Raw genomic sequence first — 142,760 nt, 5'->3', positions numbered from 1 at the left:
TGGAGCAGGCATTTCCCTGAGAGCACGGAGGCATGGCCCTGCCTCACATGCCATCAAAATCAACACAACCTCAGCAATGGTCACACATGGTCAAAGGAGAATTGAGGGTAGCCAGAAAGGTTGGCTGAGCTTGTCACCTCTGTTGTCTTGGAAGAACAAGCAGAGAAGTCAGAGCTTCCCTTCCCAAGCCCTGCTTCGCTGCCCAGCCACCGGCCACCAGCTTTGCACAGGGGTCACAGCGCAGCTGGGGCGCTCCCTGGAGCAGGTGCCTTCCTGGGGAAGAGGGGGTTCATTAGAGAGCAGAGATTCACCCTAGGATGAAAAGTGGGTGACCAGTTAGAAACAAGTAACATGGTTTCACAGAATCACAAAATCATCTAGGTTGGAAGAGACCTCCAAGATCGTCTAGTCCAACCTCTGACCTAACACTACCAAATCCTCCACTAAACCATATCACTAAGATAAGTTTGTTTGTTTGTTTTCTCCAGAAGTGTCACAATCAGAAATGCCCACACTTAAGTAGGTACAACCATAGGTAAAACTCGAAAAATTTTGCCCCCACCCCAGCATAATATGTCTTCCATCACTTCTTCCAATGAGAGCAGCTGTCATGAGGTAGTCAGTAGTTTGTACTTTGGGAGGCAAAAAGTAAATCTGAAGGGATTTTGTGCCTGCAGAGTTTAGAATTAGAAAATGTCAAATATTAAACTGTATATTTTAATCTGATCACAAGATCAGCTTCTATTTAATCCAACTACCAAGCTTCTCTGAAGCTGGTGTCAAGGATTCTCATATGCTTGACAACAGAAATTAATGGAGGCATTAATTTCAACAGAAATTAATGGAGGCATATTTCAGAAGCTCAGTGCAGTAAATCTGTACCTCTGCATACACCATGGCATTTACCGAGAGTTTCCCTGCAGATCATGTGATAATTGCAAACACTATATATTTCCCTTAGGAGTCCATGCTGGCCCAATACATCAAAATGTGTGTGCACATTCACCTCCCAGCAGTTCCAGAGGCAAGCCGAAGTGCCATGTAGTGCTCTCCATTTCAGTTTGCCATGACGCCAAGCGAGCTCCTTCTTTCAGTGAAGCATTGGCCCCTTCAGTTGTGGCGTGAGCAGTGCTGCCATTAACCTCTTGTGTTTCGATACCCGTTGCAGTCTGCCCCACGGAGGGGGTTCCCTCTCGGGAGCAGGACAGGGCCCCGCTGGGCGCGTGGGGGAACCCGCTCTGGGCAGCCTGGCAGCAGTGCGCAGGAGGCACGAAGCCAGCCTGCGCTCAGGGGACCTGCGGCTCCCGGCGGGCACCGTGCCTGCTCTGGCCTGGGACAAGCACCGGGCTGCTGGAGAGCATCAGCTCCTGTGTGCGCAGTGAAAATGGCTGGAGGGAAATGCCTCAACGGGTATTCTGCCTAATTCCCTGCTTCTGCTTCCTTTTTTCTCTTCCTGTCTCTACACTGCATAGACACATGCTCTGTTCTCCTGGTGGGACCTTCTTCAGAGCCACCAGGATTAAAAGGCTCATCAGTGAAATCATCATCGCATGACACAGCCATTAGCAGCATACTAACCATAAACATATCTCTGAGAGTGCCTGCCTGGGACAAGGCAATGGCCTTTTTGGTCACAAGGGACTTCAAACTCCGCAGTTTTCATTTTGAATGAGAATGAAATTATTGCTAGGGAAAAAAAGGGGGGGGAGGGGGGTGTTGAACTGCATCAAGAATAAAACGAAGGTTTCTGCAAAGCCCTACACGCAGATAAAACTTCTTTCACTAGAGCTTTCAAATCAATGTACTTCAATGTCTCCTTCAAAATCAAGCCATCTGGCTTTTTCAAAACAATTATTATCATGCATAATGTTATAGGTTTTTCAAGCTTAACAAGTACAGTGAATCAAAAAGAAAAACAGCCTTTTTTTTCTGAAATTAGATATATAAAGTATGTGTATAATAAATAGACAAAAGCAGATATTGGCACATGTACAAAAAAGATGCAAATGAACTTTTAGTTTATAACAATTGTATTCACCACTTGGCATAAAATTCTGAAGAAAACATTTTGAAATAATCATTAAAAAGGGGGAAAGATCAGACTTTTAAGAAGCAGCAGAGGCCAGCCCCAGTGCCCAAGCTTCCCTGGCTGCCACCAGCAGCTGCCTCAGCTCAGTGCCACCCCCTCGCCTGCAGCCACGTCCCCGCTCAGGTCTCCTGCTTTCTCGGCTGCCCTCAGATCCTTCAGGAAAACGACCGTGCTCTCAGCTGGAGGCCAGGGTCAGGCAGAGGAGCCGCTGCCCGAGGGCTCAGCACCGCAGAGCGGGCTAGGACACAGGGTCTGTGCTCAGCCAGCCCCAAGAGCCTGACCTGAGAGGCCGGGAAGCCCCCGCTGAGGCCCCGTCATTGCCCCCTGCGTCCCTCCCAGGCCTGCAGCCATGCGGAGCCAGCCCAGCAGGACCTGCTGGAGGATGCGGGACCTCAGCAGGCACTGGTCCCTCTGCAGGGACAAGGCTTCTGTCGATTGCTTGAGGACAAAGGGGCTTCAGGGACAAACGGCTGCACCGCGCAGACCTCCGTGGTGTTCTCCGTCGCGGTCTGCAGTGACACTGCAGCAACAGACGCCCTCTGTCCCAAGGAGAAGGATCGCGTCCTTTCTGAGCAGAGAGTTTAGCTTGGACAAGCACCCAGGATTCTGATCTTCATAAAATATCTCCGTGAATTCACGGAGATGTGCAGAAGGGTTGTATGTTTGTTTATGTGATTTTATTTATTTATCGCTTATCACCACTGCCGTGCTCCTCTGGCCCAGAGGCACTGCCTTCCCACGGCTGCTAGCTCGCAGGGAGGTGCCGGCTGGCAGCGGGGCGGTGGCTGCCCTGTGCCACATGCCAAGTGCTCGGGAGGAAGGATGCTCTTGTTGGCGTTTGGGTGCACTCTGAGGCAGGGTGATGGTGTGATAATGGTCGGCACCAAGCAGGTGGGCCGTCTGCTCCGGAATCCTCCAGGACTCCAAGAATGGTCTTGTTCCTTTTAACTAAGAAAATCATTAAGGCTGTTTGCCTTAAGCTCTGGTTAATGGACTGCACTGATTATTTATTTATTTTTAAATGAACATTCTTTATTTCCCCAAAGTGCTGCTGTTGACTTTCTTTTAGTGCTGCCATCTGGCTCCCCTGCCTAAAAGAGAGAGATAGGTGGTGTAATAATAAACAAACAAACAAATAAATAAAAATTCCTGAGCTTTTGCAATTGGAGTGTCACCCAAACATTCGTACATGGTTGTGTTAAATTCAATAATTGTCTTGCTAATGCTTTTGCAAGAAACAAGTGCAATCATGCTAACAGCCTGTAGCACTGATTGAGAATTACAAAATCAATCTCCTTGTCTGAGGGTCTCTCCCCACGGCTCCTTTATGCACTGCTGGAGACTTCCTTCTCTGCAGGAATGCCATTACGAGTCTGGGAATGCTGCAGCCCGGCTTTTATTTCCCTTTGCAGACTATGGCTCATTCAGGGCTCAGAACTGGTGCCTTATTTTTTTTTCCTATTTCTTTCTCCCCCACCGCCTTTCAGAAGACCCTTTCTTAGCATCTTTCACCAAATGATGTTTCACTTTCCAGAACAAAATGAGACAGTTTCTGCTGACATGAGGTAGTGCTCGGGGCAAGCCTCAGCAGCGTGTGCCTTCACCGCATGCCCAGTGCCCTTCACAGCCATGGAGAGTCCCCAGTGCCAGGGACGCAGGACTGCCCCATACACTGGCCCAGTGCTGCAGGTCTGCTCGCCACCTTCACCGAACCTCTTCAGCCACACTACTGAAATATGACAGAGGCTTTCAAGGCAGCAGCACCTCTCCCCTGACCACCTCACCAATGTGAAGGGCTGTGACATCCTCAGTGGCAAGACTGTAAACAGGCCCATGTGGTATTTGTCCAACACAAACAACACAAACGAGTCAGTTGTGTGCAGATTTCTCTGAGAAATTATTTCATTTCAGAATGATAGCTTACTGCATTTTCCACTTCAGGACAAGAGTTATAAAGCATGGAAAAAGTAGGTTATGTACAAGGATAATTGTTCTAAATTACTAGGAAAAACAGAGATTCTTCAGGTAATTGCATAGCAAAAGGAAGCTTGCCATCCATCATTCTCTTTCTAGCTGCAGAAGTTTTGCACAGTTTTACTTTGAGCATCAGTAAGACAGGTAATTTTGTATAAGGTACCTATGAAACCAATTAGGACCTCACAGGGCACCAAAACGTACAGCAAGCTGTATCCAAGCTGCTGACAGGCGCTTTCTCAGAATGCAATCCTCTATAACTAGCTCAGGCACAAGGACGAGGGGACAAAAAAGCGCGATCGTTTGGCTCACTGAACACTGTGGAAGCCTGCCCTGTGTCTGATCTGGTGTGCGCCGCCTGTTCAGGGAGCACAGAGCTACACTGTGTGCTCACCAGCACAGAACCCTCTTCTCATTTGCGCTCAGGCTGCAAAACTCTAGAGGTTTTAAAGAGCACTGATAACAGAAACCACACTAATTCTCACTTCTTCTGCTTCTTTATCATCAAGAAGCCTAGAGAAAAAACATCCTTGCATGCAAAGGAAGACACTGCCTGGAGCTGCCGCTGTGCTTTGGCCGCTGCAGGTGGCGCGGGGTGAGCAGGCGGCCGGGCGGTGTGTGCAGCGGGGCGCTGGGCATGGCTGCTGGCTGCTGCCACGCAGGGAGCTGGCACTGGGCACAGCTCTCTACTAGGCTCCGGCCGAAGCTGTTGCCAGGACCTGCCTGTCTCCCTGCTGGAGAAGGCATGCGTCAGCTGTCACCGCTAGAGAAGTCCTCCAGGTTAGTTCGCTGCCCACCAACATAGGGGTTTCTTTGTCTGGGGGCAAATCTTTCTCTAGGAAAAGACATTTCACTGATGAAGATATCTGAGGGCACCATCTAAATAAAGAAAGCATTTAACTGATAACATAAGCTGCATATCTGGCAAAGAATTCCATCTCAGGAGATAACAAACACTTTTGATATATGAACTGGTGACCTAAAAAAGGTAGTGCCTGAAAGTCTTACTGATAGATTAGAAGAAAGTTGTGTGAAATCATGGTAGATACGACAGAGACTGCACAACGTTCAGAACAGCAGAGCAGCTTCAGAGGAAGCTCTATGAGGAGTTCACAACTTTGTAAAGCTCTTCTCATAAAACCAATCCCTCAATACTGGCAGTACAAGTAAAATAATGACAGCAAAAGTCAAATAAAATTGCCCAGTTACTTTGCTTGTGTGTGGAGTAGGCAAACAAATGTTGTCAGAGGCATCATAAAGTCCTCCTCAACGTGACTGACATCTAGTCTGGGAATACAGCTTCCTAAATCATTGGGTTGAGATTGCTCTACCAACATTCTTTCAGCAGCTTTGGAGCTTCTTCTGTGATTTTTGGTGACAGTGAGCTTTATTTTGAACAAAGAAGCCAGGAATACAGGTCTCAAAGGTTTACAGCAAGATATTGGGGCAGATGCTTCATCTGATAGCTGAGTGCATTGCTTCCTGCTTTAATCATTGTAAAAATAAGCAGAAACTCTTGTTCTTCCTTTCTGTTAGGTTTAAAAGAGGGGTTGTTTGCTTATCCTTTGCATTTGGAACTTAATGCTCCTGGTATTTTCCATTGACAAATGTAGAAAGCTAAACCAGATTTTGCTGTTCTAACAGCCCTAATGCTGAGCTGCCAGTCTGCTAAACACCACACCAACTGCCTGAATGCATAAAATATCCTTAAACGAGCTCCTAAGTATTCACGGAATCACAGAATGGTTGATGTTGGAAGGGACCTCTGGAGATCATCTAGTCCAACCATGCTGCCAAACAGGGTCACCAAGCATATGTTGCTCAGGATCACATCCAGGCAGGTTTCACAGGATCACTTCCAGAGGAGGAGACTCCACAGCCTCTCTGGCAACCTGTTCCAGTGCTCTGTCACCCTCACAGTGGAGGAGAATCCTATTAGGACTTTTTGAATCCTATTAGGACTTTTTTTTTTTTTTTAAACTGGCGACTATGAAACCTCTCCACTCCCTGCTAGCAGAACAGGCTATTTTTAATCAGATCCTTAAACATATCCGCTGAGACCAACAGGAAAAGCTCCCCGCATCTTCTGACTTCATTCCTGTTATGACTTTAACAACGTTGAATTTATATTCCTGAAACAATTTGAGTATCTGCTGCCTGCAGGGGACATGAGACCCCACTGGTTAGCAGAGCAGAGGTGGCCCCTCTGATGTGGGTCGCACTCAGGTGGCATTAGGAAGCATCACCCATGGCAGCAGCAGTGGGACTGGGCCAGCACTGAGCTGTGGCTTTGGAGGCTGCTTTCCATGGTTTGCTAATGAAATGCAGATTTGTTGGCAGGCAAAGAGGAACATAATTGCCTCAGGTTGTCTCTTAACTAATTTCACTTTTTCTTCTACTTCTGGTTTCAGACAATATTTGGAAGCTATTACAGCAAATTCAAGAGTGAAACCAACCTGCTCGTCTTCCCTGCCCGTGGGTTTGGCCAGACCAGATGCAACTGAGCTCCTTCTCCAGATGTTTCCTGTGCTAGGAATCCTAATGCATTAGGATATGCATTAGGAATAATATATATATATATATTAATATATATATTACATATATATATATATTATATATATATTATAATATATATATATATATAATAAATATCCTAATGCATTAGGATAAATGCATTAAATGTCTCTGGTATGTCTATGTCCCTGTTTGTGAGGTGACCATCCTCACCAAGTACTGGACCAGTGTTTGCTCTGGTCCTCCTTTTCCAGTTAACATACTTAAAAAACCCTTTCTTATTGTCCCCCACACTTCTGGCCAGCCTCAACTCTAATTGAGCTTTGCAACCTGGATTCTCTCTCTACAAAGGTGAGCAGCATCCCTGCAGTCCTCCCATGTCACCCAACCTTGCTTCCAGTGGCCATACGCTTTCTTTTTCCACCTAAGTTCCTGAAGGAGTTCCATGCTCAGCCAGTCTGGCCGCCTGCCCCTCCTGCTTGACTTCCGACATTTCAGAATCGCCTGTAATTTGTGAAGGTGTAACATAATTAGCCATGTTAGAGTTCATGACAATCTGTGAAAGACGCCCATATTGCTAAAAAATGTCAGGAATCAATCACAGTCCCACACTACCCATCCCGCCCACAATTTACAGTGTGTAGCTGCAGCATATTTCTCATGCTATGCTGACAACAGCCCATTTGAGAAGAAGAAGTAAAGAAACCATCCCAGGAATCACTATTACATCTGCTTTAAAGTCTTATTCTACCTGGTGGTCTCCTACCCAGTTACCAGCTGTCTGTGGTTGCGCTTAATTTGTGTGATACTTAACTTGTAGAAAGTCTGAGATAATTGCCTGACACTACATTAACAGAAAAGCAGTCACGGGGTACAGATGTTCATGTTTCTGCCCTGAATTGGGTCTTCAGACTCTTTATATGGTAGCAGTGGCTTTCTCCCTCATCTTTTATTATTAGGATTCATGTTTAATACAATAGTTGCAATAATTCACCAATAGCCTATTATTCTTGTATACAGAAGTCTACAAATAAAATATAAATGTGCAATTTTGGTATTATTATTTCCAGCTGAAAATATTTGTCATACCTTTTTAATGGATTATTCCACATTTTCTCCTGTTCTTCATAGTTATGTCATGTAATAACACATGCAGGTTTGCTTGCTTATATATTTTGCCACTATGTTTTAAATCAATGTTTCTCACAAATGCTTTTTCGTGCTTTATAACCTTATCGGTATAGTCTTATCTTTAAAGAAACTATGTCAGAGGGAAAACATGCGGTGATCATCACCTTTACAAGGAGATTAAAACCCTGCAGCTATTTTTTAACCTTTTTGTTTTATATAGTACTCTTTTTTCCTGTAAATACTTAAGTATCTTAGTAATGGACCTTGCAATTTCTCATCTCTGGAGAAGAATTACTGAGCTACTTGGTGTCCTTGCAAAAGAAGATGGGATTTTATGCCTCTGGGATTGCAGGTGTTTTTCCTTCATGTTACAAAGGGCAAGATTTGGTGCTGCGCCACAGCAGCTGACATTCAAAGTTATGTGGGGGACACAGCACAGCTACATGTAAATGCATTTTATCAGCCAGTTTTTGTAGTCAATTATTCTAAACATCAAACCTAAGAAACCCGCAGCTAAATTTATTAAAAAAAAAAACAAAAAACAAAAAAAACCCTCTTCCCATCAAAGGCAAAAGGAGAGGGAAAGCATAAGAATCACATCAGGAGTCACTGTAACAGGCAGTGTGACGTGCTCCTCATGAAGCGCTGTGACTCAGATGTCCCTGCAACGTGCTCCTGTGGTGGGACCAGGGCTGTGGCAGGGTGGTCATTTAAAGCCATCAGTGGTGGCCCAGTCCCTTGCAGGGTCTGTGCGAGGACTGAGAGGTGAATGGCCTTCTGGCCAGCACCCAGCGCTGCCGCACCGCGGGGACAGCTGCCTTCCTTGCTATTTTGCCCTGACATGGGAGGCTGGAAATATTTGCTATCTCCAGACCTGAATGAGGGATTCTTAACAGAAGGAAACTGACTGCATTTCCAAATAGGTTTTTGTACATTTGACCTGCTAATGAATCATTATCTCAAGCAGTAGCAGGCATAGTTCGTTTCTGGTCATCATAAGCCGTACGATGTGCTCTGTCAGTTAAGCTGACAGCTCTTTGCAGTGGTCTGCATTCAGTCTGGACAATGCTTTCTGCCTTCCTGGATCACCAAACAGAAGAGCTCTGCCAGCCCTGAATCTTCTGTCTTCAGAGTGGAAGGGGAAAATGTGCTTTTGGTCTCCATCTCCACTTGCACAGCCCCTGGTCAGTAGCGCTCATGCTGCCCGCAGGTGTGGTCAGCGTGTTATCTGTGCCCTCCTAAGCAAGGTTTTGTGTACTGTAGTCTTGGACCTGTGCTGAGTTCCAAGTGAGAAGAAAGACAGCAGTTTAAAATTAAGCTGTCATTACTACTGAATGTTGGGTGATAACACCTGCTATCAAATTCTAAATATCTTGGACAAGAATCTTCAGGGATAGACAGAATTACTTTTTCGGTATTATCTGTGGCCTTGGAGTGTTGAATCATAGAATCATAGAATCACAGAATATCCCAAGTTGGAAGGGACCCATAAGGATCATCGAGTCCAACTCCTGGCACCACACAGGTCTACCCAAAAGAGCTGCCCAACTAAACATAGAATTGTCCATACATGATTTTGAAAGAAATAATCTATTAGACTTTAGCCTAAAGCCTAAAAGGGATATGACATGCTTAGTAACAGTATGATTATAAACCTCTGTTCTCCTTGGAGTAGATTTAATTCTGCAAGAAGTTGTACTGTAGGCATCTTCTGTTGTGGAGCTGGTGGTGTTTTGGGGGACACTTGGAGTCCTCAGACCACATCAGCACAAGGCTCGCCCAGTCACACTTTAAAAGACAAGACTGAAGCCCACAGTGAGTGAGCACAGAAATGTTCGTTTGGATGTTATAACCAAATCTCCAGGAGGATTTATTTTACTTTGGCACTCTCAACAGGCGGAGGTACATGCACAATCAAACACCACACCTGTGAAGGAGCAGTCATGGTACCTAGAAGGCATGTTAGAACAGTTGTCCCAGTGCTATGACACCTGCAAATTTTGCAGTCACTTTATACCACTTTGTGCATTTAAAATGACACATCTCAAGCTCACTATTTTTACACTTGGGGGGTGCCACTTTTGCACACTCTTTACGAATCTGTTCATAACTATACAAAATACAAGGTAATAGGTGAAGATGACAACAGACTGTAGAAATTACATGTGCTGGTATAACTGCCAGACATCTCCTTCTCTAATCCTTGTTGAGGTCTTTATTCAAAACACTGCAGGACCTGCTGAAGTCTGTCAGTTTTTTATAGCATCTCCCTGCCTGCTTAGCAGTGGTAGGGATGGGGTTTTAACCGTGTCCCACAGTAAATTTGCTCCACTCTGCAACTGCTGTGCAGGTCTCTGCATTATTGTCGGGTACTGAAAAAAGTCAAACACATCTTTCATTAGGACTACTACAGAGTGCTCAGCAGGTTTGTGCAACAGCCTGAGTCATCACAGGGGATGATTTTAGAAATGCTAGTAACGCAATAGTGGGTTTTGCTGATTTTCTAACAGCATGCATACCTCATGCAGACATGCTCTTTGTGTGCTTGACTTCTCCAATCTGACAAGTCTACTTTATAAAAATAAAAGCCATTTAAAAAAATCCCATTGTAATATTCAAATGGTCACATACACTGGAAGATTCAAAATCCTGCGTTGTGGGATCATACAATATTTTACCATTCATTCTGGGTTAAAACTGTTTTGAAAACAGGTCTGATCCTACTACCAGTCAACCAGCCTCCTCAGAGAATTAGAAAACCTCAAGAAGTCATGAAAGGCATCCAGAAGCCCAGGTAGGAGAAACCTTATTGTGGTTTTCTTGGGCACAAAACATACTATCGGCTTCCCAAGGAGCAACTTTCCCTTAGAAAGATTGTAGAAATAGAATCTTTCCCATAGAAAGATTATAGAAATAATATTTCTGGGCTGGATGTAGAGAAGAAAAGGGTAGTCCTTACAGCATTGCCTCTTGCAGGCATGAGTAGAACAGCAGAGGAGTTTGTTCATTGTTCAGGAGGGTTTGTTTGTTTGCTTGTTTGCTTGTTTTTCTGCATCTTTGTTGTTGACTTCAGGCTGATCCACCTGGGCAGTCAGGAAAATGTCAGTGGTTCTTGCCCACATTTCTCTTCTGTATGGAAAACTAGCAGAGGGACGATACCAGTGACACCCTTTCTTTCCCATCTCTGACAATGGGAAGGACACTGTCTCCCTCTCCCAGATGAAAGGAGAGCAATAATTGCTATGCGCTCTGCTTAGAAATGAGGTGGTCCAGGAAAATGTCTCATTAAATACTTCTCATGTTTCAGATCCCTTTTTCTGCTCCCTAGCCTGTCCTTGTTCATTGCTAAAGGATAACCAATACAATGCAATGTAGCTTCATTTCTGTTTGGAGTGGGTACTTCCATACCAACCATCCCCCAAGTGACTGCATAAAATGGAAGAATACAATAAATATTTGTTTAGGAGAGAAAAGGCATGAAACAGGGTGGGAAATCAAAGAAATGAAGGGATCCAGGAAGCCTTCACATCAAGAGGAAAGGGAGTTGCTGTCCATGCATGGACTCATGCTGGAGGTGAAAAGAACCCACTGGAAGATGCCTAGTGCCTTGAAAATATCTCTGGCAAATTCTACACTGAGTGCAGTGCCAGAGGTACCCTGGAGGCTTGTTCTTGAGCTTGTAGCAGTGTAGCCCTGTAACACGGCGTTACCACGGCTAGTCACGGGCCATGATCTCTGCACGGAATTTGCAAGGGCTCAGCTCCAATGCTTGTCCCAGAAGACTTCAAAGAATTTAATGCCACAGAAACTTCGCTTTTATGAACATACACACACAAACACACACACATGCAAAAAGAGGCTTAGTTAAGTAATAAGTGAGTTTATGGAAAAGTATTATGCGTCAGTTGTTACAAAGAGAGCAAAAGGAATACGTGTTGGCAGATGTAGGTGCTATGCAGAAGAAGCCAACATGAGAGATCTGCAAATGTGATCAGACCTGTGAGGCAGGTAAGGCGTTTCTCTCTTATTTACAGGTGAATAAAAATGGGAGGCTCCAGCTTCACAGACCAACATGATAATCTTCACACCTTACTGCAAACTTACTGAGCCAAAATGCATCTACAGCAGTGCAATAATAATAAAAACAAACAAACAATCAAACAAAAATGCTCAAAGGTTGTGCAAGACACAAGATTGTACTAGAGAGCAGGTAGTCACAGGGAAAAAAAAAATAATAATAAAAGAGCCTTCTATAGATGCTAATAGATTTTTCCTGGAGGCTTTTGCTAGTATCAGGAAAAGCCACCTCCAGAAAGATACTGAGGTGCAGGAGAGAGCTGCGCAGTGGGACAGGCACAAGCACAGGAGAGTGGGGAGGGAGGATGAGGCATGCCACCCAGCCAGGCAGTGCCCAGTGTACAGCCTGGTAGAGAAGGGTGACCCAGGAAGGGTAAGAGACAGCTTCTCTGCAATTTTCTGAGATGGATAAGATAAGAAATAGGATTTATATGAACTCTGTTATGCGTTCTCCCAGAAATATATGTGCGGGAGAAAAGTAGAAAGCAGTTCTGAGCAGAATGCCCCAGAAAGGAAAAATTGTCCCCTACCTCATTTGAGGAGAGCTTTCACACACCAGGAAAGAGAAGGAGAGAATATGTGGACAATCACAGGCACAAAACTGATAAAATCTACCCACAAAAGCAGTTTACACTCATGCCAAAAAAAAAAAAAAAAAAAAGATGCTGGATGATAGAAATATACTTATCTGTCCATAGTACTGAAAACTCCGTATGCATAAACTGTGATTTCATCAGTGGTACTTTGATGTGTATAACCTTCCATTTCTGCATACCTCTTTGGTATTTGTTTTAGAAATCGCCATAATAATGCTGTAAGCAAACTATCAATATAGTGATTATTTTAGTTTAAAAAAATAATGAGGGCATATCTGAATTTATTTTTACTTTGTCATTAATTCATGTTAACCTGAACTAGCAGTGTGTAGGTCAGTCTTCAGTAAGAGGAATATAGTGGGGATTTTTTCCAGTGTTTGTTCTTACTGCTCTTCTATTTTTAAAGTTCATAATAAATACAAACAACCCACTAATGATAAATAAAAATATCACCTGAAATGTTTTACACTTTGTTTTTCATTATGAAGACCTAAAATATCCATTTAGTCTCCTGTCTTTAGGGTGTTTTTTTCTTTGTTACTTGCCTCTGAAACATGGAGGAAAAAGACATTTTAAGCATCAAATCATCATGCTTATCTTCGCAGCAGGAAATGTGTGTGCTTGGAGACAGCTGAGGATTGCTATTGGATCTCTCTCTTTCAAACATGAGAATTTACTTCCAGCAAAATTACAACAGAGGCCTCATCACTGCATTCAGGCATTGCTGGTGGAGATGCGGGCAGTCAGCACACGCCAGAGGGGCGCATTTCAGGGCTGCTGGCAAGTGGGATGGGGACGGGGACGGGGACAGAGGCAAGGCAGGGGCAGGGGCAGGGGCAGGGGCAGGAGGCTATGCTGGGACTGCTTGGGGTGTATTCTTCCATGCAGCCTCCCCGGCGCTCCCTGCGCACCCCTCGGGCAGGGACAGCACCCACCGGCCCCGCGCCGCCGTCCTCTGCATGGCCAGGATGCGCAGCAGGACCGCGGGGCATGGCAGAGGGACAACACGGCATCTCTGCAGCACACGGAAAGAGCTGGCTGACTGCAAGAGAATGAAATACTGCAGGGTTATTCAAGTAGAAAAATGTATTGCTCCCAAAAATGTGCCAGCACTTAGCAGGATGTTCAAAGCCCATTATTGTTCTTCTAGATTTTGCATTAACCTAGGATAACTGGTCCCTAGCTGTGGGTTTTCAGGGGGTGTCCTTAGTTTTCTTTCAGGGAGATGGAGAGGGGAGTAAGAACTTGCACACTTCTTTCAAGAAAATAGAAAGCTCTGGAAACTGCCTGTTTTTTTGCAGTAGCATTCACAGCATGGTGTACGTCTCAGATGCAATTAAAGCAAAAATTGGCACACATCTCCTGGGCTTTCTGTTGCACACCTTCCAAACAGGCATGTCTTGAGTACTCTCATTCCTGTTTTAAATATTCTCTTTCTCATAGTTAGATGGAAATCATTACTCGTTTCAATGACATCTTTCATTCCATGTAAAACTTACCCTTTTCTATCACACTCTGAAATTAGCAGTGAAAGGAAAATCCAGACTAGGGGTGATGAATGCTAAGGTAACAGCACCACAGGACTTTGCCCTCACACAGCAGCGTGTATTTCCTCCAGATCCTTCCAAAGCAGGTAAGACTTGTAAACGATGTTGACTTTTTTTCCATTGAAAGGGGCAACCAATGTATTTGTACTATTTTACCTTATGAATAGTTCAGCACAAAGGCTATTTACAGATGCTTTTTTGGTATTTAAATCTCCATCAAAAAGCATTTCTTTAAAACATGTTAGAGAACTTCATTTGGGTTCCACTTTTATCTTTTCTGTTCTCCACAGTTTTTTTAAACTCCTCTGGGTTTCAATTAGCAGCCATGGGAAACTCTGTGAGTCTCCTGCCTCCCTGTGTTGCATTAAAAAGTGACACAATGTTGTGCAACCTTCAATCTCCCTTTTGAATAATTCATACAGCTCTGTAGGGTAGGCCAAGACTTCAAACGAATATTATGGCCTGGTTTTCCTTAACCTAATGCTTCAGGTGGAAATTGGGAACCGGCATCTACATGTATTTAGTCAGAAAGGCCTATAGGGACATGTTTGGAAGCAATATTTACCTGCAGATACGTACAGACACTGAAATAAATACCTATTTTTATCTTTATTTAGGTAAGAGTGCACAGAGACATTCTCGTTGAAACATTTCAGTTCTTAAAGATGTTTTCTGCTAAATCGTAGTGAGATTTATATGAAGAGAATGAACATACCTGAAGGGCTTCTGCTGTTTGATACATGTGTAGCTAAAGCCAGAGACTCCCCTCTTCAGTCACTGAGCTTGCTAAGAGCACAACTTCTAAGCATGAACATGACTCTGAGCATGAAATCATCTTCAGTGCATTTCCAGAAGCAGAGTTGGATGCATATGTGCAGCTGGATTGCTAAACTTCACATCATCAAACGTTAAAGGTCACTTATAAATCTATATTTTTTGTTTGGCAATCAGCAATGTTTGTTGCACTGCTAATATACAACAGCTGTGTAAAGCTGCGGATGCTGCTCTAAGGAAACACGGGCACCAGTCTGGTTTTCTGTTTGGTGAATACATCCAAAAAGATAATCACATGCACACTTCATTAAATCATAGATCCTATAGGTGGAAAAGACCTTTTTAATCTCCCTGGAACAAGCCTAATTAAGTTCAGTTTTCTATTAGATCAAGGAGATAGCTACAAGCAAAAGTGTGAAAAACAATTAACTCCTTAAAAGTTCAAATACATTCAATCGACAAAGGTAATGTTAAACAAATGTTAAGGATGCACGGCTAGGAGCCCTGAAGTCAAAACCATCAAATATTCAGGCAGCACAAACAACCTTGTGCCTGCTCCCTGTGAATTCCCGTATAGATTTTAAATGTTCCATAGTCTCTCAATTAATGCTATAGATCGGGGGTGAGATTGCTTGAAGCACCTGCTGGCTCTCAGACTGCCTCACGCCCCTGCACACTGCAGGAGGGCTCTGCCCGCGCCCTGTCCTGGAGGCCCCGCCGGGACCAGAGGTGTTTGGGGGCCTGGGGGCCTCAGTGGCACCGCTCCCCCAGGGCCGCCGCGGGGGCAGTGGGCGCAGGGGGGGCCAGTGCTGGACTTGCAGGCACTCCCGGGTGGCAGAGGTGCTGAGTCGCTGAGTCGGCCACAGATGGAAACCAGCTTCAGAGAAACCAGCTTCAGAGTAACCAGAGGTCTCCTGGAGGAGGTGGTCCCTGTGGTCTTTTCCAGGGCGTCCCACTGGGTGGATCCAGCAGTGACATCGGAGGTGCCGGCAGTGTCAGGAGCGGACGGCAGTCTGCCACCTGGGGCACGCTGCCGCTGCCGAGGCCACCCAGACACCCCTGCCACCTTCCAGGCTCAACAGCCTGTGGCAGGCAGGGGCACTGGGTTTAAAAAGGAGAGCTTCAAATAGGATGCAGCTAGCACAGTTTCACAAGTGTGAAACAACTTCAGTGAAAAACATCGAACGCTGCACAGAACGTGCATGGTTAATTGCTCACGCATCAGTGCTGTGAGCTTGGGTAATGTGCAATGGAAGTCAGCCTGCAAACTTCTGAGCAGAAATCCTGCTTTTGGTGGCACTGGTCTGTGGCATATGCTCCCCAAAACTTGGAGGTTACAAATGCACTGGATGCAGGAAACACAGACCTGCTGAGCAAGGCAATAGGAGTCTGTGAGAAGTACCTGGAGACATGCCAAAACAAATGATCACAGATAGAATGGTGGAAGGTGTATGAACTGATTTCTGGTGCAGACCACCAAAACATCCTTGTGTGATAGGAGTTATAATAGGACAGAAGACGTATTGTGAAGAGGAGCCCTGGTAAGAATGGTATATGCTGGAAGGGTTATTCTGCCACTATTGAATTATCATCAGGGTTTGTGATCACCATATATGAAAAATTTCAAAAATCAAGATATACTGCACCCAACATGAAAAAAGTTATGTATAATGTAACATTTAGAGTTTTTCTTAGAGCTGGCTCAGAATCTCTCTACAAATATTTGGCACAAAGTGAGAAGAAAGGAAGTATACCAGTATTATAAAACAGAATAAGCAAGATGGCCTAGATAATTATAGACATGTCAGCCCAACATCAATGCTGGAAAAAATAACAGAACAGCTGTTATGGAAGTTAATCAAGAGAGAGCTAAAAGAATAAAATATAGTCAGTGATGGTTTGCAAAACTAATTATCCTCCTTTTGGACAAGATTCCTGTTTTGAAGTCTCACAGGGTGCTCGAGGAAACATCATCGGCATCTCTCAGGGCCAGCGTTCCCATGCCCCACGGCCATCCCTGCAGACAGGCGAGTGACCAGGGCACCCTCACCGCTTATCATGACATTTTGAAACTTTTTAACCAGCTGCTTTTTAACCCATTGGGTATGTGATGTGTTGACTTTTTTAAAATCAAAAATACTGTGTGTGATGGTGGTGCCAGTCCTGCAGCACGGGGACACAGCGCCCATTTGTTTCCAGCAAGCGAATTGGGGTCGGTGCTTGTGGACCACTGGCCAGAGGCTGTGGGTGCTGCCTGGCTGTGAGCACGCTCCCTGCCTGGTGATTTGGGGCTGATACCACGATGACTGGGGAAGAAGTGTGTTACAGACAGGCTGAGTGGTGCAGGGAACTCAGGGTGCCTTGTTCAAATAATCATGCCAACATGCCCACATGCAGCATCGTGTCTGAGGAGAAGAAACCTGTCTGCAGGACTGGGGGACCTGTGTTTGCAATTAGCAGTGTCAAAGGGGGTTGTGGGGCCTTGCAGGTAGCTGGTGGGATGGAGCTGTCAGGGCAGCCCTGGATGAAAGGCTCCCTGCCCTGAGAAGGGTCCCTGGCCCTGAGCAGGGAGCTTTCCCTGCCAGTGGGCTCAGCTGCAGGCGGGTTCTCTGCCGGCCGCTGCCAGTGCAGAGCCACCATCACCCGCCCGGATGGGGTGCAAGAAACTGGGGGGCCAGGGAAACCGGAATGCTGAAAGTGCTAAAAAACAGCATCCGAGGCAGCAGGCCTGATGGAGCTGCTGGCGGCAGAGTGGAGGGGAGATGTGCTCCTCTGGGCACACCTGCTGCTGGGCACAAACCTGGCGAAGGGGATTTTCTGCTTAGCAGGGGTTCAGGGAGGTCAGAGAGGCCACAGCTTGGTGCTGATGCAAGAATTGGACAAATTTACCATGGATATGGACATTTTTTAATTTTTAATTTTATTTATTTATTTTTTTTCCTCAGTACTCTAAATCAAGCAGAAGTTAACCAAAGGAAGTCTTGAGGCCTCTGTAAGGCAGAAAGTAACACTGGTTGGTCCCTTCTGGCTTTATAATCTGTAAATCCACTAATCTGTGGATAAAGCTCAGGCAATGAATCTGAACAGTTAACAGGTTAATTAGAGACCGGATTATTGTGCTTTAATTGAGAAAGAGGAAAAGGACAGTTATTAAGAGAATTAGACTTGACTGCGAGAAGCAGTGGAGATTTTCAAGACGAGACAACTGCTCTTCGCCAAAGGGACTGTCGGGAGGCAGCTGCATGCAGGTGAGTGGGAGCAGACACACAACGAAATCCACTGGCACTTTTCCATGTGAAATCCAACTCCTGTTCATGGGAAATGAGTTAATGTGTGGATTAATGAGAACAGTCTCTAATGAACTGAGGTAGACTACACAAGGCAGTCTTCACAAGACAGAAAGAGGCAGAGGAAAAAATACAGGTTAAACTGCCACTCTCTTAGGCTCAGCTGACTCTCAGCCTTCCCCCCAGAGCTGCTGGGAACACCAGTCACCGAGAAGAGCACAAAGTCCCGTGGCTGGTGAGCCCTGAGCGGCGTGCGAGGCCGGAGGGGCGGCTGGCAGGGCTGGCGCTGCCAACAGGCACCCTTGGGGTCCAAGGGACAAAATGAAGCTTTAAAGGAGAGCAGGGTCCACTTGTTTTTTTTGGTGTTTCTTTTTTTTTTTTTTTTCCTTTGGAATAAAACTGCAAGGTCTGCAGTTTGACCTACAAGAGGGGAAAGCAAACCTCTTCTATCCCCCCACCCCCAGGAAGTAAAATGAACCCGCTGCTGGAGTTTTCTTCCCGGCTGTGCCAAGCAGAAATGCACTCTAAGTTAGGAGGAATGCCAGTGCAGCTTAGTAAGCTTCTAGAGCATAAAATCTCCTTTTCCTGGTCTCCCACCATCTCCACAGCAGAAAATATTTTCCTAAACCTTGCAGAGCGAAGTTGTACCCTTCATCCTGACCATGGTCCCTGGTGCATGCACAGTATGGCATGGTCTTTAATTGCACTGCATTATGTTTTTCTGTAGGACGCTGTTCTTCCAGCTCCCTCCAGCACAGCAATCCTCTGGAATTACATTGCAAGATCAGAGGTTTTCTGCTTGGATCTCTTTACTTAACAAAAAAAAACCTTCTTGCACTGAATGACCTCACAGCCTCACATCCCAGAGCGGAGAAGGACAAGCACTGTTCTGCTGTAATATCATTACCAGCGATTCTCCCGGTGACTTTCCTGGAAGAGTTTTATGCCACCATTAAACACACCAGCCCTCTGGGCAAGGAACTCGTCAGGAAAATCAGGGTCACAGGCAAAACTGGGGGCACAGAGGTGCTGCTGTGTGTCTGCGCTGCCCATGTCTGTCCCTATGGGCAGCAGCATCCCAGGCTGGCTGCACAGCCCTGAATCCTCAACACTCCACCTGTCTCCGCTCTCCAGGAGACATAAGCTTCTTTGCCAAGCAGGATTTATTTCTGGCAGGGTAATCAAAACACCTGTTAATCATGTCTAAGTACCACAGTTAAGAGCTGACCTGATAAATAAAAGGTATGCCTGATTTTGGGGGCTTGATTTTGGGTTGCCTGATTTTCAAATGTGTTTGCTTTGCTTTTGGTGTTGATAACTGTTTTGCTTTTTTGTTTATCTTAATCTATCGTGATAAAGTATATACACCAATTCACGTTTGCAATACAAAGACGGAATAAAAAGAAAAGGTGGGAGGGCTGCCAGTGCTCCTCACAAACCTGAGATCTCTGACATGAAAACCATCATGCACATTCACCGGGCTGAAAGGTGGGTTAGCTGAACAAAACGGGGTGGGTGCCTGGCAGAGGGCAGGTGAGAAGCCCCGCTGGAGCGGGGCTGTCGGCAGCCTGCAGCAGGCACCGCTCCATCACCAGCCCACCTTGGCCTCAGCCTGACTCTGGCACCACGGTTAGCGGCAACGGCAGGTGTCTGACACTGCTGTAGCGAGGATCCCAGACTTTTATGTATTTTGCACATTCTCAAATATGTTTAAAACCTAGCTTTCATGTGTAGACTGCAGGTAGTACATTCTGCCAGACAGATTTTCATTGCTCCCACAATAGCCATGTACTCAATCAAACATGCTTGTAAGTAGTATTTTACCGTCGCCCCTCTGCAGCTACATCATCTGGGAGGAAGTACAGCATCGCTTAGAAGATGGACAGGACAGCTCACTACGGCATGCTTCTGGCAGAAAGTTAATTAATCCTGTTTTACACAGCTGTGCCAGCCGAATCCTCAGTACAATAGTTGCAGCATTGTCATCACCAGAGTTTCCTTTTATTATAGCCCCAGAGTAATGAAAACATAATTACTCCATGGGCAGCAAATGTGGATCCCCTAGTAGCCTACCTGAAACGCCTTTCGTTTCCAGCTGTTCTCCTCGGGCTGTGGGAGCAGCTCATCAGACAGGCTTTTCTACAATATTGTAGGATATTATGGACAGGCTGAGGGTCGGTCAGGCTGGTTGTCTTTGCCATAGCTCAGTTATTATCACTTTCTAAATTTCAAACTATCTTTCCTTTGCACTTGTGCTTCAGTAAGACATTTGAACCTGCAGTGAGGCTTCAAATCGACATTAGAGAGAGCAGGTAGGATTACTGCCTGTCTTTTCACCCTTGCTGTTACAGAAGGTGTACCTTGCACCTTTGTTCTCTCCCTAGAAGTCACGGGAAGGATCCATCTATGCCTTCTATGAAAGACAAATGACATCAACAACAGCAGCACAACTGCTTCTGGCTCAGTGGCACACATTTATGCATCAGTGGAGGAAATCACGTGGCTAATGCAGTAGGTGCAGGCAGCACATGTACTTAAGTGAGCATTGACCAGGAACACACCATATACCACGCTATTCAGAGCTGATACGTTTTGAAACTAAGCACCATGCTTTTATATTCATTTTCTTGTAAACAACATATTAGGATATTTATAGGGTAAGGAAGGGAAAAAAGCCCTTGCATCCAGTATTTATTTTCAAGTATCAAACCAGATAGAGTTTCGGTTGCAGCGCAGCAGCTCCTTTTAACACACTTCTGCCTAACACACGCTCACCTTGGCACCGTACCTGTGGGGACTTCTAAGCTACTTTCTATCTAGCTCTGCCAATCTCTGTGCTGTGCGTCGTGGTCTTACATTGTTTTACTTCTTGTGTTGGTGAGTTATCTTAATCATAGAATCACAGAATGTCCCGAGTTGGAAGGGACCGATAAGGGTCATCGAGCCCACCTCCTGGCGCCACACAGGTCTACCCAAAATTCAGACCGTATGACATGTCTCTTTAACACGAGACGAGCGCTGCCAGTCTCCAGGCAGCACTGGTGGTTAACTGAACGCCTCGGTGGCGGTATCGGCGGGACGGTGCCCGCGGCACACGCAGCCCCCAGGCACAGAGCAGCCGGGCTGTGCCAGGCGAGCAGGCGGCACGCTGCCACGGGCTGTGCCTGACCCGCTGCGCTGCCACCGCCTGCCGATGAACGTACCCTGAGACACGTTTGCGGAGCTGGGCTTCGGGCAGGTACCGGTGATGCCCCTGACGTGCCCCTTAAAGGTCTGTGAGTCAGAAAAGACAGAGCATGTTAAAGGGCACAGACAAATCATTTATTGCCATTTTCAGATAGAGCTGAACCTTGCAAAGAAATCCAAATGACATACACTATAATCCAAGTGATATATGTGATTTAAAGTGTTGAAGAGCTTCGGGGGAAAAGGAAAAAAAAAATCAGTGAGCAAAAAAAAACAAACAGGAAAAGCTAAAGTAAACAAAGAGAAAAGAAACATTACATTTTCAGTCTTGTAAAGCTCAAAACATTAGTAAATAGTTACTTAAGGCTATAAAGCAATAAAGATACACAAAAGGCATAGAAACATTCTTTATTTTATAACAAAATAATTAATATTATTATTCTCCCAGCCTCAGCTGAACTTTCAGAGATTCGGGCATCTGAACTCCTCAAGCTACAACACTGTTATAGAACAAACAGTGCTGCATCATTTGATAATGTTGTCGCTTCCTTTGTAAGCAATACATCAGCTTTCTTGAATTTTCTCCCCATGTAATGAGACAAACTGTTATGACAGTGAGACATGTGTCTTGCGTGTAAAAACTTTGAAAACCACCTGTTTTGGTTCCTTCACCATTAAATGGATTACGAAAGAATATGTAATGCTTTCTCAAGACAAAATATCTCAGAAGGTGTCAGCAGTTTGGAAAGTTTAAATAAGCAAGATGTTATAATTTCAGTTCTACGCAAGATAAAATGAGCGACTCCATTTACAACAGTGATGAACAGAGAGCTGTCAGTTTGGGGAAAGGTCGAGCGCTGCTGAAAGGGACCAATTAGTTAACGACTGCAAGACAGAGCCTGGGCTGTGCCTGCGGAGGGGCAGTGAGGAAGGACCTGGCTCCGTGCTCCTGCCCTGGCTGGAGCTCGGCCCCACAGGCAGCAAGGAGGCTGCAGGCCGTTCCCTCCTGCCCCTCCTCAGACGTGCCTACATGCTGCCTTGCTCACACCAGCATGGTTTCGGTGAATTCTGTTCTTCTTGCACTTCATTCGAGCTCCCAGATCCTTTTCTGAAGAACTGCTGCCAAGCCAGACATTGGCCAACCTTACTTTTCAGATTATTTTTTCCAGCAAAATCAGGAACTTTCCACATGTCCCCACTGAGCTGGACACTGGCTTTTCACAGAATTTTTCTAATTCATCTGGTATAGGTCAGGTCAGAAAATTTTCTCCAGAGCCTCGGGCAGCAAATCCAGAGCACTTGGCTGAGACAGGACGCAGCGTTTCTCCAAATGGCACGCAGCCATATGTTATAAAAAACAAGTGTTAAGAATTCATATGTATCTCTGGGTAAAGAGCAGGCTAAAGGTGTTTGTAGTTTTTCCAGCTCTCTCCCAACTCCGTACTTCTCGTGTGCCAACCAGAGCGCTCTGCTCGCCCCGCGGGGCTGCCTGTGCCGGCGGTCGCTCTCGGGTGGCTGCAGAGCTCTCGCTGCGGCAGGCAGGGAGCAAGCCTCTGCTCAGTGCACGTTCCCACACCTCCCTTCATTCTGCAGCTCCTCCTGTACCCTGTGTTCTTAATTCTTAATTCGTCATGCGAGACACGAGTAGTTACTTCTTCTTAATATGAAATCACCTCTTTGCAGTTTCCTCAATAATTCAGTAGAGTGAATTAAGGGCAGATCTGCTGTCCTCAGCCCGCAGACAAACATCCTGTCATTTACGTCAAGTCAGCATCATTGAATAAGGTGCGTGTTGAATATCCACTGCCTGAAAAGACTTCCTCAAGCCCTTCTGGCCTGCAAAGGTATGGTAATCCTTGAAAAGTTATAGGAAGTTCTCTAAAACATGAGTTTTCTTCAATGGCCCTGAGCCAACTTGTACCTACTCTATTTCTCCAAGAACCTAAGGCTCAGCAGGCAGAACACAGGACAATGCCACAGTTACGTTTTTCTAGAAAAAAGAGAAGAAAAGATGAGTGAGGACTGCACTTAATCTCCCAGGATTCAGGCTTTCTGATTGTCAAAACAAAGACGGGGTAAAAAAGGAAACTGTTTAAGGGCAAATGCCAAGTGAGTTACAAATCCACCACAGAGAGGATCTTCAAAAGCAATGCTACTACACATCTGGCATTTCAAGTCAAGAAATCTAGGTCATTTTTCGTCAGCTAAGGGTGTAGCCATTCAAAGAACAACCTTTTCTTCTTGTAAGGGTTGCACAGTAATAGTTTTCTTTCAATTCAGTGCACGAAGATTAAGATTTTAGCTGGGAGAAAGTGAGAAATTAGTCCAATTTGCACAGTGATTAGTAGTTACAGGTGCCACAGGTGTTGCTTCCTGTATTCACTATGCCCCATTACCTCTGAGCATTTTCTTCCGTGCAGCATTAATCTAACCTTGTTCATAATCTTGGGCAGTTTCAATATATCTCTGCTAGAGCTCACTCCCTTTAGTTTCCTGAATTCTACCAGCATCAGAGCCGCTCACACTGGTTGTGCATGGTGTATCGTGTCACTGACTAGCTTCTAACCCACTAAGCTTATTTCTGTTGTCCTTAAAAGTCACTTCAGTAATTCCACATTTGACAGAAGACATCCCTGACATTTGATTGGACCACTTAAGTGAGCCAATAGTAGAATTATTTTGGTGCTGAGTATTTGATATAGCTCCAAGACCCTGATGCCTGGACTCCTGCCCTTGCTGATTTACCCCACAAGAATATGAAGATAGCATGAGGGTAGCTGATAGAGACACTGGATTGCAACATGCCCTGAGCTTCACCACTAAGAGACAAGCAGAGCTGGCAGCCCATGCAGTGCACATGAACTCCCTCTGAAGCCAAGGACCCCAGAGCATCTTTCCATAAATCCTGCTGAAACCTCCCCATAAAGGAGGCCTTGCTTTATGGTCTCTTGCTGCGCTTCCATAGTAGTCCTGCTGGTATCAGGTGCCCTGCTGCCATGGCAGTGAAATTCTCTCATAGATTTTTAGTGCTCTATTTTCAAAGCACGGTTCTGGTTGACATGATTTCTGCCACAGCTAGGTTGGTGCGGTACCAATGGTCTCTTTGTGCTGATATTTGAGGCAAAGTTCTTTTCAGAATAATCAAAGCTATTAATAGTGGTCTGTAACACTCCAATTTGTGCACAAGCAAGGAACAGTCCTTGCCAAACACCCCGTTGTGTAACAGCAACCTTTTAAGCTTTGGTTTAGCTGTGAATAGGAAGGCTGCAAAATCCACCCTTGATAGGGCAAGAAAACATAGTATCTTTAATTATAGTCTCTAAGTTTATCACCAGTTGCTGAATGGAAGATGATAAATGAAGAATATTGCAAGGAAAAGCCTGTCTCCATGATATTTTTAATTATGAAGCATTTCTGGTGTTACCAGGCTATTGTAAGAAGATGCATTTTCACAAATATTTCTGGGTAGTCAAATCTCTGATGAGAAGTCTGAAGACTTGCTCAGCTGATGGTTCTGAAGTGTGTTGGGTTGCTTAGATTTTACTCTCATCATGTCCCTTCAGCCTGGTCATAAAAATCAAAGTCACAGTAAGACTCTTCCAGAAGCTGAAAGAGGTAACAGCCTGCAGAAACTGCGTTCCCCGTGTTTGCCGTATCTGGTTTTAAAGCAGGACAATGGCTACAGTATTAAGTTCCTAAGAAACCATCTCCTCATACCAACCATGATAAACAATTCTCTGCTTTGGTCACAAACCAGGAAAATATGATGAAAAAAATAATACTGTTGTCTGTCATCTTATCCTGTGAATCTTGTTCAACAATCCGCTCCAAAATGTTCTTGTCATCTTCCAATTTTGTCTGTACAATAGGCTATACACCCAACCCCCAAACCCTATGGAAACCAATTTTGCCAGCTGACAAGTTTCTGCAAGATGTGCCAGAGTGACAACCAGTGGGATCACAGGACAGAAGAGCCGTACAGCTTTCTGGTCCAGAGCTGGGGCCAGGAAGAATTTGGATATTACATGATGCAAAGTTCAAACTGTTCTTCCCCTGAGTACTCTTCCAGGTATTCAGGATTGTCTGGACCTGAGCAAAGGGAACTATTTAAAAATATTTTAAAGTTACTCCAGTGAGAACAACAGGGCTTTCCTTGGGCCTGCAGTGAAGGAGCATCCAAACTCAGTTGCCTACCCAGACCAGAGGCTTACAGGGATCACTCCTGCATCACTCGTCTGTGCATGGGAACCTCAGCAGCAAGGTCTGCCCCTTTGCCAGAGCTTTTTCACTGCTGGAGCACTTGAGTTGTCAAAAGAGGACGTAGGGCACACAGGACCTCTGAAAAGCAGCACATTAGCTGACAACATCAAGATACGTCTACATGATGCTGGATCTATTCTCCTGCCCGTGGCTGTCAATAATTGCTGGTACAATTGATTCCATCAGGGCGCTCATGACAGATATAGATTGTTCTGCAGCTGCAGCAGATGCATGTGATCTAGCAGTTTTGATACCAGACTGCCTTTCCCAAATCTGAACATAGATTGTTTTTAAAAAGAGCAATGCTGTTAAGAGCTGAACAGCCAGCTACAAGAGTAATCTGTGTGCTCTACTATTAGTGCTTACCCTTGAGAGCTGCAAGCAAACTCCAGGCAGGTAGCAAGATGTCCACATCAGGCTTAACGGTAGGTTATTTCTTCTGTCTTTATTAAAGACAGACATTATAAATATTTACATATTCAGAGGGACATTGCCCTAGTCTGGTTTTCTGGGTTTCACGTAACAGAAATTCTGTACAAAGACATCTCCAGTTAAAGATGGGACCCAGAATTCAGGTCCCACCTTCCTCTTTCAGACAAGGTGCGTACAGGTCCCCAGCTCGCTGCAGGGGAAGCAGTGGTGGAACCCATCTGTGCACACAGAAGGATTTTCAGGAAAATGTCATCCCCTTCTTTTGCCAGATCTGTGATGCCCATGGCTCTACAACTTCTGCCCCTGCCCTGCCACATTCCCACACAGGCACTGGTGACTGCATGCATCCGCAGACCTTGGTGCTCCTCCAGCCGGCCGTGTCTCAGGCTGCACATGGGTTCTGCCCATGCTTTGCCATGTTCTCTCCCTAGGCAATCCTCTGCAGAGAGCAATGACAGACAGGGTGGGAGCAACCCTGTTTCCTGCTCTGTCAGCAGTCAGAGCAATAGATGCCCCACAGCCCCACAATTCACAGGCATGAAGCACTTTGGGGTAGAGTTGACATTTGGGTTGTCTTCAAATTCTACAGATGGGAGCCAAGAGAAATGTCTGATCTGCATTCTTGTGCAGCACTGGTGCGCGACGCCAGGTTACCAAGGAATGCCATATGATTTATTTGATCTGCTTTGGCTTTCAGATCTTCCAGCTTTCTTTTGTGTTTCTTTTCTTTTCTTTTCTTTTCTTTTCTTTTCTTTTCTTTTCTTCTTTTCTTTTCTTTTCTTTTCTTTTCTCTTCTCTTCTCTTCTCTTCTCTTCTCTTCTCTTCTCTTCTCTTCTCTTCTCTTCTCTTCTCTTCTTTTCTTTTCTTTTCTTTTCTTTTCTTTTCTTTTCTTTTCTTTTCTTTTCTTTTCTTTTCTTTTCTTTTCTTTTCTTTTATTTTGTTTTCTTTTGTTTTCTTTTCTTTTTTTTTAACATTAAAGGGATGACCTGAAGACTGAAAGGAAATCTGAAACTCCATTTAAATGACCTTCAAGGAAATGTGATCTGCTACATCACATCCACCTCAGGTTTTTACCGTAAGTTTGTGAACGGGTAGATGAAGCACAGAATTGTCATGCGCTGATATCTGCATGTTAAATTATTCATCCTAATTGGTATCTAAAGATTTGTAATATTTGTGAATTTTATAAGAATATATTCTTTTTATTTTTTTGTTTTGTTTCGTGGAAGCAAACAGCGTTGAAGTATTAGAAAAGGAAATAAGAAAAAGGATATGTTTTGCTTCTTGTTGTAAGGATATTCACTGGAGACACACAAAGTTTTAATGTTAATGTCTGTGCATCACTTCTCCCTGCATGCTAAAATAGGTTTGGAAATGCTTGAAAGGTTAAAGCTTTTGCAAATTATGAAACCAAACCATTTTGGAGCTATAAATCCTGCTCATCTGGGATAGTTGTTCTTGTGTAAAACCTCATGTTTTCTTGAGAGACTGAGCTGAATATTTATACTTGGCACATCAAACACAAGGAAGGCACAGAGGTTCGCTTGTCTGCAGTGGATATTTAAGAGTATACTGTTGATAATTAAATGTAGGAATTATAATTATAATTATAATCCAAACTGGAGGATGCCGTTTTTTACCTCCCAGCAGAGGACTGGCCCAAGTTCCCTGGTCGCCCTGCAGCAGCGTCTCCCTGTGCCGCAGCGGCGCTGCCCTCCCCGTGGGGCTGCCGAGGCAGAGCTGGCTGTGGTCAGCCAGCAGGGACGGCTTGGCCAGGAAGGTGTCGGACGAGGCGGCCTTTCCCGTGTTCAGGCGTGCAGCAGCAGAAGCGCCGGTGCTACCGGAGGGCTGGTGCATGGTGGCTGGCACCCCTCTTGCTGTGCTCCTCCGTGCGGCTCCAGCTTCAGCCCCCGCCCGTCTGCCTCACGATGCCTCAGCCCCTCAGCTGCCCCCGGCAGCCCCCCAGGAGGTGGCTGTGCTCGCACAGCCCCGTGGCACGGCAGCACCCGCCGGCTGGCGGCCTACGGCCCCACTCCCGCAGCCGTGGCATATCACGGACAGGCCTCGAACTCTGCCGCTGTGACACACAGCCCCGCCTGCCACCTGCCTCACCTCTCCTGCTCTCCTTTCCCAGGTTGTGCCAACGCCTTAACTCTCACAAAAGTAATTCTGTAGAAACCTTCTGCTTTCTCCACATACAGTTTTGTGTGTTTTTCATTTCTTCTTAAATAAACATGTTCCCCACAAAGTGAAATCAAATCCAGAGCGGAAAAAAAATAAAGTAAACAGCCTCTCCACAAACACCTTGAAGAACCCACAACTATTTGTGGTTTCTGTGGTACTGGTAAGTCAGGGGGAGATGTACAGATTTATCGATTTGGTTGTTGCAGGATGATTTGTAAACATGTTCCTGGCTCAGGGCAGGCTTTCCATGGCTCTCTTGGTCTTACTTTTGCTTTCCAAAACAGAAACAAAATAATTCAAGCCTTTGTTTGGGAAGTTTAACCTCTCATGTTCCATTCCAGCCCTTCTGCCATTCCTGGACTTTCTGGCCCACAGTTTTAATGACACAACAGCCCATTTCTCCCTGCTTTGTCTTTCATGTCCTGCCTCATTCACCTTAACTGAACATAAACAGAAGGCAGACATGTAAAAGCAGATGAACAGTGAAAAAGTCACACCTACAACTCACCTAAAATCTCCTCCTTTCAAAATTACATTCACCCACCTGCAGAATAAATTCTTCTATTGTCTTCTCAAAGCCTACATTTCTCTTTCAACCATGAGGCACAATTCAGCTGCTGTTGGCAGCACATCTTCCTGGCATCCTGGTAGGTGACACTGAACAGCAAGGGGGATTCAGGAGACTGACACCACCAAACACAAAAGAACACTTAATTCACAAAGGAATATGTAATACCACCACTGGTGATCAGTTGATGTTGTACCACACAGCACCAGAAATGAGCACGTTTGTTGTTACTGCTGGGGATGGGAACTGTCTGTGGCATCTTGCAGGGACACTCCTTCATAGCAGACAGGGACATACTGGTTCTCCTAAATGTACTATGGCACAGAGTCACTGCACAAATTTCAAAAATTCAGATGCAAAATTCTTGCATTGAGGTTGTCTTCCTATTTTTGAGCTAGGACACCAGGGATGGGGATGCAGAGCCACGAACCTAGGAACCTGTTTACAAGAGAAGCTCTCCAGCACTTCACCCCAGACAAAACTGGTAGAAGGTCATGCTGCCAAGAATAAAGAAATGAAGAAAAGGTAGCTTCTTTTTCATTTGTAGCAAAAATGTGTAATGGTCTTGAAACATTCCTTGCTCCTGTTCTGTAAACCTGGGCTGACTACTTTCAAGTCATGGAAGTCCAGTCTTGCTAAACCAAGATGGAAAATGAAGTCTCACCCAAGTCTGAATAAGTTAAATTCCTCCTTCCCATATAAGATGAGCAGAGAAAAATTTCATCCAGAGAGGTTCGGCTGTGTGGGAAACCCAAGCACCTGAGCCACCAGGGAACCCCGCTCGGCAGGCACTGCCAGGCTGCCTCCACTGCCCCACTCGGGTGAGCATCCCCGCGTCACTACAATACCTCTAGAAACCTGTGGTCGGGTTTTATACAAGTAACAGCTGGAATGAGACGTGCTAAATACAGAATTTTAGATCTTCTGAGAAGAGAAAATGGATTGAAAGGAATGGGTTTCCCCACAGCTTGGGTACCCTTGCAAAGCCCATCTTCTTCCCATCTTATTTCATTTCATACTGTTTATAGCAGGTGCCTTCTGCTACCACCTTGTCAAAGCATCATTTCTGTTTACTTCTCATTGACACACAATAAACATGAAGGGTTGCAATTTTTAGCTTTTGTGTGCATTTATATGAGCATGTGATTCACTGTTCACTTATAAAAATTTTAGACCAAACTCCTCTGAATGGAGATGCTGCTTTATGTAAATGATTTGTGCATTACAAAATGGGAGAAGCAGTCTCAAGCCATTCACAAATGGTATCTGCAAATCTGGGTCCCAAAGAAGCCAATTCTGCCATCACACACAGTTTTCACCAAGCAAATCCCTCTGGCTCCGGTAGTGTTACTTACAGGTAGTGCATTGCAAGACAGTGGGGACATTGCGTCCTTGTTCTCCAAGTGCAGTGTCCGAGAGCTTCACAGCCAGCCCATCCTGCACTTTTCTGCTTATCTTACACAGTTTAGGAAGTCAGAGGTCTGTCACAGGGGACGTCAGGCAGGTTGGTATAATCGCAGACCTGACACGACTGGAAATGGCAGGCACTTGGACATGAAACCATAAAGCAAACATTTACATCAGGCGAGGGCCAGACCAGGCCTAAGAGAGCACGGCATCGTATCCCACTGCCGCCACACGTGCAGCACACAGGCGAGAGCACTGATGCGCTACTGGGGGTGGAGTACTCCGGCTGCAGGGGAGGCAGCCGCAGCAGGAGCAGGGATGAATCACTGCCAGCCACCAGGATATCTAAAATGACATTAAACATCTACACGCTGTCTGAAGAATTACAAGCTGAGTACCAGGCAGCTTCCTAACTGATGCTAGCAAGCTATAGGTATGAGCTGATTCGGTTTTATCTGTTCCAAGCTAAAAAAAATGCACTGATTGCTCTGCCTGGAGATGTCAGCACAAATGTCTCACCAGGCAGAGGCAAGGGCAGGACAAGGCAGGGCAGCCCCAGCCCCCCGAGCGGCCTGGTGCAAGCAAGGAGGCTCCAGCAGCAAGCCTGGAGGAGCACTCCGGGTGACGGGTCACACCTGTGTGCTGTTGGGGAGTTTGGTTTCAAGGCTTTGCTGTTTCAGGAGAGGACTTTGTGAAGCCTCCTAGTGGCATCCTATGCCATCAAAAGCAATGCTGGCTGCTGTCCTGTCCAGCCTCAGCCCTTCCACACCGCACCCTAACGCAGGCAGGGCCAGGGCCGACAAACGGAGGCAGTCGGGAGCTCTCCTCGCCCTGCTGAAACACAAACGTGCCGCTTACATTCGGTAGCCAGGGTTGGCTTGTCTGTGTCACCCAGACCGCTTGGCTCCATACACCCCAGCCCAGGATAACCCCCATGAGCTTGGACAAGGAATGGTGAATGGAGCACAGAGGGGTGTGCAACAGACGGCGTGGTTCGGACCTGCTGTAGGAAAGATGCTTTGTATCTGTTCTCCATGATGCTTTTAAATGACATCCACAGTACTAGTTTCTAGTTGGATAAACACTGACAGAAAGTTCTGAAATTTATTGAAAAAAGAAGACTATATAATTTGGAATAGGTAAATTAATAGAAAAATGTAAACTATGTCTCTCACTGCTTTATAATTAAACGTATGTATTCATGTCAGAGCCATCTTGGTTTCACCGCTACATCTGCACAGGGGTAGTTATAAGGCAAACTTAAGAAATCAGTACCTTTGGTGGAGGAAATGAGGAGTATTCATGTATTTAAAAAAAAAAAAAGATTAGATTAGATTTTCCTGGCATCCATAAATGTTTCCACCCCTTTACTGGGAACATCTGAGAAATGAATTTACAAAAAACTATTTGTAGAAACCACACAGAAGTATGCAAAACAGCAAATGGAGCTTGAATATTCTTGAGGTTGAAGGCATCCTCAGGGCATCCCTGCCAGCATCCTTGGGGCATTCCAGTGGAAAAAGATCTATTCTAGTCCTTGCACTATAGATTAAAAATGGTAAAAGTCACTGAAAAGAGTATCTGAGGAAAAAAAAATAAAAAAAAAGAGCCTGCTTAATAAAATTGCACCTCTCTGCCAAGGAACAGAAACACAATAATTTAACTTATAAAATCAATTATACCATGGAAATAGCAAAGCTCATGAACACAAACTTGTCAAAAAAAAAAAGTGTTTTCACATACCATGTGAAGTAGCTGTAAAAGCAGATTGTGAGTTTTTAGAAACAAGTGGTTAGCATATGAAATCTCAGCCAGTAGTAAGCAACAGCCAAGAAGCAGTAGCATCATCACTATCATTCCTAATTTAGGAAAACATTCTTGAAGAAATTGCTTCAGCCAAATGTGTGTAACATTTGTCTCCAATTTAAATCTCACCTAAGCCAATATGTTACAGGCACACTGGGATGGAATTTGAGATCTTTGCTCTTACAACTACTGAGTTATCCTTGTCTAATCTCAGGGACCACAGTTTACAGCTATTTAATAGGATGGTGAGAAGCAGAGGATTCCTGTACCTGTGGGGACTCAGGTTGCTTTCCAGACCTTTCAGGGGCAGGGTGAAGGCTTCTGCCCCTAGAGCATCCTGCCAGCCCAGCAGAGAGTTTCTCTCTCAAAAGCTTCTGTGCCATTTGTGTCCACAAGTCTAATTCTACACACGTTGCACTGTACGAAATGGCTGCCTTAGCTCAGGATCTCAGACTGCTCAGTCTGGCTTCCAACTCCAGCTCTGGTTTTAAGAACATTCAGCAGCTTTCATATCTTCAGGACAAATTTAGATTTTTCATGCTTTATTATGGAGATTATCACAGTGCGGAGCAATTAAAAATTAAACATCAGCAACATGGCAAATATGAAAAGCCACTTTCTGTCCTGGGGACAGACAGCATTTTTCCACCAGTCCAAAAGGTTTTGGCAACATCTGGCTCCCTCTTGGAAACACAGGCCCGTGCCTCAGTGTCTCGGACAGCAGGTCTGTGGACTCCTTTCTGTTTGGATAATCCCACCTGCATATTCAGGCTGCAGGATGCTCCCTTCATCTCACTGACAAGAATCACAAGTCAGAAGCAACAGGAGCCTGCTGAAAGATGCGTGGTTCTTCCCTCTGACTGTGCTGGCCGTGATGCAAGCTTTGCCCCGGGCCAGTCTGCTTGTCAGCAGTTCTGTTATTGCCCTGGCTCTGCTCCAGCCTTGTCCAGCAGAAGGGAAGCGCAGCGCAACGCTCCTTGGGCTGGCACTCAGCAGTGGGCAAGGAATGGGTGTCAAGCACCAACATGCTGGAGTTTCTGGAGAGAACCCTTGGCTTTTGGGATTGCTAGTGCTTCCCTTGTGCAATGTGCCCACAGCCCTGTGCAGAGGAGCAGGGGACAAGCAGGAGCTAGAGCACAGAGCCAAGGCACCGCTTCCCCAGGCAGCTCCGTGCTGCTGGGGACGCTGACAGCAGGCGGCCCAGCCCTGCCCCGCTGTGCTGCTGGTGCACGGGTGCTGGAAGCACCTGGGCCTTTGCTCCAAGTGGCCCGGTGCAGAGGTGGTGAGCTGGTAACCCCCAAACGCCATGTCAGAGCTAAAGGCACGGCCTGCGCCTTCCCCACGCAGACGTCTCAGTTGTGACTGCCCACACCCCACCTCTCCTCACCTCCCACCACCACTGGAGTCCCTTTGGTCTACCTTCAGATAGTGGCATTTCAGTGAGGATCGAGAGACAAGCATTAATATGCTTATGTAGTTAAGGCAAACATTGTAAAAGGCAGCAAAATCTTTATTTGGCACAAAACTATTAGTGACAATTCACGTAATCAGACAACTGTGCATGAGAATCATGCACATATATGGAGATCAGGGAACTTAAAACCGGGAGATGCTTCACCTCCAAGGAAAACATGGTTTCGTTATGTCAGTCTTTCGTGTTTAGTTTTGCCTACCACTTTCGAGAAAAGTTTATTTAAAAATACAGTGTATCCACATACCCCAAAAGAACTTAAGAATCAGGGCAGGAAACAGGTTCTCAAGTGTTAATACATATGAAGCTCTGTGCAACATAAAGTTATTAATTTGTGCAATGACTGCATAATTAATGTTTGGTCTCATCTCACTCTCTTTTAGATGTATTCCCACATTGCATAGAAGTTGTTGGCTAATGAATTAAACAGTTTGATGTTGATGAATCACAATTTTGCCTATCAATATTAAAATATTGCCAGAGGTATGCTTTTCAGTTTGGGTCATGAAAGTTTAAATTGTAATACTATCAAAAATGCAGACGTGTTTTGCCAGGCTTCAGTTCAAAAGCAGATGAGTCCAAGTTTTGTTTTCAGATCTGGGATTTGGGATTTATTTTTGTTTTCTTTCTTCCATTGAAGCAATGACATGACCACAAGGTATCACGCAAAACTTTAGATTTATCTATAATAGCATCTGAAATGGAGAAATCCAGTTACATCGGAAATCTCAAGTCAAAACTAGTCTGTTCTGGTCCTTGGACTATGATTAATGTGGTAAGTGGTACCAGATGGTAAATGTTTTGAGAAGCCTCTGCACTCCAAAGAAGTGCTAATTACTTTCAAGGCTGCAGCAAGAGGATAAGAGAGGAAGAGCCGGCACCAGCCCAGCACTCACCCCGCTCAGGGCAGCAGCGGGGCTCCGCTGCCCGGACCTGCGGCGGCTCCCAGCCATCCTCACCGGCCGTCCCCATGCTCCTGCTGCAGCTCACACACCTCGGGAGCCAGCTCCTGCCTCCTGAGGAGGTAACTGCTGATCTAGAAGAGTCAATAAACTCTCATTGCTCTTCTGCATAAAAGACAGAAAATGCTGACTGGTATGGGGATAGCCACGTGTTAGTCCACATTTTGGCATCACGATGCCACCCTGGTAACGGGCCATCCTGCGGTGCCTGTAGCTGAGTTCAGTGGCAGACAGCACTTCTCTCCACTAGATCCATGGTTAATTCCTGGGCCAGGCGGGTACTGTGATATTCTCCATGCAGAGTCATGGGCTTTGTGCACATCAGTTTTCGTCAAAGGGGCTGTAAGAGGAGAAGACTATGGCTGCATAAAATGATTTAATAAGCAAAATATCTTGTCATGAGCCAAACGCTTCAGCAGGAGAGAGTAGAATACGTTATATCCCTTTCCATAATTTGGGAGACCATTAGGTCATTTTCTGTGGCAGAAGCCACCTGAACCCCACCAGGGCAGCCACCTGCATGTGTAGTCATATTTTTTAAGCTTTGGAAGACCTAAACCAGGGACCAGAAATAAAGCAGATCCAACAGTGCAAGTGCGTTTTCCTGCACTCTGCGAGTTTGGGAAGACCACAGCCTGCAGCTCCTTGTCTGAGCTACAGCTGCATCCCCTTGGCTGACTTTGCTGCAAAAGCCATTGTGGAGCTCTCGATGAAAGTGTGTGAGCTTGTGCCGTGAGAAGGAAAATATAAGCAAGGACAGAAGTCAAGTCCCTTAGTCATGACCTGCTCGAATGAGGAGCAGCAGCAGAAGAGGCACGGAGCTCCGGTGTCGGGGCCGGAGCCCGAACTCGTCTGTGCAGCAGGGTGAGACCAGCTCCACACATCACCGCCCTCCTCCCTGTTAATGCTGACAGCCCAGCCACCTCAGCACCAGCTGTTTCTGTTCTTTATTAGCCAATAAATATAATCGATGCATACCTGCAAATTACACGTAAGCCTGCTTCCAAGTCTGAGCGGTAAAAGTGCCCAGATAAAAGCTGCGTGAGAAGCAGGACTGTGGGAGGGAGCCTTCAGGGGGAGAGCAGCCGGGGGGCTCAGGCTGCAGGACCCAGACCAGAGCAGGTCTGAGCTGCAGCGCTCAGGGATATGAAAGGGGCTGCAGGCTGCTGGGCTGCGGCACAGAGCCATGCCCGGGGAAGGGGAAATGGCTGGAAGCCACTGGCTGCTGGGGGACAGGCGGCTCCTCGGGGAGCTCAGTCGGCTCCTGGCTGCCAGCAGGCCGAGGTGTGCAGTTAGCTGATGGCAGCGCTGGTAGGAGAGTTGGTTTTGCTTCGATTCACTGCTGCTTCAGCAGCCGCTGATGGCACAGACCCTGCTGAGGTGGTCAAAATGCTGCAAGATCAGCTGTCCTAATGCCAGACACAGCCTCTTGTGGACTGATGCCTGCTTTCAAGGATTAAAGATGGAAAATAAATTAATAAATAAATAATAAAAAAGCCAAGATTATGGACACTAAGAAGGTATCATCACAGCCTTTCTGAAGCAAGCTTAGTATGTTGGAAGTAGACAACAACCACAAGGTAAAGAGCAGATCTGTCTCCCAAAGCAATAAGGGACTGCTATTTCATTATGAATTTCCTCCAGGGGTGGAAAATTGTAACTGCATCATGTATCACAAATAAACCACCAGCAATAAACATAAACTCTTTTTAAGGCTCAGCAGCCATCAATGTCCATGATCTTTGGCTGTTAATATTGTCATGACACACAGCAGCAATGGCTGCTTTGTGACGGGCAAGCCAAGGAGAACTTCAGGTCAGGAACATGACAGAGTCTGAGACTAAAGAGAAATTCAGATCTATCAGGTTGACAGCATGCAATTCACAGAGAACGTGGAGGGCTCCTTGCAACTATTTAATTTAATAGACAATAAGCAAAGGCTTATTTGGATTACATTACAAGTAGAAAGAATAAGTTTTAAAAGTCAGTCTTATGAAAGGTCTGCTGCTTCTGTAATTTCAGTACTCAGAAGGTCACATTACAGGAAAGTCAGTGTTTCTACAGACACCGACAGAGGTGAGTGTGAAAGTGAAGTAGTTGTTAATGTACTTAGTCTCTGTGCTACAGAGAGCAACTGCACCAGCAGCACCCTTGAAAAATGTGAATCCCCCTCCATCAAACATCAGATAAAATTCAAGCAGTCCCCATCGATATCTTGGGGATTGCAGGACCAGCCCCAAATCTCTAACAGCAAAAGCCACATATGACAAAAGGAGTCAGCCCTTAAATCTCCCAGGCATTTTTATCTCTTTCTGCAATGTATTGAAAGACTTTTTCTGTCTTGCCTGCACAGCACAGACAATGTCCAGCAGACATGAAGCCTTCCAGCACTGGCAGGGATGGGGGTATCTGACTTGCTTTGATTCCCAGCCACCAACCCAGTCTTGCCTGAGACCCAGCCATTTTTTTCAAACTTCTACCAAGAAAAGAGAAAGCAGTTACCTCTTCAGAGTGCAACAACAGCTTCTACGTACTGATCCATACAATGAAATGACGAAAATCCTAAGAATCAAAGCCTGAAGGACACTTCAATACTGTGTGCTTGCATTTGCTTTACAGCCAGCTCCCACTGCTTGGTGAGATATTTTGCAGTAGGCACTACGGCAGTCCTGAGCACTACAGGAGAGAACAGCCTGGAGAGCTTCCCTAAGGGACTGTCAGACTGAAAAATGATGACAAAACATAGAGTAGCATCACAACCAGTGATGGTTTGCCCAAACCTCCAGCAAGGCTTCTGCTCTGTGCTGCTATCAGCCAGAGACACACTCTGGCTTCTTCCAAGGGAAGGTCCATTTTGGAAAGTTACATCTCCTGGACAAGGTGCTGCGCAGTAGGCAGAAACCATGGTGGCCTAATTATTGTGGAGGTGGCTGGTGGTAAAGAGTACCTTTGCCAAAAATGTCAGCATATGCTGTTTCCTCTAACAGGGCAGGAGCTTTACTGAACCTCCTGGTTTTGAGATTTCTGGCCTCGGCAGAGCAAAGACACTAGACAGTGGGAGAGGCAATGTGAGGAACAGACTCTCAGCAGCATCTCTCTGATAAATCTGATTTCTTTCACTCCACTGTTGCCAGCCACACAGTTCACGGCTGTGGTGCAGGACCACAGCATGAGAGCTGGTTCCCCTGGTGCCACCTGCATCACGCTCCTGACACCACCTTCCTGATGGCCATTGAAAATGGGCCAAGTCCTTCCCAAAGCGTGCCTGTGGTACCCCTGCCACCCCACAACCCCTGCACCACCACCAGCAGTGGGGAGCACAGGCCCGGCCGGTGCAGCACCAGGGCACGGGAGGCAGCGAACCGCCCCGGCTCTGCTCTGCACCCTGGAGCCGGCGGCGCTGCACCTGCGGAGCAGCCGGGGGGCGAGTCCTGCCCTCCCAGCTCCTCCGGCAGGTTTCCTTTGCTTACCACAGATGATCTTGCAATTTGTTATCAACAACCTGCTGCTTCACCAACATCACAGGGGGCTGTGCTGGCAGGGTGTTATTAGGAATACTGAGTACCTCATTCCCTCTGCAAATCCAGCTCTGCAGCAGAGACTTCTCAGCAATAGGAGTTAGTACATCTCCAAGTGTTTGACCAGGCTAACGTCAGCAAACAGCTTTTAGGAGGATTAAGGATCTTTGAACTTACTCTATGGAGAATTTCAAGCCTTGAAATTCTACCCCTAAGGTTGTGCTAATTCATACAAAACTTCATATAAATCTCACAGATAGATTTAGGAGTGACAATTCAATTTTTAGTTATTTCAGGGATTACCTTTTACAGAAAGCAATAAAACATACATGGAGGTTGCTAGATTCTTCAGCTACATTACGGAAACAGTTGTACTGAATACAGACTGTGCTTAGGAAAAGACCATTTCTACTCCAAACTACTCACCATCTAAGAACATCAGCTAGAAAACAATATATCAAACCAGCTTATATTTAGCATATTGACTCAAAAGAGTGTGTATTAACTAATCCTTTAAAATATCTGACCTTGTTCAACAGCACTTTATGAAATAATTTTAATAAATGAAAAGTTAATGCAAACTGTGACCATGCATAACCATAAATAGAAGCAGTTTTATAATGTGCTGTTACCAGTCATCTCAGTAGGCAGCCATGAAGACAGGGAAACAACTACATTGAGCTCAGATATTAAAGACAGGGCCAAAGAAGTGTACAAAGAGGAAAACAGGATCTTCATTAGGGCAAGAGTTTTGAAATTACTGGTGTGTGAGACCTCCCAGGGAAGAAGGTTTAACTGCCGAGTACCCCCACTCGCCAGCCAAGATGCCCATTCTCCAAATACTGGGGATTCAGCTCTGCAGTCTCCATTTGCTATTAGATATACTGAAGCTACAATTAATCCACTAGCCTAATTTATCATACAATAAAGTCTGCCAGTCGTGAATGAGTAATGAATGAACAGATTGCCCTATTGTACATTTCAGCTATCTTTTAGAGATTATCAATAATAATGTTATCGATCGCTAAATCCAAGGACACAAAGAAAGAATAAAAAGTCAAGATACAGACTCCTCTACTGGCTTTTGTTTAGCTACATCTCTAGACCACACTAGAATAAAGCCATCTCCAGTCTATACACAGAGTGGTGCCAGCTCACCAGGATCCTAGGGAAAATAATCCCTGCTGGGGGAATGGAGCCAAGTCCCCCTAGCCCCAGAGCTGCCTCCTCCATGGACCAACTCACCAGCTCTCAGATGACTAGAGACGCCCAGTTTTGGTGTAAAGACCTCAAGTGATAGAGAGCCTGCTATGCCCCAGTGTGAACTGCAGTCCTGGTTAACCACAGTCAGTCATACAGACCTGTGTCTTATTTCTAGTCTGAGTTTGTCAGGTTTTAGCTTTCACTGATTGGCTTTTGCTAGACTTTATTTCTGCTAGATTAAAAGAGCTGTTAAAAGATGTTTTTATTTCTAGCTGCCAGCTCTGCAAACCTCTCCAAGGCTCTGACAGTTGAGCCAAGTTTCTCCTGGGGGTGGGGGGAAGCGTGAGCTCCAAATAATAGACTTCATATGTTAAAGTTAATCTTCAGTGACACCTGTGCAAGCAAAATGCCTTCAAAGGAATTGCTAAAATATAATTGACTGTCCGAGCAATTGGAAACAACTGCACTGAAGATGCAGGCAGAGATGATTCCAGCTCACTATTCCCACTGCACCGCGTCTGCAGCAGCAGTGGAATCAAAACATTACAGACTGGTTTTATATCACTTGGACATCAGGAAACGGCCTCCTTGAAAAGAACATGTCTTGTGAAAAGCGTTCCTCTAACATGCTAATGTATCTAGCCCCCCCCGCGGAGAGATGATCCACAGCACTGAGGACGTGGCTGAGCCCTGCTCGGTTGCACCCTGCTGGTCCCCAGGGCGGTGGCGCGGCAGCACCCACTGCTGCAGCCGAGGGTCGGCATAGGGCAGGCCCCAGAGCCCCCACAACCGGCTTGGCCCTTTGCTGCCAGAAGATAAACCACGCTGATCACAGAATCATTTAGGTTGGAAAAGACCCATCAGATCATCACGCCCGGCCATTACTAACACCACCATTAAGCCCTGTCCCCAGCCCTTCCTGGCGTGCCCATCTCGGGGAAGCAGGCAGGCCCTGCGCCCGCTGCTCACCGTGCTCCCACCCCACCTGCAGCCACGCAAGCACCAGAGCAAACCTCTTCCCTCTGACGCTGTGATTTCCAGGTACTCATGCAGAAAAGTGCAGTGTAGCCAATTATTTTCTGCTTGTGCCACTGTGAAATGCTCTGTTCAATTGACAATTTGACCAGAAAAAACAAGCAAGGCGCGTCTTGCCCTCCCTATGCCTTTGAGAGCAAGCTCACGTTATGCACAGAGCTCTCCCGCAGCAGGGAGAAGAGAGCCTTTGAACAGAGCAAAGTGCTACCCACACCTAGAAGAAATCTTAATTGGATATAAGAAAAGATTTTGTGTATTCTGTGTAGAGGAGACTAAGCCACTTAGAAAAGGATCAAACAAATCCTCTGAAGTGGGCCAGTATCATTTGATCAGCACTTGGTGTCTTCAGATCGAGATTTTCTTTTTTTTTTTTCTTTTTTTTCTTTTTTAGTTTGAGGAGATGCTCTACTCAAACCACAGACGGTTGGAGCCTGTTGTGTCTGCCCACACAAGAGGAGCGTGTTACCCGCTCTGCAGCAGTCACCTGCCTGCTCCCCAACCCGGGATGAGGGGTGCAGCCCTGGGCCTCAGCAGGAGAAGCACTGTGTGTCTGGCCAGGCCAAGTTTATCGGCAGCCCTCACTGCCAGGCGATGTGCTGTGCAGGAGCTGTCCCTCACCACCCATCTGCCAGCACTCGGCACCCAGGCTTGCAGCAGCAGCACGAAGGCCCTGAGGCACGCGGCGCAGCCTCCCCAGCACGCCTCCCTCCGAAGGCCCTGCTCTCCAAACGCAAGGCACGGGGGGAGCTCCTGCAGAAATGGCCACGCTTCACGGCAAAGCCTCATCATTTCTGAGGGAGCTGGAGCGCTGTGTGAGCCCTCTTCTTCCCAGCTCAGCGGCTCAGTGTTGCTTCACAGGAAGCTTCCTGTGAGAAGCCCTCAGCTCCAGTCACCTTTGGTAGTTCCTGTCTCAAAAAGCCCGATGGAGATTGAAATCACCCACAGAGAGCAGGAAATCCCCATGCAAGTTTCATGGCTGCGAAGGTCGCTGCCCCCCTCACCCTTGCCAAGGGGTGGGCCTGACCAGCAGCCGCGGGGCCTTGGGGCGCTGCCACCAGCAGCACCAGCACGGGAGCAGTGCAGAGCCAGAGCAACCAGCCCAGGAGAAGCAGAGCTGCACCTCATGGGGCAAGGGCAGCCAAGGGGTTGCCAAGGTGAGAATCGAGCCAACGAGCTGTAGTAATAGTGACACACCAGAGCAGGGGACGTGCAGGCTGGAACTCAGCACTGGCAGAGAAGAACAAAGCAGGGTGAGCCCCTGACAATTACCCTTCTTATGTCAATGAGAGCAAACGGACTGCACTGAGAGAATTACAAAAATTCTTCTCTGCATATGTAAAAGTAAATGCATTGACTGATGGAGAGGCAGTTTTCAGTAGCTGCTCTCCCTTCTGGACACTGACAGTACACACCACCTTCCGCCCCCAGCCCCTACTGCCACCTGCACACACACAGCTCTCAGTTGCAGAGCTCTTGTTATTTATGTATTTATTTCATATGTGCTGAGCTTGCAGCCTGGCAATCCACCCACGTATTTGTTTCACAAATGTCCTGACCCCTCCCAGGAGCTCCAATATCCTCCTGCTCTGTTCCGGCTGGGTGCTAGCAACGCCACGCATCTTCCATCAGACAATGGACTTTCTGGTGCATCTAATGCTTCTGGCTGAGAAGTGCATATTTATTTTCTAGGTGTTAGGCCCAATGGTACGTATGACTTTCTTTGGATTTAATAACGGCTAAAGCTAGATTTACATCAATCTCAAATTTGTTTTATAATTCAAGTCATGTTATTAAAACACTGTACGAAAATACATCTAAGAGACACCAACAGCCAGAATTCTGTAACAGAAGTTGAGCAGGTAAAGAGAAAGTTAGCAATGGAAACCTTGTCCAAGCTTTAGAGCAAAACATAGGAAGTGCTTGGACTGGGATTAAGGACTTTGTATTCCAGTGCTATTTGCCAAGACTTCTGGTATGAGATGGGCTCCCTTGTGCTGAATGCAGCAGGCATATGAATACCTGTGTAAAGCATGGTCTGCCTGCAAAGTGTCTTCATTAAAAATTTAAAAAAGAATAAAATTAAAAAGTGACAGTGGAGGTCCTTTACCATTTCTGCTCATAAGTGGGAATAGGAAAGCCACGGAATTGAGTTTGTCCAATGAGTCAGGTGCTCTTCCTCTGCCTCAGATCACAGCACTGGGTTTCTGCTGCATCCTGTGCTGCAGTCCCACAATCTCACAGCACTTGTGGCAGTGCAGGGAGGCCAGGGGCTCTGAGAAGGCTGTAGGCAGCACACATCCCTGCAGAGAGAGGACGAACACCAAAATACAGACATAGAGCTCTGGGCAATGTTCAGGAAGATCCTAAAGTTTTCCTGTGAGTTATCTGCACCAGTACTTCACCAAAAATGTACTTATTTTCTGGTTAAGAAGACTGATGAGAATAAAACAATAAAGCCATTGGAGAAAAATATTTCTCCTTTTCTCTCTCCCAGCTGCGCTTCTGTATCCATGCTTTTGGAACACTGATCTTGTCTTCCACTCACCAGTACAGAAATGGTTTGAGACAAAACACATCTGCGCAGCCCTGTGGTCGGCTCCACAGCATGTGCAATGCTCTGTGGGAGAGTGGCTCTTAGTGAGTGATGCCAGCGTGGTGCTGCTGGGAGCGAGGTGCTGGGTTTTCTCAGCGAGCATCCCTGTAGAAGCAACCTGCCACAGTCATTTCCTGTCAGCAGTACTTTCTCAGTCTTTGATGCTTTTAAGGATTTGCAGTCCCTTTGGCTCTACTCTATTTCGTCTGGCAGAGATCGTCCCGGGGCCAAGCAGCACGGGACATTTTCCCCATGCAGAGCAAAGGAGAGAGCTTGGCTCTGCTCCACAGACACGCATGAGCTCGGGCATCAGCAGGTGTTGTGGAGCTCGGGGATGGAGAGCTGCTGATGAGGGCGTGGGGAGGTGGTCTCTGAGGAGACCGGTTGTCACCGCCGCTGCCTGCAAGGAAGAGGGGTGTCCTGTTAAGCCTCCTGTGGTGGGGACATTGCTGATAGCTGTGAGGGGCTCAACATCCCCAGGACAAGCCTGCAGCCTGAAGAATGACTCTGAAAGGTTTGGGCCCTTCTTTGATGGGGTGAGCAGCCAGGTGGGTGCAGAGATGCCCTGCGGTGGGGTGAGGCGCATGGGCGCGTTGCTGCAGCACGTCTCATACCTGCAGCGTGAGAAGAGGTGCACTGCTCTGAAAAGAGATGCTTGTGTGGCCAGTGCAGTGAGACCAGTCCTGAGGCAAAGACAAAGTCAGAGGGAAGAGAGTTGGTGATATCACTGCAAGTTATTCATGGAGGGGATGGAGGGGATGCAGCCAATCTCCCCAGTACCTTTAGGGTAACAAGGACGAGCCCAGAGCTGGGATAAATGTACTTTTTCAATGGAAAAGGGAAGCCCAGTCCATGTTAGCAAGGGTTAACAAGGGCCTCCAGAACAGAAGGGACAAGGCCAGGCAGAGGTTTCATTCCCTGTCTGTGCAATGTGCCATGCCAAGGCCCCAGTAAATCAGTTATTTGTAAGAAACACTCCGGTATGGGTGTCTGTGCAGCACAGCTGTTATGCTGCATCATTATGTTAATAGTTGTGTCTGGATGCTTTTCCAAGAAAGAAAGGAAGACACGTTTCTGTATATACACTTGAAATGCAAGCCACAGCTTCAGAGCAGCACTCTGGGGTCTCCTCTTCGGAAACATTTATATGAAAAGCAATCCAACACTGGGCTTTCTCTGAAAGTGCATTCACTGAGGAGAGTGCCTCATTTACCAGTCAGCTGGAGACCAAACTCCTGTATACAGATACACTGAGTTTGGAGGCTGCTTCTTTAAAATGGCACTGTACTAGGCACAGGTGATTTTCTTTTCTTTCCTTCTCTTTGTACCGGACAATCTGTCTCTTCTTACTAATCTTAAAAACACAGAAATTGATCCTTCCCTTCACTCACAGGATTATTAAAGTCACACTTTTCCAAACATTATTCTGGTATGAACCTGCCAAATGGCCTTAACAGCACTGAATCATAGTGCCAGTCTTGCCAAAAGTGGGCAGAAATCTTTTAAATTGCTGATTTATTATTGTTTCACCTGTGCTTTAGCTAATACACATCTGAAAATTAAGAAAGTTTCTTTTACATTATATCTGAAAATAAATCATTTTTGCTAGCTCTGTTCTCCATATGCCCGAAGACACCTGCAGGGCAATGTCTGTTTCATGTATTTTAATTTTACTGTGAATGTTATAAATATTACAAACTCCCCTTTAAAGAAATAAAATACTTCAGCACTGAATTTTCTTTCACCAGGAAGGTCACACAGCCCAGCACAGCCAGGGAATTGGCAGAAGGGTGCCCAGAGCTGCTGCGTGCCAGCAGCACCCCCCAGACGCTGCTTCCCCCGTGCCTCAGTCATTTCTCTGCCTCAGCCTCCCCCAGTTTTGGCCAAGCTATGCTCAGAGGTACAAAGCCAAAGAAGCAATGTCAATTTGCACCAGAGATATATGCAGAATGCAATCTCAGCACTTTCCCTTTAGAGGAACACTCAGCTTTTGCCCCCGGGCATTAGAAGATTCACAGCAATATCAAGCAACGAGCTGCCGCTGGATCCCCCAGCCAGACTGGAACATGGATCGAGCTGAGCAGGGGCTGACACGTGTATAAAGGACAACTGCCAGGATCTTTTTTTTTTTTTTTTAATCATGTCAGCTTGTACAGCATCATTTCCAGATAATCATAACAAGTCCCAGCCATTGCCTATCAGTTCTCAATGCAATTAATGAGTCTCTCCTGTGGCATTAGCAAATTAAAAAGAATACATCAGCTGTCAGCTGAGCTACAGTCCCTGGCAGGACGCATGCTCGGGTACCTGCAGCTCACACTGCACAGCCTGCTCCTGGCCTGGCCCCGCCGCAGCTCTGCTCCTTCCAGCTGCTCAGCACAGGGGCACCTCAAACAGCTTGCACCAAACACCCTCCTGAGCTGGGAAAAGACTTGTTTCTTCAATGAAAAAAGATAAATAAAAATAAAACTAGTAAGGCTATAAAATAACAGATGTATATGGAGGTGCAACATCTCTCTCAAGGAATTAAGTAAATATAAAATCCCTGTGAGATTTCCCATGATGAGCTAACTAAACTCGCTAAAGTATTTCTGGTCCTGACATCATCATACGGCTCGTGGAGCCTCTCAGTCAGCAAGGAACAAACCTCGGAGCCTCTGCTGTCAGCCGCTGCCCACCACGTCAGCAGCGTTAGCAGCACAAGGGTCACCCTGGACACTTGAGCTCTCCAAAGCCTTCTCCGGACCCCCACCACATGGCCCAGGCCTGGCAGCCCCGCGCCCTGCCACTATCCAGCCCTACAGGACCCTTGCTCTCCTCCCCCCCCAGTCACAACACACTGCCGCCAGCGAGGAGCCCAGCAGCCGCACAGTGACAGCCCTGCCAACACACCGCTGCAGCTCCCGCCAGCTTCCCTGTGCTAACAGCGACGAGACCCTGGCACAAAATGTACGGAAGCAACGTCAGGCATCTGAATGAAAAGTAGTTACGTTCTTTTTTAGTCTTTAAACCACGCAGAAAGATTTTGAATAAAATTACACAAATGCAACGTCAGGTTCAATTTCTGCAAAGCATGCGTCCCGCTGTATGTCTGCGTAGCAACGTCTGAAGATGAATAAGGGTTTTCCATGAGCACAGAGGCCAGGGAGTCCCTCTGCAGCTAAGTGCAGTTCTGGCAGCAGAGGATAAACCTGGTGTGGCATGTAAGATTTGGGATCTACCATCTGAGAGCAGCTATTTGTGAGAAACCAGTGCTTTGTCCGAGTTGGGATGCAGATTTGCCCGGGTGAGCGCACGTCTCCAGGTGCTGCAGCCGGAGCATGAGGGCACTGTGGGGGTGCTGGGGGCCGGGTCCTGGCAAGCCGAGCAGGGTGCAATGGGGAGCCACCTCCTGGCACGCTGCAGTGCCTGAGCAGTGGAGAAAGGGGAGCGAGGGGACTCGCCACGTGCAGGCTGACATCTTGCCACTCGTTTGCCCGCTCCCCTCGCTCGTGCTGGAGGCAGCACCAGCCTCCGGGTGCACAGCAGCGGACTGCGAGCAGGTGCGTGAGGAGAGCAGCGCGTTGTGCAGCAAGCCCACGGGCTGAGCCTTTCTCTGCGTGTGTGTGGGGCAGGAAGGAGCCAGGACAGACACAGGAGCTCTCTCATCACCTCTCCTGGCAGCCGGGAAACCCTCCGCAGCCTGGCCCTGCGCTTGTTCGGCAGGGGAGTCAGTAAGCAAAGCACTGGGTCAGAAGCAATTATTCCCAGACTGATCCCATCCCGTCTTCTTTGAGGCTTTATGCCCACTGCTATGACTGCTGGGAAGCGTAACGTGGACATGAGTTTTGTCCCCGTTTAAATGTATTAGCTCTCATTCTTCTTGGAACCAAAACTCTGTTGTTTCTCAGATCCCACCGTGTTTGACTCACCGCGCTGTCTCTTCTGCTCTTGACAGATACAAACTGCACAGATCCATATGTCAAGCAGTTTGATGCAGTCTGATCACAGGTTTTACATCAATATGAGTGGAAAGTTGTAAAGGGTTTGCAAAACATCAGTTCTGTGACTGCGTCTGTTCCTTGTATGTACTTTACTTTGCATCTGTTTTACTATCAAAAAGTCTTCAAAAAAAAACAGAACAAAAGAAAACCTCAAATGACAATTTTCCTAAACTCGTAGTTTTTACAGAAGTTAACAAATCAGATTGTGAGAATGATTCTTCATATCCTTAACATTTTCTGTATTTTAAATCCTTTCTTCACTGAAATGCCAACAAGGGGGTGGGGGGTAGGGAGGGAGGGAAGGAAATTTGGTGAACAAGTATGCCCCCAGTAGAAAGTACAGCTGTCACACTGAGCTCTGTAAGTCTCATTTTCTATGTTTAGGTATTCCATGTGTGTATAATCATGTAAACATGATTGTTTTCATACGATTGCAAAATAATCCTGGTGAATGGATTGCAAATATGAAGCAAAGCTGCTATGGATGCAACATAATTGCCAATGGAAATGATACGTTCTTCTCCCTTATCAGAGTGCTGTGGCAGCACGGCTCTGCAGCTGTCTCATTGTGCCTTGTCCCTGCATGACTGTCTCATCCTGCCACTGTTTAACTTCCTGAGCTCAAAACATTAATCCAGCAATTAGGAAATAAGGAGCTACTTTTCTACCAAGAGAAGTGATGAAGACAAGCCCCACTCCAGGCAGATGACACAGTAATGATAACTATTGCCTTACATTAGAAGAAACAAAGGAGGAATGCCAAGATATTAAACACAGGACTTTGCAATAAGAAATTCTGGCAGATTATCTCCATTGAACAGTCATTTTCCATGTCTAAAAATCTCAGTCATTTCAAATGACAGCTGAGAGTTTTCTCTATAATGAATTCAAGGACAATTAGTTGGAATCATCCAATGAAACCTAAGATACCTCAGAGGAAGTGTTATGGCTTGCCATAAAAATATATACACTTCATTTATTATACTCAAAATCTTGTTACAGGCAAACAGGAGCGCACATCCAAGGTGCCGAGAATTTATTGCTAGTCTAATTAATGTTTTACCAGCCTAATCGAAATATGAGAACCAGTTATTATTAGTCCAGTTACAACAGCACTAACACCTACATTCCAAATTATCTAATTATTATTTTTTAAAATCATTAAAAATACAGCTAAATTCTTGCTAGGTGAGCTCCCCGGTGCTCGTGCAGCAGGGAGCTCCCCAGTGCCTGGCTGTGCCCCTGCCCTGGCCCACGGGATGCAGGGCTGCTGGCACCCCTGGGCAGCCACTTCCCACTGCCACTCATTGCAGGGTGACAGATGCTGACCCTACCTGGCAGAGCTCCTTGATAGCGCTGGCAAGTAATTAACAAAAAGCAAGTTAAGCTAAAGCCAAAGCAAATTCAGGCAGCGGCCACCTAACCATCAGACAGTCGCTGTCCCACCAAAAACAAGCTTGTCATCTTGCACCATGGAAAGCCCATGCAAGGCTGGAGACTGCACCGACTTGTCAGTACAGAGCCCACAGCTCTACTCTAGCAATAGCGAATCTAAAATTAATGAGAGACTGGTTAGTTATTTTTATGAAGAAAACTGTCAGGAAAAGCCATTAAAAAATACTGAGGAAATATACTCGGGGAAGAAAGAGGTGACCAGAGAGGCAGGAGTGTACCCAGGACCCAGAGCATGCACCTCCTCTCCAACACGGTTTTGCTGGAACCAGACCCATGACCCACGCAGCACCAGCTGTGTGCAGCCAGTGGTGGAGGACAGATGCTTTTCATCCCTCCAGTCAGTCTGTACCTTAGGAATACCCATGGCAGATACAATTGCCCCTGCGGCTCCAGGCATAGGCCCTGGTCCCAGGAGGGCGCACGCAGGAGCTGCCAGGCTGCTGCTCTCCCCAGCCACGGCACAGCACTGAGCACTTCTCCCTTGTCCTCCATCACCGCCCAGAAAGGAGCAAACACCCAGTGCAAACAGGCACAGGGCTTGGGAAAGGCCAGGTAAAGACTGGCATGGTGGCTTGTGGGCATTAGCCAGCACACTGCCTGCTGGGATTTATTCACCATTAATGGCACGCGGTGTTTAAAATAACCAGCCAGGTTATTATAAGGCTCTCACATTGCCACTTCAGACTGCAATGTTTTATCTTATGCATACAGCTAATTGTTGGACCAGTTAAGAATTTTCTTTGATTTAATAATCTTCTAATCACAATATACTCAGAATCTTGGCCCAACTGTTTTGGCAGCAGCATTTCAAAGAACACGCCCTGTGCACACTGGCTTGTTATACCCAAAGCAAAGCCTTTGGAGCAGAGGCTCAGAGGAACCCCTTCAAGCCTCTCTGCCAACTACAAGCCCAGCCGGGAGCTGCCCACAAGCTCAGACTGAGCGTATAAATGTAAACTTCTGTTCTTTAAGAAATTTGTGTGGTAGAGTAGTCTTGGTAGCAAACCAACTGGATGTAAATTTTGTATTCAGTGTTTTTTCTTCTCCAAAATGACTCCAAAGGGATAACTAAGTTACTTCCCATTCCAGCTTGGATTTGTGACTTTCTCAGATGTCACACAGATACATTTGCCTGCCTCTGTTTTTTTCACCCCTCCAAAGGTCAGGAAACATTTTTATTCAAAGGTTACTCACGGACAGTTAAGGGACACAGCATTCTTAGCTTTTACAGCAAAGTATCTGCTCACTTGGCTGTAAGCAGGCTGGTCCCTGCCGCAGACGGGGCCGGACAGGGGACGTGGCGGTGCCTGCAGCAGGTCGGGAACGCAGTGGTCACGGCGTGAGCCCTGGCCGAGCATGGTGCAGGCCAGGTGTCTCAAACGACCCGGCAGGCACAGGTGCCTCTCTTCCAGCCCCTGTTGTTCAGACCAGACAACCTGAGCCCCCCGCTGCCTCTTCCTGGCCCCTGCCCACCGTGGGTCCCTGCTCTCCTTGTCACGCACTGCAAACATCCATCGCGTGCTCGCCAGCACCACCGGCTCCCAGCCAGAGGCCTGCAGGGGCTGCAAGGGGTGCTAGGAGTACAGAGGACAAATTCAACACCCACAGTGTTTTGTCTCTCCCATCCATCACCATTTTTGCCAAGCTCAAGTCTCCTATCAGAGGCTGTGCTGGGGGAAATCTTGCTTTAGCTTAGTCAAGACACTGAAGTCAGAAGCCTGCACATGAAAAAGCACTGCAGTGGTGATTTATTTGCTTAACACATATTGATGGGAAACATGTATTTGCAACGACTTTGGTATCAGCAAGAGCAACAGTGTGAAACCTCAGAGAACTGAACTCAAGGCTCCAGCCAACAAAGGGAGTGGAAAGAAGCAGATTCTTTTAAAACAAAATACAAATGAGCTAGTTACGCTGCTTTTGAAATAACTTGTATCATTGTCAAGGGAAGGCTCCAAAGACCCTTGCTAAAATACACAAACTGCTTCTCATGTAATCTCCATTTTTTCACTGCCTCAATGATTCTGAATAGCGTTCGAAGATGAATAATGCTAAGACACATTTAAAGCAGAGGAAGATATACCAAATAAGAAAAACTAAATGATCTGGGGGGGTAGGGAGAAGACAGGGAGGGGGATTGAAAGAGAGAGCTGCTAGAGATGACAATTTCTTTTTTTTCCACATCAAATAGTTATATTCACCATACAGATAATCTGGAAGAGCAGAAACACCAGTTCCTCCCGCTCACTCTATTATTTCTTAAATACAGTGATTGCTTCAAACAGGTTCACAGCTGGGGAGAAGGGAGAAAGGCTTGATATGAATAGCAGCAGGATGAGCAGTAGCCTATTTAATGGCAATTATCAGTAAAAAAAGGACCAAGCGAGAAACCCTGGCTCGGTCTGCAGGTTGTCTCCAAAGGCTCACTCTGAAGCCCGTAGGCAGCGTGCAGCAGGTTAGCCAGCAGGGGTGGATAGCAGGGGCTCCTGCTGTGGTGGTGATCCTGCACATTAACCCTTCTCCATCTGGTGCATGGGAGCACTGCATGTCTCAGAAGCACCTTGCTGGGGCCAGGCTCAGCACGTGCTGCAAGGCAGTCACCTGGCACGGCCGGCCCTCACCATCACCCATTAGGCCAGGTGATTCGGGTAGGACTTCAGCAGGATGACAGGAGCAGCACTGAGGTTGCCCTCACACCACATCAGGTGGCTCACTTGTCTTAACCAAAAGATCGAACTACTCAGCAGTATGCAAAGTGATATTCCCCAACCGTCAGGGGAGGACAGAACCACACATTTCATGTAACAGCTCTACTACCAGAGTGCTGCTGTTTCCCCACCACCACCACCTCCGGCCCCCTGGAAGCATCAGTCCATGTTTGAGAACTGACATGCATTTGCCTGGATGGAATGGACTTGGCTATTCTACCACGCAGGGATGGAAGCTACCAGAAAAACAGAAAACCTTGTTCCAGCCCTAGCTCCACATTAAAAATCCCAACACACAATCTGCTACACATCTCCCATCAGCTCTGCTCAGTTCTCCCAGTGACATTGCTTTTACTTTTCTGAAGGCTCCACAGAGTGCCGTGCCCTGCTCTGCCCCAGGTGGGGGCTTTCACAACGCCCCCACCCCGGGCAGCCCGGCTCCTGCTGGGAGCACAGTGCGGGCACAGCCCCACTGCGGGGCCAGGTCCCCAGGCAGATGGATGGCGCTGAGCCAGGGCGCTGCCGGAGCCTGGGGGGTGCTTCCCACGGGCCGCAGAGACAGGGAGCCTCCGGGGATCGCTCCTCACCAGCGGGCGAGGGCTCATTAAAACAGACGTCCTGGTAACGCCGTGGTGAGGCGTGGGGAAGGAAATCGCCCCAACGGAGCTCCCGCCTGGCGCTCACCGCCACCTGCACGCACTGCACAGCGGTCAGCGTTGCTGTGAACGGCAACAAGCACTTACTGTGACAGCCGCTGGCATTGTTTCAAGCTACAAATACACTTTATCTAAAGCAGAAGCAAAGTGAAGAATTGTAAATGGCTTTTGATAAGATCCCCGCAAGAGCCTATTAAGGATGCTTAATTTTGCTCCTCAGTCGTTATTGACATAAGAGCCAAATAGAAAGAATGATTAAGGTGACAGCAAATATTTCCCAAGTGGAACAGACACATCCTGAACAGCAGCTGAGGAACAGACAAAGCACAGTGAATGAACACTGGTTCATAGGCTCCTGCACAAATGGGCAAGTGAGACACGAAGCTCCTGTGTGCGCACGGCTTGGTGCCATTCTGACACACCAAAAACCAACTCCTCAGTGTGACTGAATGACCCCATAGACCCAACAACCTTTAAACTGGACAAGTCACACAGGTCAGAACCAGCCAAGTGGTTATGATTTCTCTGCCAGAAAGTTTACCAGTTTACCATCATCGGCACTCATTATCATCAGCAATGGTTCGATTATGTTTAAAAAGGGGGCCCCAAGACTCACACCCTGTTTTTGTAAAACTGTTTCCTTATGTCACTGTCAGCATCTAAACAATCCCAAAGTGACATACTGCGGTTGGAACTCTGAAACATAACGGAAGGAAAGCCTTTCACCAAGTGTAATGCGTGCTCTGTACACGTTCAGTAATGGGATTATTCGGCAGGGGGGTTTCTTGTTTTACTAGTCTGTAAGTGCCTACTTGTGTAAATTTGCCTTCTAAAGAAAACCACCAATTGTCTCAGTGGCTGAACTCCTCTTTTCCATACTTACTTCAGAAGGGATTGCTAATGTGACTCAAGACACCTCTAGGGAACTTTGCAGGTGGCACAGCGGGATGAGAGACTTCATCCACTGACTCACTTCTCGCTCTGTATGCTGTGCAGAAAAGCTGCTTAATAGCAGCAAAGACAAGAGCAACAGGTTCATGAAGAGTGAGCAGGAGAGTCCCTTGGTTTGTTCTGTTTCCTTCCAGAATCGGATTTCTGTTTAGAAGTACTTTTCTTACCATGGAAGGACAGACTAGCAGGAGATGGCCCCAGAGGCAGCTGTTGAATCCCCAGCTCAGCTGGACCTGCAGCCCTCCAGATAAGCTGCCCATGCCCTACCACCTCAGGCAGTTCCCAGTTCTGCTCCAGACACTGGCCCTGCACACCCACAGTTCGTTTCCCTATACATCATAGGAAAGGAAATGTCTGCCTTGTGTCTTTCTGATTCTCAGGTTTTTTTGTCATATTTTTAAGGACGTTACCATATTTTTAAGCCTTGTGTCCCAATATGTCATTTCTGGGTGGTATGTAACCCGAGCAGGGTTACTCTCTTTCCTGAGACACCCCACCCACCTCAGCCTGCTAACCACCCCACGCCTCTCCCGGGGGAGGCACAGCAGCCAGAGCAGCAGCCCTGCAGGACGGGAAGAAATCTGTGCATACGCTGTGAGCCTGAAGGGCCAGTGGGCCGTACCCTCACCCTGCTGCATGTAGGGACTCAGCAATAGACCTGCACTTCCTCATCATCCCCAGCAGCACACAAACCCCACTCTGCTCAGGTGTCTTTAGCTCTGCAGCCTTGTTTGTCTGGATCAGAGACACTCCATCTAGGAATCAAGCAAAGCTTTCACAAACATCTTCTAGAAATCCATCATCCCTTCTTTCCTCTATCATAACCCTGGCACACATTCCTGGGCTTTTTGTAGTTTTGCTGATGGCAGTTTTGTGTCGGGGGGGTCGCCCTCGTTAGGATGGGATGCAGAACTGTCTGATTCCTGCCAGCCCTGTCCATGACCACTCACCCCACCGCAGGGCATGATACCTGGATATCGACCTCTATGCAACGCAAGGGCAGCAGCTGAGCATCCAGCAAGCGGCCGGATCCTGCCAGACAAGGGCAGGGCTTCCCTCCACAGAGCCTTGCCCCGGAGGCGAAGGGCTGTGTTGTGCCAGCCGCTGTCGGTACTCCAGGAAAGCAGCAGCAAAGCCCCCACGTTCCTCCAGCACAAAAATACCTCCGCGTGGGCTGAGCTGTGTGAACGCTCCCATCCTAACCAGCATCTGCGCCATCACGAAAGGCAAATGAGACAAAAATAGCGCTCCGCTCTCGCTGCTGCTCCACGGCTGAGCGCCAGCCGGGCAGGAGGGCTGCGTGCAGGCGTCCGGCTGCGGCACAGCAGCCCTGCACCCGGCCCCATCCTGCTGCTGTGCCTGAGCTGCACCAGGCATTGGTGTTCTCAGACAGGACTGTACAGACAGAATACTGGGGGGGGACATGACACACTGTGTTCCAGAAAGCTTCAGATCTGGCATTTCATTTCTGCTCATAGGCTGAGTGCTGAGCCTGCACAGAACACCTTTGTGTTAGACCAGCAAGACCTATGGTCAGAAAGAGCAAGGAAAAGATAAAGGCAAACCCTTTACCTAAGCATGCACGCAATCCCCTCTTCTGCAAGTCTGCCTCCTGTGCTACCCTATTCCATTTTGACCTGCCCGACATAAGGACATTGCCCTAATACATTGAGAGCCATTCCTTTCGCCAGCCCACTGCTGGCACGGCCCAGGCTCCACAGGGCAGTACCAATGCTGGATGCGGCCCCGAGGGCCTCCTGCAGCTCCCAGCCCTGAAGCTGGGGCTGCTTCTCCCCGGGAGGTCAGGAGCCGGGTGGGCAGCCAGAGGCCTTCCTGCGCCTCCCAGGGTCTGCACCTCCAGGCTCCCCCACTCCTTACACAGCGTTTGCTGTAGCACAGAGCGCAGTATTGGTGACACTGAACATGCGAGGGCGCCCGTAAAGCCCTTCATGGCACTTGTAGATGAGGTGCTGCATGAGTCCCACCCTGGGGGAGGCACAGGAGCAAGTGTCTGCCCCAGTGCTGAGCTCACACTTCCACCCCCAAGCACCAAGAACTGCTGGCAATATTTGCCCTGCACCATGCAAACATTAAACAGAGAGCACACATAAACTCTATCTGCCACCATGCAACATCAGCTTCTGCTGCTGTTTACTTAGAGAGGTGAAGGTAGAACATATTTAGCAGCTGGATGGGTTTTCATGACACAAAAATGCAGAAAGAGCAAAGCAGAACAAGGCGTGTGACTCACCCAACACAAGTGAACAAGATGTGCTGGCTGTGCCAGGACCAGCAGCAGTCAGAGGGGACAGTCCTGCCTGAGCCCTCCCCCACACTCAGAAGGTCAAGATTTTGCTGCTGTGTGGGCAGAAGAAAGGAAATCTGAGTCAGTATGTCTGCATAAAGCCCGGTCAGCTGCTGCATCTCTGGAGAGGAGGTGTCCGTGTGTGCCGCTCTCGCCATTTCTTTCGGCTTGATGCCTGGACCAAGGTAGCCTGGCCGGGCAGTGGGGCTTGCTGTTTCCAGAGCACACAGCGCAGAGGCACATACACCATCGCATTTCCCAGACCTCAGAGAACTAGAACCAGTATAGCCCAGGTTGGAAGAGACCCCCAAGGACCATGGAGTCCAACTCTGGGCTCCACACGGGACCACTCAGGAATCAAACTGAGGGCATTCATTGTCCAGGCACTTCCCGAACTGCACCCACCAGGCTTGGTGTCACGACCCATTCCGACCTGAAGAAACCCAGCAGCTCTCAGACTCCCCCCAGCTCAGCTCCTGCACTCCCCACACCCAGGCGGGATGCAGAACCCAGCGGCCCACGGGATGCACCCAGTCACATTCGGCAGCTGGAGGAGAAAGACCCAGCATGACAGAGCACCCGCCTGTGACAGAGGGCCAAAGGCTAAGGGAGAAAAACTGACAAAAGAGTGGTTTTCGATCCTACCTACCTCCCCTAGCTGCCAGCAGCCCATGGGCTTGCTGCAGTGAGGAGCATGCCAGCAGCTGCCTTAAGCGGCCGTGCTCTGGCTGAGGGAGCCACCAGCCCTCATTGAGGGTTTAACACCATAGCTTGTACCAATGCTTTTTCCAGTAATTAGTTCATAAGCTGAAGAAGACGTGCTTGTCTGGGAGGCCAAGCTAAAGACCGTTAGTTTTTTTGTAATATACTTATTTGTATTCTAGACCTTAGCAAGATATAAACACATTTATTTTGATTTTAAAAGGTTTATGATTGATAGTCTAGATTAACCCGTATTTGCATTTCTGGTAATTTTAAATTGTAATGCCAGGCACCAGAGCTGTGACTTGTCTAGTGCGATTTGTATTGAACCTTTACAGTACCAAAAAAACAATAGGGAAACTATTCTCCTCTATGTGATTATTTCTGAATGTTTCCATTTACCAAGTTCTCCCTTCAGTATCAAAAATACAGATAACTTGTGTTCTAATGCATTTGGGGATGAAGTTTGCAAGGTGCAACTATGGAGCCAAACTGCACCAAAAAACAATAACCCATTACTGCAAAAGACGACCTTCAGCTCCTCACCTGCACCACATTTTAGAAGATCTTACTTTAAGATCTACATTTCAAATCCTTGACTGGTAAGCACTAGAACGGGACTGATGACCTGCCGTTACCTACAGCAGCAGGAGCGCAGCCTCTGCCACCAGCAGCAAGCAGCAGAGAACCAGGAGGTCTCTTCAGAGACACTGCCTGCCCTACTGCCCGCCTCCTCCCCCCCCCCCCGCACCCCCAGCAGTGCCTCCAGCCAGCCTTTGCCATAGAGATAGCATTTGTGTTGTACTCCGGTCACAGGCACATCCGTGGCCACATCCCCACACAGCACTGTGCTGATGCTGCACGTGCCCAGCAGATCCAGGCACTTTGTGCAGCACTAATGAACAGTGACAGCTTTCTCCTTGGAGCCTCCCCAGCACCCTATCACATAATCAATTCTTGGCACCAAAAACAAAAGTCACAGCCTTTGTAGGAGGCAGCATTAGCTGAGAGGGGCCAGTGCTGTACCTGCGCACTTTGCTGGTGCAGCACTGTCCGCACCTCCTCTAACGGCTGCACTGAGCCTGTTGTTGATTTGATGAATTCCTCTTTCTTACATCTAAAGCACTCACTGTGTTGTTCTTCCAGTGCCACCCAACAATGTCTGTTCCTAACTGCTGACACACTGCGGGAGGGGACCAGGAGAACTCACCCAATGCCACAGGCAACTAGGACAGCCAGGCACACATCCACTCTCCTCTGCAGAGCCAGAGCATCACAGGCCCTTGTCCCTTGGGTGAAGCTCTGCACACTTAATAATGCTGCCTATATCTCCAACAAAGAAACAAGATCAGTTTTAGCTCTTCTATATTGCAGGGATTTTTTAGGTTCAGTTTATTGCAATGTGTCAGAAGTGTTGGGTGCAATTTGTACCCTGCTGTATCACTTTGAAGTATAACCTGCATCTTCACATACGAACTAGACTAGTTATTTGTTCATTTAATGTTATGGAGTAATAGGGAAAGAAAGGATACGTGTGTTTCATCTTTCTATTGCATCAGCAAAATATACAAATATATTTCAACCCCATTTAAAATGCATCAAAATTCAACATAGTTACACACCATATTATCCAGCACAAATAACAGGAACTACAACACTGCGTGTTCTAAAATAGCAGTCCTCACAGTTGTGCTTTATAGCACAGTTATTCACCAGAGGACTCTAATTGTGGTATGTCAAATATATTCACTATTTAATGACTGCAAAAGTTTCACAGCATGCAGCTGGCAAGATACTCTGGAGCATACTGTATTGAACTGCTGTGAGAGGGCTCTGTCAGGTCACTCTGAACCCCCAGATTAGATCTTATAAAGTAAGAATCTTTCTGAGAAAGCTACCACTTTTTTTTTCCTTTAAGAATGTTTCTTTTTTTAAAGTAATTACAAAATCAACATTCTTCTGAGTGCTTGCATTCCACTAATACAGTTGGCTTCAACCTGGATAATGCTAGATGCTCACATTCGATTACAAAGTTTCTCAGGTTTCAGTGAACTGCACGACAAATAATATACCTGCAGGAAAAGAAGCCTTCCTTTCCCTCTGACTGGGCTGCGAATGGTGCGGGTTTCAGCAGGAAGCACATCGGCTGTGCGTGCAGAGCGCTGCACACCTGGGCACACAGCGTGGGCACCCCACCCCGGAGAGCAGCACTCTTCCTGGAAGGAACCGAGAAGTGTGTGATTGCACTTCTGATTAGATGCAGCCAATATTCAGGAGACGTGAGAGGAATTATCTGTCCCCCCTAGACTAGAGCTAATAAATAAATCTGCCAGCCTGGAACCCTTTTCCCTGCTGCACCATCCCAGCAAGCCCAAGCCCTAGCACTGCCATCCCCTACCCACACAGAGGTGGAAAAGCAGTATGAGATCAGAGAGTAAAAACCAACAAGGACACAGGAGAAAAATCCCTCACTCCCCCTCTGTTAGAGGCAAGAACACTGCAAACAGAGTTTGGTTGGCCAGGGAATGCAGAAGGCTTCGGGAGTCCTTTACTTCTAGAACTGAATGCTAACTGGAAGCAAAACAGAGCAGCCTTAGTCCGACCCATCGAGCAGGGAAACTGAGCCCAACTAACCTGAGGATAGAATCCTGGAAGGCTGTGCTGTTCTTGTACAGCAGCTTTCAGTTCTGTGAAACATCTGAAACAGCCACATACGTGCACTAAGAAGCCTGGACGCCAGCACACAAAGCCACATTGCAATGGATCGTTGGCTTCCCACAATCCATTAACCCCCGAAAAACCCGGCAGTGCTGCACAACCAGGATATGAGGGAGTCCTACCACCAACAGTCATACTTACAGGGAGCACAGAAGAGCTAAAAAGAAGCTGCTGAGGGAACCGCCCAGAGCACTGACCTGTGCTTGCTTTCCTGCCTGTCCTTGCAGCGCAGCACCGGTGAGAGCCCCTCTCAGGCTTTGAGGCTTCTTCCCTGCCCCCAGTACCCTGCCTCCCCTCCCTCCCCCCCCGCTTCCCACGTCTCTCCGAACCTCCGGGCAGGGGCTGGGGGAGTCAAGTCCCTCCCGCTGTAAGCCAAGAGCAGGTTCGGGACCTCCTGATGCAACTGAGCCGGTACAAGTCTGTGGGGCCCGATGCCATGCATCCCAGGGTCCTGAGGGAGGTGGCTGATGGAGTTGCCATGCCTCTCTCCATCCTATTTGAAAAGTCCTGGCAGTCAGGTGAAGTCCCCGGTGAATGAAAAAAGGGAAACATCACTCCATCTTTAAAAGAGGTGAAAAGGAGGACCCAGGAGCTACAGACCCGTGAGCCTCACCTCTGTGTCTGGGAGGATCATGGAACAGATCCTCCTGGAAGCAATGTCAAGGCACATGCAGGACAAGGAGGTGATCCGAGACAGCCAGCATGGCTTCACCAAGGGCAAGTCATGCCTGACCAACCTGGTGGCCTTCTGTGACTGCATCAGTTGATGAGGGAAGACCAATGAATGTCATCTACCTGGATTTCTGTAAGGCCTTTGACACGGTCCCACATGACATCCTGATCTCCAAATTGGAGAGAGATGGATCTGAAGGGTGGACCATTCAGTGAATAAGAAATTGGCTTGAAGTTTGCACCCAGAATGTGGTGGTCAATGGCTCCATGTCCAGGTGGAGGCCGGTGAAAAGTGGTGTCCCTCAGGGGTCTGTCCTGGGACCGGTGCTTTTCAATATCTTCATCAATGATATAGATGATGGGATTGAGTGCACCCTCAGCAAATTGGCAGATGACACCAAGCTGAGTGGTGCAGATGATCCAACAGAAGGAAGGGATGCATCCAAAGGGACCTGGACAAGATTGAGAAGTGGGCCCACATGAACCCAATGAGGTTCAACAAGTCCAAGTGCAGGGTGCTGCACCTGGGACAGGGTGGACATGAGCACAGACTGGGGGAAGAACCTACAGAGAGCAGCCCTGCAGAGAAGGATTGCAGGGTTCTGGTAGATGAGAAGCTTGACACGAGCCAGCAGTGTGTGGCTGCAGCCCAGAGACCAACTGCGTCCTGGGCTGCACCAACAGAGGGGTGGGCAGCAGGGGAGGGAGGGGATTGTGCCCCTCTGCTCTGCCCTCCTGAGGCCCCACCTGGAGCCCTGCGTCCAGGTCTGGGGCCCCCAGCACAAGGAGGATGTGGGGCTGTTAGAGTGGGTGCAGAGGAGGGCCACTAAGATGATCAAGGGGCTGGAGCACCTCTGCTATGAAGAAAGGCTGAGAGAACTGGGGGTGTTGAGCCTGGAGAAGAGAAGGTTCTGGGGAGACCTCATTGCAGCCTTTCAATACTTATAGGGTTCTTATAAAAACGATGGAGAGGAACTCTAATCGTGTAGAAAATGATAGGACAAGGGGGAACAGTTTTAAACTGAAAGAGGGGAGATTTAGATTGGATTTTAGGAAGAAGTTCTTTACTCAGAGGGCAATGAAGCACTAGCACAAGTTGCCCAGAGAAGCTGTGGACGCCCCATCCCTGGAGATGTTCAAGGCCAGGCTGGATGGGGCCCTGGGCAACCTGATCTAGTGGGTGGCATCCCTGCCTATGGCAGGGGGTTGGAACTAGATGATCTTTAAGGTTCCTTCCAACCCAAGCCATTCTATGATTCATGATTCAATGAATACATGTGCAGTACCTTGACTACCTGCCCCAAAAGAGAAGCAGACAAGGACATGTTTTGGGACCTCTCTACAACTTGCACTTTCCTCCCAGCAAAGGGGAGCAACCTCTCTCAGACAAGCCTGGTCCCAGAGAGCCCCTACATTCCCAACCTCACAAACATACTCCAGCACAGCACCCTTGCACAGCACCCTCACCCAATCATGCATGCACCTACCTTCCCCACATCCCTGCCCAACCCCAGCAGGGCTGGCTTTATACCAGATGATGGGCTGGTCTGCAGGCTAGGAGACTAGACAGCTGGTTCCTTTTATCGTTATTCTTCCAGCTGCAATAGGCACCACTCATTGGCTGGTGCTGGGCTTCATCCCCCTAAGCACATCACACCTGAGCCTACAGTGAAAATGTGTCTGTAATGCCTGCTCACTGGGGCTGTAGGCCTGTTCCCTCTGTGGTGACAGGGCAGGGTGTGCTGCATACACTGCGTGCACTGCATGCACTCTGTGCGCTGCGTGTGCTGTGTGCTGCTGCCATGCCAGGGCTCGGCTTCACCCGCTTGTGGTGCCCTTGCACCCGCTGACCGAGGAACACGGGGGTTTGGCCATAGCCTGACTCCCTTGACCAGCGACCTCCAGGCAGCTTGCAGAGATTTTTGTCTCACACCATTTTCTTGTTTTCTGTATCACAGAACATGAAACCCTAGGGTAAGAGGCAGCAACGCCACCAGCACAGCACAGCCCCCCTGCCGAGGGGTGGCCTGGCCCTTTGCTCTGTGGGCACGGGGCTCCCCGGCTGCTTGCGTCCTGCGGCAGGGCCAGGCCTGGGGCAGGTGTGCTTGGGAGGCTGGCAGCGAAGCTGGATGCAGTGCACCCACCCACCCGCGTCTCATACAAGGATGGCCGCAGACAGCACTGGGAGGGACAGAGCCCCCTGCTGCAGGCATGGCCGGGGGGCTTCCTTTTGTTGACGACTTGGACCCAAAGCACCTGGGCAGGACCTTAGAAGAGGGCTTCCAAGGGACTCGTGCAGGTTGTGCCAGCCTGCCCACTGTGCCCTGCGGCCTGGGGACGGCTCCTGGCCTCACATCACCCCAGCCACCTGTGTCCACACGGCACCCATGCTGCTGACAGTGACTTCTGTCCTTTGTCTTAAAAAGATGAAGACCTTTGCCACAGACCCTGCAAAAAAGGCCCGAGGTGCCTCAGTGCTGGTTTATGGCACAGAAAGATGCACTGGTGTTACCTGGCAGTCGCAGTCACCTTGAGTCACCTCCTCTCACAGTGAGCTGTGGGTGCAGGCTGCAGAATGGTCACCACAAAAGCTTCAAAGCAGTGTCACGGCCAAGCACAATGACAAGCTAATGTGAGAAAACTCTTAGTGGTATGCTTGCCCGCTCAAGAAAACTACAAAACTGCCAGCTGAAAATTTGAAATACATTGTGCGGATAGGGGTGATTGAAACGAGACCAGGGATAAGAATGGGCTGATACGCTAACAAATACAACATTTTCCACGGGATAAAAGAGGTCACATTTTGAAAATGCTTTTTCCTCTGAAGAACATGATTCCAATGTTCATTCAGACACAAGGCAGTGCAGCAGACTGACATAACAGCACTGCATACCTCTACATAGTGCCTCTACGAGCTCCCTGCTTTGTCCGTGTCCTCCTGGGGTTGCCCTCACATTGCACCTGCTGTGTCCTGCGCGTTTGGAAAAAACAGAAGGGGAACCTTTGCTGCTTCCCCTGAGGTGCAGGAACTGCTGTTCCCCAAGGGCAGTTCAGTCCCTTTGTTTGCAGGTATTTGTGTAACTTCACATCCTGGGAAGTAAACACTGAAGCGAACAGAGAATAAAAGGAACAGCAGAACTGCTGCTTTTAGTCCAGGCCACCCCCCGTGGCCCTGCGCTGACTCCCAGACACAGTCACCAGGTGGGACAGGACCAGGGCCTTGGGGTCCTTCCCCAGCCCCTGCTCTGCATGAGGCCGGCTGTGGGCTCAGGCCAGGCTGCTCAGGGCATTACTCCATCAGCTCCCCAAAACCTCCAGGATGGAGATCCTCCAGCCCCTCCCGGCCCCAAACCACGGCCTGGGACAGAGGGGAAGGTTTCTCCCCATGTCCAGCCCCACACACTCCAGCTTTGTTGTGCCCCACCCCGTAAGCGTCTGCCCAGACAGTGCAGGACCACGCGATGCCTGCCTCTCCCACAGCTTTCCCCCAGAGGCCAGGGAGAAAGGGCTAAAAGACAAGAAGCTGTTTATCTCACACACATTCAGGAAAGATACGGTGCCAGCAGTGAATTACCCACTGCAATCACATTTGTCCTCTGAGACAGTGACAGGAGGAGATCAGTCCGGGCATGGATTAGATTCGATGTATTTTAAAATTCAGTTGGATTTTAGGACTTTAAAGGTCAGACAATTTTTTAGGGATGAATACTCCTAAATAATGAAGACGAATATTAGACTACTTAGAAAAGAATGGCTGTTTAAGAGCTGTGTAATTACTGTCATTTAGAAGCATGAGCATAGATACAGCAATGGATATTATAATGTGAAATAATTCCAAAGGACTACGTTATTTCTGATATAACTGGAAAAAGGGGTTGCGAGGTCATTAGCCTACAGTGAAATGTCTGCATCAAGGCGGGTGACAGCAGTGTGTTGACTTCCTCCTTATCTCACACATTTTTGACTGTCTTACAGCCTCTTTTGGGAGCCTATTTGACATTCATCATCCATTGGCTTGTGTTAAAGCTGAACCAGTCCACCTCAAACACCGTGTGTATAAGACGGTTTATAGAAGAAAGTTCCCAGAAAGCATGTGGTAACTTAAAAGGTGGCCCATGGTTCAAGCATTAAGGGCCTCAGAACTGCCAGGGCGGAAGCTGGAGGGCACACCTCCTTCCTGCACCTGCAGCCCTCCGGCACACGGACAGCCAAGAGCCTGTACCCTGCGCCCCATAACGTATGTGCAGCTGCATCCCCGGGGGCTCCCCCAAGGAACCACCTTCTGAGGTGCTTGCAGCTTCCATGTGCTGGTGGAGGGCTTGGTGCCACCTCTCTCAAAGTGTGCTGTCACAGGCTGAGGTATGAGTCCTGGCTGGGAAGCTTTTTGATCCCAAGTCCTCACCTCGCTGCCTGTGCTGGAGGTAGTTCCCCCCAGACAGCATGCGTCCATCCAAGGTAAGGAGGCAGAGGGACAGGGCGAAGGGGAGGGAAAGCCTCCGGCATGCTCTCCAAGGCTTGGCCTGGGAAGGGGTAGGCAGCGGGGCAGCCAGACTGACCTCGTACTGCCACCCAAACCCCTTGCTGGGCAGGGTTTTCTGGCATGCTGTCATGGTTGTGATTGGTATTTGTGTTGCCCTGAGGCAGCCTAAAGCCCTTGTTTTCCATACGTAACTGAGCTTGCTATCCTAGGGCATAGTCCTAAAGATTTTCTGGGACATAAATACATCTTGTAGTAGATGTCATAGAAAAAAACGCCTGAAATGAGAGTGAGTCTGTGCAAAGTCAACCAGAAGCCACGCTAGGGTGTTGTGGCCAGCCTGGGGCCCAGCAGCATCCGCTTCCCTGGGGATGGTCATCTGCCAGCACCCAGGAGGCTGCGAGTGTTAAGGCAGATCTGGGCAGCCTAAGGTGCTGCAGCAGCAGACGCAGTGACAGTCACAGCCCTCACAAACTCTCCCTCTTAGAGGTGGCAGTGTGACTATACACATTTTTGGCCAGTGTGCAAAATCACTACTCTCATTGTGAAGAAACAAGAGTTCAGAGAAGAATAGGAAATAGAACAGGAATAATTTCAAGGGTGATCAAAGGAGTAATAGAGAACAGCAAAATGAACACAGGTATGACTCCTGATACAGATATGCTGGTAGGAAAATACCTAGGGTAGAAAAAAGTTATCTGTGTTATGAGGCAAAATTAGCAAAAAAGAACTGGTGCAAGTTGTAAGCAAATAAAAATGTCTGATAAATGTCTTGGAAAGATCCCTCAGGAGGATTTGCAGAGAGGAGAGATCTAACTAGGCTTTGGGCAGGGCCTGATTCATTTATTGGCACGATTATGTGAGGCTGTTCTCTGCAATTGGAAAGGACTGGACTGCACGTGTGCAGACAGCTTTCCCAGTCCTCCTGATCCCAACAGTTGGACCATTTCTATGTTTACTTTCCACTGCTTTAATTTCCACTAGGCGTTTTTTTCATGAAGATAAATTTCTGATCTGTCTCTGTGTCCATCTTGTGGAGCTGGAAATGGCGTCCCCCCCCCACGAAGATGACGTATCCCGCACAGGACCGCCTGCAGCAGTCTGGCACACATAGACCCCATCCAACGAGGTGGGAGTGGGCCGGGGGCTGGCAGCAGCTGCCCGGTGTCTGTCTGCGGCCCATGGACAGCGTGTCTTCTCCTGGGGCCTTATGGTGAGACCCCGGGGTAAGGAGTGCCAGGAGCTCTGGCAACAGCAGCTCTCCGAGGGCCCTCCTGGAGCACATCACCACCACATCTTCTCTCCTGTTGGCTTTTGTTCGCGTGTTTTCTACACCACCACCGGAGAGCAGCCCTGGAGTGGCAATAGTCAGCAGTGCATGGCAGGAACAGGAACTCAGCCCAGGGCCCCTGGCAGGGGACTGCGGGGCTGGGGACAGCACGGGAAGGCAGCGGAGGAACGGAGCCGGGGCAGCCTGCTTGCCCTCACACACCGTGAGGGACTGATGCCACAGACAGCTTGTGAAGGTGCATAAGGAGCAAACTGCAGAGCTCACAAAACAAACTCTCCAAACTGGTGAGGGAGGAAAATATTTACTAGCATCAAAGTAACTAGTACTTAGCTGGTTCTTTGGCTATCTGTTTTCCACACACAAGGCAAAAAGCATACATCCACCATCCACCAGCACTGGACGTGTGAACAAACTGGGCGGTATTTCAGATTTCCGTGTAAGTGACCCTGGAAATCCCAGAGCTGGAGTAGCAATCAGAAGGCTGGCTTACAGCACACGTATCCTGCATGGTGCATGTCCACCTGCCCAGATGGAAACATCCCAGAGGAGTGGAGTCCTTGCTGAGCTGGGGCCAGGCCATCCTGTGCTGGATGGACAACCTGGAAGAGCTGCCTGAAGTACCTCCATGGCCTAGTGAAGATTTCAGGAGACTTAAAAACAAACAAACAAAGACTAAGCATGTTGTTTGAAGTGTCTGTTGAACTCAGTCTTGTTTGATACTAAGAATGCGTCCTCGACACCCACGGCTAGCGTCTGGGTGCATGCCTCCTCAGACCTGTATGCCTGGTATGGAGATTTGTGACGATGACACTCTCATCATTAAGCAAAAGGACAAACAGAGGCTTATAGAGAATGGGCTTTTAGTGGTGGGGTAACCGCTCTGCTGGGATAGCCTGGGACCTTGCTTACTAATGACTGAAAGACGCTACAGGAACAGGTCTCCTTGCGGTCCTCCTCGCACAGTGAGGTCAGGGCGATGCTCGAAGAATACTTTGCAGCCAGGATACAGCCTCCCTCCCTCTCTAAAGCACGGGGAAAGGGCACTCCAGCAATTCCCACTCCTGGAACAGGAAGAGAAGGCATTCCCATGTACAACGTCCACAGGTCCGGCTTCCCTGCTGGGCAGCAGTGCATTCATCAGTAACTCGTTAATGCTTCATCACAGCTGAGCAGGACAAGAGCCATCCTGGTGTCCCTTGGTTGCAGTAAGCACATGACAAGGCAATTCTCTCCTGCCAGCAGCAGAGAGGAGGAGGAGAAAGGCCTGTGCTAATTTGGGATTACAGCCTGGGGCGTTAGTGAGTGATGTTTGCATCAGATATGGAAAATGGAAATGTAAATCCCCACTGCAGATCTAGTCAAACCTGGGCTTCCTGCTTCCCAGGAACCAATCCTCTGTGGGCTGCTCAAGGGTTTCATTTTTCTCTGAAAACAAGTTTTTTCTTCATTTATTTTTCTCCCACTGGAAAAACAAAACAGAACAAACAAAACAAAACAGACACAACCAAAACAGAACAAGATCATGGTAAGTCTGCATACTTCTGTGAAAACAAAGTTTAATCAGAAATTTCCCAAGTAGCTGCCCTTGGTGCAGCACAGGACCGCAAGAGCAACGGCAGCCGGCAGGCTGCACGGTCCGGCTGCCTCTCGCTGGGACGCCCGGAGCACAGGGTGTGCACGGAGGTGCCGCTGGTCACGGTGTGCACGGAGGTGCCGCTGGTCACGCTGCCAGCACCTGGGCTGCCCGAGCCTCCACCACCGGTGCGCGCTGGGGGGCTGGGGGGCTGCATCCTTGTCTGTCTTTCTCTCCACCGGTTCCCACAGCCTCCTTGTCACCTACAGAAGTGTTGTCCTGAGCTTTCTCAACCTGTTAAGAAAAGCACTTCCCAGTATTAATCCATTCACCTGCTTTGGTGAGCAGCAGTGGCAGCTGCGAGCTGCTGCCCACTGGGTGCTGTTTGGCCCTGAGGTGGCGGAGCCTGGCTGAGGGCTGCTGCCCGCCGAGGTGGCAACGCTGGCACACACATTGTCAGCTGGTGCAGCACCCGCCGGGGCCTAAGAAAATGCTGCTAGTGGGCCAGAATTATCTCTAGATTCATAAAAAGAGAAGATTGGCATGATTCTCCAGTAAGTATCCACATTCTGTTTTTCTTTAGCAAGTCATTTTTGCTTGTTGATATTCCTCTAATCTCTTAATGTATGGATGAAATACTATTAAACTACCCAAGCTAAAGCAGTCCCCCATTGCTAGCCCACCAACAGGACTATTAACGACAGTGTGCAGGTGGCAAGCTCTACTCTTCAGATATTGCAGGGTTTTTTTTGCAAAATCTGATTCACAACTTCAGCAAATCTGACCACAGTGAAATCTGGATTTCTAACTAACATTGAGCTGACAGGTGGAACTTACCTTGACAATTAATTAAAAGGACATAAAAAGTAATCAGCAAGGGAAAAACAGCTCTGCTATGTGCGTGAAAGCTTGAAATTGGAGCCATTGACTGAGGGTAATAACATGGTATTAATGCGAAATGAACTCCTGAGAGCTGATACGGTCTTTGCAGGAAGAATTTGGAGCTTGTTGGTTTAATAAGGTTTCAGCAGCTGCACAGCCTAATGCAGAATGTCAAAGAAGAAACAACCTCTCATTTCTTCTTATAAACCCATCTCTGAATCATGCTTTCATGCTGCTTGGCTGTTTCACAGACCTGGATGTCATCTGCTTCCTCCAAGAAAGGCCAGTCGTCCTCTATCTTCACCAGGGAAGTCAGCGGGGTCTGCAGTCAGAACTGTGGTGATTTCATGGACTCACATTCCACCAAACATTTTTTTGAAAGGTAGTTTATTTTGGACTCATCCTTTTCCAGAATTCAAACCCCAATTACACTATGCAGTAAGGAAAGGGAAGAGCAATATGTGCTGTTATTATAATCCAAGTAAAATCCAGTCTATGTGCAGTGCCAGAAAGATCCCAGGTCATGCTTCATGAAAATAAGAGCAATGAGTCCAATTCCTGATCAGAATTGATGGGTTTTCCTCTTTAAATGTCCATCTGGCATTCTAGTGCACTGGACAAAGCCCTGACCATTCATTCCCAGGGTCTGCGGGGCCGGACCAGCCCCATGCCTCCTGCACACACTCAGCCTGGAGTGCCGGGCCCCGGCCAGCCCGGGTGAGCCCGTGCCCCCACCGCTCGCCCCGTGCAGCTCCGCGGCCCGGCTGTGTGCTTTCTGTGCTTTGGCCACCTCCGGGCAGCCTCAGCGGGTTCCCAGTGGCTGCTGATGCTCCCAAGTCAGCTCACACTTGAGCCAGGGAGATGTGGTTGTCCCTGCAGGTGCCGCAGACCCCAGGTGAGCCCCTCGGATGGGCATCTGGGCTGGTGTCCACAGCTGCACAGGGCATCAGCAGCTGCCACTGGGAGCGGTCCCTGCCACAGAGCCCTGGGAGCTGCGGGGATGGGGCAGGGCCGCGGTGCTTGGGCAGCACCAGCACCTGCCCTCCACACAGCCAGCCCCACTGGCAATACTTAGACTGGCTGTTCTTTAAAAGGTGTGGTTGATTCACTGCGTTTTTTGCTAAAGATACAATTATATCTGGAAGCCATACGGAATTCTTGATGAGAAAGAAGAAAAATAAAACCCTTCATCTTGTTTGAAAAGCAAGCCATGATGGAAAGTCTCGGTGTCATGCTGGACCAGAGCGTGCCGAAGGCGCTGGCGCAGCCACAGGTAGCCGCAGCCCCCGCAGTCCCCAGCTGCAGCCCCCGCAGTCCCCAGTTGCCCCCAGTCCCCAGCCCCCCCGACGGCTGCCCTGACACAGGACTGGCAGCACGCCCCGGGCTGGTGCTGCAGGAGCATGGGGCACCCAAACACGGCCGCACCCCCGGGGCTCCGCACCCCCGGGGCCCCGTCCAGAGGAGAGAAACGCGGGTGCAAAAGCGGGGTTTCGGTGGTGCCCAGGGGCAGGAGGGGCTTCCCCCCCCGCTCCCAGCCCTGGGGTGGGTGAGACCCAGGCGGCTCTTCCAGGGACCGGGGCAGAGGCGCGGGCAGTGTCCCGCCCACACCGCGGGCACCGGCAGCAGCACGGCACCAGCCCCACACTGCGCTCGGGGCCGCGGGCACGGGGCAGCAGCACCCGCACACAGGAGGTGTCACGGCCCCGGGCACTGCCCTCCGAATCAACCCACATGCCAGCTCCGTCGTAGTAAAACATTTATTCATTAAGGTGATATAAGCTACCATGTTTACAGTTTGTGAACTCACCACTGGCAATGTTTAACATGACCGGTACCGCAGCTGTTGCCACCAAATTTTTCATCATTAGTTTTATAAAAACCTCAGACACCAGAAAAAAATGTATTTAGACTTAATGTGGCAGATGGGAGATGGGGAATCTGTGAACTGGGGAAGAAAGTTTATCCGACACAGCCAACCTCCATGGCCTCTTGGCTTCAGCCGCGGCTTCAAGTAAGAGTTTTGATGGGAGTGAGCACGGTTCGACACATCAATCTTCACTGCGATGGAATCGTATTGTTTTCTGCCAAGTAAAAACGTCGGTGGCAACGTTTTCAGGGAGCGGAGGAGGGCAGGCGTCCTTCGGGTCAGCTTCTGTGCAAAGAGACAGAACAGAGACAGTGAGGGGACAAAGCGCAGGATCGGGCCTTTCGCCCGGCCTCAGCTGCAGCAGGAGTGCTGGCTGGCCCCTTGCTGCAAAAGGCAAATGAACAAACAAAAAACACCCACACAAAGCAAAGACCAGGTAAAGATCATTGTTCCAGAATCAGAGAATTTTCCATTTTCTAGATTAGCTTTTGCCTTCTCTGAGGTGAAGCCCTTTTCTACGATAGGGATTTCAACTCTTGGTATACTTTCAGAAGTTTGCACAGAAGTGAAAACACCAAAAGAAAGCAGTGGATGGGCACATGTCCAGCACTGGCCCTTGCAAGGTTTACATGCAAGTGAAAAAGTCACTATGTGGAAAACGTGCAGGTTTGTAAGTGCCCGTCACTGAGCAACCGCACCGTGTGCGCCGGAGGGAGCAGGGAGAGCAGGCGGCACAGGGGACCCCTGCTCCTCGGGGAGGCCACTGCCACGCGTGGCAGGGCTCCGGCCTCGCTGCCTGCCAGCCCCACAGCCTCACTTACCTTCGGAAACACCAGGCTGCAGCACCCACCTACCAGCCAGGCGCCCTGCTTTCAGTTCGCCCTTGCGGTCACAGCTCTCCCAGCTGCGTGAAGCCAAGCGCCGGGGCTTGGGGGGCTCCCTGCCCACCGACCCCGCAGGAAGGTTGTGCTGCCCACCACCACCCCACCCAAGGGAGCACGGGGGTGGAGAGGGCAGGTGCCAGAACCCTTAATCTTCCTTCTCATTGTCCTCTGCAAACAAAATTTCCTGTGCAGAAGAGACGGCATGGCTTGCACACAAAATTCCCAGTGATGCTGGGAGACCAAAGCTGCTCCAAGGTCGCCCTGTGGCTCCTCCCGGCCGCAGCAATGCTGCGCCTTGCAGGCTCACCCAGTGTCTCACAGGGCTCCAGCACCGGCAGAAGTCACCCTTAAAGGGCAGCTTCAACACGACAGAGGAAATGGGCCCCCATGGTGCAGCCCCAGACAGCTAGGCAGCTGTGCTGAGCCAGCCCAGAAAGCGGCTTCAGGGCAAAGCCAGGAGTTTAATGAACGAGTGCCCGTGAGGCTCCGCGTCAGGCCAGGACATGCCGTGACTATTCCCGCACTAAAAGCTGCCCCCGGTAGCTCCCACGGGCTCGGGCAGCCCCACCGGCAAGCGTGTGCTGCACGTGCAGGAGGGCAGCAGCTCCCAGTGCACTTGCGGTGCTGGGGACACGCTCCTGACCTGCGCTGCTCTAGCTACAGACTGGGGGAAAAAAGCAGGGAAATGCATCCCCTCCTCTGCTCTCCTGTCTCCAGCATGTGGCCACCCTCCTGCAGGGCTCTGTGAGCTGGGGCAAGGGGTAGCCCCTCCTGAGGTGCCCCCCAGCACTGACCAGGCTTCCCCTGGGGGACGCGCATTGTGGCATCAAGGCAGGCACATGGACTTGCTCCCAATTTCCCAATTGATAACAATTGTTATCAATTATTACTAATTTCTATCAATTGGGAAGTTGATATCAATTGAATAACAACTTCAAATGGCCTGAGGGGGACACAGCTTGTTCCAGCACAACAAAAGCAGCAGAGTTCATTCTGCTTACTTCCACAGAGACAAAGTTTCAAACTCGTGGTCTCTCTGCAGCCAGCAATTTGCCATGTTTGCTTTTTTCTTTTTCAGTTGCTTTCCTTGCAAGCTAAGCTTCCTTCTTGCTAAAGCAGCAGCCTTCACGCCTGGCTCTTGTGAATAAATCAATTGTATTAAAAGCTTACTATCAGCAAGATCAGTAGGATTTGCCTTCTCTTGGCTTTGTATTACTGATGCCAGGTTGTACATGCTTTAACCCATTCAATTTCGGCCCCACTAACCTCCACACTTTTGCTTCACGGACACCTGCGTTGCTGTGAAAGCAAGGCCACAGCCACATTCAAAGAGCGACTCAGAATATGGCACATTTGTTCTTCACACTTCACAGCGTTGACTTCATCCGACATCAAAGCACACATGCCTAACGCAGCCACCTCCCCGCAGCCCTAGTGGGACAGTCAGTGCTGCTGTCCCCTCTCCGCCCCGGTGCCCCGAGGCACACGCCAGCCCTGGGGCGGGCGCAGCGGTGAGCACCGCTGACGCAGGGGGCGCGGGCTCAGAGGGGTGCTGCAGCAAGGCTACTTACTGGGGGCACTGGGAGCACCGGCCCAACAGGGGGCCTGGGCACCCCACAGTGGGAGAGGTAATACAGCCACTGCCATGGGGACAATGCTTTCCTTGCAAAACACTGTTAGGCTCTAGCTGTTAACATTAGCTGTATACAGGGAAAGATTTTTGTTGTTGTTTTTGTTTTTTTTTTTAAATAAAACATCAGCTGTATACAGGAAAAGTTTTTTTTTTTTAAATGATGGTACACACCCAATGCACCACACCTGTGACAAAGGCGCACGCTTGCACATCTGCACAGAGGAAAGGAGCTGCTGCCACAGCCCACAGCTGCAGAGGCAGTCAGCGTTTTGGTGTCACAGTCAGTGCTGAACTAGAAGACGTGCAGAAAGACATTTGCAAAAGCAAAGTACTGGAGACGTTTTCAGTAAGCAGGACCCTATTGATTTTGCTGTGTTGTGTTGTGTTTTGTTTTTTTTTTTTAAACCAGAACTTTGACCTACCTTAAAATTACTTACTAAGTTACCATGGGAAAGGCATTGTGTTGTTCTGTTACTGTTGTTATTGTTGCTTTAAGAGAGCAAGAGAACATCACTTGTTACAAGCAGCACCTTAAAAGAACAGGACAATAAATTTTCTGGAGATATTGCGAGGTCGACAAATGTTGCCACTCTGCAAGCAAGACCTCTGAGATTCCAGTTTCTCCCAATTAAAAAGAAGAGAAGCAACAGTAAGTGATAACAACCGTGACCATTACTTTTGCTCGTTGGATCAATCACCGGGGACTAAAACCCACTGCCTCTCCCTGCACAGTGCCTGCTGTGGCTCTGGGTGCTGGTTTTACAGGCGACGCAGGAAGAGCTACGCTGTGCTTTTTGAAGGACACGTGAGCAGCGGGCACAGGGACAGCAGGCTGCCGCAGGACCCACGGACAGCCGGCCCTGCAGGACTGCCACCCACCAGAGCTCGGCATTGATCGGCTGGCTCGTGCTGCTTTGCAGGCGCGCAGCTGGCTCGCGTTACTCAGGACCGCAACGTGCGAGCACGAGGCAGCAACCAGCAGACCTCTGGGAAAATGCGACCAGCTCTGCTCGGCAGCGAGCACAGCTCCAGCCTCCAGCAGCTCTGCTGGGTGCAGCACCAGTGGCAGGAGACCCGCTGGGACAGGCGCTGGCGCCGCGCCACACGCCGGGCACGGCCACGGGGACGCTGGCAGAGCGGGAGCGTGCGGGAACGGGCCCTGCCACCGCCTCCCGCCGTCCCCGCCAGGATCTGCCCAGCCACCACGGGACTTGTCCCTGCAGCCACGTGGCGGCCGCCAGCGCCAGCAGCACAGGGCAGGGCCCCGCAGCTGGCGAGCCCGCGGTGGGGACGGCACGACCCCGCAGCCCCCCGCGGGCATCGCCCGCCGGGCCACACGCGCCTCCGCACCCCCGGCCGCCTGCCGGACCTCTGCCAGGCACCCAGCAGGCGGCCGCATCCTCCCCATTCACCTTGTTATCTATCGCAGGGCTGCACGGGTGCCTGGGGGGGGGGCTTCAAGCAAACCAGGACACGTTGCCAGAAATAAAGCCACATTTGCACCCAGAGCTGAGCAGTACCATATATTCACTGTCAAGAACATGTCCAAAACATAAGCAGAAAGCGGCACAGAAAGAAAAGCTAACACAACAAACTTTTTATCCAACAAAACCCTGCTTCTCCATCCAAACATTATTTGTACCAGACCTCCTTAACAGAACAACCATGCTCTGGAAAAGGGATTACGAGTGTATTTAGAAAGATGCAAGAGGAAGCATGTGCCAGAAACTTTAGTAGGAGTAAAACCTATTGTCAAGAAGCATCATTAAAAGGCAGCAGACCTGCAGGCCAGGTGATACCCGGAGCAGCACGGTTCCGCCTGCTGGTTTCGGTGCCGCACACCCCTTGCACAGCCCCGGGCCGGCGGAGCTCAGCCAGGAGCAGGGCCCAGCACACCAGACCCGTGTGAGTCTCAGCACGCCACCAGCGCCCCAAGCTCCCAGGGCCTGCCAGCGTGCTGGCACCAAGCACCCACAGCGGGGTACTCCTGGCTTGGATTCATTAAATGCACACTTTTGTTTCCGAAGAACTAGAAAATTTTCCAGAACGTCACTGAACAAACATACATAAATGTTATTCTTCTGAGCAAGCAATATCTCAGCACTTTTTCTGCCTCTAACTGTTGGCAGCCTCTGGTTGTGCAGAACAGAAAGGACAGAATTTCCTCCTTCGCATGGCTTTCTGTGGAATCAAGCCCAAATAAAATGAAATGTCCTGCTGTGCATTTACTACAGTGGCAGTGGCACAGCGCATACCCAATGGATACTCATCTCTGACGAAGAGAGAAAGCTGCACGAGAAGAAACCTCAGCTTTCCAGGTCTAACTGTTCCTGCAATATTAGCACAGAATTAAATCAAACACGGTGACATATGGTCCTTCTAAGCTGCTTATACAAATGCACTGTGGACAGAATACTCAGCTTCAGTGTTTAGAAAATCGATTCCTTAGAGTAAAAAATTAAAAATGTGAGAATAAAGCCCCCTAAGCCCCCAGAAGCTATTAATATTTTAGCACCTTCACAAAACATTAGACACATGTCCAATTTTAGACAACATATAAAGCATTTTCATTTGATGTTTTTAAAATGCACAATTAAAACAAGTACCTCAGCAGAAAACCTTTAGAGCTGTCTCCTTACCCAAGCATAAAGTGAAGGTACTACCTGCAGAGATCCAGCTCCTCAATGGAGCACTTAAGTACTCATTTTTCCCATACTTGACAATGCCTTCATTTTCAAACTACCATCACTTTGACAAATATATCACTATCTCTGGTGGTGCACTATTTTACTGGCTAATTTATGTGCATACATCCGCTCTAGAAGAATGTGATCTTCCAGAGAAATTTGGAGGGATGTTTTTAGCTTTTCCAGCAGGAAACGGGTATTCTAATTTTGAGGCTTCGTTTCCTTTCTGGTCTCTGCACTTCCAAAGAAGAGAAAGGGCTTTCTAAAAAAGAAACAGTCTCTTCTTTTCATGTGCTTTACACCACCCCCACCCAGGATCCACGCTTCCCGGACAGACAGCCAAAGCAGGGAGCGGCACACTGCAGCCAAGACCCACAGAAGGTTTTGCACGCCCCAGGGCAGAGCTGTAGCACCTCGGCAGCAGAATCCCAGAGGACTGTGAGGAGAAGCCCCCTTCCACGACAGTCCTGGGGCTGACCTGCTGCACGGATGCGCTGGCTTAGAGCCAGGACATCTTCAAGCATCTGCTTGGGTTATATTTCCTTCAAGCACAAGCACAGGGGTATAAAATTTAACTATTGTATCGCTTTAATGGTCACAAAGCCTATATTAAAACCAGTATTTAGCATCTGAGAATGCACTGAAATTGCTCAGTTAAACTGTCTTTGATTTAAACACAATGACCTTACAAGTTTAATTAATAGTAATTGTAAAATTTTCTTTAGAACGCGCAGAGCAGCAGCAGCACATTTGTCATCCTCACAACGTGGGTGTTTCAACTGTTACCACTTATTGCCATATGCTTGTCTTTACATGGTGGCCTGATGCAAACTGTAGCGCTTAGAGGAAACGGGCCCCCAAAGGCCCAGAACAGACCAGGTCGCCATCACCACCCCTGCCCTCGGCGCTCGCCGAGCAGCTCCAGAGCCCACTGCTGCCCTCCCGCAGCGGCACGCGGCCCCTGCACCCACACCTGCTGCTCCGCTCGGGCTCGCTCCCCGCCATCCCGAGCTGCCAGCGCTCTCCTTGGAGCTCGACAAATTCAATTCCCATGCAGCAAACCAAGCTTCGCACGAGCTGGGAGCAATTGGTCAGGTATTGGCCCTGGATGCTGCTGCTGAAAGGCGGCAGTTTTCCCAGCTTTGGCACTGATACCCCGGCTCTGGGCAGAGGGGGACCCTTGCCCCAGTGCTCCCCTGTCCCACCCCTCCTCCTCCTCCTCCTCCTCCTCGTCCTTGTCCGCGCCCCGGGCAGGGCTGCGGGCGGGCAGATACCGTGAGGCCGGCTGGGTGTACCGAGTGAGTATTTTATTTTACACAAGATAACAACACAATGTTGTTGTTTCTGTACAGCATCTGCCTAAAAACAAAGGCAACACCATTGTCACGGAAAAGAAATATACAGTCTGACCATTTTAAAAAATATTTTACTGATTGATCCAGAAGTGGTTATTTGTTAGCTTGGAGGAAATTTCATTTCCTTTATAAAAGGCTTTTTCTGTGAAAACTCTCTCTTTTGTTTTCTGCTACTGCAGAACCAGGAAGCCAGTCCTAGAGTAGGGAAGGCACTGGTGCTGTATCATGTTTTTTTCACCCCTTAATTTTTTTCTTTTTTTTTTTTTTAATCTCTCAATGTTGCCTTCAGTTTTGATAATAAATAAAACAAAATGGAAACTAGATAAAACCCTGTGTGCACTGGGTGGCTTATAGAGAACCCCGCATGAACAAGCCATTAATCAGCGAGACAACAGTGGACTTCCAAATCCCATTCCCTAGGAGATGGAGTTTCACACAACGTTTGGTGTTTTGTTTTTCACCGAAATAAAAAATTAAACTTAAAAAATAAATAAAACAAAAGGCAGGTCACACAGTGCTTTCCAATATCCACTCAGAACTCGAGAAAGTTGCTTTTCCACTCTCCCCGTCAGAGCGGTCTGCCTGGGTCAGCATCCCGTTCATAGAGAGGCTGCGCCTGGAGCACAGTCCGCCCGCGCCCGGGGCGTCCAGGTGGCAGCGGCACTGCAGCAGCTCCCCGCCCAGCGACAGCCTGCGCTTGGCTCTGGACGTGGCGGCCGGCAAAGTGAGAAACTTACTTGGCTTTGATTGTGCTCTTTTGTACGTGGGGGCCCCTTTGTCAGAGTCGGGGGGACGGCTAGCTAGCTGCAGAGCAGTGGAGTTATTTCTGTTAGTGTTTTGGGACTCGATATTCGTGACAGCTTCACTCTGCGGCTCGCTGCCTGGCTTTGGCCCCGGCTTCCGCTTCTGCTTCTGGGGGGCAGAAGCGCTGGAAGTCCACGCGTGAGGCAAAGCGGAGGTAGTGGTGGCGGCGTCCTGGCCGGAGCCGGTCTCCGGCGAGGGGGCGGCGCCGTCGCTGGCAGCCTTGCAGCACTGGACGCCCTCCTCGTGCCCGACAGCCTGCTTGGACACGGACTGGGACAGCACCCCGCCACAGCCCTGCATCTGAGCCCCGTTCGTCTGCGAGTACACGTTGCTGACCTTGGTGGCCTTCTGCTGCCCGTTGTTGTTGCACACCTTGTAGCGGATCATGAGGATGATGATGAACACGAGCACGGAGGCCACGATGATCCCACCAATGATGATAATCATGGTCCCACCCAGGAACTGGGACTGCATGAAATGGCAGCGCACGTAATCCTGTTCGGTGGTGAACTGCGTGCACCCCACGACGCGGGTGGCAGTCAGCGAGGTGATCCCGTCATCGTAGATGGCCAAGACGCACAGGTCGTACACAGTCCCAGCAGCCAGGTTGTTGACCAGGAAGGTTTTGCTCGTGGGAGGTATCATTCTGGGGGATGAGGAGATTGGCGTCAACAGACATGGAAGACCCAGAGCCACCTCCCAGCCCACGTGCCAGAGTCCCCAGCCATGCTGACCCCACCAGCGCCTCGGTCCTCCCATCCTGCCCTTCCAGTCGTCCCCACGCTGCCTTGGCTCTGGTGCGGCAGCAGGCACCACCACGCTCCCCCTGCACGGCTTCTGCTCAGCAGAGCCCCTCTTGAGAAAGACCATAGTGAAAACATAGATGAAATTAAGAAAAACACAGTTTTGAAAGGTATGACTGTTACAGCTGAGACTCAGAACAAATCCACCCAGGGGGCACAGCACATCCCCGCACTGCTCCTGCACGGGCACTGCCACAGCAGCCAGGGCGCGCTCACAGGAACGCATTTACGGGCAGTGTTTTCCCCGTGTTTTCATAAAACTGAGAGTGTTAACATCCACTTAGCTCATCTAACTTTATGATCCTTTTGCTAATCAGATTACTTTAGAGGATTAGAGTCCATTTGGATTACCAAAAATAACAGCACTCAGAGCAATTGCCCTATCTGCGAGCGGAGCACCACATTACTCCTCCAGCAGGCTCGCCCCGCCAGGCGCTGGAGGAGCGGAGAGCACCCAGCTCAGAGGGGCCCTGGGCACGGGCTGGGCCGGGCCGGGCTGGCTCTGCCTTACCTGTAAACAAGGGAGTCATCGTAAGTACCGTTGTACTGGATCTGGAACATGCGTATTCCAGGTATGTTTCTTTGAAAATTGAATTTCAGCAGAGCAGTAGACGATGTTGCTTCAGCGACGACCACCTTCTTGTCTTGACTGACTTTAGTATCCCCATTGCTGCTGCTCGCATTAGAGCCTGACTTGGTGGACGTAGAGATATCCGAGGAGCCAGGGTCAGGCTCGTGGATGTGGTTAGTACTGTTCAGCAAGTGAGGGAGTTTAATTATGTGCAGGTCCACCGTCTGTGTGGCTTCCCCAGCTGGGTTGGAAGCAATGCAGGTGAAAGAGCCCGTGTCCTTCACCGTCGTTATGAGGATGTCGAGCGTCCCGTTGTCGTACACCACAGACCTCGTTGCATTAGAAATAAGTTTGCCCTCGGGTGAAATCCAATGAATTGCTGGTTCTGGATCCCCCCTGGCCTTGCACCTCAGTGCTGCCCTTTGGCCCTCCAGCACCCTCAGCTCGTGGGTGTGCCTGGTAATGAGGGGAGGCTCGCACAGGAACTCCTCCTCGGGGATTGACCAGAAGTACCGGCCAGACAAGAGCTGGGGAGAAGCACATGTCTCCAGGTCATCTTCCCTGGAAAGACGCCTCAGCCACAAAAGCTCACAGTTGCAATGCAAAGGGTTTCCACCAAAGCTTAACGCAAAAGTAGAGGGGCTGATAATTCCTGAGGTTGCCAGTACCTGAGCTCGCTGGAAGAGAGGATCAGGCGGTAGCTTCTGCAGTTTGTTAGACGTGACATCTAACCTGGTCATCTTGTGGAGGTGGGAGAAGGTCCCTTTAGGAATATGATCAATCATATTGTGGTCTAGACTGAGAGTGTGCAAACTAACCATCTTCTCCACGGCATCCCAGGGGATGGTTTCCAGATTGTTGTAAGACAAATCCAGTTCCTCAAGAGCTAAAACATCATCAAAAGCTGTGGAAGAAATCAGAGTCAGCTGGTTGTTGTTAAGTATCAAGTGATGAAGATTGGAGAGTCCACTGAACATGTCATTGGTGATCTTAGTCAATCGGTTGCTGTTCAAATGCAAAGCCCGCAAATTGCGCAAATCAGCAAATGCGTGAGGTGTGATAAAACTTATTGTATTCCTGGACAACGTCAGGTCCACAAGGCTGGTCATATTGGCAAAGTCTTTCCTTTTAATATTTGTAACAAAGTTGTCTGCCAGCCTTAATTCCACGGTCCTCCTGTCAATGTTTGGTGGAACAAATAAGAGCCCTTTCTTGGCACAAAGGGTCGCAAGGTTCGGAGACAAAATCTGACAGACACAGCGCTTTGGGCAGATCTGAGCTCTCACTGCTACGCCAATGAACAGCAGAAACAAAAGCAGTTTTTCCATTGTAGATTAGATTCACGAGCCTGTAAAGAAGAAAAAATGGTTGTTAATGCCCGCAAGATTAGCAAGTAAGATCATTAAAAAAAATAAAGACAAGCCATCTATGGTTAAATCATGAAACTGAGGTTCATATAACAGTCTTTCTTTCTCATCTTACTACCAGATGTCTTTATAATTGTCCATATCCTGACATAAGAGCTTCTACAGTACCTTCCAGAAGAACAACTGAGATTTTTATACGTATGGATACAGACATATACATACAGACACATACACATTTATATGCAAATGACAAAGCGGTTTGGAAGCAGTTGGTGGCACCACACGTTGCAGCAGTGGTGCCTTTTGAGCCCCTCCTGCTAGAGCTCATCCGCAGACTTGCGAAGCAGTCACCAAACTTTCAAAGATGCTCTTGACCTCATGATCTAGAGCCACTTTGTGATAATGCCATTTGCATATTGGAAAGAAGGGATGTTTCATGTGTGCTTTACGTGCTAAGCTAAAATTCTCAGTGGCCTCTAAATCATTCAATAGGTTTATAACAATTTCTACTGAACATTTAAACTCTTAATGCTATTTTCAGAACAAACCCAGAAGGAGATAATTTTATGTCATTCGAAAAAAAACAAACAAACAAAAATGTGAAGCAAGCAAGCAAACAAACAAAAAAAAAGGAAGAGAAAAAAAAAAGGAAAAAAAACCCACAGCGATCTTAATAAAAGTGGAACATGGGCTAATTTTAGAGTATCGCTGTTTTCCCTGATGCTATAGCAGTGCCACACTCTTATCCCAGAAACCCTGACAGTTCTATTAGCCTTATCTTTTACATTGCTAGATCCAGGATCCTCACAGAGTATGAAAACAAGGAAGATAACAACCATGCCCACACCAATTAAATGAAATCGTCTGTCAGTTACTCTGCTAAAAACTCCACAAGTGCTATGCTACCAGTTTCTGAAAACCCCTTTGTCACAGCCCATTCACCGCAGTACCCACTGGTGCATCGACAGTGGTATATTCCCAGGTAGGCCTCCATGCGAAAAGTGAGAAGCATGGGCAGAAACACAGTCCTGCTGAGCAATACATATGAGTTTCAGGAGAAAAACTGCTCAGTTTTAAGCAACTGTCTTCAGCAGGACTCCACAATGGAAATGAAGCAGTCAGCTTCCTTTGGGATTGCTAAAACAATTCATACACCGACCAGATTATTCGGACACATCATCATCCTAGAAGTGTACTAACAAAAATAATGTGAAATAAAGTTTCACAGCTAACCATATGCAGGGGTCTTGAATTTTCACGGCTATTTAAAGGTATTTAATATTACAACAATAATTACATCTCCTGTTGTCTAGTCTATCTATAATCAATCCACGCTGCCATGCAAACCTAAGGCGCAGAAAGGGTAAGTGAAAATACCAGTCCCTAAAACCTGCCTTTCAGCACTATTTTTTTTCTCTTTTGCTAATATTTCTCATGACTACTGACTATAACCAGTAAGCCCTCATTAAGGAAAATAACATAAAATTTAAAAAGAAGTCTTTAACTGTCAGATTTAAGTTCAAAAATGGATATGCCACTGAAGGCAGGGCCTATTGTTATTGCAGTGTTGGGAACCATCCCAACCCCCCCCGTGAAATCTCCAAACATACAGCCTCCTGACGAGTGAAGCTATTCGTGCTCAGTGTGCTGCCAGCTTCAGGCAGACGGTACTCGCTCCCAGTGCTCCCCGCCACCCTGCCGGCACCCTGGGCTTTCCTCCCGTGGGACCCAGCAGAGGGTGCCTCCGAGCAGGGGAGCCCAGCTCCTGGCACCTGCCAGCACGTCCGCTGTGCTGCCACACACCAGCAACGTTTGCTGAAGAGAACTGCTATTTATCTGACAACTGGAAAAGGATATAAAAACAAATTTACTTTTTACAGCCAGCTGAGAGTGCAATTTGCTTGCTATACAATCCAACGTGGCACCAATTTATATGGGACTCCTCCAGCGGAAACTGGCCATTCTTGGGCTATAAATGCACCAATTAAATTTGTTTCCCCTTTCCGTTAACCTCACGGGAGGCAGCCTGCTCTTGTCAGAAACTGTTAAAACTTTAGAACGAAACCTTTTGCACTCTGTTGGGGATAATTTTTTGCATTAATTGTAGCAGAAAGCAAACCTCCTGGGCAGTGTTTAAATATATTTTGTGGGTTAAATTTTGTACCTCTTGTGTCAGCATTGTACATCGGGGTTGTTCTGCAGGTGCAAACAGAACTAAAGGACAGTTCTGACAATGACCATGGGCTAAGGAAGCTCTGCAGAAATAACCCACCTCGTACAACACCCCGAGCCCGCTGGGGACCACCCCCCGGAGCCACCTCCCTGAGCAACCGCTGCAGTCGCCCACCCGTTCCAGGCAGGATTTTCTCTTTTAGCCTGGATCTGGTGCACACAGATTCAAAATGAACTTTGCAGCTTAGCAGCATCCATGGCCTGACTGCTGAGGTCCCCAAACAATCCTGGCTTGGGAACACCATACTCATTTAGATTGGCTAATACAATACAGCTCATTTAGATTTGTAGCTGTGATTAAAGTAATGCGCTCAGATTCAGCCAAGTTCATTTTCAGAGCTACGCAGGATTAAAACAAAGTCAGCAAGGTGCATTTAAGTAAAGCAGAGGGTAAAGCTTCAGATGACAAGTTTGGAAAGACTGTTACAAACAAAACGGCGACATAAGCAAATGCAAACTTAAAGCCTACCCGCACTGACCCTCTTCCCTATGCTGCGCAGCCCCTAGCAGAGCTGCTGCCGCTGGCCAGCCCCGCAGGTACCCTCTTTGCCCTCCGTAACTCCTGGGTCACTCGCCTCCTGTGCCAGACGGGACCTAACCCTTTTCCACCATCCTGCAACTGCTTTCACGGACAACTTATCTGAGAGCAAGCGCAGCTTCAAGCAGCCTCCCAGTTCCCAGCCTTCTTCTGACTAACTGAGCCAGTGAAACGCACTGTGCCAGCAGCCCTCCATCACCCTCGGTGCACATGGCAATGTAAATGAAGTGCTGCCTCAGTTTGACTGGAGTGGAAGCAAGCACAGATCCGTCCTACAGCTGGCTTTTCACCTGAGACCCGCACTGTGTCCAGGAGGCACCACCACACCAGCACTGCCCACGGCCAGGCCCCCCTCCTCAGCAGCTGCTGCCCCTCCTGCTGATGGAGCCATGAGGCCAGCGCTCTCCTGCCCCTTCAGGGGGGTTATTGCCAAACACACCAACACCAACCACGTCTTCACCAGGTGCCCTGTGCCGTCCCGTCCTGCCAGGGCACTGACACACAGCCTGTCCCTGGGCTGGACCTCAGCTAAGCCTCACAAACTCTGTGCACTGCTCAGGCCATTAATGTACACCAAGACAATTAGCCATGGCCTTACTTAACAACCTACTGTTGGAGCAAGGCCACAGGACCAGCCCCACTCCGCCACGCCGCGGAGCTGGTGCAGGGACTGGGGGCAGCTGCCGGAGGCAGGGGTGAGCGCTTGCCCAGCTGCTCAGTGCGTGATGGCACAGGAGGCTCGGCAGGGCCGCAGCCATGGGCGGCTCGGGACTGGGGGACAAGCTGCTGACTGCCCTGACAGGCGGGCGACAGAGGCTTCAGCTTCTGGCGATCTGCGATGAGGGTCTGTGCCGAGTGCAGGACAGACGCAAAGGGAGAACGTGGAGCTGGCGCCCCACGGATGGGCAGTAGGTGATTTCGCTGCTGGAGAAAGGATGACAAGGAAGTGTCAAGAGTCAAGAGCAAGCTTCAAGAGCTTGAAGACTCCCCCTTCAGAGCCCACTGCCAGGGCTGCCTGCCCTCTCCAGCACCCTCAGCCACCTCCAGGTGCCCGGACCTGCACAGCCAGCACGGCGACACAGCCATGGCCGACCCCAGGAGAGGCAGGTCCTGGGGAGCAATGCCCCGGGGAGCAGAAGCTGTGCGCGTGCTTGCAAGTGTCCCACTACACTGGGCTGGGTGAGGAAGCCCCTTCTGCAGGCCCTCTGGACACTCCCTGGCCAAGGGCAGGTCAGTGGCATAAGGATCTCAGCTCCTTTGGTCTAAACAACACTTTTGCTTTGAGTCTGCAGCTGCTCCCCTAAACAGCAGTGGGGTGGGAGTGGGGCACATGGCAGCCCCAGCTTGTGGGACGTACACGGGGGAAGGGAGCCCCAACCCATGGCAGGGCACCCCCGGGCCTGCCACCCCTGCGCTGTGCCCAAAGACCCCCCGACCACAGGAAGCACCGTGTGGGCACAGTCGTGCTGTGAGGGCAACGCGTGGCACTGCCAGCCAAACGCTGCTCTCATCACGTGGAGCACTTGTCCGGGCAGAGGTGCTGTGTGAGCCATGATCTGTCCCTCCTCTCCCAGCACACCGAGCCTAGAGCCTTCCTCAGCAGCATCCTCCACAGCAGCCCCCTTGGGGAGCTCCTCACCTCGAAGCTGCAGCTGAGACCAGTTTCCTAGCGGTTGAAGCTCAAGGGATGAGAGCACAATGTCCTCAAACAAGGCAGAAAAGTGCAACCGATCTGTGACAAACTCCTCTTTGCAGGGCCGCCCGGTCAGACGCGTGCCACTGCCGCCGCGGGGCGAGGCATCCCCTCTGTGGAAAGGGCTCCTCACCCTGAGGCGGCTGCATCTGGCAGCAGAACTGGCAGAGAGCAGGCCGGGATCAGGAATCCCACTCATCCCCATCCACCAGCACAGGCGCAGCATGCTGAACAACTTGCAGCAGGGCAAAGCAGGCGTCAGCAGCTCCCAGCAGCTCCCACTCCCTGTGGAGCGGGACACGGGGCGGCACAGGCTGCAGGCAGCCCAGCGCAGCCTGCGAATGCTGCCCACGGCTGCCACTCGGGGAGGGGGACACCTGACCACAGAAAAGCACTCGTGATTGCTTCTTACTTCATGTGCCCCCAGGCAGGGGCGTGGGGTGGGGGCAAGTCCAGAGCCCCAAGGTAGCACCTGTCCTGTCCCGTCCCGTCCTGTTCTGTTCCATCCTGTCCCATCTCACCCCATCCTGTCCCATCCCATCCCATCCCATCCCATCCAATCCCATCCCATCCCATCCCGTCCTGTGTTGTCCTGTGCTGTCCTGTCCCGTCCCATCCCATCCTGTCCCGTCCCGTCCCGTCCCGTCCCGTCCCGTCCCGTCCCGTCCCGTCCCGTGCTGCAGGCAGCTCAGCAGAGCACAGCAGCAGAGCAGCCCCTAGGCCCCAGCCCCAGCCTGAGCAGCCAGGCCTGGAGGGGAGCTCTCCATGCCCCACACTGCCCTCAAAGCTCAGGTCTGCTTTCCTCCCATGGTCCTGGTAGAAAAGCTCATGCCCCAGAAATGGGGCCGAGCCAGCACCAGCATGGTGGTTCTAAAATCCCATCGAGTCTATTGGATCTCTTGTGCTGCAGTGCGAGAAACTGCTGTCGGCAAGCGCTGGGGGAGAAAGGAGGAGAGCAGAGAAAAGTGGGTGTATGGCTCTCCTCTGATCATGGCCAAGCCCCACGAGGGGGTCTGTCTCCACACTGAGATGTCCTAATGAAAACCATAGGTGCTGTGGGGTCCCTGCTGCTGCCCAGTGCCCAACTTAGTCTTGTCAAATTGTTCCTTATCATTCACAAGGGTTTTTTTTAGAAGTGTCATGTAAGTTGTAATATAAATGCAAGCAAAGCTTAAAATAAAGCTATGTGTCTGTACAAGTGCTCACAAGTGCTCTAAAATCTGTGTGTCACACAAAGATGTACTGACATTTGCAGCTGAAGAACAGCACAGGATACTACAATTAATAGAAACTGCACTTGGCTTTGAATTGCCGGGCCCATGCTGCAGCCTGCCCAGCTCCTCAGCACAGGGAGGGCACCCGGCCCTGCTCAGGATGGACGTCAGTCCAGACGTGTTTCACCACCTTGCCGAAAGCCAGCGGAGTGCTTCCTCATGAAGATGCTCTGCATCGCATGCTGTGTCATGCCAGTGACCAAGGACGAGATATTTGGGGTGATGGCTGAATCCACAGGATGCGGTGGCTTAGAAGAGAGCCACCAGCAGAAGACACGTCTCTCCAGCAGGCCCAGCACGGCTCCCAGCCGGTCAGCACCCCGCCTGGCCCAGCTGGGTGGCTGCCCGTGCCCCCTGCCTCCCCAGCAAGCCTCGCCCCTCGCACCGACAGCGGCACGGCACAGCTCATGGCTCCTCATCAGCTCTGCAAAGCATTGCCTGATTCTCCTGGCTTGCTTAAAAACATAGAAAAGAAGAAAAAGAAAACAAATGGACAAATGCTAGTTTCCTTTGAAAGTATGTACTGCTTTAATTTACTGCAAAAAGATAGGGACACCCCAGCTCCTCATGGGATGCCTGCGATTCAAGTAAAAAAGGCTCTCAAGGTTTCAATTAGTTTCACTTAGTAGATTCTTCAATTTGAGTTATTCAACGTCTACAACAAGTAACCATGAATTACAGGGGGCTCCATGGCTCACTGCCATGCAGACGCTAGCAATGTGTCTCCCTAGAGCAACAACATCGCCACCCTCCCGGTGCACACCTCCTCTCGGGCAGGTGCAGGCTGGGACACCACCAGCCTCCCGGCTCCCAGGGAGCCCAGCTCCGAAGCCAGGCCTTTAAAAGCAGCCCCAAGGGGTGAGCTGTGTGACAGACACCAGCTGTCCTTGCCACCTCCTGCAGAGCTCTGCCCTGGCAAGCTCATCAGAGAAGCGCTGATGTGATGGGCAACAACGCAGCTTTTCTCCCTGTGCCAGGTCTCTCCCACATGGCTTCTGGCCCCTGCACCAGGCTCCGCCGAAGCCATGCTCTGAGCACAGACTTCAGCCCTGGGCGCTGCGTAACAGCATGGATGTGCCCTCACGCCGTGCTCGGCTGGGCAAGGGAACATGGGCAGACCCCAGCACCACACCTGGGTACCAGGACGCAGCCCCAGGGGGATGCTGTCACTGCGGTGTGCCCAAGGCACCCCAGCACCCGCGGGGTGGCAGGGCTGGAGCCACCCGCACCCAGGGACTGTCACACCTGCCCTGCCCCGCGCGGCCAGGGCTCAGGCGCCTGCGGGGTTCAGCAGCAGCAGCTCGGATGCCTGCGTCAAAGGCCCCGAGGTGCACGTGCTACGAATGTAAACGACCGCCCATTGCTTCTAGTAGCCAATTGAGGTCATGCAAACAGCTAATGAATTTGAAATTTCTGCCTGGAGTAGATCCAGGGGACACAGGAATGAAATGGCAGGCACATCAGATTGAAATCGTTTCCTGTTCCCGATGTATGGCTTGCTGACTTTCTTCCCAGGTCTTCACTGGGAGCAATACACTTTAGCAGATTTAGTGTAGCATCTGCTGATGTGTCCAGTGCTACAAGTTTCATTTTCATATTGTGAACTAAGTAACAAAGGGAAGCAGCAGGATGCCGTAATTAATTAGCAAATGATTTCCACTGCATCTGAGTCTGTTGGGTTGTAGGTGCCGCACACAGTGAGCACATGGGAAAACTGAACACGGCACACCGCTGGCTAGTCAGAGCCAGCTGCTAACATGGTGCCTGACTCAGCCATAATCTGTCATCACTAAGATCATGACAGAAGCTATTGACTGCACATCCTATCCCTCCAGGCCTCAGGAGAAGATTTTCAAGGTCTTTGCAAATGCAATTTTGTGGTGGGGAAAAAAAGTCCAGAAGCTGGTCATATTCACCTGCTCGAGATGAAGGATGAGGAAATAGCTGGCACAAGTCTTGGAAGGCATCTGGAAGCCATGCTAAAATGGGCGCATATAAATAGAGATGCTGTGAGAAGTGGCTTATGATCTGCTAAAACTACTTAAGCGGAGAACGCGGAGCTTCAATTTCACAAAGGTCAATGGTTTGTAAACATGCCTGAGTGTCTTCCTGAATCAGAAACAAAGCGCACCTAAGAAAACAGAAGCACTCGGATCAAAACGCAGTTTCTCGGGGACCCCACGGCCGCACAGCGCAGACAGGACCCGTGCACCCCAGCAGTGCCCAGCGCTCGCAGGCCCACGGCCCTGGTGCAGCAACGGGCACCGGGGGAGCAGCGGCCGGGGGTCCCCCTGCCCTCCTGACTGCTTCTGGGTTTTGCAAGGAGGAAGGAGGGGCTGCTTTGGGGTTTGGACACTTGCAGTACTTGCTGGAGGATTTAACAGGTTAATCACCACGGGGAGGCACATTGCCAGGGAAATGCTGGAGCCAATTCTGTGTTAAATGGCTTCCAACACTGCAACAAACGCAGCTGCACCCCCCAACTTCCAGAACATTAAATTCTGCCTGCTCCACAGCCTCCCTTTTGTGTGCCTGATGCTACTGTATAGGTGGTCAGGGGCACCCCGGCGGACGGTCTCCCTGTAAATGATGCAGTATAGCCCATCGCTGGAGGCAGACTGGCTAATGAGCTGTTTCGTAGCTATTCTCGCTTTCCTCCAGCCTTACGCCGCAAGCAATACACACTTGAAGTAATGCATTCTGAGAGGCAATTTTTCTCCCCGTAATGAGGTCTAAACCAGCAAGATTAAAGTGAAAAATAACATTTATTTTAATTAAAAAGATTTCTAAAGAAAGCAGAACCAGTACTAGTAAGACCTAGACTGCACTGCTCGCCGGGCTGGCATCTGCAAGCAAAGCTGTCGCTGCTTCCATCACCAGTGTACAAGGCACGGTGCCGAGCACAAAAAGGAGAGCCCGTCCCTGTGCTGAGCTGGCCAGGACCTGAGTGCGTCGCCAGCAGCCCCGAGCACAGCAAACCCCCCAAGCACAGCGAACCCCTGAGCACAGAAAACTCCCGGGCCGCAGGGCTGGGAGCACGGCAGAGCCGGGCTCTGCGCCCGTCTGGTCCCTAGATCTCCAGAAGGCAAAAAGTGACGTAGGAAAGGTTCAGAGAAGGGCTCATGTCTGACATGAACGATCTCTGTGCGAGAAAAGTTCAAAGAAGGTTTTGTGAAGAGGTGGCGGAAAAGGCAGCAGCACTGGAGAATAAATGCTGCTTGCTCCGCAGGACCGGGTGGCACTGGTGCACAGAGGAGCAGCGCTGGAAGTCCTTCCTCTGCTGCTGCTGTGCCTGAGAGAGGATCCCAACCTGCACCCACTCACCTGGGCTTTCTGTGAGCATCTGCCCGCAGCCTGTGGCAGAGCTGGGAATACGGGACAGATCTTTGAGCTGAGCCACAAAGCCCCTCTCCAGTTCTGTCTGAGGCAGAAAATCACCTGTTTTTCACCAGAAAGTATAAGACCACCATACTGCAGTGTGGGCAGAAGAACTGCATCCTAGAGCTTCCAGGAGTCAGAGGCCATTTCAGCCAGCCAGCAGTAACAGCAACGAGGGGAGGGCAGAAGAGGAAGCAGGGGCGAGGGGCAGCGCAGGGCAGGCAGGCTCAGGGCCCGGCCATGCTGCCAGGCTGGGGGCCTCGCACAGACACTGCGGCAGCTCCAGGCACTCGGCCTGGCTCTCCACCGCCCAGGGCAGCGCACGCACACTTCAGGAGGGGCATTTCAACTCCTCTGGCCCATTTTCACATGGTCAGCAAGGCAGGAAGGAGAGGAGCACACATCCCCTGGGAGCTGGTACCACGCACCAGTAGCACAGGGCACTGATGACACGGAGCAGCGTGATACCACTACATGCAGCACAGCCAAAAACAAAACCGTGAAACACCAACCACTACCAAGCAGGTAAAGCTTTGATTCACAAATACAGCACTTTTTATCCTCAGTGCACAGTAAGCCTTTCCCCAGAACAAGTGACTACACAGACTATCACAGAGTCCTTTACCGAAGCACTTACCAGGTTCCTAGATGCTTTGTTACTAAAACCCAGATCTTAAGAATATTTGCTCACGTATGATGGAAGATAGGTAGACCCAACTCTACCAGCCAGCTGTGGTGGGATACAGCTGGTGACACAGCATTGCAATGCCAAGGTGATTTGTCTGACCCAGGGAAAACCGCCGTCAGACCCGAGCTGCAACCCAGAGGCGTAGTGTTCACAGGGTGAAGGCCAGGGCCGAAATGGAAGTGCAGTGAAGCAAATGGAAGCAAGCTAGGAGGAGGACCTCTGGAAGGGATGCCAGCTCTTCAGGCAGGAGCCAGCTGCTGGTTACTGGGCACCACAGAAGCGTCCCCTAAGGCCGGTGGTGCCACCCACGACAGGAGAGCGGCCCCAGAGGATGCAGAGCCCCCCGCTCCTGTCAGAGCAGCAGGGGCAGCCAGCACGGGCTGTCGCAGCACTGCTGGTGGGGCTGGCGGACACCAGCCCTGCACAGCGCAGCCAGGAAGCCACTGTGTGGCTTCCCTTCGACTTGCCCCGACTTTGTGACGCACCCGGATCTCCCCTGCGGTGCTGTGACAGGCAATGGTACGGAGGGGTGCGAACCACTCTCACTGCACTGCTTTAGGCACTTGGTCAGTGTGGATGTGTGCAGGTAAAGGGGACATCCTGCCGTATCCTAACTCCTAGTGCCTGAATCTGCCATATGGGCCAACACATTGTACTACTTTTTTTTTTTTTTAAGTTTCCAATTAAATGTGGTTCAGGAAGTTCAGCACATTTCAAGCCACGTGTGCAACATACATTTTCACAGAGCTGGTCAAGTGTTTTCCTTTATAAATGTACAGACACAACTCTTATCACTTACCGGTTCTCACAAACTAAGTCCTACAGCTTATTTTCCTGTGACTATTAATGGACAGCAACGTTTGTTTACCTAGCAGTTCACTCAGACCCACGCAGCCTACCTGGTGCAGGCCTTTCACAGAAAGGCCTGACTCCTCTGCTTTGGGACGAGCAGGAAGGAGTGCCCTGTGACACCCAGGGTGACAAGCAGGACGGCGGGGCAGGAGCGGAGGCGCTGGGCACGGCAGGCACTGCTCTCCCTGGCCCCAGCACCCCAGGGTCACGGCACGGTGCGGGGGGCACGTGTCCTGCTGCCACTGCTGTCCCCACAGCAGGGGAGCGCCAGACGTGTCCAGTGCCTGCCCGTTCCCTCCCAGAACACCGTCCCCAGTTGCTGTAGTCAAAGAAGGGCTGTCACCTGGACAGTACTAAAAGGTTGCTAAATCCATTATTAATTTCTTAGTTGTCACTCGGCTATGGAGACAGCCAAGCAGTAAGAAACAGTTACGTGCCAGCAGAGAACTGAGGTGTTGCAGCAGTTTGGCTTTTTATTCCCTACAGTTCATCTGTTTCATGAGCAACTCTATTTCCTTAAATTGTTTGTAATCTTCAAGACAATTTGCAAGTTGTTACTTGCACTTATTTTGTCTGTTTATTTTATTATAACCCGTAAGATTAGAGTGCTTGGATATAATACTTTGTTTCAAAATCTCATCAGTGTAAAATTGGCAGAGGATGCATCAAGGGCGCGAATGTAACTGCATATTCTCGCCGCCTTGGCGTAGGTGCCCTGGGCCATGAGTCCCTGTGCTTGCAGCTCCCCAGGGGCACCTCCTGCTCCGGGCCTCTCTGCAGCCCGCCCGAGGCACGGCAGCCCCTTTCAGCAGAGCAGGGTAAGCTGGTTCTGTGTCGCCTTTTCTCCAGGACACAAGCTCCTGACGCCCTCTGCCCAGGCTGGAGCGAGGCACGGACGCACAGCCCCGGCACAGCTCCCGCAGAGTGCAGCCCCTGAGCGCTCCCCGGCCCGCAGCCCCCCCAGCAGCACTGGGCGCCATGCACAGCTGGAAACGCGTCCAGGGGGCGACCGCCGCTGGATGAGGCCAGGCTGCTCCTCTCCTGACCAGCCCGGGGAGGCTCGGCCGGCCGTGGCAGCAGCGCTGCTCTCAAGCCTCCCCACAGCATTTCCAGAGATGCCGCTCACAGCACGTGCCACACAGGCAGACAGGGAGGAGACAGCAGCTGAAATACTACCGCTGCAACGAGGCGTCCTTCGTGCCGACACGCATCGGCAGATTGCTTTGGCTCCTCCAGCTGCCTCAGCTGAAAAGCAGACCTGGCCTTGGAGCAGCAAAAGGGCTGGGCTGGGGGAGGGTGAGGGGCTCCCGGCCTTGGTCCGCACTGCCAGAGCTCGGCTGCTGCAGAGCCATCTGACGAGCACCCGGACTGCTAGCAGGGGAGCGGGATTTGCTGCTCGGAGTGAGATCACCAGGACGTCACATCTTGCACATCACTGCTGGATGGGGCTGACGATCGCTCACTTCCAGGAAGGCAGCCCCAAACAAATACTAGGATCGTGTACACACCCACCCCTCACCGGGACGGAACCACGCTTTCTGCATGCTCTTAAATTAGCCCTGCATCCCCTGCTGCGTGGGACGTGATTACCTCAGCCTGCAGTTCCACTAATCATTTTAAAATTACTCATCCCGCCTTAATTCCCAGCCTCTCGTTGGTCGCTGACCTCAAAGGATCTTTGTGTATATTGTATCACAGTTCTGGGTAAAAAATACCTCCCCTGCGTCATCACAGTTGCTCAAGCTTATCCAGGAAATAACGGGAAATGATGCAGAGGAAAATTGGTCATTTGAGAGCAGACCCCTACAGTCACAGAAGCGCCGGACTGGGCCGGCACCTCCGGGGAGCACCTCGTTCAGCCCCCAGCAGGGTCCAGCAGGGCCACCTGCAGCACGCTGCCGGGAGCCTGTCCTCCAGACCGCACGTCCCCCCCGTGTCGCACGCGCAGCCAGAGCTGAGGAATGCAACGCCGCTGCCTCCCCCCACCCACCAAGCTCCAGCAGCTGCCCCCCGTTCACATCCCCAAGCAATGTGCAGCTGTGTGATCCGTAGCGTGACTGTCCCTTATTTACTATTACAGCACTTTGTTTTAGGATTATTTCAAAGTGGAGCAGACAACACTCAAAAACGCCAAGCCCTCAAAAGGTAAAAATAATATTCCCTGTACCGATGTAAACAAAGTGTGATTCTCTGCTTATGGATAAAGGATTTACAGCAGTAACCTAGGATAATGGACACTTCAGGCAGTCTCCTCACTTCTGCTGACACAGTTTCTTCCCGAAGAGCTTATGGGAGCTCTGCATTTCTACACAGACGCGCCAGCACCTGTGCCAGCGGATGGGTTGCGGTGGTGAGGTGGAGCCCCAGCTCTGCGGCGCTGCGGGACCGGCCCCAGCACGGCACAGCTGCGGTCACAGCAGCACCGGCACAGACCCTGTGCCCTGTGCCACGCAGGTGAGGACAGGAGGAGCACAGCCGAAGCAAGTCGCAGAGACTTCCAGGAATCTGGCCTGTTTTCCCTTTCTGTTCTGCTCTCCACTACTTGGTCTCTCTCTCACGCACGTTTCCCAGCAAACCGATCTGAAAACGTCTAGGCACGGTGCTGTTGCCACCAGCTGCTGCCAAGCGCACTGATGGCAGCGTGTGACAGGCACTGTCGTGGTGGTTCCTCTGCACCAGGAGGCCACCTGAGATGGCACGCGCACCGCACGCGCACCGCACGGCTGCTCAGCTGCTGCACCACTGCTGCCGGCGTGTCCCTGAGAGCACGGCCAAGCACACAGCTCTGCTCCGCCACCGCGATTATGGGCTAAAATTAATGCATCTGAAATTCAATAAGTTAAATGCTGAGCAACTCATACAGGAAAGAAAACTCAGGCACGCAAAGCTGAAGCGAAGGCAGCTCATTAGGCATCTGTAGCACGGAGAAGGAGCAGAGAGTGATACATGGCGTGACTCAACACGGCGGTGTAGGAACAAGGCTGCAGCTATGTCATTTATTAATAGCTCTGCCGTAAGAAAACCCAGCGAGGCGACCGCCCTCAGCCTCCTGACCACGCTGGGCTCTGGGAGGCGCTTCTCATGGGCTCTGGGACCAGCCTGAGAAGATGGGTATTTAAACCAGTACGGACAAATGAGGGCTGCTTCTGAAAGAGACGCTGGTGAACGTCTCAGGGATGGCTGCGGGAGGACCAGGCACCGGGCTGCTGGACGTGGCGGTGCCCCGCAGAGCCCACCAGCCCAGCTGGGCACATGGAGGCATGGGCAGCAGCTGCCTGCCCAGGGCAGCGCCCAGCCCCGCTCACCCGTGCCCCCCAGCACCCCCAGCCCTGCTCTCCGGGTGCCCGCCGGAGGGGCAGCACCTGGGGGCACCGGCAGCCCAGCCAGCGTGCCCCTCTGCGGGCTCCCCGAGGACACGGCAGCACCTGGGTCCTGCCTGCAGCCTGCGGGTGATGTTCACCACCCTCAGCAAAGCCTCGGCAGGGCCTTCACACTGCAGCTCTTCAGGGCACTGCAGGGCTGCCTGGGCGCGTGCTGTGCCAAGCCACTGCTGCTGGGTTCGAATACTTGCTTTGCATCTCGGCACTTTACTGCAAGACGCCATGGTCACCAACATCTGCATCCCCTGATGTTCCGTCACAACACAAAATCTCCTGTTCGGCCCCAGTTTTGTACAGGTTAGTAAACACCACGATATTCTGCTGTACTGAAACACAGCCAGCCGTGAAAACATCCAGCCAAGCGTGCCTGTGCCCCTCCTATGCCTGCATCCCTCTGAACACTCAGCTTCTGGTTTTAGGTACTCAACCTGCAGAGGAAATGGCCTCTTGGTTTCCCTTTTACTGATAAAAAGTAAAGGGCGTATTCGCACTCCCATCTTGTCCATTGTACAAGCCAACGAGCTGTCTGTAGCAGTGTTATTACCTTGACTTCAAGGCACAGCTGAGAGCCTGCTTTGGCTTTTTTCTTTGTATATCCTCCTTGTCCTTGAAATATAAAGGCTCCGTAATACATTTTGGTCCAGGAGCAGTTTCCAGTGAAGCATTGACTTTCTGAGGCAAAACTAAACAAGTGTACATTAATAGTTATCTGTAGGCAACAGATTTATTTTTTTTTACCACCTGAATTGTCCATCCAAACTGCACTAGTTTTTCTTTTTGCACGTGTTGAAAGAAGTGCACGCTGACAGAAAGCAAGCAGCCAGAGCATCCTGCTCGGTGTTCTAAGCGGTACAGGTCTGCAAACACAGCGGGCACAGACTGCTCATCTTCTCCATATCTATAAACTATCTATTATAAATTCTTTTCTTTTCCTTTCCTCAGCCAGCAATAAGCATTCATGCAGCCATACACAATGAAGGAAGCCGAGCGCAATTTCCTTTATGACTGGTGTATTAATACGCCATGCTCAGAGGGAGTTCCCATCCTTCCAGTGGAGAAGTGCAAGGATGTATTTTGCTCTTGATCAGCCCTCGTTTGTACGAAAATTCCCTGGGCACCCAGATGAGACTGTAACCCCACTTCTCCCCCGCTACTTCTGCCTTTGCAAAGCCGACGGTTTCGGGCAAGCAAGACCGCAGCAGAGCCAGAGGGTCAGGCTGGTGGGGGCAGCTGTCCTGGCTGAGCAAGGGGCAGGGCCCGGCCCCGGGGAAACCAGGGAGCAAGCGCTTTGAGAACCTTGGTTTTTAAAGTCAGAAACACCAAGCTATCACATTTTTCAACTGCTGGGGTATTGCCATACTAAATACTACAAAAATATGCTAAATGCTGACTGTAATATCAGCATTAATTGTGCAGCTTAAAAATGTGAGCAAGTCTAAGTGAATAAAGCGAATAATTGTTTAAACAAAACAGCTTTTATCTTATCAAAACATTGTTATTGAATTGGAGTATCACGGCATTTTCAAAACTAAGTGTTTTTGCAACATCAAAACACAACAGAAACGTGAAGGGATTTGCTTTGACACTTCTCTGTCACAAAGTTTGCCAAAATCGGTGCTTTCCCACACAACGTTTCAAAAGCAATGCTGCCGCGCTCTCCCGGGGAAAACCCTTCCACGTATTTCGTTCAGCCAGCACTGCCTGCTACCTGTGCGAACGCCCTGCCACAGGCCCCGCTGGCACAGCCAGGGCTCTCACCCCAGTGCACAGGGACAGAGCCAGGACCCCCCGCCCGGCATCCCCTGAGGCCACACCAGGAGCGGATGTGCCGTGCCGTGCCGTGCCGTGCCGTGCCGTGCCGTGCTGTGCCGTGCCAGGGCGATGCGGGGCAGGGCAGCAACCAGCGCCCACCACCCAGCGCCCGGCCTGCCTGACCCCAGGACCCACCCCGGCCCCGGGCAGCAGCTGCCGGCGGGGTGCGGGAGGGAGCAGGGAGGGAGCAGGGCATCGTTCAAGTTGCTGCAAAAGGACGCAGGGAGCCAAGAAACCCATCCCAAAACAGAGCGTTTCTGAATGGCAGGAGGCCAAGGAGAAGGAAAGCTGTCACAGCCTAGGGGTTTTGGCCGAGCGGCTGCCACTTCCCCAGTACAGCGTGCATCTTGCAGGGACACGGCTCCTCCGCAGGCTGCCTTGGCACTGTGAGCGGCTCGAGGTCAGCATTGCCACGGCTTGGCAGGGCACAGACCCTCCTGGCGCCAGCAAGCAGCAGAAATCCTGGGACTATCCCAGAACATGCACTTCAGCTTCCCTTTTTTTTTTCATACTTTAAAGGAGTTCCTTGTCTTGGAAAATGCAGGTTTGAAAACTCAGCACGAAGTGGCCATTTCGGAAATGTCCACGCAAATGCCGAAGCCTTGGCTCCGAGGCGAGGGTTAGGGACCGGAGGCACTGATGCCGGGACTTGCCATGGCCGGGTACGCAGGACAAGTGCCAGCGCTGCACACCAAGCTCCTCCTGCATCCTGCCCCTCTCTGGAGCCCACCAACCCCGCCAGGTGTGGAACAGCAGCCATCGCCCGCTGGGCCGTCCCCAGCGCCCCAGGTACCAGGAAGCAGCCTCACCTCTTGCAAGAAGCTGCCTCCACTTGTGGGCTGCTCCTGGGCCCATCTGCCCCTGCCCTGCCGCCTCTGGGCCCCACCGGCTGCCCCCAGACCCCAGCCCAGCCCGTGGGGACCCGGCCCCTGCCCAGCCCCAGCCAGAGCCGCTCGGCTGCCGGCTGCCGCCAAAGGAGCCCGTTCTGCTGAGGGACCAGGATGGATGGCGCTCACCAGTAATCAGCCATTAAATATTTTGCTTTATCTAGATAGTGTACTTGTGGCCTCAGGATTTATTCACTGCTCACTGTTCAAACCTTGCTCTGGAGAGAGTTATTATCTCCTGCACTGGCTCTCCTGTTGTTGATTTCCAACAATACCGCCCGTCTTCTCAGCTCCCCCGAGGGAAGCCAACGCCGTCCCTGTTTCACATGCAGGGTCCTGACTGCCCAGACGTGGTCCTGAACCCTGGGGAAGATCCCCGCAGACGCTAGCTGCCCTCCCTGGCCCCGCTGCCCCGAGGGGCCGCGCACACCGAGGTGAGGCAGGGCCCTCACAGCACCCAGCACCCCCGGCACGGCGCTGGCGGTGCTCCTCCGGGGCACGGCGCAAGCTCTTCTCCTGGCAAAGTCCCACCGGGAATTTTTCATTTGTGTCAAGCAAGGAAAATGGCAAAGCTCTCACCCAAACAAGTCATCAGTTTGTTTCCTAGCTAAAAATAAATTAAAGTCATCTCAGAAACTCCTGAAATACCTTGTATCAAATAAAAAAGACATTAGCTGTAGGTAGGCAATCGATAGCAATTGCTTCAGCCTAAACACAGCCCAAACACTAAAGGCGTAACATTATTATAAACTAATGAAAATAAGCGTAAGATTTGGAAATGTCTGACAACCCTACTAATAAGCAGTCATGAGGCTTTTCTGTAACACGGGGCATGCCTGAAACAAAAATGTTACAACTGTTCTTGAGAGAACAAAGTCATAGTCATTTGTCAACGCTGCAGATTTGTTTTGCTGGAATTTTAATTTCAGATTCCAAATTTCCAAAGAAAATTTAACTGAAAAACCCTCAAAATAAATTATGTTGATTTTTTTTTTTTTTTAAAGAAGCCTTTTGTCAAGTCCACAGGTCAGCCCTAGGGTGAGCCCAGCGCATGTCCCCGGGCATTTCAGGGCTGATGGCGCAGGCGGCTCCAGAGCCGCTCACCCACAGGCACTCCCCAGGCCCCAGCGCGCCGACCCCAGCCCAAACCCGAGCTCAGCTACTGCCCCGCAGCCCTGCGGTGAGCGTGGCTTCTTCCCCGTCGTCACAGCTGGACAGGCATTTTCTACCTCAGTGGCTTTGACAGCAAACATCTATCCCCAAATCCAATTTTCCCATGAGGAAAATCTCATTATTTCTATCAAAAAAAACGATTTGCCATTCAGGAAAACAAAATGAGACATTTTGTTTCAGCTCGTTCTGACACCAATCAGAGTGTTTCATGGTGCTGAACTCCCCCAGCATGTTTTGCCTGACTGCAGCCCAGGCGCTGCTGCTGCAGCCCCGCAGCCCCTCACCAGGGCGGGCAGCGTCTGGGGCGCAACGCCAGAGCCGCACTCCTGTCCCGGGGTCCTGTGACTCCTGTCACTTCTGCTCCTGCGAGCACCTCGGCGCCGTCCTGCAGGTGCCCGGTGCAGGTGCACGTGGAGAGAAGCCTGCTCCGCTCCACCAACGTGCCCTTGTGACCCCGGAGCGGGAACGACTGCAGAAACACAGACCTGTGCGTGGGACAGAGGCTCACAGACAGAAAGCCACATCCCCGCGCACTTGTGGAGCGCTCTGTGCCACGGCACGCGGTCGGACAGTGCCTCAGTCACAGACTTCACCTTCCTCCCCCACCTGCATCCTCCCTTTTTGGAGGCCAAAGTCCTGATTCTCCTGATTCAGAAGCCCACGTTTCTGTCCCTGGCCATCTCCGTGTCACAGCCAGCAAATGTGGTGGGGAAACTCCTGACAGCACACGAACACACACACACACACAGATCTGATCAGTCCTCTTCCAAACAGCTAGAAAAGCAAATTCTATTCAGGTACCTGCAGTTACCTGGGGTAGCAGAAGGGAGCATGCAACTGCATATCCCATAAAGGAGGACACCGGAATGTCCTTGCTTCCCTCTGCACAGAGCCGAACCAGAGGCTCGGCAGGAAAATCACCCAGAAGAATCGTTCTGTCCATGGACTGCCGCAAGGCTGGCACCACCACAGAGCGACCTAAAATACACCACGCCAAATCCTGGCACTTGTCGCTGCCAGCAGATGCGTGAACAAGACAGCGGAAGCACCAAAGCCGGGCTGATGCCTGCAGAGGCTCCGAGCAGTACGGCGACACAGGCAGCCGGGCACCATGCAGCACTACACGTACACCTGTGGTGCACACACCCTGCAACTGCGCTGCAAGCCACAACAACCGGTGTTCAAAACAAAACTGAAGCAGGAAAAAGAGGACTGCACACCAAAATGCTGCATCAGACTTTGCTTGGCTGGCTGAGCACTCCAGCTATAGGGCCACTGGCCATCCAGTGGGGATCATCTCCTGGAAAAAGCACTAAAACCATCTCCACCAAGTTCTGGATTCACCTTGGAGTCACTAGTTCACTCCTGGAAACTGCAAAAAGCATATGGGAAGCATTTCCTGCCTGACTCTTATGCAGGGTTGTGCCTCATGAGGGCTTTTGGAGGACAGAAAGCTCAGATGTCGGTAGCCAAAGGTACCCCCGTGCCAAGGAACCACTCAGGGACCCCTGTGTTTGAAATGAGGCATCTGCATGAACTTCTCTGCCTGCCCCTGCACACAGGTGAACATGACACCAGCAAAACCCCTGCTCCACTTTCACAGTGCAGCTCCACATAGACACAGTGCCCTTCCCTTAAATTCAGGGGGTTCATCTTTAACAACAAGGCTTCATTTTCAAAAAGTTCTGCACGTTCTCAAATTTAAATGCAGCATTTCACGTACAACAAGTATGAGCCTCATCTTTGCCTCGAGATCTAGCCCTTTATCCTCCCTCTGAGGACTACTCCAGAGCTCGTACTCAGTTCCTGACCCGCTTCTGGCACCCGCCATGACAGCTCAGCCCCGTCACCGCAGCTCTCCCCAGGGACGTGGCCACCTGGGGCACCACAGACCTGTGAGCAGAGGCAGACACAGGGCCGCCTGGCAGCCGAGAGCACGTAGCAGCTCTCTGAGCCCTGCCATGGAGCCAGCGGTGGGTCCCCTGCCCGCCCTCCTCGAGCACCGCTGTGCTCTCCTGCAGCAGCCCGGGCCGGCTCCTCGCGGGAGCAGATGTCCCCTGGGAGCCCAGGGACCGCGCAGCCCTGGGCAGGTGGCAGGGACCCGGGGGACCCCCGTCCCTGCGCCCCGGAGGGCTTCTTTCCCTGCAGCTACTCGGGTGCTTTTTCAATTAACTGACAAGGAAGATTTGCGAGCACAGAAACACACGCGGAGAGGCCTTGCTGTGAAACCTGGAAAGCAGGAATCTGATGGCGATGTGGGGAGGGGGAAGGACTGGCCACGGGTGGGCTGCCCCTCCTTGCAGCAGGGGCAAGTCGCGCTGCGGAGCAGCTCTGGGCCAGCCACGAGGTGCAGCAGGACCCCTCAAGGCATCTCTGGACAAACCCTGTCTTAAACACTGTGCTTTAGTGGGCCTCAGTGCTTGAGAGCACAGCTATACTCAGTGGGGTCGACTTCATTCATTACACACGTCAGGGAACTTTGCCCACTGAACCAAAACCTGAATCAAACCCCCGATTTCTGTCCGATCTGGTGTGCAGCTTCACATCCAGGGTAAACGTGCTCTAAAGGACGATAGACAATCCACTGCCCAGCTGGGCGTGCTCCTACACAGCTGCCTGCCTTCAGCGCCCACCAGGCTGCTCTCTTCGCGAGACGCCTGGAGAGGTGTACGCTGACCGGTAAGGGAAGAGCGCGCCTCGCTGCAGCCACACAGGGAGGGTGGCAGGGGGACGCCAGGGAGCCCCGTGACGGTGCTATCCAAACACTGTCTCTGCAACCACGGAAAATGGACACATGGAAACAGAGACCCTCCTGCCATTCCCGTGAGGAAGCAGGGAAATGACCTCTCCACTGTCCCAGGCTTCAAACACCCAAGCTCCACCACAAACCCAACCTCCACTGCACACCCAACCAAGCTCCACCACGCGCCTGAGCTCCACCCAAACTTCATCATGTTCATGAGCTCCACCATGCGTGTGAGCTCAACTGTGCAGCCAAGCTCCATCACACACCCAGGCTCCATCGCCCACCCACAGCCCCAGTGGCCCTCACAGGGGAGCGTGGCACCATGACCACAGCTGAGCTGGAGGCAGAGGCAGAGGCACCCAGTACGGTGCAGGTGAGATGTGCACTGCAGCAGCAAGGATCCAGCCCCTGCCCTGGCCCCACCGGCTGAGCTGGGGGCAAGCTCCGCAGCACACTTCTCCCTGGCTCGGGGTGCCTGCCATCACACCCAGTGCTAGGGTATTGTCCAAGCTGGGTGGGACAGAGCAGGAGAAGGGAGAACCAGGACCTGGAGCACATCCTGCCGGGGCTGGCCAGGCGCTCATGTCCCTGTGCACTGCCGCTGTCACACCCACGGGGCCTGCTCCACCGTCCCATTGCCCCACCAGCACCAGCTGGGCCGGCACCGGCTGGGCGAGGAAGCCCAGGACACACAGGAGCAGAGCCGCAGGTGGCACAGGCTGGTGACGAGGCCAAGGCATCGCTGCTGCCCAGGACCAGCGCAGGGGAACGGCATGGCCCACGCACCCTGTCCATCAGCACCGTCACCCGCTGCACGAGCACCGTGCCCGAGCGCCTCACCTGCCGCCAGACCTGCCTGCAGCTCGGGCAGGGTGCGTGGACAGCAGGAGAAACTGCGCCACCAAGGAGGGGGGTCATTAGCTCGGCATATCAAAGTAAAATGGGGGGGGTAATCATAATTCGTTTTCCAAGCCTAAGCAGTCCATAGGTTTTATTAAGTGCTGTAAAAATAACTCAGTTCTTTCACTGCCTCACTTACACAAAATCTACAAAATTAAATGAAAAATAAACTAACAATGATTTAGTCCAGATGGACATTTATTATCTTAGTATTAATATTTTGCAATCGTCGCAGGACTAACTGAGGCCAATTCTTTTCTTAGTCACTGTACTTTTACATAAACATAGAGTAAACTAAATGAGCCAAAAACAGATGAGCATTTATTAGGGTTTCCTCTACACTTGCCTCTACATTACTTAGGGATGTGAGCCATAAAGCATAAGCTGGATTTTAAGTTCTAAAGTTTAATTTAACATCAGCTAATACGAGTTGCAAACTGTAGATCTCTCTCCTGAAATAATACCTATTTAGTATCTAGGTCTAGCCTGTTAACTGGTAAATCAAAATGGATATAGTCAAATTAGCTACTGAAATGATATAAGATGTGCTGCGTCTACACCAGGCTCAAAACTTCAAAGACAAAACCAAGGAATCTCAAGGAGATAAAACATTTTTATCACAATAAAGAATGATATGCTTAGGCAGAATACATGTAATAAAAGGACAACAAGAGCTGAAATGGAAATTTGTTTTGCAGAAGCCAAGAATAGTAAATGATTTATATGCACTTATTTTAATTTATTTTCAGGCTGAGCACAATTTATCTAAAGTCATCAAAAATTAATAGGCCGTACAGAAAGGAGCTGTAATAAATTCGAACTTAGGGGCATACAGCAAGTGTATCTCTTCTCAATTGCTATTAGCACTTAACTATCTAATTAATCCACCACGTTATCTTGCCTGGAAGTCCAAGCAGTCCCCCTTCCCAGGAACCACGAACTCACAGCAGCCGCGGCTGCGGCTCCCCGGCAGAGCCGTGGTGCGGAGGAGCTGCGGCGCAGCCGGGCGCTCGGAGCACGCGCCCGGGCCTGATGCCGAGACAGGGCGCGGGACAGGCCCGGGGAGGGCCAACGGGCGCAGCCGGCAGAGCCCTCGCACTGCTCCCACCTCTATCCCTCTCTGGCTCTGAAATAACTCCACGTCTCACGTCCGGGAGGTAAAATCAATTCAAATGTAGTTCAAAGCCGAGACTGCCTTAGGGCTTAGATCAATTCAAAGGGAATGTTTCAGAGCACTAACAATGTGACCCGCTCTGGCTGCTGGGATCCATCTGCAGCCTAACAGCAAGTGCCAAACCCCCATCTGAAACACCCCATGTTAAATGCCCAGAGCTTTAAGGTGACAAAACCAATTTTCCCCAACTTGTTTTAAACCACGGTTCAGAAAGAGAATTACAAACCAGGCCAGCGGTGAGCAAAAGCCAGTCACAGTGCTCCTGAGCATTCCCTGCACGGCACCTCCACCACAGCAGCACGGGGTGCCCGGGGGGCACAGCTCCTGGCCCCCAACCACGGCCTCGGGTACAGCTGGGTGCCACTGCCCGACCCACCCAGCGCGTCCTCGGGCACAGAGCATTTGACGGCCCTTCCACCCCTGGTCCCTCTCCGCTGGACGGGATGTGCCGGGTGGTGCCAAGGGTCAGACCTGGAGGAGACGAAGCCCAGGAAGCCCAGGAGATGAAGCTCTGGCCACAGACGGCCGGAGCCCGGATCTCCCCAACAGGTTGCACGGAGCCGCAAGGGAGGCCGCGCTCCCAGAAGCCCAGCGCGGAGCTGGACCCAGGAGCACGCCCGGCTGCGGCGCTGCTGGCAAGAGGAGCACAAGCACTGCCCGGCCGCAGGAGCTCAGCCGCAGCATGAAGTGGATTTAGATCCAAAAGAAATCAACAGGCATACTAAAAGGCGAATTTTCCTTTGCCTACCAAGGATGACAGTTTCAGTGAAATACTGGGACCGATATTTTTAAAAACTTGATACATCTGTCAGGTTTGGGCAATTTTGCCTAAAAGACAAACTTTCAGTGTGCCATAAGGGAGAAACTATTTTTTGCAGTCTTCCCTTTGGCTCAAAATCTGCTGCTGGGATTTTTTTCAGGAGGCAGTACTCTGCACGCTTGACAAACCTGACGGCACTAAAATACATATTTATCGTTTCCTGATATAGGGAAAAACAACAGAAGAAAGTAATGATGAGCTGCATGAGACATTAGCAGAGCTCTAGAAGCAGGGCAGATAAGCAAATTTAGGACCAGTGACAGCTTTAGGGGAAAGGCAGGAACAGAGGGCTGACCCAGGTAGAGCCCGCTGGGGGCGCGCCCCCCCCCGTGCTGTCTGCCAAGGGCAGGCGAGGGGGAGCCAGCGCAGGGGCACGCAGCTGGGTGCTGCAGGCAGCAGCCCCGTCCTGGGGCACCGGGAGAAACGCTCCTGTAGGTGATACGGCAAATAACTCAGCCCACTGGAGTCACAAATAAAGGATCCCTCCCCCTCTGGGAGAGTGAATTTGCAGAGGACACAGCAGAAGATAACACCCTGCAGAAAGTCATTAAGCCTATCTCTGTAGTGTAATCAGGAAAGCATAGACCAAGCCCGTCCTATCAGTTCATATCAGTTCTTTCCATAATTGATGGCATACTATTTAGAGGCAACAGAATAATGATGCCAAAGGGCTTAAAAACCTGGCATGCCTCAGAGAATACATGAGGTCACTGGGTGTAGGAGAATTTATACAGAAAGCTGTGTGAGAGGGGATGCAGATAGAAAAACCTGTAGAAGCCTGTGAAACTTAAAAATTTCCTCTCAAACAAAAAAAGCCCGTGAACAGAGCTCAGGACAGGTGAGAAGAGGTTCCTGGATGTACTTAGGGACACGGAGGAGTTGTTATGTTGGTCGGTGCCCTGTGCCTGCAGTACCGCGTGAGCTCACACCAACGCACACCCAGCACGCAGCAGGTCCCCCTTCACCACGGGTGGGTCGCTGTGGGAACCATCTGCGGCTCTGAGGGACTGCAATGGGACCAACGTTCAGTGATCACGGACTGCAGCATCTATCTTACAGGCTCAGATATCCTCAGTTAAGCACCTGTCAGTCAGCTAAATGGGAAACGGTTTAAAACAGAGCTATGGCAGCTAAGAACTTGCTGTAAAACCTTGGGAGGTTTGGAGTCACTGACCCGGAGCCTAGGCTGGGTCCCGTTCCACCCAGCGGAATTTTCTGTAACTGACAGGTGAAAATGTCCTTCCCACATTTGTATTTAAAAAAAATAATCCAGTACTATCTAACTGTATTTTCATAAAGAAAGAAGGAACAGGCCAGATAAAGCTCTGCAGGGCCAGGCCAGGCAGCAGGAGCAAGGGAAGCTGCCTGTGCAGAGGGGAAACATCTCGGATAGCTCCACAGACGGGCTGCAGGGACGGGGAGGTCTCGGGAAAGGGAGCAACAGGGCACAGGAGTCCCACGGCCACCCCCAGACCAGCAGGCGTGGGCAGGGCGATGCTGGAGAAGGCAGAGGTGCCCAGCGCAGGGCCGGCACCTGCCCGAGGACAGCCCTGGTCTGGGCTCTCCAGGAAAAGGGAGGACGGGAGATCACAGCTGCTGGGCACCGTGTGGTGGAGGGTGCTGGACAAACTGGTACGGGTACGGGTACTGGAACAGGAGGGGAGCAAGGGAGGGATCAGGCCAGCGGGAGCCGACAGCACAGTTCCCCCTGGAGCCAATCATATTTGATTTTTCTATCAGTTTTCATTAGCCCCTTCCCATTCCTCGGGATTGTCCATGGTGTTCCAGGAGGTGATAAAAATAAACCTTTGCTGTCTCAGGGAGCTCCTCGGCCAATTATTTTAATACTCTTGGGTACCCGTTATCCAGCTCTGCCACTTTTAAAATGCCTTACTTAAACTGTCACTTTTTAACCTTTTTCTTAGTTCCTGCAGAGGTAAAAAAAAATCTCATTGTCACTGTGAGTTTGCATTTTTTTGCTTCTTTGGAAATGGCAAACAGAAATAATTACTGAAAAGTCCTTTCTTTTCTGCACAGCCATTGACAATATTTCTGTCTCTGCCTAGAGTTAGGTCCATTCCTATGACAGGTCCGTTCCTATGACAGGCTTTTACTGGTTTCTACATGCAATTCTCCTTCTGCACCTGGTACCTGACCCAGGGATATTTAACATTTTAGTTAAAGAACTTCGACTGACCTCTGAAGGCATATCGATATTCAGGCACAAAAAAGAGCCTCAGCACACAGAAATTTTTCTGGGGAGTAGGACCAAGAAGCAAAGACGTGGTCTCACAAAAATGTAGCTCAGAAAATGGCAGCAAGAAAGGCGGTTCCAGGAGCAGTCATATGGATTCGCCCCAAAGGATGCCCGCGCACCCACGGCAGGAGGAAGCCCGGCTGCTCCAGACGCAGCTCTATGTAAGTAGGTGACAAAGTAAGCGCATCATTATTTCATGTGTTAATTGGTATTTCTCCATACCACATTGCTTTACATTATAAACACCGTCGTTTAGGCTAGTCAGGATAGCGTGTACACAAGTGTTTACTGGTTATTAAGCACCGAACTTTGGCTAATAAATAAATCCTACTACTTAAATCCAGGCTACTTCTTTTAATAACCCCCAACTCCAAACTTAAAAGAAACTGGATTATGGATTAATAACATCACAGAAACATAGAAAAGCTGTACAGTGATTGTTTTTATGACCTTACCTCATCTCTGAGTTACAGTTTTGAACAGTTTCTGAACCAATCTAATTATCATGGATCATTTTAATTAATCTGGGGAACGGCTTACAGAACTTTTTCCAAAAGAGAGAGAAAACTTCTTATAGGATGATTAAAAAAAAAAAAAAGAGGCAAACAAAGCAGATTTCCTTTCAGCTGGACAAGATCAAAAATATTTTACAGATTTCTGGAAAAACAAAAAGAAATCCTTAGCATGCTTTCAAAGTTTCTATCCCAGAGGAATTGTTCTAAAAAGTCTTCTCCCTCCTTTTCTGCATCTTAGTGTATAAGGAAGATACCATCAAATCTGCAGCATGAGATCAAGTACGTTTGCAGGTTTTATAGCTATCTCTTCTGTGCCAGATAATTTAATGGGTCTCTTGGTCCTAATGTTCTTAACTCAGCAATGTGTCTGAGCATTTTAGATAAGAGACACACTTAAGGCTTTGGCAAAGAAGCTTAGATTTTAATTGCTGCTTCAAAAATTGATCAACTGTGCTTCTGTTGCAAGATTTCTCTTGGCCTCATGAAATGAACACTTGATAGACGGACACCTACAACCCCACCAAAATCAAATCCATCAGTACACCAAGTCGAGGCTAATCCTGGCTAGAGTCATCAGAAACACCTAGCTTTGTAGGCATCTGTAAGCATTATATTTGCGCCACATTCCTGTTGCACTCAACTGTAGATCGGCCGTCCTAGAGCCTGCAAGGCTTCAGCAGAGCAGCTCCAGCTTTGACCACTGAGCCGCACGTCCTGCAAAGTTTCGCCGTGCCACTGCCACTTTTGATCTTCGCTCAGAGGAGACAGATTTCAGGAGATCTAGAAGCCCTTTCCCCACATCTTCCAGCCTGCCCCTGCGGCTCCCAAACTGCATCTTCATGGCTTGCAGGAGCAGCACGACAGGCTCCAGACTGAAGGTAAAGGACAAACTCCCTTGCTGCATCAGGTGTAAGCAAAATTATCCAGAACTGCACCGCAACCTGCCATTTGCCAGCTCAGAAGGGCAAAATCTTTCCTTGACTTGCAAGAGGGAATTCACCGCCTGCCGCATGCCCATGCCCGCTGCCCGCTCTTCCAGCAACCCTCCCAGCCGCCGCTGGCCCAGCAGCACGCCCGGGCCTGGCCAGCAGCACGCCGTGCTGGCACTGGGGACAGCAGCTCGGGGCCAGTCCCGCGCCAACACCACCCTCGCCCCCCCGCACTCAGCCCCGTAGGCTCGCCGTGCGGCACGGTGTGCGGGGCCAGGACCTGCAGCCCTCGCGCCTTGGCAGAGTGCGGCCCCGCAGCGAAGAGGCTCCGTCGGAGCTCCACACGCAGCCCTTCGGCAGCTCAGCAGCTGCGGGGGGGCAAGGGGACGGGAAGCCTTAACTTCAGTGCCCGCATCACTCAACTGCTGGTGGCCAGCTGTTTAGGATGCCTGTGCCTTCCAATGACCAGGCCAGTGATTTTAACCTGGAGTTCCGGCTATATATTAAATGTAATAATTTTCCATTGAATACATTTAGGTATAATTCTCTCCTATCTTAATTAGCATCAGGAAAACTACACAGTTTCCTTTTCACAAAAGGAGAAAGAACAGCATTATGCAGGAAAATGCTTGTAGAAACAGGAAACCTCAAACTTTTACCGAAGGTGAATTAGCACGACTTTACTGAAGCTAATTGAGTTATCCCTAAATTATGCACTGAAATCAAAGGAGGTACTTTGTTCTCCCTAGAATGTTCTCTTTTGAAACGCACTGCATTTTCTCATTTTTAGGCTTCCAGGCATAGGAATGCATCTTCCCGTGACGTGGTGCATGTCAGATCCTACTCATCAATCCAAGCAAGCTTCACAGAAAGAAGCTGAATGAGAAGAAGGAAAGGGGAGGACGTGCAGGAGAGCCCATCACCTCCCGAGCAGGCGGGGAGCAGCCCTGGGCACGTCACTGGCACATCCCTGGCATCTCCCTGGCGCAGGGAGCAGCACACGGCCATGACTCGCCCTTATTGGAGATCTCCTGCACCCAAGTCCTGCTGCTTAGGTGCCACTTGGATCTACATGAGAAAGTGAGAGATGAGGAGTGAAATCCAAACTGGGCTGCTGCCCGCGCAGTGCCCACAGCACCCTCTCCAGAAGCTCAGCAGAAGCTGCTCGCGGGAGCGCAGGGGCTGGGGAAGAGCTGCCCCTGCTGCACCGGGCACCGTGGGTCTGGGGTGGGGGCGAGCACAGCATACACCTGTACGAGCCTTTTTGAGCCTTGGCACCTGCAGGGCATCAAGAGGGGTGAGGAGACAGTTGGTGCCTGGAGATTAGGCAGATTTTTCATCTGTGTTTGCTATAGCAAAAAAAAGATAACAGTGTGCCCCCATCTGCACAGGCTACACAGAGATGACCAAGACAGCTGTTGAACAAGAAGGGATTTTGGTAGGGATTTTTAAACTTTTGTTTCACTCTGAACAAGAATACATCTTTTTTCTTCAAAATTACTATTGGAGAACCTGAACGCCTCTAACTGCCTGGAGGCCAACAGCACCGGCAGCTTCCTCGGCACCAAAGGCAGCACCGAAAGCGACGCAGCGGCTGGGCCTCGGCAGCCGTGGGGTGCCAGGCCCCGAGGCTTTGCGTGGCAGCTTGGGGCGCCTGACACAGCACCGCACACCTGCAGCTTCCAGGCACTCCAGGTCCAGCTGAAACCAATAACCCCAGGGCAGGTTATTCAGAAATTTGTCCTAAACATACGGAAAGGACATCAAACTTGAAATAGTCTGAGCACAGCATTTTGCAGAAAACGTCCGAGGTATTTCCTGACACACAGACCGCAGAGCACCCTGACGGCAGAGCTCACCTAGTTAAACCTTAGCTCTCCCAGCCCCGAAGGCAACCTCACGCCGCCCCTTCCCCACGGCAGTGGAAGCTGCTGGGCCAGGGCCCCCGGGCAGCGCAGCGCCGTGCACGGGCAGGCGGGGGCACAGCTCGCGCCCACGCCCACCCAGGTCGGACACCCCAAGGGCTGCTCCGCCTGTGGCAGCGCGAGGGGCCCAGCTGCACCCCACAACTGCCACGCACAAGTCCCTGAGCCGCAGGGTGCTGCTCGCCCCGCAGCCTCGCCTGGCCCAGGTCTGTAACGCACTCGCAATTGCAAAGTGTGAGTTATAATGGAGAGACCAGGGGGCAGCCCACGGGCCACGCGCAGGCACTGTGCCATCCCCGGGGACAGGCAGCCACTGCTCGGCTTCCTCAGGAAAGCCTGGAGCTGGCTCCCATGCGGCCACGAGCAAGGCTGAGCAGCTGCCACGGGCAGGGAGCCACCAAGGGCCAGGAGAGCGTCAGTCACAGCGGAGACCTTGGAGAACCCAAAGACATCAAACTACCTGAAATAAACCACCCGGGAGAGGTGAGGTCTCGCATCCTCTGTAACATGGGTGACAGTGACTGTCTGCCACGGGAAGCGCAGTGGCACAGCTACAGAACTGCACATTTTGGAACAGTGTGAATGCATCACTTGCCATGGCTACTGTGAACGTACTGCAATCTTTTGCCAACATTACAACTGCTATTGCTGATTGCTGTTTTGTTCTCTAAGTTTTTCTGTACTAAAGAAAGCAACAGAAAAGCAAAAGCATTATCGCTGGTCCATCCTTATCACTCCCACTGCACTGAAGCCTCTGAGATATGCAAATAATTTCTCATACGCTGAATTTTATGCTGCAAAGAACTGAAGCTAATTGTCTTTCTTGCAATAAAAGAGCCTTTTCCTGAAAATAAAATTTTATTTTAAAGAATCCAAAACTTTTTTTTCCAGCTTTGCTATTAAAGTTCTTCCATTCCAATCTGTTTTTTTTTTCCTGATCCTTTTGTTTAATTCTACAATTAAAAACAAGAGAGGGGAAAGACAGAGAAAAACAAAATATTTCAGTTTTACAGTATTGAGTATTGAGACAGATTGGCACAGCAACACTGTGGGTTACACTTTTAATGCTCACAGGGCTGAAAATTGTTTTCAAGTTAGTTTGCCACTCAGAAGTTCAAGTACCACTAATTTTGTGAGCACATCGATGCTTCATCTCTCTCAGAAACAGGACTCTTAAGTCTTTCAAGAGATATATGCCTTCTAAAAATTACAGTTATGCTTTCTAGTCAAGGTTGCACATTTTGCTCATCAAAGAGAAGTTTTTGTAGTAATCAATGCAGCAACATTTGTTCCACATTTATTCGTCGGGTGTTGCAACAAGGGAGGAAAGCTAGCTCCTTCACTGGCTGGGATGAGCCCTTCAGTCTGTGCCTCGACCCTGGCTGCCACAGACCTTGAAACACTGCAAGTCACTGAGCTGCTTCAGAGTTCAGTTCCTAATTAAAAATCACTCTTCTGCCAATTTTATTTATCTGGCTGTAAGCTCTGCAGAGCAGCACTTCTGTGAGCAGCATGTGCCATGGTGAGACTCCAGTGTGAGTGAGTGCTGTTCTGCTGTTGTATCTCAACACAGACATGGTAAACAAGTCCCAAAATCACTGACACAGCCCAACCGAAGTTCAAGGTCACAATCCTCCTGGAGAGGTCCGTCTTCAGAGAGCATCTGTCCCCAGGCTGCTGCTCCCCTCCCCGCCTCCCTCTTCACTGCACTAACTGTGGGAGATGGAGTCTCCAAGCACAGAAACCACTGAGCTTTTCTTCTTTTCATATGATTAAACTCCAAGCATCCCAGGCTGGCCGGCAAGCAGAGGAAACCCTCCATGCCCCTGCCCCTGTCACAGGCAGCATCCCCCGGCACGGTGCTTGGAGCTGGGACACCTCGGCCCAGGACGGGGGCATCCCCTCGGCAGAGGAGTGGGGCCACTGGGCTGGGGAGAAGATTCCTGGTGGGAGCAGGGCTGGCGAGGCAGCAGGACACAGGACAGTCTGCAGGGGCTTGGAAGCAGCAGCCTCAAACGGGGCACGACCGTGTAGAAACAGCAGTGGCGGAGGAGGGTGCTGCGGCAGCACTGCGCACACCAGCCCAGGACCTGTCCCCTCAGCACAGCACACGGTCCCCAGGCCGCACACCACCAGCGCCACAGGGCTGCACGGCCTGCGCTCCCCGGGGCCCCAGCCCCGTCCGTCCCCGCAGCACCGCGCCCCACAGCCCCGGTGGAAACCCGGCAGCTCCCCACCCCCTCTGGCAGCCCCCGCTGATTACAGCCTTCCAGAAGTGACCTTGCAGGGTTGCTGTGCTGCTCCCCCGGCAGAGAGGACTCCTCAGCCAGGGATGCCTGTCTGGACAGCAGGTGACTCTTGGGTTGGTTTTTTTTAGTCACTGAAAAACCTTCTGGGGACATGTAAATGCCCGGCAGCGGACTAGCCTCTCGCGAGTCGCTGAGAGCAACCGCACTGCTCCCAGGACCAGTCGCAGGCCACAGCGAGAGCCCGGCTGGCTCCCAGGGTGACACCCAGACACCCCGCTGGCAGGTGTGCTGTGTCCCCACTGTCACCAGGACCTGCTCGGCTTTGACAGCGAAGGGCAAGGGGCGACAGTGGGCAGCAGCAGCCCAGCATCACCCTGCCGCTCTCCGAACAGCCACGACCAGAGGAAGCACCTGGAGACATCCGCGACAGCTCTGGCACTGCCCAAACCACACCGGTACTGCTCGGAGAACAGCAGCCACAAACAGGCTGTTTGAGAAACAGCAGAGAGGACAGCTGCCAGGAGCACTGCCCAGGAAAAAACAAAACCTTTTGTTCTCAGGAGTGATGCCCTTAATGCAAGAAATTACTCTCTTCCAACCTGAAGGAGAGCTAGGAAGCAAATCCCTGGGATCCTGTGCTCCAGACATCTGCCTCTGTGCCCCGGCCACTGCCTACAGAAGCTGCCAGGCTCCAGCAGAGGCTCTCTGAACCAGACTTCAGTTGGGTGTCCATAGCAGACCTCGGTAGCATGCCATGACATGCTGCATCCTAACCACGGCAGAGCAGTGGCTAGGGAAACACAGAAATATGCTGCAGAAAATGTGAATTAGTACACCCGGCACAAGCACAGCCTTTTCTGACACACACTGACGTCTAAAGATGACATATGGGAAATGAGTTTCTAATAAAGCAGTGCAGCAGAGCCACGACACAAGACAGCTCACACCACTAGAAAGGAATAGGGCAATGCTTCATTTTGTTCCAACCATTTAAATTAGAGGAATGTGCTACTTTGCTATTTGCAATCAGTTAAACTCTCATTTACATATGCATAGAGCAAAACAAACAAACAAGTCCCAAAAGCACTGAGCAATATCTCCTAGTGATACCACGTCAGCCTTTTACACAACCTCTGAATGAGATCTGACTGGCCTTACTGTGTCTTTTTGGTGTAAAGAGCTGTCTTTATGTGCAATTTCCTTCCAACATATTGACACTCTCAGCACTTGCACCCACCATGGCACAGCTGGAAACATATTGGAAAAGACCTTTTGCAAAGCAAAGCGATTACATTTTGAAACTGGTGTCCCTCAGTAGCTGAATCTAATGAAATAACAGAGAGGCCCATGCTCACAGCAGAAGGATCCTGCCATCAGCTCTGTCCTCGGTGATAACAGGCAGAACACGTTGATATAATGTGAAAAATTGACACTGCATGGGACATAAGCATCATCACTTCGGCAAAACCACTGAGAAGTCACGGCCTGACAAACCGGGCACATCCTGCGAGAAGGATGCCCGCCGCTGCCCGCCACATGGCCCGGGTGAGGACGCAGGAGCACATCTCCCGGCCGGCGGCACCACAGGGCACCCTCGACCTGAGCTCAGCCTCAGCTTCCACCTCCCCACAAGTTCAGCCTAGCAAATTTCAGGAGCAGACCTGGCAGCGCCGCATGCACAGAGGGTTGCACAAGGACCCCTCCTGCCCTCTCATCCCCGCAAGAACCCACAAGATGTCCAGGCTGCCCTTGGAAAATGCTGCTCAGCCCTGCCCTGACACAGGCTGGGAGCACGGGTATTTTACTCTTTCCTACTCCTAGTCTGGGAGACAAGCCTAGCCCATCAGGGTCACAGATCGCTGCCAAACAGCTGTTATCACTTGATGGGATGCGCTGGCAAGGCACACACAGACAGTCTCAGCCCACCTTCCCACTGCTGCCGCACAGCAGACAGCCCCCCGCCACCCAGCTGGGCTCCCGCTCGCCTGCTCCTCGCCCAAAGCCCAGCCAGGTCAGCCCCTTGGAGAGGTGAGCACCACGTGCTGCAGCCAAGCCCCAAGGGCTGGGCAGCGCCGTCCTGCGGGGGCAGTCACAGGGCCGCCATCCGGGCGTCCTGCCCGGCCGATGGGACTGCCCTGCCCTGGGGAGCGGGCCAGCCCGGGGGTCCCCGGGGGCAGCGGGCGCAGTGCGGGGGTGCGCAGCTCTGGCCCTGGGCGAGCAGCCCCAGGCGCAGGAGCTCGCTGGTGGCAGGGGGAGCCGGAGCTGGGGTCAGCTCAGTCACACGCGCCCAACCCAAAATGTGGCCATACAGAAGACCCCCGCCCCAAGGGCAAGGCTCAGAGCAGGGATGCAGGGACAGGGACAGAACACCCAGATGGCCGCACACGGAGCTCCACAGTCCGGAGCGGCTGGAGCTGCTGCTCTGACACCACAGAGATGAAGCCATCGTTGCAAGGATGATAAAGTCAACTTTAAATCAAGTCAGTTATGTAGGCAGGTTGCTGGTTCCATTCCTGTCCTCATTTGCCGAGGAACTGACTTTCCTTCCATTGTTTTCTTCCCCTTCATTAATTTGTAAAAGGTATCCTCCTTCCCTTCAGCCCCTCCAACTACCATTAACTCATTCATACGCCATTATCTTTTCTGTGCAAGTGCTGGCTGGTAATTGGGAGCACTGCAGAGACTATTGTTCCAGGATGCCCAGAGGTGTTGTATTTGCAATTAATTTCCTGATGAAACAGCATCCATGCATCAACACGGACTGACATTTAGAAGCATTTAGATACCATCCTACTGCAACATGATTGTACCATATTAGTGTACAAAGCACTTTATGGGAATGAATGTCATGTCAAAGTTACAGCCTTAACTAACTGCATGTTTCAAAGAGAAGCAGCAGGGCACAGGTAAATAGAAAATAAGACATTGCATCACACAGCGATGGGAAAAGGAATAATGTCAGGACAGCTTGGCATCACCAGCATGTGAAAACTCACCCTAAACATCAAGGAATTGCTGCTAAGCTGTGATTGACCATGGAGATCCCACGCTTCCGCTTCTGCCCTCCAAGCAAATGGGCTCAAATCTTACAATTTTGGGAAGGATTTGAAGAAGCTGCTTGAGCTTCTGAGACAGAAGCAGCACACAGAGAGGTTTACATTTCAAGTTCTGTAGCCAAAGGCGTAAGCCGCAGGGAAATGAGGTGTGCAGGGTGCTGCACGGCTGCGTGCTCCGGATGTGCACCAGCAGCCGGGGGTGCCCACGGCCGGGGGGCTCAGCCGGGGCAGCTCCCAGAGGGGACGGAGCCATGCTCCCCCCACACGGCTCCTGTCACCTCTTGCGGTGGACAACGGCATTGGAAGGACGCTGCCTGTGCCGATGGAAAAGTTGGGAAACCTGTACCTTAACCCTTTGTCTTTGAAGCCCGGTTGCTACGGTTAGCACATAAGGGCAGCAGCAGCTGGAAAATCAGCATTCATTTCCCCCTTCACCCAAAAAAGTACACGCTTTCTTCCTGTGGCAGGTTCTTCTGTAAGGAGAGCCACGATTTTGCGACGCAATATAGCACAAACTGGACAGAAACCTGCACTGCTCCCAGCCCAGCCACGCAGCGATCACTGCGCGGGGTCGAGGCCGCCCTGTCCCCAGCAGCGATGGCGGGCGGGCGCCTCTGGCTTTTCTCACCTTGGCAGGGGAACAGCTTACTGCCCAGGCCTCATTTATTTTATCATATGTGCCTAATTTGCTGCAAAGACAGCTGCCCAGACTACTAGCAGTTTGGGGCTTTCCTCCTGGCAAACAGTAAACAAGCAAACTCCCTGCAAAGTGCAACCGAGAAAGTAAGTGCTGCAAAATATGGGCATGGCTTACAAGCCGTTCCTTGGTCCTCAGAGATTATTCTCTTGTGCTGTTGGGTGCTTACATTGTGCCAGCACTGCCAGGCTACATGAGCTGATTTTATGTCTATATTTGCATACACATATAGATAATATAGGTATTTTCTCACTGTATTTGCATTCAACACATAACGAGGTAGGCATTCCCTCATCTTTGCTGCAAATTCCTCATAATCTTGTCATGGGATTGCATGGAAAACCAGAGCATGATTTTGACCAGCATCATTGTTTTGGACAGTGAAATCTACTGGTTGTTCTGGAAATCTCTGGCAGTCCAGAAACACCTTTTGCACCCACCTGGTCCCAGCTGCACGCTCGAGTTGGGCTGGCCATGTTGCATGGTACACGTCTCCCTGGGAGCAAATTGCCTTTCACGGTTTGGTCAAACTGTGCTTTCTGAGCCATGCTGAACATTAAATACCCAGCCAAGCTTGAAAACATTTCATAAACGAACACTAGTAAAAATCTTCACAAATTCTGCTGTTTTAATGACTGCTCAGGAGTAACGCACACTAGCTAGTCAGAGTCATGCAGGTACAGAGGCTGAGTGCCTGCGTGCTGGAAGCCGGGGCGAGTCAGGTCCTGCTGCCGCCCGCAGCCCTGGAGGGACACGTCTCTTGTTCCTCGGCCGGCAAAGGCGCGAGGGCAGATGCAGCTGTGCAAGACCTGGCTTTCCCTCCCAGCAGGCGGCACCAGAACAGGCAGCACGGCTCATGTGGGGGGACGGCCGTGGTCACGGCAGGTATCGGTGCTGCCTCCACACCTTACCCAAGACGGTGCCAAGTGAGCATGGCGCAAGGGATGAGGAAATGGCTACACAGGGTCGGACTGAAGCTTTGCCTGTGCTCACCTCCTGCTACGAGCAGGAGTGGCCGGAGGCAGCTCTTAGGGAGACCGGGCATCCTGCAGAGTGACTCTCCCCTGGCTTTCCACCACCAGCTCTCTGCAAGGCAGGAGGAGCAACCAGAGGCGCAGCTATCCCAGCTTTTTAGCTCGCAGCTATTCTCTCCAGCTTTTGGCATTTTGGTTCAGAGGCCAGAAGCGAGCTTGCTGCTGAGCTGCAAAGCAGAGCTCAAGACTCTGACCTGGCTGGCATCCACATCTTGACATCAGCAGGTCAGCCTGTCACTAATTGAATTATACCTGCATTACTTAATAAACAAAGAATACTCTCCACATTATTACAATGTAATCCTTTAATTGGTTTATGAGCACAAAGTCCCACAGGGAGTGTCACAAATCCATCAGGATGCCCTGAGCACTGCATTTCTGAGCTGGCGAGATAAGAAGTGTCGCACACCGCCGTTCAGCCCTGGGCTGCGCCTGCACGGAGCCGAGCCAGCGCCCCGCGCCGCAGCCACGTGCTGCAGAGCTGCGCTGCCGGCAGCAGCGAGCCAGGCCCCATGTCAGCCCCTTCCCAGGGGACACCCCACACTGGGCAGCCCCGCTCGGGGCTGCTCCCAGGGAAACACAGTGGGACAGGACAGCATGCTCTGCCCCGAACTCCGTGTGCTCCTGCCTCTGACCCCCGTCCGGTCCATGATGTCTTACCAAAGCCAGATCTGTGCAACATCCCAGACGCACGCGGTGTGGATATCAGCTCCTTACCACCCATCATGTCACCCTGGAAATGCTCTCCTGCTACCCCACACCACTTGCTAAAATAGACACAAACCAAGGCTATGTCAGTGAAACTTAGCAAGCTTAGACAAGGCACACGGAGACTACCCTAAAAGCAATAGGATATCCTGCTTCATGGCGCCCTGCGCACACAAATCTAAGTTAAGAATCCAGCCTACAGCATAAAATATCTACTTTTGCATCTTAATACTCAGCATTATTTGCAATCTCTGCACTGCTGGTCAGAACGTAAGTTGAAGATGGACACGGCACATGGCAGCGGGACAATGAGCAAGCCGCTGTCCCTGCCACACTGCATGGACGCAGTCAGCACACCACCAGACGAATGGGTGCTCTGCAGAGATGTTTTGGTTTAGATTTTCTGTGTCCAGCAGTAAATCACAGAATCGTCTAGGTTGGAAGAGACCTCCAAGATCATCTAGTCCAACCTCTGTCCTAACACTAACAAAACCTCCACTAAACCATATCACTAAGGACTACATCTAAACATCTTTTAAAGACCTCCAGGGATGGCGACTCAACCACTTCCCTGGGCAGCCCATTCCAATGCCTAACAACCCTTTCAGTAAAGAAGTTCTTCCTAATATCCAACCTAAACCTCCCCTGGCGCAACTTTAGCCCATTCCCCCTCGTCCTGTCACCAGGCACGTGGGAGAATAGACTAACCCCCACCTCTCTACAGCCTCCTTTAAGGTACCTATAGAGAGCGATGAGGTCGCCCCTGAGCCTCCTCTTCTCCAGGCTAAACAACCCCAGCTCCCTCAGCCGCTCCTCGTAAGACTTGTTCTCCAGACCCCTCACCAGCTTCGTTGCCCTTCTCTGGACTCTCTCGAGCACCTCCATGTCCTTCTTGTAGCGAGGGGCCCAAAACTGAACACAGTACTCAAGGTGCGGCCTCACCAGAGCCCAGTACAGGGGGACAATCACTTGCCTAGACCTGCTGGCCACACTGTTTCTTATACAGGCCAGGATGCTGTTGGCCTTCTTGTCCACCTGAGCACACTGCTGGCTCATATTCAGCTGCCTATCAACCAGTACTCCCAGGTCCTTCCCTGCCAGGCAGCTTTCCAACCACTCATCTCCCAGCCTGTAGAGCTGCTTGGGGTTGTTGCGCCCCAGGTGCAGGACCCGGCACTTGGCCTTGTTGAACTTCATACAGCTGACCTCAGCCCATCGGCCCAGCCTATCCAGATCCTCCTGCAGAGCCTTCCTTCCCTCGAGCAGATCGACACACGCACCTAACTTGGTGTCATCTGCAAACTTACTGAGGGTGCACTCGATCCCCTCGTCCAGGTCATCGATAAAGATATTAAAGAGGACCGGCCCCAGCACTGAGCCCTGGGGGACTCTACTAGTGACCGGCCTCCAACTGGATTTGGCTCCATTCACCACAACTCTTTGGGCCCAGCTATCCAGCCAGTTTTTAACCCAACGAAGCGTACGCCAGTCCAAGCCACGAGCAGCCAGTTTCTTGAGGAGAATGTTGTGGGAAACGGTGCCAAAAGCCTTACTGAAGTCAAGGTAGATCACATCCACAGCCTTCCCCTCATCCACCAGGCGCGTCACTTTGTCATAGGAGGAGATCAGGTTCGTAAAGCAGGACCTACCTTTCATAAACCCATGCTGACTGGGCCTGATCGCCTGGTTGCCCTTCAAGTGCCGCGTGACGACATTCAAGATAATCTGCTCCATGAGCTTCCCTGGCACTGAGGTCAAACTAACAGGCCTATAGTTCCCTGGGTCTACCCTCCGGCCCTTCTTGTAGATGGGCGTCACATTTGCTAGCCGCCAGTTGACTGGGACCTCTCCTGATAGCCAGGACTGCCAATAAATGATGGAAAGCGGCTTGGCCAGCTCCTCCGCCAGTTCTCTCAGTACCCTCGGGTGGAGAAACACATTGCAAGGAGAAACACATTGCACCCTCAGAGTATGATTCTCCTGATTTATGTGGTAATTGTAATGCTTGTGCCCTTCACTCTCCTCTTTTATCCTTCACCCCTCTTCACATTCCAAATATAAATCAAAGAAGCATTACTGACCATCAGGGAACCACTTGGGTATCTGGTTTCATGTATGGCCTGAGTTTCAGATGGCAACTCTGCATTCTGAGAGCCTCTCGTTCTGCCAGCCAGAATTTTGCTCCTAATTATTGTTATTTATTTATTATTATTTTAGCTTTCCAGATGCAATTCAAATACAGTCACACAGTCTGTACACAGGCCTCTCTAATGCTTCTTAGTAGAAATTAAGCTTATTCAGTTGAGCTGTTTGTATCCTCCAGTGGAATTGTGGAAGACAATAACACAACGTCTGTGAACAGCAAGGGGCTGTGATACTCAAACAGAGCTAACGCTGATCGTGTGGCTCGCCAACGTAAGCAATCAAAGGGCATTTACCTAAGCAGTTTATCTTTTACTCGTTTTTACGTATTCCACAACGCTACGCTAGGAACATTCATTTATAAACTATATTCCTAATTTGTTCCCTTAGAAATCTATACAGTTGTCATGCGTAACTAGCAGTCAGCTGTAACTATCCTTCTTTACCTACTACATCTTTTTCCATGGTATTTATCATGTTTTCCTTCTATGAGAAGGGAAGGACGTGGGGATTGCTTCAATACACAGAAGGTGTTTGCAGACTGCCTCTTAAATAAAACAAGTTGGAAACAGAGTGTCTGACCCAGGGCAGTAATGGGCAATAATGAATACAACAGAAATGTGAGCCCTGAGGGAAGTAACCTCCCATTTCAACAACTGCATCAAAATGTCTATAGGTCAGGCTGTTTGAACACAAAAAGCAAACTGGAATGTGCTCCGCTTGTTTACTTACAGCGGAGCAAACAAAGCCCCTGCCCTGGACCACGGTGAGGGACCAACGTCCTGCAATTCAGCTCGCCCAGCTGCCCATGAGCCCACACGCCACGCGGGGCGACGGGGCTGGTGCCCAGGGCGGTGCTGTGACCCAGGGGATGCCCTGAGACCCTGCATCCTCGCCAGGGCCAGGGCCAGGTCCTGGAGGCGACCCCACTCTCCGGCATCTGACATCCACAGGAGAGCGGCCAGTGCCCCAGGAAGAGGCCAGGCCAGCAGCCAGCTCTGCCTCCTCCTTCTCTTGCACCCACGGCACTGGGAGCAGAGCGAGCACAGCCCCAGCGCAGGGCAGAGCCGGGCTGGTGCCCCCAGCCCCCAGCCACACCAGCTCCGCCATCACGCCTGGGGAGCAGCGCCTGGCACGCGACGAGGCACGCCCAGCACTCTTATTATTAAGAGCGCCCTCGCTCTTATTCCCCATCACGCTGGGGAGTAAGTCATCACTCAACACTAATGACCAATGCTCATTTAATAAGACCACCATATGTCATGTGAAGAAATAAAAACCTCCTCCTAAGGTGGCAGCCTCTGCTGAGATGTATTTTACTGTAAATCTGCCACCCCACACAGAGAACTGCACGGCACTGTGATTTATGACTTTCTACTAAATTTTTAAAAGCCAATGTTTCACAACATGCACAGCTCTTGTAGTGTTTCTAGCAGATTCTCCAAGCAGAGCAAGTTCAGGAAATCCCTCCTCATGTCTCTGCTGCTGCCCTGGGCAGGTGTCAGCTCTGCGCCGCACCCAGCGGAGGAGCAGGTCCCAACAGCACGCTCCTGTGCATGTGGCACGGCATGTCCGGTGAAGTTAGGCATGACCTTATATTGCTGAAGTAACAAGGCTAATAACAGCCAGTAGGGCCCCGAGCCAGGCAAGACCTCAGGCATGCACTTCCTCTAGCGCTGTGCACAGTCCTATGGACTCTAAAAGGATTACTGCCACTAAACCTAGGTAAGTACGTTATGTGCTAGGCTGGATGAAGGGCTACGCCGCCAGTGTGCCAGGCCTCTGTGAAGGATGCAATGAGACTGGAAACCATGCTCAGCTCTTACACCAGCCAAACTCCAATTTGGTTCCAGTGGAAGTATTCCATTTTTATGGAGCTGAAATATGAGAAGTGACTGGAGTGCTAAAGTTTTCTGATATAATGTAAAAAATAAAATAATAAAATAAAATAAAATAAAATAAAATAAAAGCAAAATAAAATAAAACAAAACAAAAACTGCCTTATGCCACTAGAACAACACAAAAGCATTGCTCTGAATCTCTTAATTGCAAAAACAGTTGTGGGGGCTGGGCTTAAGACCCATTTAAGATGCGCCATTTATGGCTGTTCACTGCAGGAAGGGGCACGGCATCTACCTGCCACCACACACATACACTGTTAGGTGTATACCTATTTTTAACAAACCATGAGCTGAAATATCTTAGTTCTACCTGGAACATGAACAAACTTCCTTTTCTTGGACAACTGAAGACATGTAGTACAGGACTAACCATATCCCCATGGGTTTTCCACTAGCCCACAACGGGAGGGCTTCTCGCTGCTTGCAGACACAGGGATACAGAGATGGGGAGGCATATGTAAGGCAACTGTTGTGATCATCTGGAGTGAGAACGGGGGCTCCGTGCAAGGGAACAAGGAGCAACTAGAAAGAAAACTGCACCCCCAGGACTGGTCACCAAGTGCATCCCTTGCCACAGGCTGGGTGACAGAGACCAAACATGGTTTGGAGTGGCCCAGTCCATCACTGCTACAGCCAGGGCACCAAACGCTGAGCAGCCCAAAGAGGGGCATCCATGTGCGTGCTCTGCTCACAGAGGCTGGGCAGAGCCTTTACAGTGAAATGTCACCTGGCACACTGGTCCTCCCCACATGCACTCCACAATCCTTGTCTCCAGCACAGCACAGCTCTTTCCAGCCTGTGAGTCTGCTGCCTTCCCAAAGTTTCCCCCAGCAGAGTCATAGAATGGTTTGGGTTGGAAGGGACCTTAAAGATCATAAGGTTCCCACCTCCCTGCCATGGACAGGGACACCTTCCACTAGACCAGGCTGCTCAAAGCCCCATCACACCTGGCCTTAAACACTGCCAGAGATGGGGCATCCACAGCATCTCTGAGCAGCCCATTCCAGTGCCTCCAGACCCTCACAAAAATAAAGTTCTTCCTAACATCTAATCTAAATCTACCCTTTTTAAGTTTAAAGCCATTACTATCAGCCTTGTTCTATCACTACACCCCCTGACAAAGAGTCCCTCCCCACCTTTCCTGTAGCCCCCTTTAGGAACTGGAAGGCTGCTATAAGGCCTTCCCAGGGCCTTCTCTTCTCCAGGCTCAACACCCTAACTCTCTCAGCCTCTCTTCATAGCAGGAGAGCTCCAGCCCTCTGATCATCCTTGTGGCCTCCTCTGGATCCACTCTAACAGGGTATGCAAGAGCTGATACACAAAGAGAAGCCATGGAGTTGCATCATGGCACTGGGTTGTGCAACAAAACCTCTTTAGGAACCAAAGCCATAACCTAAGGGGCTCAAATGCTGCAGTCACAAGCTGCACTGTGAGGAAAGGTCCTCATATGGATCAACCCACACCACCTCCCCAGCCCTGCCACAGACTATCCAAGAAGATTCCTGAACAGAGGCTGCCGGGACACCCTGCAGTTGCATATGGGCAAACACCACCACAGCCTGAACTGAGGCCTGTACTGCTCTCATCTGGTTTCCTTACACCCTGGCGGAGGCAGGCGCACAGCCCTGTGTCAGTGTGGAAGGGTCCTCTCGTGGCACTCGAGACCAACGCGAGTGGCAGCGCCTGCTCAGTGGCGCCAGCACGCAGCGGAGCCGCGAGGAGCCCTGGCATGGCCGGGCTCAAAGGCAGCTCGGTGCAGAGCAGCTGAGTCGTGACCTGAGCAGGGGCTCTCCTGTGAAATGCGACGTCCTCAGCACAGCCACTGAGTCACAGCTGGCAAGGCGACACGTCCTGCTCGCCTTACTCAGATGTGCTCCCACGGAGCCTGGAAGGGGGCTTTACATCAAGTATTTTAAGAGTGTGTTGGTGAAAACAAAAACAATGCAGCTTTCCAGAGCACAGGCAATGCTGCCAACTGTATGTGTTTTCCTTTGCTGGGACAGACTGCATGAAATGGGTAAATTCTTAACTCTGGCTAAAACCTAGAAGAAATTCAACCCACATCTCATCCACATGTAGCAAAAAGTCTCTGAATTGCTGTTCAGTGTTGTTAGAGAAATCCCATGCCCAAATCCTAGGACCAGGAACATTGCCACCAGTGTGCTGAAAACACATTTGGGGGTTTCCTGTCTGTCGGACTTTTTCTACTACACTGCTTCTTCCTTGTACGCCTTTTCCTTACTGCTGTATTACAGCTGGTGGTCAGTCTTCATGCTATGGTAGGTAAAGCGCTGCCACACCTCCCTGCTACAGGCTCCTGTGCCAAGCTCAGGCCTCTGGTCTCTGTCCCCCTTGGCCAGGCACAGAGACTACACAAAACAAAGAATTACAATGACTTACCAAGGGAATATCAGATATGTGGCAACATAACAATGTTGAGGCAATGAAAACAGTTTTATGCCTCTAATCCAAAAAGCAATCCAACATGATCTTGACAGAGAAGCCTGAACAAAATCTTCAAAGGACAAAAAAGCCATTCAACTTTAAAGCAAAGTTACCTAATCACGTGTTTTCATGGAAATGTTTTGCTAAGAGTTCCTGGTGAGAAACTTCATCTGGAAGAGCAACCTCAAAAGCAAGGCATTAGGCAAAGGTTTCGCAGCATCGGGAACCAGCTTCAAGCACTCAGAGTCACTCTGGCCACATGCTACGCAGTTAAGGAGGCCTTCACTGAGGGTTCCCATTAGCCATTTGACAAATCACCCTTTGCATTATTCAGCCAGCTCGGGACAAATATTACCTGCAGAGTGATTTAATCCCCAGGAAGGTGGAAGCTGCCATGCTAGCTAGGCCAGCAGCCCCAAGGCCAGGGCCAGCAGGCAGCCAGCACCCAGGGCCTGTGTGGACGGAGCCCCCAGGGCCAGCGCTGCCATCGCCCTCTGGACCGGGCACCACCTGTACGTGCTCTTGGCCAGGGACCTTCCCCCAGATCCTCCTCCCTTCAGACACCACAGACGCCACTACACACCTTTCTAAATTACAAGGTGATTTGTCAGCTAACACAGCTGCCATTGAAGTCCATGTCCCCCGGTCCTTGGCCGGGCAGTGGCCTCCAGGGCCAGGCTCCTGGCACCACAACCTTTCACCACATCACAGACCTCTGGCTAACAGAGTCTGGACCTAGGATTCACCACCTCCGAGGGTGGTAAGGCACTGCAACAGGCCGCCCGGAGAAGCTGTGGATGCCCCATCCATAGGGTGTTCAAGGCCAGGCTGGGACTTGGGCAACCTTATCTAGTGGAAACTGTCCCTGCCCGTGGCAGGGGGTGGGGGTAGAACTACATGCTCTTTCAGGTCCCTTCCAACCCAAACCATTCTATGATTCTGTGATTCAAGGGGCTGGGGAGGGCACAGTGCCTGTCCTTGGACATCAGGGCATCAAACACCAGGCTCAAGACTTCTGAGAACCCTGCTTTTACATTCTCTGTGCCCCATCTCCACGCCCTATGAATACCAGTTCCTCTCACTTCCTCTACAGGCTGTCTTAGTTCTCCAAGAACCATCAGCAAGAGCTGCCACAGAAAAGAAAATTACTGTTATTACTGTTTCATGATGGGCTGCAGGCCAGACAGACAGCCACATAATCACCACAACACAATGAGGGATCCTGTTTGTTATCTGGGAATACATCAAAGGTCTCCACCCCTCTTCAGGAGCCCCACAAAACCCTCACTACTGCAGGAGAAATGCACTCATAGATATGGACTCATCATTGCAATCGCTTTTGCAGCAGGGTTACGTTGGAATATTTATGATAGCCTGGAATTAGGGCACCATCTTTTACCCCTGGGTCTGTAACACCATTTCCAATACACGACCTGGACAGCAATTATGATTACTCTCCACCTCAGTACTCAGTGAGACAGCTTCCCAGACCAGCTCCTCCACCAGCAACTGCTCCCTGGTGCGCAGCACAGCTGGGCTGGAGGGCTGGCCACGGGCTCCCCGCTCACCGTCCTCCGTCGGGAGCTGCTCGGTCAGTTAACCTGGGGAGGAGAGTCCTGCTCCCATCGCTGTGAACCCCCCTGCTGCCAGGGGCAGGCAGGTGCTCCCCTGGGTGCTGCTCTGGAGGAGGGGAGGCCCCAGCACCAAAGCACCAGCACCAAAGCACCAGCTGGCTCCCTGGGCCTGCTAGACACTCTCAGCAAAGGAGAAGGTGCTTCTTCAATATTTTGTTTCCAGAACGATGTCTCAAACTTCGGCATACCAGAAGATATACCTGACTAATTGGAAGCAAATATTTCCTTTTCATTGCAAAGTACACATATATATTTATATATATGTGATATATATATATATTTGATATATATTTATAGAAGAAGTGGTTCACTTTTAAGCAACAAAACCCTGTACTGGTTTGGATTTGGCCTTAGAGGCTTGAGCATGTCTCCAGTAGTGCTTCTGTTCAACTACATTGCTTTCTGCTATCCATCTGCACTGACAACATGCTTTTACTTCCAAAGCATTTTAGGTAACTACTTCAAGAATAATTTTTATTTAAAACACATGCAGAGACATATCTCTTAGCACGAAACTCATCAAATAGTGTCAGCAAGCACATTTTAATAGCATAATATTGAAAAGTAATTTTACTACTAGCAAGAAAAGTCTGAAGACTGCAGAGGATATATTTAGATGTGTATAAATAGACAACACTCAGCAATGTCTGGTCAAAGGAGTACAAATCTTCCCTAATGCATGGAATATGCCTGGCCCAAAACGCTTCAATAGCACTTAGACAAGCCTTTTCTGTTTGGCTCAAATTCTGCCAGGCCTGTTAATAGCAGAGCTATTAGCATGATTCTGGACTGGTTGCTTGCTCAGAGAACATTCAAAGATTGTTCTATAAAACTGAACCTGTTACCACATCTGAAAGCATAGGAAATATTGATCAGCAATGGAAAGCCATTAGCTCTCCAGCATCTGACATATCCCCATACACCCCAGCAGGCGAACAAGCTCTCCAGGCACCTTTGGGTGCTTCATCTTCCCACTGTGCTTCCAGCTTGCAGGCACCCTTGCTTGCCAAGACCGTACCTACGGGCACACCAGCCTCTCCATGAATTCTGTGGGAAACAATGCACACTAAGCCACCTGCAGTGGCAGCAGCTCACAGGAGATCTGACCGGGGAAGATCTGTTTCCTTCTTGCCACACTGTTCTGCTACATTTCTCCTTGGGTTCCGAACCGTTTTGCACCACACACTGAGTCAGTCCCGTTGTTGGGCTGGGAGACAATCCCTGATCCTTCTTCCCCTGCCTTATGACCAAAGTCTATCTCCATTCACCTCTGTGTAGCCAAATGGAAGTCTCTCTAGATGACAAGAGTTATATGAAAAATTCAAGAAGCCCCCCTACGAAACCATCCTGAATAACACTGCACCACAGAGTCCAGCCTTTTTCTTGATCATAAACGGAAGATAAGATCACCCAGCTCTCCAGCACTCACTGAAATAGCACAGTTTGGAGTTCATTCCTGTACCTGCATGGGTTTTAGTAAACCATCAAACTGGTAAACTACCTCAAACTCGTGCTAGATGCCTGAAATATCCAGGATATATTTCCACTGACTGCACTGCCATGATAAAACTAGTAACTGCTCTTTCAGAAATAAGCTATTATGTCAAGGGAAGCTTCTTAGTAAGGTTTGTGACTTGAGGCCTAGCTGGCAAGCTTGGGTATGCATTTTGATAGTCTTATGCATTTAAATGCATTTACTATGCATTTAAACAAATGCACAATCCCTTGAATACAGTATATATTTAGAAATTTACTTCAGAAAGGTGTTTGGGCACTGACAGCAGTCAGTTTCTTGTATGGTTCTTCTTACAAAATTGAACCTGACACCCAGATCAGCAGAGTCCTTGTTTAGGAGCACACCAGCTCCAGTCCACCAGGACAGACCTCCAGCAGCACTGCGAAGTCCACGGGCTGGCACGAAGGTGAAGCCCATACACAGATCACAGCTTTGGGGTAATGTCTCTAAGCTAACGGGGGTCCCAGCCAGTGGCCATGAGCCACCATAAGGCATGCGCAGCCCTGAAAGTCCAGGTGGGCACCATGCTCCTGGAAACATCTGCAGACAGGATTTGTGCTGTCAGAACCAGCTGAGACCCTTCCGCAGAGCAGCAGCAGGCCCTCAGATGCACAGCTGTAACCAAAAAGGCTCAAATGACCCAGGGTGGATCCATCTCATCTCACAGGTTTGTTGTCTGGCCACGTTAGCTTGAACACATCTGGACATGCCGCACTCAGCCAAGGACAATCAGAAGGAATGCACTGACACGATGTTACTCTGAGGACACATGAAATGTAAGCATGGATGGGAAAGATGTCCGAACAGCAAGATGACCAAGGCATAGGTATCCCGGCTCCAGGACAGTCAGCTGGAGGCTGCAAGGGGCTGGACGTAGCTAGAGACACCCAACTTTCCCACGCTCAGTTTGGGGGACTGGTCAGGTTACGTTCATACCTGCAACTGAGACCAGCAAGTCCTGCTCCAGACACTCCATGCAATGACAAGCAGTGCCTGTCCCAGAGACATGACAGACCAAGCTAGACAAGGAGACAAAGGTTCAGGAGAGGAAACACTGCCGTCTTGCACCACAGAAGGCAATGAGAGAGGGCAGTGCTCACGTTAACTCTCATGGCAGACCTCGGTGGGCGCAGATCCTGTGCCTCCAAGCCAGCGCTGGCAAGCACCAAAGGAAGGGGCTTTCAAAAGCGCTTCCAGCCCAGCCACGCCAGTGCTCCCCTGGGTGCGGCAGCCCCAGAGCCAGCCTGGCTGTGCAGGCTCCCCCTCGCACGGGCCCGTCCTCGGCTGCGGCTGCTCCCTGGAATCAGGTTTGTTTGCTCCTGACATCAACATGGCTGCAAGGTTTCCGCTGGCTCCTCTGCAACTGTTGTGCCGTCTCCCCGAACGGGAACCTTCCAGCAGCGAAAAAGGTTTCTCTTGTCCTACATTTGCTTTCCCGCAGACTAGAAGTGCACGCTACAGACAGGCAGACGGGAGGGGAAGGGACGGCAGCACACGCATATCCCGGGATCCCGGGGACAAGCGACAGCCTTCCGGGACTGGGGGGCGAGGAGCCAGGCGTGCGCCCGCGCGAGGGCAGCGGGACGGGGCGGTTCGCGGAGCCTCCCGCCGCGGGGGCAGGCGAGAAGGGGATGCCGGAGAGCCGGGCGCCTCCCCGTCCGGCCGCCTTCCCTCCGGAGCAGCTCCACACCCCCGCGGCCGCAGGAGCCGACGGGGCGGCGGCACAGCCCTCGCGGGAGCGCCCGGGGCACGGGGGGCGTCCCAGCGTGGCCGCGACCCCGCGGCGCCTCCGCCGGGCGCGGGCAGCCCCGCGGGGGCGGCCCCGGCGCGGCGGCGCAGAGCTCGGCCCGGCCCGGCCCGGCCCGGCCCGGCGGTGCCGGCGCTCCCCAGGCGGCGGCAGCACCGCGCCGCGGCGCGGAGGGGGCGGCGGCCGCCGCGGCGTTCGCGGCCCTGCAGCACCCCCAGCCGCGGGCGGCCGCCGGCGCCGTCCCGCGGGCAGCGGCGGGAGCGCGGCCCGGCCCGGCCCGGCTCGGTTCGGCTCGGCCCGGCCCCGCCCGGCCCGTCCGCGGGGCGCCCGCCCCGCCCGCCCCGCGCAGCCCCGCGGCCGCCGCCCTCCCGGGAGGGGCGTCCCGGGCGCCGCCGCCAGCCCCGTCCCGGCGCCGCCCGCCGCGCTGCGGGGCCAGCCCCGCCCGGCCGGCCCGGGACCCGCCGCGGCCGCCCCCCCGCGCCCCTTCCCCCGCGGGCCAGTACCGGCGGCTGCAATGCAGATGGGGCCGGGCTCGGCCGCCCGCCCCGCGATTACCTGGTGCCTCCCGGGGAAAGACGGCGTCCGGAGCGCTCCCCCTGCAGCTGCGGCCGCGGCCAGGCTCCGGCGGGGCTTCAGGGTCTCGCGGCAGGCAGGCTGGCCGCCTCTCTGCCCCGTGCCGGCGCTCAGCAGCCGCATCCTAGAGCGGCTCCGCGGCGGCGGCTGCCGGCGGCCGGGGCGGGCAGGGCAGCCCGCGCGGACGGCCCCATGGAGCGCGGCGGCTCAGCGCGGCGCGGCCGGCGGCAGCGCACACGCACACGCGCGCAGCCCGCGCCGGGCGGGCGGGAGGCGGGGGGACGGCGCGGGGCACGCAGCGGCGCAGCCCGCCGAGCCCGCTCGCATCGCCCCGCCGCGGGCAGCCCGCTCGGCTCCGCGCCGCTCCGCGCCCGCCGGCCGGCCGGTGACCTTGCCGTGTACCTGCGCCAGGTTAATCCTCGCCGAGCGCTCTCGCTCCGCGCCCCGCTGCGTAATCCTGCGCGCCGGGGCGCCGCCGCTGGACGCACGGACGGGCGGGCGGACGGGAGGGGGGCGCGGGCGCGGGGCGCGGCGGCGGCAGCCCCGGCGCCTCCCGGGGGCAGCTACGGCGCAGCGGGCGCGCAGCGCGCAGGGGCGGCCGGCGGCAGGGCCATGCGGCTCCGCGCCGCTCCGCGCCGGGCGCGCTCAGGCGGAGCCGCCGCGGCTCCGGGCGTCGCGGCGGGGCAGGGCGGGGAGCTCGGCGCCCGCGGCTCGCCCCTCCGCCGCGGCCGCTGCGCCCATCCTCCGCGCCGCCGGCGGCCGCCCGGCCCCGGCCCCGGCCCCGGCCCCGGCCCCGGCCCCGGCCCCGGGCAGCCGCGCCGCTCGCTGCAGCATGGAGGCGGCCGCCGCCTCCCCCGCGCCGCGCCGCCGCGCCGGGGCGGGCTGGAGGAGCCGGGCGCCTCCCCGCCCCGCCGCACGCGCGGCTGAGCCGCAGCCGCCGGCCGCCGCGCAGACGTGCCGCCGGGCGGGGGAGCGCGGGGCGCCGGCACGGGACCCGGCACCGGCACCGGCACCGGCACCGGCACGGGACCCGGCACGCTTCCGCCTGCCACGGGCGCTGCCGCCCTCTGCCCCGGCGCGGCGGAGGGCGCGGGCTGCGGAGCGGGCGGCGGCGGCGGGGGCTGTGCGGTGCCGGGCGGCGGCCGCCGCTGCAGGGCGCGCGGGGAGCGAGGAGCGGAGAGAGAGGAGCGGAGCGGAGCGGAGCGGAGCGGAGCGGAGAGGAGAGGAGAGGAGAGGAGAGGAGAGGAGAGGAGAGGAGGAGAGGAGAGGAGAGGAGAGGAGAGGAGAGGAGAGGAGAGGAGAGGAGAGGAGACGACGGCCGCGGCCCGTCGTGAGTGCGCGGGGGTTTCGACCTGGCCGTGCGTCCGGCAAAAGCAACCCGCAGAGTCAGCCCGCGGCGCCGGCAGCAGCAAGGCGCGGCTGCGAGGCGGCGGCGGAGGCTGAGCGCTGACCTGCATGGTGAGCGGGCCCCAACCTCGGAGGCAGCCCCGCAGCCGGGCCCGCGGAGCCGTCCTGCGAGCGCCTGGTCCGAGGGCACGGGCCCTGACACCTGACGTGGAGGAGGGGATGATCCTGGCAGGAGAAGGAGAGGCTGGGTTATCTCTGGGGTCAATAACTTCGGGAGCTTTTAGGGACTTAGAGGTTGTCGTCTGGCTCCAGAGATCCCTAACAGAGAGAAGGGTGCACCTCACGCTACGAAATGCTGGTACCTTTGCTCGGTTCTCTTTTCCGAGAAAATTTCAGTGGTGTTACAGGAGTGTCAGCGGAACAGCGTGACAAGTACTGCCTGGAAAGCCTTGAAGAGAAGCTAACGAACCTCATCAGCCTGCCGGTGACTCTGCGTTTGGAGGAAGGTGCACGCCCCGCGCCCCCTGCAACGGGCCGTCTCCTCGGTTGCCCTCCGTCGGGATAGCCCACATCCGCCTGCTCTTCTGAGGTGCCCAGGCCTGCTCGGCTTCCCTGGCTGACGCGCTCAGGATGCTGCTGTCTGCAGCTGGACCAGCACACAGGGCAGTTGCTGCTGCAGGGTGCAGGGGAGGACTCAACAACTGCACCGTGCGCTCAGAGGCAGCGGACCCAGTGCTGTTGGGATACCTTGGCATTTTGCTGCAGGTGCACGTGGGGGGAGCTCCACCCCAGAAAAGGAGAGATGCGGTGCCAGTTTTCACACCTCTCTGCTGACACTGTTCGTGCACCGGGATCCGATGTGTGGTGTCAGTGCGGGTGAGAAAAGGGAATGCAGCAGTGCTCCTAGGCTCGGGCCTGTCCGTGCAACCTGAGAAAACTGCTCTCCTTGCAACCTCTGAGGGGGAAAAGGAGTTTGTTTTTGTGGTCTTCACAGCAGCTTGTGACCGTGGTCCTGAGAGGAGTGCCCCTCCTCAGAGCAGCTGTCCTCTGCTCTTCCAGCAGCCTGTGAAGCTGCCCAGGGCCTGGCAGCCAGGCTAGGTACTCGTGGCAGCTCTCTTAAGTCAGTGTTTATCTCCAAGTCCCAGCTGCTGTTTCATGGATGTGGTTCAAGTTGTTACAGGGGCAGAGAGGCTAAAATGCTGGAGGGAGGGAATGACTAACTCTTCTTCTCCCCTAAGGGAAAGGTCATGGCAGAAAGCTGATTTTGCTGAGGTTGGCTCATGCAGTTACTCTCCCTAACATTCACTTCTATCGCTGTTGGCCTTTGGAGCTGGAGACAGTGTGTTCAGCTTTCCTCAGTCTTGTGTCCAGCCCTGCTCAGCTTTAACAGTGTGCTCTCCTCTGGAGAGAGCAGAGACGAGAAGATGCTCTGTGGTATAACGTTTGCAGTCTTGGCTGAGTTCTACCGCATTAGACAGTCTCCTCGGGCTTCCTGTTCACAGCGTTTGCTGCTCTGGCAGTCCTCTGCTGCCCCAGGAATAGGACAGCTGGCACGGCGGTGATGCCAGCTGTGCGGCTGGCATTGACAAAGGAAGCAAGTGTTTGGATATGGCTTCCCTGGCGACAGGGAAATGAAAAAGCCCTGCTAGCGGAAGCTTGCTCTCAGAGTCAGGCTTATACTGGAGGCTCCGCTGGTTTGCTACCATCCAACACAAACACACCAGGAGGACTGGTCCAGAACCGCTCTCTGAACTGGGATTGTGACAGCACAGCCCAGAAACTGCCTTCTTGCAGGCAGCTACGATAACGCCCCACACCCTCTGGCCTCAGGGGGCTGTGCAAGGGCTGCTGCAGCTTCTCTGCCAGCCTGAGGTCCATGGCGGACATGGGATTGAAGTGGCACCACTGCCTTGTTAACGTACCTGGTGGAAAACACTCCTCCGTGGAGTGTCTGGGGGCATGGAGAGCCGGGGGTGTGCTGGGGGGGGCTCACTCCCTGCTGCATGAGAGGAACAGACAGTCCGTCTGGTCACTGCGCATGCCGGCAGTGGTGCTCCAAGAGACGCAGCATGTCTCTTCCAGTCACCTTCCACGGCCCTCGGCCTTGGCCTCGGTCTCCAGGTTGCCTTGCGGGTGCTCTCCCCTGGTAGCAGCTCCTGGGGTCTTGGTTTGAAAGCAGGGCAGCCCCTAAGGCACGGGGATGCTCTTGGCTGTGACCTGCTTGCAGAAGGAAAAGCACTCCAGCTGCAGGAGATCAGGAGCGTCCCTTCCTGGGAGCACCGTGTTGGTGACAAGCACAGACTCGGGTCTGGAGGACCAGTGGTTGTACGGTGACCGGCCTCTAACTGCGCTGCCCAGCGGGTGGTGCTGCTCAGCGAGCGGTCAGGCTCTGCCTGGCTGCCCCTGTCCTGGAGGCACGTGCCCACCGCCAAGTGTAGCTCCATGGCCTGTTAGAGCAAAACCTCAGCTGCTTTCAGGCAGGAGCAGTCACCAGCGCGTTCTGTGCCACATCAGAGCAAGGCAAAGTGAACCCTGGGGCCGGTGTTGCTGTCTGCTGTCCTGCTGGTGCAGCTCCCACCCCGGGGCCGTTCCCCTCCCTCTGGTCCCCCCTGCACTGGGGTCCCTCGCTGGGGTGCTCCTGGCCGCCGGGGGTCAGGCAGGGGGGGCTGCGCCTGCACGCTCCCTACAGCGCTCAGGGCGGGCTGCGTGGGGAGAGACCTCGGTGGCCCAGGAAGGGGCCAGGCCGTGCCCGGGGTTGCCCCCGCGCGCCTGGCAGCGTGCCCCCGAGGTGGCCTGGGCACGTGTCGCCCACAGGGCTGGGGGCACACAGGGCTGCTCACCTGAGCTCCGGTGTAGCTCTGGTCCCCCCGGCCTCGGGGAGCCCTCACGGCACCAGAGCTCAGCCACCGTGTGCCTTGCCCATTCCTCTTCCCCGTAAGCCTTCAGGGTGAGCTTTGTCTTACTGCAGCCTCCAAGAATAATATTAATGCTTTTTTTTCTGAAAGAGCCAATAACTTCTTAACCTCTTTCCTCCCCATGGTTTTTTTCTTATTTCATCACCTTGGTCTTTTGGGGCTGAAATAACGAGATCTTTTTCAGGAAAGTGGTTCATACCAAATAATACATAGAGCTGCTCTGATGAGCTTTCTAACCCTAAAACAGCTCACAGAGCAGGGACGTACGGACTGGGCACAGTGCCACCAGCCTGCAGCTGGCTGGTTGGGGTACTGTGCCCACCTCACTGCCAAGCTGGCTCCCACGCTGGCCTCCCAGACCCAGCTGTCTGTCCTCCACGGCGGCAGGTCGCAGCAGGAGCTTGTCCCTCATCAGTTCAGACCTCCTCCCTGGCTCCATGCCATAAACCCACATGCTCCTTAAAGATGCAACTGAAGCACGTACCATCCACGTGAATTGCTGCCAAACAGCTGGGCAAGCAAAACTGAACACTATTCTTGGGGTAAAAAAGGAGAAATACTTCTTTTCTAAGGTGGTGGTGGTTGTGTGCGAGTCTGGAGGAGTGACGAATTAGGCATACATCATTCTGCATTGATCAAAATGCTTTATGTTGGGAAAAAAAAAAATAAATTTTTCATTAGGCACCTCTGATTGTTCATACAGTGTGCTGTGTATACACCCTAAAGGAGATCAGCGGCAGTGCAGTGTAGCAGTAACAGCAGCAGATGGGTGGCTGCAAGTTTTAGCATCCCTGCTTAAAACTTTAAGGCAAGAGGGAGTAAATGTTATTTTTTATGATAGGCTGTTGTGCCTCATCAAAAAGTATGTGGAAATTGCAGTGTTTACTCATCTTTACAAGAAGAAAATTCACTGCTTTAATCACTGAAATGTCAAGTGCAGCATTGCGTGGAGTGGATTTTCCCCTCCTCCAGAGCACTTGGGAAATGGGAAATGCTGCTGGCACAGGGCTTAGCATGAGCTTCTCCCTCCAGAAGAAGCAGTGAAGTTTGTTGCGTTGCCCAGTTTTTTGTTTCACAGGGTTTTTTTTTCCTTTTCAAGTTCTTTAGTCTGTAAGATGGGGGAGCTGTTGCATTGTACAAAAACATTGCACAGACAGTTCCTCCTAGTTACTAGGTGTTGTGTCATCTCTTAAGCAGCCTGCAGCAGGAGTTCAGTAGAAGCCTGGACAGCTATGCAAGCCTGCAGCAGGCACAGAGGCTTTCTGGAACGAGGCTTATCCAATTATTGCATTCATCAGCCAATGAGGCACTGAGAGCTGTGCGTAAACCTGACCCAGGCAAACGGTTGTTGGATGAGCCTCTTCCTTATAATTAGTTCTAAGTTTATTTAAGGTAGACTGGCTTTGTGTTTATGCCCAGCGTACTTTTGTTAGTGGTAAAGCGTCAGCACAGATGATGCTTTACCACCAAAAGATTGATTTATTGCTCTTTGGTGTGCTTCTCTATCTGATGACAGCTGGCACAGACGGTGAATCCGTCCCTGCACCTGAAAGCACCATGGAGAGGAGGGAGATTGTGGGTCTGGGTTGGTCCTCAGGCAGACTTGGTTCATCAGTTGAAACTAAATCGAGTAAAGGAGATGCTTAATAACTGAAACCTACTTTTGTCAGGTTTTTTATCTTTTGAAAATCTTTTTGACTTAGATTTATATTCGTGATTACGGTAATTGCACTGTTTGTTTCATCTTTTAACAGATTTTCTTTCTGAGAAAGAAGTAAAATAAAGCACTGATGTAGTTTGGATTGTTCTTTAAATCTCATACAAGATTGTATGAAGATTTCTATCAATTAGTACCTGTCTGTCAAAAAAGCGTTTAATATCTTCCAGTATTTTTAAATTTGTACATATAAACTGGAGTACTAACACATTAATACTGGACATCCAGTAGTGATCTGGCACACAAAGTAATTTTGTTTTATTATGTATGAATAATAATCCATTATGAATCCATTTTGTAACTCCGTTTTGTAAGGGATGCTGGTCCTGTGTAACATGAGCACCTCTCCCTGTACTGCAGTCCCTCAAGGTGGGACTGGCGTTAACTTGGGACAGGCACCATGGTGGTGGCTGTCACTCACAGCACAGAGGGACAAATGCCCCGTCCTGCCCGAGCCTCCAGCCCAAGTTGGAGTGTTGGGCAGGAAGGCACCAAGCGCAACAGGGAGCTGCCGCTGCGGCGGGAGGGCAGCACCGATGTGTCGGGGCTGGGGCAGAGGTGAATGTAAAACAAGGGGGCTGCTGACAACCCCAGCAATCCTGTTTTTCCAGCTGTAAAAGGACATACAGGTGTTACTGAGGCAGACACTGCCTTCAGTCTGTGAAGCCTGGTTCTTGATGCAGGCGTGGTTTTTACTGTCGCGTTTCAGCTAACAGCGGGAGGTGGGAGCCAAAATATACCAATGGTCCCCGGGGAAGGGACTTAGTGCTGCAGTGCAATGCTGCCGTGTGATGAGCTGGTATTGAGCAAAAAACAACCCTAGACTCCTTCCTCTGAGGGAGTTTAACCTGCTGGATCCAAGGGCAGAGATCACCCATCGCTGCACAAGGCTCCCTGCTGGCACACTGCACAGCACCCACATCCCCCTCAGTGCCAGACCTCATGTCGCTGCCATAGCCTGGCCCAGACCTCACCTGCCACAAGAGACCCTGCCATTTCTCTCAGCCAAGACAGGCCCACAGGGACAGGGATGATGATGGAGAAATGCAGAACACCACTCGAGGTGCCTTCGTCAGAGCTGGCAGTCTTTCTACCCTGTACGTCATCAGGTGAGTGTGCTTCTGCTGCATTTAGGCAGGCAGAAGTGTTGAGTGATGTGTGCATGGGACGGGCTGCACCTGGCCATAGTGCAGGTGCCTTTGTCCTGCATCACCAGGGCTCAACACCCATCTCTGCTTATTTAACAAAGCGGAGTGGCTGAGTTAAGGATGCACTCCATTGCCTGTCACCTTCTCCCTTCTTCTGGTAGTATTTAGGTGTGCCCTTGACATTTTAATAATGTCATCCCTTAATACTTGCATTCTTTTTGGTTTGTTGTTTGCTTAGTTGCTTTTTGTTTGTTCGTTTTTACTTCTTTCCTGTTCGCGTTCTTTCTTATGTGATTTATATTTTCCTTGTTGAGGTGATATCTCAGCAGAAAATAGCAAAATCAGTATCACCAGCCTTCTCAAAGTCCCTTAGCATGCTTGCTGCTTCTGAAACAGCCATGTGGAGAGCTTGTTTCCATAATGAACTGAAAAATTGTTTGCTCTTCTCCCAGTTGCTGATTTAAGTGTTTTCCTTAAGCCAAGTCTTGCATGGAAAAGGGTATCCAATAATTCAAGCTGTTTGCACTGTCTTCCTTCCACATGTCCCGTCTCTTCTCTTGCATCCAAGCAACAAGCTGAGGGCACGTGTTCAGATGACTGTGATGGGAGAATGAAGAATACTAGAAATCTCGTTTATGCACACGAGCTTAATAAATAAATACATTATAGTATACAATCTTTAATTTACAGTCTTTACAGTCACAGTTTAAAGCCTACAGAAGGTCACTACTGGCGTAACCACATTTAAATGAAAAAGCTAGACGAAATTTGAGTCAGTTGTCACTCTAAAATTTTCCTCTTGAATGCAGGCAAGGTCCAGATTTGTCTGATGATTTGCTCACCAAAGAAAGAATGCAATATTCCACTGGACCAGGAAAAGAAAGCAGGCTGAATGATTGTTAGGAGTAAACATCCTAAACAAGTAGAACTGAAAAAATAATAAGGTAACTAATATTTTGGGGAAGTTGCTAATTGGAAAAAAAATACACACATGCAAAAGAAGTCTAGTAATAACTGTTCAAAAGAGAGTGAGCTGGAATCTGGCATGGATCCCCACAGCTTCTGAGCTTGTTCAATTAAAATCAACACTGAATGGTTTTTCTTTCACTTCCATTACTCAAGCTGCATTCTTCAAAGGGATAGCAAATGAGTGATATGCATATGAAAGAACCATGGAGTATGAAATTACAAAATGATACAGGGTTTGGATATTTGCACTTTGAGATATTAAATCTTTTGAAGGAAAATATTTGAGCAAATTCTGAATAAAGAACCCTACAGAGGAGGAAGGAACAACTGTGAGATAAATCTAATAAGGAAGAGACTACGCAATTGCCGAGCACTATTGAATTACTTAGTTTAGCCATGACACAGTATTTCCAGTGGAGAATTCACTCCTGTCTAGTCAGGCAGCAAGCACATTTTAAAGGCCATTTGAGCCTATTTTCTATTCATGTCTGCAGTGGGGCAATCTGTGGGGTGCGCTCATGTCCTTCTCATGCAATTTCTCCTGCCACCACAGTGCCACCAAGGCATGGTTTGGGGACCACAGTGTCTGTGTCTGGTCGTGCTGGGCCTGCACTGCACGTTCAGGATCATTCCTTCCTCCCTACACCTCTCTTCCCCACCACTCCCTCTGCTGCCCGCTCTCCTTGGGCTGCCAGCGTGCAGCACAGCAGACAGAATGCAGTCACGTTGGTCCCATCCTCGCACAATCCGCCCGTGTGCAAACTGGGGGGGTGGGGGGGTGGAGGGCTAGTGCTACCTGCTGCGAAGATGTGCCTGCTTTGGTCTCACTCTGTGTGGTGGTTTCACGCTGATGGGCACCTCAGCTCCACCATGCCACTCAGTCACTCCCTCTCCTCAAAAGAACAGGGGGAGAAAATATGATGAAAAAGGGTTGAGATAAGGACAGGGAGATCACTCAGCAACTACTATCATGGGCAAAAGGGAGATAAATGTAATTTATTGCCTATTACTAACAGACTAGAGCAGTGAGAACTAAAAGCAAACTAAAAACCTCTCCACCCTCCATCCACGTTCTTTCACCTCCTCCCCCCGAGTGGCACAGGGGAAGGGGGGAGTGGGGGTTGCAGTCAGTCCCTGACGCTTCGTCTCTGCCACTCCTTCACGGTCCCTCTCTGCCCCTGCTCCCCGTGGGGTCCCTCCCACGGGATGCCGTCCTTCCCAAACTGACCCTGTGTGGACTTCCCACAGGCAGCAGCTCTTCAAGAACTGCTCCCACACGGCTCCGTACCACGGGGTCCATCCCCCAGGAGCAAACTGCTCCAGCACGGGTCCCCCACGGGCGGCAGCTCCCCCCAGACCCCCTGCTCCTGCGTGGGCTCCTCTCCACGGGCTGCAGCTCCGGCCCGGGGCCTGCTCCTGCGGGGGCTCTCCATGGGCCGCAGCCTCCTCCAGGCCACATCCACCTGCTCCACCGGGGGCTCCTCCACGGGGGGGCTGCAGCGTGGAGATCTGCTCCGTGTGGGACCCATGGGTGCAGGGGGACAGCCTGCTCCACCAGGGGCCTCTCCACAGGCCGCAGGGGAACTGAAGTGCCTGGGGCACCTCCTGCCCTCCTGCTGCTCTGACCTTGGGGTCTGTGGGATTGTTTCTCTGCATTTTCTCACTCCTTTCTCACAGCTGTTGATGTGCAGCAGTTCTGTTATGTTGGTTTTTCTTTTTTCCTTTCTTAACCACCTCACAGAGGCACAACCAGTGGTGCTCATGGCTCAGCTCTGGCCAGCAGTAGGCTCTTGTTGGAGATGGCTGGAGCGGGCTCATCTCTAGTATTGGCAGCTTCTGGGCTCTGCTCACAGAGACCCTCCCTGTAGCCCTGTGCTACCAAAACCTTGCCATGTAAACCCAATGCAGTCTGCCAGCCTACTTTATTTTGAATACTATGTACAGATCAGAAGGCATTAAAAGTCATCTGATTGGCACAGAATCGTCTTGTGCTTTCAGGAATATGCTGCATGCAAAGCACTTGGAAAGTTGCTTTAGAAAAATCCTAGCCCTGACAGTCTCTCTAATCACATAAGACTTCCATGCTGTGGTTAAAAATCTCAGAATGTCATGAATTGATGGTAATTAGTGATAATTGTTTCACACGCAGGCACTATATCTGACTAATAACTCCCTTTACAAGAGTCAGGGAGATCGGGGATGCCCCGGTCAGAAGCCGTCACTGCTAATTACTGGCTCACTCCTCCTGTTGCTAGCACAGGCTTCTCTGCGGAGTCTGCTGCTGGTGACTGTGCAGGGAGAGGGGCGCAGCCGTGCAAGAGGCTGAGCTGCCCTGGCACCACGGTGGGGCACGCAGCAGCTGGGTCAGGACGGCAAACACTGCACCCCAGGTCCCCTTCAGAGGCTGCAAACAGATTTTAGTTTCTTAAAAAAAAAAGAGGCAGGCATGTAATCCCCGTCTGAACTGCTACAGGGCACAGGCCAAGAGCCAAGAGTCTCTGTGCTGCTGATTGAAGTTCTCCTAGAGACAAATCCAGTCTGGGATGAAAAAAGCTTCGCGAGGCAAAACCCAAACAGCCCCTTGGATAAGTTGCTCCAACGACTTACTATCCTTATTGTTAAAAATGTGCATCTTAAATTTACTTTTAAATTTTCCACTGTAGTTTCCAAATATGGCAGTATATATGTGTGTGTGTATATAGAATTTATTTAATTTATTATTTTGAGGCCTAGCCCCTAAAAATAAAGGTTTCTCAGCACTGGGTAATATATGGTAGTATGGTATGAAAGGCCATGGGAAATATCCTAATAAGGAAGGGGTCAGGAGATATTCAGAATTATATTGCTATCTCCAGAGGAGAGAGGAAAGAAACAAAACAAAAACAAAAACAAAAACACAAAAAAAAAAAAAAAAAAAAAACACTCTCTTCCCACTTAGGAAGCACCCTTCCCTGCAAGGCCACACATCTGCAGGCTCTTGAAATTTACACAGGTGAAGTGAGAGCGTTACCGCTGATACTGCCACAGCAGCTTGAGAAAATATGACTGCAAGGAAGGGACTGCTAATCTGAAAGGGTCAAGAAACCCTGCTAAATCGGAGGAAGCTGTTTACCAGGCTGCCTTCCCCCTCTCCTGCTAGCCCAGCCCACCCTGCTGGAGTCGCACCTTGGCCATCTCTGGGTGCAGGGAAAGAGGTCTCCCTGCTGCCAGACCCCACTCTCAGGCGCCTCGTCCCCCTGAGGTGCACGGGGTCCCACTGCGCAGGGCCCACGTTGCTGTGTCCCCTGCCCAGAGGCGTGCTTGGGAAACGCTGCCCTAGCTCAGGGAGAAGTTGAAGTTTGCCTTACTGTGATGAAGGGACCTCATGGGGGACAGCAGTGATGGCGAGCACCCAGCCTCACAACAAACCCCCTGCCCTTACTGCCCAGCATGTGCCCCTGCCAGCTGGAAGATGCTGGAGGAGGTTGCCCCCCCACCGCAGCTCACAAACCCCTGTCCTGCCAGCCCTGCAAAGCTGTCTGCCTCACACAGTGCTGCCCTTGAGGAGCAGGCATGAAACCACATTTCCCTGTGAATATCAAGCACTTAGATGCTCCTACTTGTATTAAAAAATATATATGTTTTATAGAATCAAAAGACAAGATTACAAAGATACAGTGCCCTTATGAAGTCAGTGAGCAATATGAATATGCAAAACAAATATGCATTCAGTACGTATAGGAACATGAAATTGTAGAGGAGGTGGGAACAGTATCTACAGAAAATGTCCTTTACACAGCAATGACCAAGCACTTCAGGTAGCTGTGTGAAATAGCAGTCATCCATACGCACTGAGTGAAAGGCAGTTCAGGAAACCTCCCCCTCTGTGCTGGAGATAATACCCTTCAGAAATGCCTTTCCCATTACAGAGACCACACTACCAAAGTCCCACCTGCACATCCCTGCCTCTCCACTCGCAGAGATCTGTGCATGTAGCTACAGCGCAGCATGAATTCTGCATTGCCAATGGCAGACATAGTAATGAAAAGCATCTTCCTTCTGCAGCAGCTTCAGCGCCCTCGCAGCAGCCTTCTCAATGAGCCCACGCAGGAGCCTTTGCTTGGCACTGACCTGAAAATCTACCTATCTGCCTCATGGTAGGAGGGAGCTCAGGACTGCTGAAGGCTGAAATGTGTACGCTCAGCATAAAAACCTCTGCTCACCTTAACCCCTTGCTACCCTTCCACAGCCCTGCGCTAGCCACCGCGCTGAGAGCAGATGGACCGTTTCCCCCAGCTTTCAGCCTGCTTGGGTGCCTGCCAGAGGGGCGCTCTGGTTTCTCCCCATGTCAGAGTGGCAGGTTTCTGTTCGTGCTGCAGGGCGCAGCAGTGCCAGGAGCCCACACATCAGGGAGGCAGGAGACACTGTGTGCAAATTCCTGTGCATCAGACGGGGCTGGCAGGGAGACGGAAAGTACAGATCAGGAGCTGCACTTGCACTAAGGCTCACGTATGCTTGTGCTGCTGTTCCTTAGCTGAAGAGGACACCATTTTCCATGTTAGGGCCTCTCTTTCTGGTGACTTGCCCACTGCCTGCTGTTCTCCCCAGACAGCTCAGCCCAGACTGTGTGGAGGTCCCCAGGTCCTTCCCCAAGGAGCTCCTCTGTCAGCCCTTCCCCAGCACAGTGCGCCTCGCCTGGCCGGGGGCAATCACATTTACCTCCTCCCAGCCAAATTTAAATATGTTTGTCCTCCTGAACTCCACGCAGATTGGGTCCGTACATTATTAGGTTCAGGATAATCCTGTCTAGGAAGTCAGTCATTAAGAAAATGTTGCTGGCTGGGTAATTCTGCTGCAATTGGCTTCCCTTAAACCCAGTCTTTGTTTGATAATAGATGTATCTACTTATCTTCAGTTGTTATTTCTTCTCAGTTTCTACTGCAGCTTTGCACACAACTAAGGACTAACTTAAAGATGCCTGTTTTGCTCTCTCGCTTCAGCCCCCACTTTCTTAAAATATAGGCCCTAGTGCATTTTTTTTCCATCTGATGATACCATCCACAATCTGACTGTTCTTAAAAACCTTGTTTCTGGTCTGTCACAACAGTACCATGGGGTGGAGAGCTGGCTTTTGTGGGTAAGAAGCTCAGTGGTCTCAGCTGCTCCTCATCCCCATCAGCCACCTCTCTTCCATAAACTTGCTTCCTTTCACCAGCATCTTTCTGTGCCTCTGTTCACCACCACAGGCCTTACCAAAGACATAAGCATAAAGTGAACAAGTCTGTTCTTCTGCCTTGCCCAGTTTTATTTTAATCTTGGCCCCAGCCAAAATGCAGAGAAGCCATCTTTTTCTCATGTTGCTGAACACAATGGTTTGACACATGCTGTGTCAAAACCTATCCTTACTTTTCTTCTGGAAATTTTGCTTTCTCTAAGATTCTCACTGTCTCCAAGATGCACTTCCCTTTGCTGGATAATCTTTTTTTTCCCCAACTCTTCGCAAGTTCTCTCACTCCTTATGTTCTCTTTAAAATTGTTCATCCACTTTGGGGCACCTTCACTCAAATTTTCCCTTTCATGAAGGAACATAAATAAAGCACTGCACAGCTACATTTCAGAAAGGCATTTTTTGATATCTGAGTGGGATTTTTTTTTTATACACAGTAAAGAAATAGGTACTATTGTCTCCATTTGGCTTGTTCTCTCGTAACTCCTCTCTCAAACTACATAGCAAAAGGATGTGCTGCCAGAAAAGCTTTTTACCTTCTGGAAAAGTGCAGATACTCATGAAGAAGATGTTCTCAATCAGTGCATCCAAAAATCTTCTCTCTGTATGCCCACAGAAAAACCACCTTCCTTTTTGAGACTTTAAGCTTATTGAACTACTGGCCAGGTCCGGGATGGGGTTGTATTGCTGGTCACACCTGGGAGAGCTGCATTTTATTTCAAGGAGAGCACTGACTCTGAAACACCAACAATGAAAAAATTTACTTTCTCAAAAACAAACCAACAAGAGAGAGGGAGAGAGAGAGAGAGAGAAAGAAATCATCTTTAATCTTGCTCATCTGACTGCAAAAACATTTCTAGAGATTTCATTAACTCTACCTGATTTTAGATTAGTTTTTTAAAACAAATTTACCATTGCAATTCTGTAAGCCTATGTACATTTCCAGTAGAGGCAGAAGAGATTTTTGTCAATCCCAGTTTTATCTCCAAACATGAGAAAAACCAAAATGTGCAGGAGAGCTCACATGCAAAACGACGAGTCTCATTTCTGCTGTTTTTCCATATTTAACATAGGTTTAACGAAAAATCCGTAAAACTACCCTGCTGGCCAGATACGAATCTGCTGCAGCGGGCGCGCACGAAGGCAGGCATCTCTGGAGCCCATATGCTCACGGGAGAGCAGCGCCAGCCACGCGCCAGGGGCTGCTGCCAGGGGCAGGCCCTCCCGTGTGATAAACAAAACCCATGAGCCATGCTTGCATTGGCTTTTAAGTTAAAGTCCCACTGGGGCCAAAGAGTGGCAAAGAACGAGCACCTCCTTGTATCTCCTTCAGCGTGTTCTGCAGAAGAAATATGAACACAGCCAGAAGTGGAAGCAGGGTGAGGAAGAGGTGGGTGAGCAAGACTTCCTCCTTGGAAGGTGGTGGATCTGCTTCGCTTGGCTTATAACCTCATCTGCAAATGCTCTGTCAGGATGCCGAGGCACTCATTTTATCAGCCCTGGACTTATTTCTAGCCAGCTTTCTGTCAAAAGCCAGTAATTAGATGTAATTCTTTAAATCATTAAAGTGTTTGTATAGTAAGCAATTGCCAAATTCTACATCACAATGCTACAATTAGCAATTC

General features: G+C 50.7%; 2 protein-coding genes across 8 annotated transcripts; both read right to left on the bottom strand.

The window, feature by feature from the left end:
* Positions 1-41,411: 41,411 nt before the first annotated feature.
* LOC121071436 lies at positions 41,412-60,316 on the bottom strand. Of its 5 annotated transcripts, none has more exons than XM_040559690.1 (5): positions 60,252-60,310; positions 58,009-58,072; positions 57,447-57,590; positions 56,585-56,697; positions 41,412-43,297 (listed from the first exon to the last, which is right to left on the bottom strand). In XM_040559690.1, the coding sequence occupies exons 1-5, from the start codon at positions 60,260-60,262 to the stop codon at positions 42,766-42,768; spliced, it is 864 nt and encodes a 287-aa protein (XP_040415624.1). In that variant the 5' UTR covers positions 60,263-60,310; the 3' UTR covers positions 41,412-42,765. The 5 variants fall into 5 exon arrangements, 4 of the variants coding, with proteins under 4 accessions (XP_040415624.1, XP_040415628.1, XP_040415626.1 ...); XM_040559694.1 differs by having other exon boundaries at positions 41,412-43,014; positions 60,252-60,300; XM_040559692.1 differs by lacking the exon at positions 41,412-43,297 and adding an exon at positions 43,320-43,849 and having other exon boundaries at positions 60,252-60,300.
* Positions 60,317-68,730: 8,414 nt separating this feature from the next.
* Positions 68,731-128,366, bottom strand: LRFN5 (leucine rich repeat and fibronectin type III domain containing 5). 3 transcript variants are annotated; one of them, XM_040558764.1, is made up of 4 exons: positions 127,816-128,097; positions 77,532-78,939; positions 76,151-76,863; positions 68,731-69,139 (listed from the first exon to the last, which is right to left on the bottom strand). In XM_040558764.1, exons 2-4 carry the CDS (start codon positions 78,917-78,919, stop codon positions 69,036-69,038), a joined length of 2,205 nt encoding a protein of 734 aa, XP_040414698.1. In that variant the 5' UTR covers positions 78,920-78,939; positions 127,816-128,097; the 3' UTR covers positions 68,731-69,035. The 3 variants fall into 3 exon arrangements, with proteins under 3 accessions (XP_040414698.1, XP_040414696.1, XP_040414695.1); XM_040558762.1 differs by lacking the exon at positions 127,816-128,097 and adding an exon at positions 128,236-128,366 and having other exon boundaries at positions 69,070-76,863; XM_040558761.1 differs by having other exon boundaries at positions 69,070-76,863; positions 127,816-128,088.
* Between the last annotated feature and the right edge of the window lie 14,394 nt (positions 128,367-142,760).

This window comes from Cygnus olor, chromosome 5 (assembly GCF_009769625.2).
Source record: "Cygnus olor isolate bCygOlo1 chromosome 5, bCygOlo1.pri.v2, whole genome shotgun sequence".
Taxonomy (NCBI): Eukaryota; Metazoa; Chordata; class Aves; order Anseriformes; family Anatidae; genus Cygnus; species Cygnus olor.
The sequence above is the reverse complement of the archived record's forward strand: the minus strand, read 5'-3'. Positions and strand labels throughout refer to the sequence as shown.

Bases quoted from the DNA above. Each gene is read 5' to 3' on its own strand.
- LOC121071436 (XM_040559690.1), bottom strand. The intron at 57,591-58,008 runs GTTAGTTGGGCT...GGTTCCTTCCAG, and splicing joins TTCCAGGATTCTATCCTCAG to GAAGAGTGCTGCTCTCCGGG. The intron at 43,298-56,584 runs GTGAGTTCTCCT...TCTTTGCCTCAG, and splicing joins CTAGTTGCCTGTGGCATTGG to GACTGGTCTCACTGCACTGG.
- LRFN5 (XM_040558762.1), bottom strand. From the start codon at position 78,919: ATGGAAAAACTGCTTTTGTTTCTGCTGTTCATTGGCGTAGCAGTGAGA. The intron at 76,864-77,531 runs GTAAGGCAGAGC...CTCATCCCCCAG, and splicing joins GATGACTCCCTTGTTTACAG to AATGATACCTCCCACGAGCA.